General features: G+C 47.8%; 1 protein-coding gene across 2 annotated transcripts; it reads left to right on the top strand.

Annotated features, from left to right (window-relative positions):
* The first annotated feature begins 8,269 nt into the window (after positions 1-8,269).
* Positions 8,270-88,909, top strand: CYTH1 (cytohesin 1). 2 transcript variants are annotated; one of them, XM_081220307.1, is made up of 13 exons: positions 8,270-8,406; positions 66,483-66,565; positions 67,729-67,793; positions 70,043-70,109; positions 70,381-70,499; positions 70,807-70,887; positions 71,750-71,862; positions 72,809-72,957; positions 73,355-73,466; positions 78,697-78,773; positions 82,051-82,122; positions 83,029-83,183; positions 87,112-88,909. In XM_081220307.1, the coding sequence occupies exons 1-13, from the start codon at positions 8,385-8,387 to the stop codon at positions 87,188-87,190; spliced, it is 1,194 nt and encodes a 397-aa protein (XP_081076433.1). In that variant the 5' UTR covers positions 8,270-8,384; the 3' UTR covers positions 87,191-88,909. The 2 variants fall into 2 exon arrangements, with proteins under 2 accessions (XP_081076433.1, XP_081076432.1); XM_081220306.1 differs by lacking the exon at positions 8,270-8,406 and adding an exon at positions 43,642-43,931.
* Positions 88,910-117,640: the final 28,731 nt, after the last annotated feature.

The raw sequence follows: 117,640 nt of genomic DNA, 5'->3' as shown, positions 1-117,640 counted from the left end.
GGGGTCATACAAGCAAGACCATAGCTTTTCCGTGTTGTTACTGGTTCCCTTCAGTAGCAACATGGTTCTGGGTGCGTAGAAGATGAATGAGGCCAGGTTTCCCCCTGGCAGCCCATGGTCTCAAGCACAGAGCTGCTGGCTCCAGTGGGAACCAGGAGGAGGGAGTGCCAGCTCTGCCTGGGGTGGCCTAGGGGACGAGGGGAGGCTGTGAATGGGGGGTTGACAGGTGAGTAGGCTCCAGCTGGTGGGGCTCACTTGAACGACCCTGTCAGGTGACAAGGCAAAAGCACAGGATGCTTCTCCATTGATAATTTCGGTAGGAACCTTTCATGCCAGCCTTTCTTTGTGTGTCTTTCGGGTTACAGTGAGTGCCTGCGGTATCGTCAGCAAGGGTCTGCGAGGTCTGATTCACTCTTTACACACCCAAGGCTGATGGCAGTGTGCGTGCAGGCCAGGGGCGGGGGTGGAGAAGACAGGTGAAGGTGACCAGTCCAACAGGCTGGCCAAGAAGTGCTCATGTCTGCAACTGTGACATGGTAGTGACAGAAGAGGTGGGGCCACTTGGGTATTCGGAGGTGGAATCAAGAGCAAAGGTAACATAAGGTGGAAGGTTCAGGGCTGGGGGAAGACCTGTGGCTCAGGAAGTCCGTTGAGTGGTAGGGCACGTCGTACCAGAGAGGCAGGTGGGTGACAGATTCCAAGGCTGTGATGCAGCCAAGCCTGCGTTATCAGAACAGAATGGGGAGAACCACAGGTGTGAGAAGGAGGTGACCAGGGAGCATGGAGTCTCCCGATTAAGAAAAAGTGCAGGACACCTGGGGGACCAGGTGAACGCCCATTAGAAGCTCGGCCGACCTCGGGAGTCAGGAGCGAGCAGTGAAAGGCTGGCTGGTACGATGGAGTGAGGAAGGCCAGGGTACAAATCCTGCCCAGTCTTGGTAGCGTGGCCAGCCTCCATAAGATGGGACCTAGGTGAAGCTAGGTTCTGGTAATCCCAGGCAGCTTGAGGATGTGTCACGTGAGGCCTGGTGGGAGCTCAGCGGTGTGGTTCTCTCTCTGCCTTCGGGGCCTCATGGCCGGTCACCTGCACTGGCTCCTCCCTTTAGCCCACGCTCGTGCCTGGAGGAGCCCCTGCTGCACAGACTCTGCTTAGCCCAGCTGCTTCCTGCTCATTCCTTCCCCACTCCTGCATCAGGACCGGCTGGTACTGTCAGGGAGGACCATCCAGCTGCCCAGAGCTTCATTGCCATGCTTCATTAGGCTCTGTCTCAGGGGGCCCCTCCCTCCCATCCCATTAGTGGCTGTTTTACGTTTGTGCCCTCCCACCGCCTGTGTGCCCCTTACTCTTGGCAAATGATTTTCATCCCACTGCCAAGTGTTCCCTCCCACTCCAAAATAAACAGTGAAACACGAGGAAACCAAAACCATAAGCAACTTCTCTCCCTCTCCATGTGGTCTATTCTCCCTCTAACCTAGCGGTTGCAACACTCACGGAGCCCAGCATCACCTGGGAGAGTTATTTAATACTAATTTAATTTAATACAAATGTGAAGGAAATGAGACTCCCGAGAGTGAGAAATGCTGTACTAGTCCCCGGTTTGAGAGGAGGGTCAGAATCACCAGGGGGTCGTTAAAACACAGGTTGCTGGGCCCCATCCCCCGACGTTCTGATTCAGCAGGTCTGGGGTGAGGTCTGAGAATTTGCATTTCTAACACGTTCCTAGGGGATGCTGAACCCGCTGCTGGGTGGGGACCGCACTCACAGCTCTGATCTAATGCTTCTTACATGGGATGGTCTGTAGGACCCACCGTGGGGTCCTCAATGTGCTCTCCAGACCGACCTCTTCCACCCCTTGGGGACCCACCTCAGTGATTTTCCCTTCTGCCTCCTGTGTCTCACTCTTCCCCCTTCCTTCTCGTGAGCATGCTCAAGTGTCAGCCATCCTAAAAAAGGCCCATTTTTTCCGTGTCCCCTCCCAGCCACCCTCTCCCTCACCTAAGCTTCGATTTGCCCTCTGCTTCCTTCTCCACGGTCCTTAGTCTGCCTTCTGCCCGCATCACTCCACTCAGTGACCCAATTCCCAAATCTGATGAGCCTTTGCCACAACTTCTTGTCAGGATTGGACACTATTCACCCCCGTCTCCCTGAAGAGCTCTTCTTTTTCTGTCCCTTCGGTGTTAAATCTGTTGGATCTGGTGAGCCCTGGATACCTCAATGTAGCCAGAATCAATCCACTCCAATCAATATACCCCATTGTCTAATCAATATAGCCCGAGGAACATCTTTTCCTGGATACCCTACTGGCAAATCTGTGGCCCAGACAGAGTTCATTGTTTTGTCTGCCCTCCTCTTACCTGTGTCCCTCCCATGGCTGGGGGCCCACCACCCACCCTGATGCCAAAGCCAGAAACGTGCCCGCCACGCTCGGCACCTCCTTCACATTACTCCCACGCATCAGTGACAGAATTCTGATCTTTCCACCTGGCTGCCGGAAAGTCCTCTCTTTCCCGTCCCCACCGCCTGGCTCTCAGCTTGAGTCGCCACCACTTTTCTCTTGGACTCAAATTGTCTTCTAACCAGTTCGCCAACCTCCAGTGGACCTGCTTCCTGGTCTGCCTTCCTGGCCCCCAGGACAATCCTTCAAGACAAGAAGCCCTAATCAAATCATTCCCGTCCTCAGGTTTCCCAGCACCTGTCACAGCTGTGTTGTTGAAAGGATGTGTCAGCCTTCATCATCCCGCGCTAACCGTTGGGACTGTTAAAATGCACCTTGAGGTGGTTTTTTGCTCTTACGGTCATAGAAATGACCCGTGGTTCATGTACTTTATTCTCCCTTCTTACGTGTACTGCTCTGCTGTTTTCTGCCTTGCATGGCTTCAGTTAGACACTTCCCCTTGGCAGAGACCAGTGGGTGTTGCCTTCGGTCGGTCCCAAATTCCAGGCCCCCAGGAAGTCTTGGTTGAAGGGGTAAGTCCGACAGGAGTGTGGTTGGTGACCGTGCCCTTGGACTCCTCTCAGAACGCGGCCAGCCCACCTCCGTTGATGTCCTTGGCCCAGAGGCCTCCTCGTGCTGTCCTCCCGACGCTTCTGTCTCTGAGCCCCTGCCCCCCACCCCCCGTCCCCCCACCTTTGTTTTTTTCACAAGTGAAAATATTTTGGCAGGTCTGGCGGGAACTGGAGCATTAGCTCCTCTGTTTGAAGTGAAAGCCTGGACTGTGTGGCACGTGGCCAGCTGTCTGTCGGGCGGCAGGGGAACCGTTTGTGACAGCTGGACACAATCAAGATCCATTACAAACAGATTTCAAGTGCCATTCACACACAGAAGAAATCGCAAGCTTTAGCAGAATAAGATCTGGGGGTTTTCAAAGCAAGACAATGCCCCAGCCTCGGCCCGTGTGAGCGGCTCGGTTTGCGTCTCTGCAAGCGCCCTTCCTTCCCCAGCACCACCTCCCTCCCGAGTGCAGGCTGGAGAGGCTGGCGGGGCTGGCGGGGCTGGCGGGGGCTGCCCCCAGGCCCTGTCTTGTATTACTGAGGACACCTGTCTAAACCTGCATGGGGAGGGCTCAGAGGCTGGCTTCCGGAAGCACCGCTGCCCAGCCTCGTCAGCCTCTCACCTTGGTCTCAGGGAGAATGAAGGGTTCACATAGCAGTTGGAGGGGGAGGCTGGCAGGCCCAGCTGAGCCCATTCCTCTTCTGTGAAGCAGGTGTGGTCTGAGGTAACTGTCCCTCCCTCCCCGGCCCTGGCCTTGGCGGAGCTCTGAGTAGTGGCTCATCGGGTAGCCGTTTATGATTCTGTATGGAGGGGAGGCCTTAGGACGTGGGGCCTCCTGTGGTTCGGTTGGCCTCAGCAGACCGTGGTCCTTCAGCACGCGCGGGGTGGCGGTGCGAGTTGTTCCTTTTGCACGTGGAGGGGGTGTCAGTGCTCATGCAGGGAGGGGACACCGTCCTCCCCTTTCTCACGAGACCCTCCAGCTTGCGCGGCCCACTCGGCCCCCTGCTGTCTCACTCATCTTGACGGGAGAAGAGAAAGGGAAGGAAATAGAATCATTTGTTTTAGAAAAAGGAACCAGATGAAACATGGACACCAGGAAGAACGGAAAGGTAATGATAAAGTCCCTTACCATGGGATCTGATATCTAAGCCCCCTCTAAAATTCTTATTTAAAACATTAATTTAAAATACGTAATAACATCATATGATATCACTTATATGTAGAATCTAAAATATGACACAGATGAGCTTATTTACAAAACAGAAACAGACTCACAGACATAGAAAACAAACTTATGGTTAACAAAGGGGAAAGGGCTTGGGGGAGGGATAAATTGGGAGTTTGGGGATTAGCAGATACACACCACTATATATAAAATAGATAAACAACAAGGACTTACTGTATATCACAGGGAACTATATTCAATATCCTATAATAAACCATAATGGAAAATAATATGAAAAAGAATATATACATATATATATACACATAACTGAACTTCGCTGTACACCCAAAACTAACACAACACTGTAAATCAACTATACTTCAATTAAAAATAAATAAATAAATAAAACAGGTAATACATGCATATTGTGTTTAATTTAAAAGCTCTGAATTTCCCAGGGCTGCTATAACAAAGTCCCATGGGCTGGGGGGCTTAAAACAACAGAAATTTGTTCTCTCATGTCTGGAGGCCGGAGGTCTGAAATCAAGGTATTGGCGGGGCTGCACTCTCTCTGAAGAATCCTTCTTTGCCTCTTCCAGCTTCTGATGACCCAGGCCTCGCTTGGCCTCTCCAGTGTCTGCCTCCATCTTCACATGGCCTTCTCTATGTGTCTCTGTGTCCTAATCTCCTCTTCTTAGAAGGACACCAGTTATTGGATTTGGGCCACCCTAATGATCTCATCTTAACCTGATTACACCTGCAAAGACCTTATTTCCAAATAAGATCACAATTCACAGGTACTGGAGGTTAGGTTTTTGGGTTCACAGTTCAACCCCTTTGAGTATTGAAGGGTATTTAATGAAGAGTCTCCCACTCCTGTTTCCCTGGCAACTGGCTCTCCTCCCAGAGGCAGGGAGGCCCCCAGTCTCCTGTGTGCCCTGTTAGCCACAGTCCACGCTTGCCCACTAGTTTGGGAGTCCCGAGAGGGCATGGCTTTCCAGCTGCTCCCTTCGCTGCTGTGTCCTCAGCATCTTGAACAGCGCATGGCACAGCACTGCGCCCTGCCCCTGACAAATATTTATCAAATGGCTGAATGTACAATGTAAATGTACATCACATGTTGATGTATTTTTGTTAGAAATGGAAATATATTATATATCCCTGTTCTGTCCTTGCTTCTTCCACTTCATACAGCTTGGGAATCGTCTCACATCGGTAAATGCGGAAATAAGCCTCAATCTTTTAAAAGCCTGTGGGTGCTCCCTTGTAGGAAAGGGACAGGACCCAGTAACCTGTCCCTTTTTGAACACTGTTTCTGAAAAAGTTTTAAACATCACAGTATAAGCACAGGAAAAAAATATATTCTGGGTTACCTCTGCTCAAAAACCTTCCTTCGTCATTCTAATTTTTGAAATTATTATGTAAGGCAAGGATGACAGAAGGGAGGCACTAACTTAAAAAGAAAAAAGGTTGTCAGGCGGATCAACCACTAAAAACAACAGACCACAGTGAGAGGCGTTCAGGGAGCCCCGACCCATTTTCTTTTTCAATTTTTTTTTTGATGTGGACAATTTTTTAAGAGTCTTTATTGACTTTGTTACAATACTGCTTCCGTTTTCTGTTTTGGTGTTTTGGCCACAAGGCATGTGGGATCTTAGCTCTCTGACCAGGGATCGAACCTGCACCCCCTGCATTGGAAGGCGGAGTCTTAACCACTGGACCGCCAGGGAAGTCCCTGACCCATTTTCAAAGTTCTTGACGTGGGGGAAGAGGTCTGGGGGTAAGTAGCAGACCAGCAGATTCCAGACCCACGGCCAGTGCCCTCTCAGCCCCTCTGCTTCCTGCCTCTGGCTCTCCCTTTGAGGTCTCGCTATGCTCCAGGGGCTGAGGACACAAGTAGCAAGTGAAGCTGACCTGGTGGCTCCCATTCTACACTGTGACCTCTGTGGGCCTCAGTTTCCCAATCTGCGGTATGGAGATAACAGCTCAACAAAGGCCCCAAGCCAGGAATGTGAGCTAACAGAGGGTCTTAGACAGTGACTTGCAGTCAAGTACATTTTACATCCCTACCCAGTGCATTATTCATCTACAACCAAAACAAACATTATCCTTATGGTATGTGATGGACACTGATTCTATCTTGTTCTTATGGTATGTGATGGACACTGATTCTATCTTATTCTATCTTCTCTTCATCCAATGGTGATTGGTTTCTCATCCATTCAGAGTCAGGAGCTGCCATTGGAAAACACCGCTGTAACGAAACAATGTGATTAGCATTCACAGCTGTATTCCTTCCCATCCAAAGGTACTGGGTTTGGGAGTTCAGATCATAGTGAGAGTTAACCTGTGGCCTCAATTGCTTTTCTTCCCAAGTTTTGGTCAGTGAGCAAGAGTTAGGTGAAATCAGTGAAGGTTAAACTGCTAGGTCCACCAGAATCAACCTTTTAGGAGTAAGATAACAATCTATACAAGGGAAGTGTCTAACTTCTGGAACTATTTGAAAGAAACACCTGCCTAAGGAAATGGAGACCACCTTCTTAGACTTTCTGGAGACATCAAGCTTCTCCACCAAAGGCTGGGTCAGACAGCTCAGCGGAGTAAGAGGGATGTTTGTTTGTGAATGTACAATTTTCTTAGCCTCCAGAAGGGTGGGCCAGAGCTGCACCCTGATGGAATGTAAAGATTAGGATCCCTTAGGGTGATATGTTGAAATCCATCCATCCATCCATCCATGTGCAGAAGTCAAGAGGAAGACAACGACAGATCTGTCACTTCAGAGATCAATATTGGGTAGAAGCCTGGATTTTATAGGCAGAGGCTCCATTGTGTGGGTGGGAAACAGGTCCAGGGCATTGAGCTGTTTGCCCAGGTCACAAAGCTAACAGGAAGCAGATCTGGAAAGAAAGCCTAGAGTTTCATCATTCATTTATTCCTTTTCCATGAGGGGAAATTACTTTTCTTTGTTGTCTCTTGGGAGGCATATTTTAGGGCTCACCCAACAGGCTGCTGAGGAGGGTCACAACTCCCCCTGATGGAGACATTGCCAGGTGTCTTGGGCACCTGTCTTGGGCTGAGCTCTCCTCCAGCAGCCCCTGGGTACAGCACGTTGGCTAGGTGTCCAGGGTTATGACCCCCCAGGAGGGTCTTGGACCATCCCTGTGTGATGTGTGATCCTGAGATTCCTTCCAACTGAGGCACTTATAATTTTAATGGGTAGCACCAAACCAAGAAAGAGCGTATGCATCCAGAAGTTGCTAGAAAAAGGGGCATTTTCCTTGATTTTTCTAAATTAAAAATTGGGGAGGTGCCCACCTCCCGGTGAAGAGATACTGCTCATGCTCCCTGAAGGGCAGCTCAGTTTACCAGTGGGAGGGGATTGGTCCGCCCATGGCAGGCAAATAAAACATGTAAGGCACAGTCTAGAAACGTGTAAATTTAAGAGGCCCAGGAATCAAGGTCACCAAAATCCTGAAATGCTGGGAGATGAGGTGCCTCTCTTTGAAATTTGATCTGGGTAAATTCAGAGGACAAATAAAAGGAAGTATAAAGGCAGTGAGCTCATGACATTCACGGTGCTAAGGTTCAGACCTCAGAAATAATGAATTCAAATGCTCTGGTCTCTGACCAAGGACCGGGCGTCTCTGGCAGTCTGGGGAGGGCCGGACCTGCGAGGCTGACGTCAACGAGGACCACCCTGCCCTTCAGTGGCCAGACACGACCTTGGGCCTTTGTGGGCCGCCAGACTCCGTGCTGTGTACCCCAGGCCTGTGCCGCCCTTGAGAAATCCGAAACCCGCTGCGCCCCTGGAGGCGGCCGGGGCGGGGCCTCGGGCTGGGGCGTGGTATGAGGCGGGGCCTCGGGTCGAGGGACCAGTCGGAGGGGCGGGGCCTGGGCGGGAGCGCGTACGCAGGCGCGGGCAGGCTATAGGACGCAGCCCGGAGGGTGGGCGCGCGGGCGGTGAGGGCGGGGCCGCGGGCCTGGGGGCGGGGCCTGGCCGGGCGCGCGTGCGCAGGCGCGGGCCGGGAGGCGGCCGCGTGCTGCGGTGGTGTGCGCGCACGCAGGCGGCGGGCGGGGCGCCCCGCGGGAGGCAAGGGGCGGGTGGCGGGCGCGGAGCCGGGGGCGGGGCTCCGAGACGCGCTGGGCGAGAAGGGCCAGGAGCTACGGGTCCAGGGGCGAGCGGCGAGCCCGGCGCGGAACCCGGCGCGGAACCCGGCGCTGGCACCATGGACGAGGACGACAGCTACGGTCAGTACGGCCCGCGGCCCGGCCGGCGGACGCCCTCTCCCTCGCTTCCTCCCTTCTCCGGCCCGGCGCCCTGCCGCGCCTCTGGCGGCTCGCGTTTCCCGGGGACGGTGGTGCCGGACGCGAGCCTAGGGCGGCCGGGCCGGGCGGGGACCTCCGCAGGGCAGGGGTCACCCGGGGCCCGGAGGCTGAAGGCTGAGGGGCGCTGAGGGGCCGGCGTCGGACTGCCCAGGTCTCCGGGGTCAGCGCCGGGGGTCGCCGGGCTCGGGTCTCTGGGGCCGGGTTCGTAGGACTGGGGTCTCAGGGCCTGGGTCTCCGGGGCGGGGGTCTCCGGCGCGAGGGTCTCGCGACCGGGGTCTCGGGCGGGTTTCGCGAGGAGAGGGTCTCGGGGCCGCGAATTCGGGGCCAGGGTCTCGGGAGGGGGTCGCGGGCCTCTGTCCGGCGCAGGCCTGGTCGCCCCACAGCCCCGCCGCGGGCCCCCGCGAACGCTTAAGTTCCCCCCGGGCATTTTCCGTAGTTTCCGGCCCCTTAGGTGTTGGCAAGTTGTGTGCCCGGGTCCATGTCTTTGTTCAGAAACGAAAATGAGAAAACACAGGCAGCGAACCCGAAGTGGGCAGGCTGCGACCAGGGGGTGCCATCGGGACCAGGACCTCGGCCAACGGCCACTCCAAGGCCCGGGTTGACGATCGCTGCCCGCCGTTCTGTGTGAACGGGCTGCTGGTCCAAAACGCCTGCCTGTGAAGCCCGAGGGGCGCGGAGAAACGCAAGTTTGCTTTCTCATCTGTGCACAGAGACGCGGCATAGTCATCACATCACACAGACAGGGAAAACTTGACAAAACTACCAGTTTCTAAATCCTCCACCAGCTAACCTGATCCTGGGAACTGTTGGCCATCGGCAGGGCATTCCTCCCTCAAATAGCTTCAGATCGCCGGTGTTTTAGAAGGTTCTGTGAAGTGCTTTAGTTAATTTAACGTTTTATTCCTGAGAGATGAAAGAATGGCACATAGAACAAGTGGTGAACTTTTGTGGTTTGGTAGCAGAGTACAGAGAGCACAGTTAAAAATGCTTGTGTGGCTAAAGGGAACCGAATCCTGCTTTATTGACTAATTGACATAGGTGGTGTTTGTTTCTTAAGTTCTGAGGGAGCAAGCTTTGTCATGGAGTATGTTAAAAGGAGACGGGTGAAGCATGTTGTTAAGGTTTTCTGTTATTTATGAGTAAGTCATTGAGGAACCACTGACCGCAGGAAAGGTGGGTTAATGACCCACAACCCTGAGTGGCAGACAGGGGAATGGCCACCACTCGTGGCCTGAAGTCCAGAGCATGTGAGGGATGGGTACCCATCAGATGTCCCCTTGTTACCTTCCAAGGAAAAGTAGTGTGTGCTTTTCTTCTGTGGTTGAAAAAAAATCACCTACTGGCTGGTCCCGAAGGATTTTTTGGCTCCTCCAGGCTTCTGTCTTTCTGCCCACCCAGGAGAAGTCTTCTCCAGCTTTGCCTGCTGCTGTGCCTTCTCTTGCTGTTTAATCTCTTGCAGATCCCAGTGTTCTGCCAGGATTTCTTCGTGCCCTCTTCTGGCGTTCTTACCTACCGGGCGAGGCAGGAAGCTGTTGGTATGGTTGCTTTTAACACAGTGACTGCTTTGCCACCAGTGGCATGAATTTGTGCTTGGACGGGGTGAATGGAAGCAGGGGATATTTGTTTCCTGTGGTGGCTGTGACAGGTTAGCGCAAGCTTGGTGGCTCAAAAGAACATACATTTATTATCTTATAGTTCTGGAGGTCAGAAGTCCAGATTTGCTCTCACTGAGAGAAAATCAAGGTGTTTACTGGTCTGTGTTCCTTTCTGGAGGTCCTAAGGGAACGTCCGTTTCCTTACCTTTTCCAGCTTCTGAAGGCTGCCCACATTCCTTGGCTGGTGGCCACCTTCCATCTTCAAAGCCAGCAGGTAGCATCTTCTCATTTCTCTCTGACCTCTGCCTCTTCTAGTTAGGACCCTGTGATTCCATTGGACACACCTGGATATAGATGAGGATCAGCAACCTTAATTCTGCAATGGTAATCCCCCTTTTGCCATGTAGGGGTAACATGTTCGCAGGTTCTCGGATTGGGACAGGGACATCTCTTGGGTCCGTTATTCTGCTGACCACACATAAAGATGAGGAAGAAGTTCTTCCTTTCTTTCTCTTTATGCAATTTAAAAAAATCATGTTCTTTGTATTTTGGAGGAAACAGAAATGTTGACCTAAAGAAGATTCCCCACCCATAGGGTTTACCACACAAAAAGTACCTAATAGCTCAAGGTAATCATATGAAGAATAAGGCTCCCAGTTCTTTAAGGGTTTGCCTTAGTCTCCAGAACTGTCCATTTCTCTCCTAGGTTCTACAGAGAATTTACCTCAAAAGATAAGACAACTATTCAGATTCCACATTTCAAAAGGAAGTGCGTGCCACGGACTCATAAAGCACATAGAGTGCCAGGTCCAGGGGTTCCCTCAGAACCACTGGTGGTTCACGAGTCAGCCTGGGACACTAGTACTGTTTTTAACATTGTATCTTTGGGGAAATGGGTTATGATTTCCAAGCTACCACCTTGGTATAAAAAACCTTTGAAACATAGCTCATTTATAATAAGCTAAAGAAAGAGAATTAGTCTTAGAGTTTCTCTGTTCAATGAAAGAGAATTTCGAAAACTCACCAGAAGGCCTTTCTTGACTGCATACTCTTTGGTGTCCTGTACGGACCCAGAGACCACACCACTGAGTTCGTCAGCCCTCTCTCCCGTATACTCCGTGATCCTGAATTGTTTATTCGGAGGGTCTTAACTCACTAGACCAGTGCAGCGTGGTTCAGACTACACACGTGGTGTGATAAACTGTACTCTGGAGACCTATGTGGGGTGGGGGTGGGGGGTGGGAAGGACAAACAAAAGTCATTTCAAAGCTTATTTTTTTTTTGGAAAAATGTGGAATTAGGGATTTTCTAAATGCTTAATTGACACTTTAAGAAAGATGTTCATAATGCTTGTGTCTGGCTGGTCTTTATCCCCCGGCAGCTTCTTTCTAAACACTGTGGAGTAATTGGGAGGTGTTTTTTTCCCGTCATTTTACCTTCTTATTAGATGACTGTACTTCCTGGATGTCACAATTCTCATTTGCAAAAGGAAGAGGTATTTTTGCCTTCATAGGGTTCCCTGCCCAAGAAAAGACTCAGTGACTCTGTTCCTCTTTGTGACCTCTGAACTTGAGCAGACATTTTTAACCTGCAACCTTCCCCTTAATGGGCTTTCAGGCCCTTCTGAGATTGTATGCGAGAGTTTTTGTGAATGTGCATTTTTGGAGAGTCTTTAGCTTTAATCCGGTTCTCAGACGGCTCTGACTCTGGGAATTGCTGCTCCAGAGGTTGCCTGTGTGTTTGCCTGCCTCTCTCTTAGGACAGGTCTCGAGGTAGAGATGGGCGGGGTCCATCTAGTAGTAACATCAGAAATGTTAGTGGTGATGACTCTGACAAAATAATCCAATTTCTGAGCATGCAGCGTGCCTTTCAAGGCTTTTACTTCTCAAACACAGATCTTAACTCCTCTCGGCTTTTATTAGCTTCAGGCTGATCCCTATCCTGCAGCACGAGGGAGAAGAGGTCTTTAAGAAATAAGCTTCTCTTGAGAGAGTGGAGATGTTGATCTTAACCAGGCACACCTGCCGTCCTCAGAAGATTAAAGTGAGGTGTTGGCAGTGACACGCATGGGCAGGATGGTGCGTGGGAGCCCGTGGCGTCTAGAGAGATTTGCTGTTTCGTCTTTGTGCCTCCAGAACAAGCCTGGGGCCCAGTACCCAATAGAAGCAGCTCAGCAACTGTTGAGGGAATAACAGATTGAACCAGGTTCCATGTGGCAAAAGTTAACATTCATCGAGCTTGAATTTTTGTCTTCAACCCTCCATCCCAACAGAAACTAGAACACTTTTCTGATTGACCCTGTGCCAAACCAGTTTTCTTCATTTTTCTATGATATTGATGACTTTCATTGTTTCCAGGGTAGTTCCACTCTTAGTGATTTGCGTTAATTGAAAAGAATACAATTACATGAAGTCAGGGCTTTCTTAGAAAATCTGGAGCATAAGGTTACCATAATTACACATTTTGTGGTCTTTAGGGTAGATTTCCAGGGGTGACATTAACATGTCAGAGGATATAGACATTTTGAGAATTCTTTTTTTTTTTTTTTTTTAGTGATACGTGGGCCTCTCACTGTTGTGGCCTCTCCCGTTGCGGAGCACAGGCTCCGGACGCACAGGCTCAGCGGCCATGGCTCATGGGCCTAGCCGCTCCTTGGCATGTGGGATCCTCCCGGACTGGGGCACGAACCCGTGTCCCCTGCATCAGCAGGCGGACTCTCAACCACTGCGCCACCAGGGAAGCCCGATTTTGAGAATTCTTGATGTGTGGTGCCAATTTGCTTTCCAAAAGGGCTGTATCAGTCTACCCTGTTCTTAGCCACGTATGGGGGTATGTGTTCCAGTATCACTGCAAATGTGCCACCGGTGAGGATTAGCATATGAAAGCGTTTTTTTTAACTAATTTAATGGTTACAAATAGCACCTCATTATATCTGTTGATTACTAGCTAGGTTAAAAAAAATTTCTTTTGCATATTTGTGTATTATGACCTGGCTGTTCACATGAGATGATGGTTTCTTTATTTATTTACCTGAGATTAACTCCTTCTTTAAGGCCTCTGTTAAATCAGCTGATTTACGTTTTTCTCATTCTGATATTTTAAGCGTGGGGAAAATATATATTTGTTCTGATTGGGATTTGGGTCAGATTTTGACCATTTGTAGAGTCTCTTATTTACCTTTCCTTAGTTTTTGTCTTAAAGATTGAAGATCTCTCAACCCATATATTGTCTTCTGGCCAGATACAAAATGTTTCCTTTAGGGGAGAAATTGCGAGTTAAGTGGCTTTTATTGGTTTGGGTTACAATGATAAATAGTTCAGTCTGTGGAATCTTAGGGTTCATACCTGCCTGCCCCTTTCTGAATGTCCTGGGTGTTAGTCAAAAAACATCTTGCCAAATAGAGTTTTTTCTTATGTATTTCATGCCTTCAAGATTAGGTAGTTCTCCAGTAAGAACTAGAAGGAGAGCGCCTTCTTATTCCAACGTGAGAGCAAACATAGAGGTTACTTGGTGGGGGAGGAGGGTGGGAACGTGTGTGTGTGTGTGTGTGTGTGTGAATGAATGAGAGAAACATGAGGCAGAGGACGGAAAGCTTGAGGCTGAGAGCCGTGTGGCTGGTGGAGTCTCCACTCCTGTAGCCCTCTTCACCCCTTTCCTGCTCACTCTCCGAGGCAAAAGTTGTGGACAGGGGGCTCTGAAAGAAAAGCACTTTGCCCAAACCTGTCCATCTGCTCCATTGCCACACTGCCTCTCGACTGTCTCTCTAATTATTGTCGCTCAGTTTCAGTTGCAATAATAGAGGTCTGGAGGAGGTGGAAAATTATTTAGAAATTTTCAAGAAGTGAATCCCACATTCTTTGAAACTGCTGGTAATGTTGTTTTCCTTCTCTCTTCCCATGGACTAAAAAAATGTAATATAGGGTGAAGGCTGTGTAGGGGATTTTTGTTATTCTTCATTATGCAAGATGCTGCGATGCTCTGTCTTTCTGCTTTTGTGGTGGTGAGATGGCTGTGAGCTGCTTCCTGTGAGGCCTGGCTGCTTTAGCGAGGGTCAGGATGTCACCTTCCTTAGCCCAGTGCTTTCTGCGTCTTCCACTTTTTTTTTTTTTTTTGAGTCTTCAAGAAGATTTCTATGGGAATTCCCTGGCAGTCCAGTAGTTAGGACTCTGCACTCTCACTGCTGGGAGCCTGGGTTCCATCCCTGGTTGGGAAACTAAGATCCCACAAGCCGTGTGGTGTGGCCTGGCCCAAAATAAAAAGGACGTTTCTATTTCAAAAGCATGCCTTTATCTGGCATTGTTGCAGTCTATATTGTTTTTTTTTTTAAATAAATTTATTTATTTATTTATTTTTGGCTGCGCTGGGTCTTTGTTGCTGCACGCAGGCTTTCTTGTTGTGGTGAGCGGGGGCTACTCTTTGTTGCGGTGTGCAGGCTTCTCATTGCAGTGGCTTCTCTTGTTGCGGAGCACGGGCTCTAGGTGTGCGGGCTTCAGTAGTTTTGGCACGGGGGCTCAGTAGTTGTGGCTCGCGGGCTCTGAGCGCAGGCTCAGTACTTGTGGCACATGGGTTTAGTTGCTCTGCAGCATGTGGGATCTTCCCGGGCCAGGGCTCGAACCTGTGTCCCCTGCATTGGCAGGCAGATTCTTAACCACTACGCCACCAGGGAAGCCCCTGCAGCCTATATTGTAATTACTAAAGTTGGGTATGAATGATGGAATGGTTTAATGCTATTAAAAAACTTTCCCCTTCAGTAGTCCTGAAACAGGCTTGGTTTCTGTGAGCAATTTATAAAAGCTTATTCAGTCAACAAGCACTAGTGACCACACCACGCAGCCCCTACTGTCACAGATGCTTCGAGTCGAGAAGGAGGAGACAGACGTGGAAGAAGGCTGTGAAGGAGAGTATTAGAGTGGATGTGGCAGGTGTACAGGAAAACTCAGGCACACAGAGGAGAGCAGTTCTACCTGGGGTCAGGGTGGGGCCAGATGGGGCGGAGGACAGTTCACAGAAGAGCTGGCACTTGGGCTGGATTTTGAGTTGAGTTGGTGCTAACTAGGTGGATATGGCGAAGAAATACATTTCATGCAGAGAGATTGAGCAGAGGCCAGGCGAATGGAGTAACCGGCTCCTGTGGGGAGCTGCAGATGGTTCTGTGTGCCCGCGGGGAGGGCGGGGAGGGTCCCGAGGGCTCCTGCGTGGGACCCAGGACTTTCTTCTCTGTGCCACAAGGAGCCATGAGGGGTTGGGCTGGCCTGTTTCGAGGTGATGATTTTGCATTTTGGAAAGATTCCCCCGTCTGGTGTGGTGCAGCTGGGCAGCGTGGAGCCCCTCTGGGAGCTGTTGCAGGTATCCGGGCGGGGTAGAGGATGGGGCCTGAGTTAAGGCAGTAGGTGTGGGAGGAAGGGGGGAACGAGCACGAGACTGGGTAAGGACCTGAAATTGATAGGATTTGGTTGCCAGAATTTGGGAGGGACAGAGCTTCGAAGGACAATAAGGAAACAGGATGAGGCTCGGGGAGACCGACCACTTAGAGAGTGTCTAGACTGAGTGAGCAGAGTGGAACGCAGGAGCTCAGGTGAGGACACACTGAGTGGAGGCATGAGGTTCGTACGGGCCTTCCACGGGGGGGGGGTCCATTTAGGCAGCTGGATTCGGAACTGGAACTCAGGGAATTACCAACACACCAGTGGGAGTGGAGGCAGGGAAGGGGTGATGTGACATGCTGACTGAGAAGAGGTCCAGGGTCGTCATCTTGGGCGTGCCACCGTTGAAGGGCTGGGCAGAGGAAGCGGCCCGAAAAGGAGACTGTGCAGTTCTATATATGTGTATATAGAACTCTTTTAAGAAACTAGATGAAATGAACAGAGAGGGGGCAGCATCTAGAAGGCAATGCAGAATGGAGAGGCTTTTGTTTTAAATGTGGGGACACCTAAGACTGTGTTTAGACTCTTTCTTGGAAACTACTCTGAACCAGTCTTGGATTAAGGTTTTCATAGACCATGTGCTGTGAACCCCATGTAGGATGGGGCTCATATTTCATTTTGTCTGTTGAGGCTTTTACACACAGCAGCTGCCAGACTGCATGTGTTTGCAACCTTTTTAGCTTAAGTTATTTCCTCTTATGATCTCTGCTTCCCTGAAATACTTTTTCCAACAGCCCTAATGATTGGAATTAAGAGAGTGTTTTGATTTTTAGCTGTATTCTTGCATTTTCAGCTGCCTGCTTGACGTTTCCCCCGGGTATTCTATCATCTCAAATTCAGCATCGGAAGGCGATGTTCTTCCTCTCTCCCTTCTACTCTCCTCTCCAGACTCCCCCTCCCCCCCTTTTAAAAAAACTTTTATCCCCATTTACTTATCACCCCAATTACTCATGCTTGAAAAAATACTTGATTCCTTTGTCTTTCTTGCCTTCTAAATTATTTTCCAGCTCTCCATCATCTGTCCATCTATTCATCCCATTTTCATTATCTTCTTTGTGTCGGGGCATTTTCTTGATGCCGAGGCTATGAAGAATTTTAAAATACGGGCCCTGTTTTCAAGAAGCTCACAGTGTAGGGGGGTTGATGAATTGAAAAATTTCAGTGAAGAATATATGACAGATGCTCTGATGAAGATATAAACAAAATGCTGTGGGAGCCTGGAGGGTTCTAGTTTTCAGTGTGTTTTGGGTGAGATATACTTTTGAGTAAACCACCTAACTTGGGGATGAAACGAGGTGGAAGCATTGCAGAGCATGTGTTACCACTATAACTATTTTTGCAGCAGCGGTTAACTGCTTGCTCTGCGCTAAGTTCTCTGCTGAACAAACATCTTCTGTACATTCTTGTTGAGTCCTCACAGTAATCCTGGCTGGGGGGAACAGTGGCCGCGCCCTCTTAACAGGTGACAAGATAGAAAGGTTAAGAGATTTATTTATAAAAGGTGACCTGGCTGATGAGTGGCAGAGCTGGCACTGGAACCAGATTCTCAGACGGCAGAGCCTGTGTGCTCACCACTTCTGCTGCCGGCCTGCTTGTTCTTTTTTTTTGTTTTGAATTTTAGTATAGTTGATTTACAATGTTGTGTTAGTTTCAATATACAGCAAAGTGATTCACTTATACAAATATATATATTCTTTTTCAGCTTCTTTTCCATTGTAGGTTATTATAAGATATTGAATGTAGTTTCCTGTGCTGTGCTGTACTCTAGGTCCTTGTTGTTTATGTTTTATTTATAGTAGTGTGTATCTGTTAATCATAAACTCCTAATTTATCCCTGCCTCCACTTTCCCCTTTGGTAACCATATGTTTGTTTTCTGTGAGTCTATTTCTGTTTTGTAAATAAGCTCACTTGTATTTTTTTTTTAGGTTCTACATATAAGTGATATCATATGATATTTGTCTTTGTCTGTCTGTGACTTCACTTGGTATGATCATCTCTGGGTCCATCCACGTTGCTGCAAATAGCCTGCTCATTCCTATTTCCTATTATTTCACACCCCTCTCTTCACTTTTACATGCTTATACATGTAAAAGGTATACATACCTTGTATACTTTTTATAAACTTTCTAAACTTTCTGTTTTTCTCCTGGAATTAGGAGTTCCAATTCCATGAGTTCTGTGTCTTGATACACTTTGGTTACTTTTTTGGTTAAAACCTATGTTGCAGGTTATTAAACAGATGTATATTGAAAGAGCCCATTGTTAATTTTAGGGTTGAGATTTGAGGGGTTAGGTAGATCATACAGTAAAGCCTGTTTCTTTCTCCTAGTCTGTTGGGTTGTGTTGGCTTCTCCTGGGGCCTCTGGTAAATGGGGGCTGGTGTGGCGACAGGAGTCACGCTCCTGGCCTTTGAGGGTCCCCTGGAGCCAGACACGTCCTATGGTTGGGCAGTCAGAGTTTATATGTGAAGCCCAGGTAACCAGGTGAAGGTTAATACAGGAGTCCTGCCTCCTGCAAATCTGTCCCGAAGCTGGCCTCTCAGCCATTTCCAGGCGCCTTCTAGTGTGGTGCCTCACCTTTCACCCCTTAGGACAAAATAGAAGAGCCTGTTATATAGAGAACAAATGTATGGACGCCAAGGAGGGAAAGTGTCGGGGGGGGAGCGCGTGGGGGGTGGGAGCTGGTGGTGGTGGGATGAATTGAGAGATCGGGATTGACATATATACACTAATATGTGTAAAATAGGTAACTAATAAGAACCTGCTGTATAAAAAAATAAATAAAATTCAAAAAAATAAAAATAAAGAAGAGCCTGTTGAGAGAGGAAACCCAACAGTGAAACAGGAGACTGCTGTGGTGGCACAGTATTTCTTCAGGGGAATGATGGTACCTCCCAGCATCACCCCACCTCCGCCACTGCTGCTCTAACTTCGTAGTTTGTGCCTCCTGTCAGGGCCTTGTCCGTACGACAATCCCCTAGAGGGGTCACCGAGGATTCTGGAGCAGGACTTCAGCTTTGCAGGCTCAAAAAGACTTTGGGGCCTAGATTCCTAAGTGAGCATGCTGATTTATGACGGTGTTTGCAGGAGTTTTTGAAACCAGCCTTTGGTCATTTGACTGCTCGTAGCCCAGCTGCGGGAGCGCCTGCAAGAGGGCTGTGGTTCAGGACACCCAGGCAGTCCAGGACCCCAGCGTCCTCATTCTCACGCCTCTTGCTTTTCGCCTGCTAAGTCTCACCTCCCCTGGACCATCACCCTTGTGTCAGGATGACACCCAACAATAAGGTGGGGTTGGAGCAGCTCCTGAGCACCCTGGGCTGTCGTCTCAGAGTCCCAGACCTCGTGGTCACCTTAGTGGCCGCGTCAGTCACGCTTCCTCCCTGGAGTGGCTCTCCTCCTTCATGGTGACTTTTACCGGTGGTGGGCAAGGGTGACTTCTTCAGCTGATTCAGTAACTTTGACAAACACTTCCAGTGATTTCCCCCAGTGTCCAGACAAAGCATGGAGGAAATGAATTTCTGAAAAGATTGCAGGGTTGGAATTGAGAGATTATTTTGTGGGTTTTATTCTCAGAGAAACAGGGATTCTGCCCTAGCCTTTGTGGTCTAGCTCCGGAGGCACACCTTCTGGGCCATGGTCTCCAGGGAGGCCCTTGAAGACCTCTACACCTCTGCTCTCTCCACTCGGCCCACTGCCTGCCGGGATGCTTCCCACCCAGACGTCCTCGTGATCAGTCCCCTCACTTACCAGCCTTGGTTTAGGTTCCCTTCCTCCCAGGGAGGCTTACCCAGATGTGCGTGCAGTTAATTAAGCAGCCTGCACTGCATGCCTCTGCCCCCCAACTCTGCTTGACTCCCACCCCCTTCCCCAGGCACTCATCGCCTGCTACCGATTACGTTTATTACATGTGGCTGGTCTTCTCCAGCTGAAATGGAAGCTCCACGGAGACAGGAATCTTCATCTTAGGCACAACCCGGGTGCCTAAGACTGGGCCTGGTACACTGTAGACTCTTGAGTTCGTTGAGGGAATTGTTGAGTCCACACTCTCTCCCGCCCATCTGGTTTTGATGTGGAAACTAAGGTCATTGAAATTGCTCCTGTAAACTTGCAAGTTGTTGTTGAAATTAGAATTTACCCCTCTTATCTCACACGTGCTCTGTCCTTTTTCATTCTTCTGTGTTTTGTGGTTTATTTGGGGGCTTGGTTCTTGCTGCAGCTGGTTGTGGTAATAACCAGTTAGGAAGTTCCACACTACTGGCTTGCTGCAAGGGTTATGGGGACGCTTTCTATGCATTCAGAGATTTCGGTACAAATCTTAAAAAAGAGATATTTGGACAAAACATATGATTATTCTATTCTTGAAAGATGAGTGAGATGAAGAAATTCTTTAAGAGGGCTAACGTAACCTACAGTAAGGTGATTTCTGGTGTGAGTCCACTTTATTTTAGGAAGTATTAAGGTATTAGACAAATGTATGTATCTTGACAAGGATTAAAAATTTGGGGGATTAAAAAAATCAGGAAAGCAACTGGGCATGTTGGTAGGATGCTGCTTTGACTTGGATCTTTTCTGGACATGCCCTCAGAACCATAGAGAGACAAAAGAAGTGGCTTTACTGTATTCGTTTCTTATGGTTATCGTAACAAATTATCATGAATTTAGTGGCTTAAAACAACGCAAATTTATTTTATTGTTCTGGGGGTGGGTCACAAGTCTGGAATGGGTCTCAGGGCTAAAATCAAGGTGTCAGCTCTGTTCCTTCTGAAAGCTCTAGGGGAGCCTCCATGTCCTTGCATTTTCCACCCTTTAGAAGCCACCTGCATCCCTTGGCTCATGGCCCTATTACATCTGTTTTGTTTTGTTTTATTTCTCTCATTACATCCTCAAAACCACCAATGACTGATCAAGTCTTTCTCATATCTCATCACTCTGATGCTGACTTTGCCCCACTTCCACTTTTAAGCCCCCTTGTGATCATGTTGTGCCCACCCAGATAATCCAGGATAATCTCTACATCTCTAGGTCAGCTGATTAGCAACCTTAATTCCATCTGCAACCTTAATTCCCCTTTGCTGTGGAATTTACCAGATCCCCATGGTCCAGGGACTAGGGTCAGGACATCTCTGGGGGCCATGTTCTGCAGACCACATCACCCTAGCTCTTTTGTTCCTAGGCTGTTTCTCATGAGGAGAGACCTCTCTCTTCTTGAGGAGATGTTCCACGTGAGTAGGAAGGACTACAGTATTGTGTAGACTTTTTCTGGTTTTGTTAAGCATTTCTTGTCCTGGAAGAGCGTTCCTCATTCAGCACACATGCAGAGCAGCAACAAACTCTGACCTGTATGTCCTGTTCTGCTCCTCAGCAGCCCTATTTGTCATCAAATTGCCAGAACAGAGAATGTCTCCAGTCAGAAGGCTATGTTGTTGCTGCCCGTCCTTAGGAGTGCTTTTGTACTTACTGTGGTAGCAAAGAGAATTTTTTTTTTTGGTTTCAGGTAATGGAAACATCCCCGAACAATGGAGCTCGATAGGAAAAAGGAGTTAATTATTCTAGAGGAATATATTGACATGATATTGTTCGGTGATTATTTTCCCAGTCATCTGCCTTTTTTCCTCACGTCACTTGATGGGCATCCGTGTAGAGGAAGCAGGCTAGGTGTGATTACTCTTTCACAAATTCGTGTTAAAGGCTCATTTGGTTTGATTTCCACCCTGAATGGATTTCAAGGATACAAAACTGAGTTTTGGCTAAATACTACTGTTCTTTCCCTTTTTTCATCTTGCTGTTATCTCTCATTTTCTTAAACATATAAACATGTGTACATATAGCGTTTTCATAAGAGGAATTTAAACTTCTACTTTAAAAAAATTATGAAAGTAACATCCTTATGGTAAAAACACAATTGATAGAGAAAAGCATGTAGTTAGAAGTCACTTTTGACTTTTAAAGGGGTTTTACTAGGCTCTAGGAAGTTTGCACGGTTTTAGTTTTCTGTGTTAGCCCCAAGGTCAGTTGATTTCCACACAAAAATAGGTTACACATCCCCCGATTCTTGCCTGGAGCCACAGAACTGAAGAAAACAGTCTCTGTGAGACTGAATTGTGATTGGAGATTTGCCGCTTGGAGAAAATAAGTTCGGGACCGTTTGAAGGCAAAAGTCGGGGGATCTCGCACGTAGAGACCGCGTGAGCCAGGATGTGTGCTCCTGCATTGCTGTGGGACTCAGGCTGAAATTACAAAACTATCAATAGTCTGTTTAACCTGCCCATCTGCGTTGGTAATCTAGTAAATAGGGATTAGAATGGTGTGTCCACGCCTGGCTAATCTACAGAATCCGCCTGTGTCAGTTTAAAAGGCAGTTTACTCCGGGGCTGCACTCTAGCCATAGCTAATGAACCAGGACCCTCCAGGGTAGGATCCAGGAATGAATGAATACATACATACATACATACATTTGTACGCACATGGACACACATATTTTCAAAGAGCCTAAATTCGAGGATGTGGAAGACTCACTCTCAGGAAGCTTGCGCTGCTCTCTTGGGGGTCACGTTGCTTGGCCCTGGCTTGCATTAGAGATGGTTCCCTTTATTTCCTGTGTTTGTTTGAAATGATGGTGTGAGGATTTGTGTCAAGGATTGTAGGAACGGTTGGCTGAGTGTTAAATGCGTTTTTCCAACGGTAACCATCTAATTGATGGGGTTTTGCTTTAGGCCATTCAGAATTCCCCTTAGAGGATTTTGAGCTTTCAAGCAGAGGTTTGTAAGAAGAGGCTCAGCAGATCAAAGGAGCAAAAAATAACCAAGCTTGGGTTTTTTTTTTTTTTAACTCCTTTATTATAGCCACCAAGTTTATCTGCCTCCCCACTTCAGCTTCCCCAAGTGTCTGTGTGGTTTTAGTGTTGCTCCTTTTAGAAGACACTTTCCCTGTGTGTTGCTCAGTTGCTGGGCAGCCCCTGGGCAGGCGCCATCCTGGAGCCCTGATCTGCACAGCAGAGGAAGTGACCTGAAAAGAGCCTTCCCATGTCCCACTTGGGACGTGGATTGCTAGGCACACGAGGCCTGTGGAAGGGCCGAGGCCCGCAGTCACCTGCCAGAGCGTCTTCCGAGGAGCTCTCAGCCTCTCCTCAGGGGGTGTTGGTGGATAGTCTGGGTGTGCTAGGCTGGCTGTAATTGAATATGTCCTCTTTAGCACGTTGGGCGAGCTTTGAAAAGTTAACATTATGGAAAATTTCAAACACATGCAAAAGTGCAGGGAAGAGTGTAACGAACTCCCATGGACTCATCACTGTGAACATTTTGGTATAGTTTTCTTTCATGCATATCCCTACATGTCCACCGACCTTAAGTCCTTTTTGGAAAATGTAGGATTTAAAAAATAAGCTTAAACCTCAGCTTCCATCTTAAGAGACTAGCCAGAAGGAGAAAATGATATCAAAGCAAGCAGAAGGACAGAGAATATAAAAGAGCGGAAATCAATGAAATAGAAAACAGAGCAGCTGCTCAGAAAAGTTCCCACCTTGAAGGGAAGTGGATTAGCAGAGAGAAAGGGGAGGACATCCACTCCATTTATCACATTTTAGCAGTCTGGTTATATAGTGCTGAGCAGGCATGAATGGTATGGTAGAAAGAGCACTGCACATGTAGTCTGGCCTGGCTTCTGGGTCTGGTATTGTCTCTAATGGCCCTGTGATCTTGGGCAAGTCACTTGGTATCCCCACGTCCCCTGCAAAGTGTAGACAGTGGTATCTTTCCTACCTGCCTTGCAGGGTTGTTGCAAGGTCAAATAAGAGAGTGCATGTGAAAGTAATTTACATAAAACAGCTGCGGAAATGTGGAGTGTAAGATTTGATAAGGAGAAATTTGGAATTACTAGATAAACTGAAGTTTGGGGGTTATATGTCTGGATCTTATTAGCAACAACAACAACAAAAAGCTTAAAAACTAGTTCCAGTCACTCTGTGGAATGTTTTGTAGCTTTTTTTTAAAAAACATAAGTGTTTTTCTGTGCCATTAAAATTTATATATGGATGATTTTTTGGTGGCATCTGCCAGGGAAAGACCCCATCCTCATAGAGGACAGTGGGAAAAGCAAGAGTCCAAAGGAGGGGCTGGAGGAAGGTGGCAGGCCTCACTGGGTCAGAACCAAACAGTTTATCACGTGGAGCCCAGCAGACACCGGAACCCAGGCTGGGGCTGCGGCTTCCCCGACACCAAGTCCCACAGGGTGATGGGATGAGCCCAGACGATGGGCACTCTTGAATTGGGTTGGTCTGCAGCCGAGGGACCAGGGCCCCAGGGCTTAGCACCTTCCCCAGCAAGCAGCAGACAAACCAGCCCTCCCCTGGGAGCCAGCAGGTCACGCTGCTGTCTCCTTGACCAACCAGATGTGACAAAAGACGTGTGGGGATGCTGGGGCCCTATGGTGGCCTGCCAATGCCGAATGCATTGTAATATGGTGGCGCCCTGATTTGATTAATTGCCCTTTCTTGTTGGTCATTTAGAAGTTTCCTCTCTGTTCCTGTAACAGATAACCCTGTAACATCATTGTTGGTAAAACTTTGCCCACATTTCTGATTCTTTTCTTAGGCTAGATTCCTGTAAGTGGAATCACTGGGTCAGTGACTAAAAACTTTTTTTTAGTCTCTTGATATGTACTGTCAAGTGATTTTCCAGAAAGTTCTGTCACATTTACGTTTACATTTCACACTAGTATATGATGATATTTGTTAATTTATCCTTCCAAACATTGAATTGTTTTTTAATCATTAGTTTTTTGATGTAACTTTAAATATTTTTTTCTCTCTCTTCTCAGTGTTGGTGGGGTAGCTTTATTCTAAGACCTTGCCTAGTGCTCGTATAAATCGGAATGGGAATTATAGCAGCTTCTTTCCCAGGTCATTTCTTGTTAATTTAGTCAACAGATATTTATTGAGTACCAATTAGGAGCTGGGCACTCTGTGGGTCTTGGAATTTAGACGTGAACAGAGTTCTCAGGGACCTTGCATTCTAGATGGAAGGAGAACTTTGACCTTTAACCAAGAAAAGGAGCTGGTTTTTCTGGGTATGTTTCATCCAGCTGTATTCTCTGTTGAGCTCAGATGAGGGTTTCTTAAGAGTTAAGTTAGGGTGAGAACTCATCTGCTTCCCACCTTGTGTTCATTGGACACAGGCCAGCGGTTGAGCTTTGTGTTCCTGACTTCTCAGCACTCCTGTGTCCCCTTGTGACTGAAAAGGGCTTTTTATAGACATCTGCATCCACAAATTGTGTTAAAGACTTTTGAAAGTGAGTCTACACAAACCACGATTTAATTCTGAACAGATAGGTTTTAGAATCATTTTCTGTACGGATAGGGAGGACAGTGCCTGTTTAGGGACTCTGTGGTAGCAAGAAGCTTAAACTTGGCTTGATAACTTTGTCTTTTAATACTCTTTCCAAAGTGCATTGTTTGGGAGTTCCTGGCAGTCCAGTGGTTAGGACTCCGTGCTTTCACTGCCAAGGGCCCGGGTTCAATCCCTGGTCAGGGAACTAAGATCCCACAAGTCGTGCGGCATGGCCAAAAAAAAAAAAAAAAAAGAGCAAAGTGCACTGTCATGAATTTTTCATCAGTCACCCTTAATTTTTACCCTGGCCACCTTGTGCCTTGGGCAGATTATCTGTCTTCTCTAAGGGGCACAGACTTGGGGTAGCGACACAGTCGCACCTGCCTTGCAGGGCATTGTGAAGGGTCGAGTGAGGTGCTCTGTGTACATCAGTCAAGGGGGGGACATGCAGCAGGAGCCTGGGGAGGGTCTGCTGTGAAGCCCATCATCAGCGGCCATTCCGGAGGGCTTGGTGGGGCCTCCACAGCAAACTAGGATGCCAACGGTGACGTTGGAACATCTTACTTAGTGATAACAAGTACATTCATTTCCATTTATCTTTTTGCTACAAACTTTTCTGATTCCCCCTTATTGTGGTTTTTTAAAAAATAACTTTATCGAGGTATAATTTACATACAGTCAACTGTATCTATGTGAAGTGTACAGTCTGATGAGCTATATTTGACAGATTTGTACACCATTGAAACCACCATCACCGTCAAGATACAGAACATTTCCATTGCCATGAAAAGGTTCTTTACGTCCATCTGCAGCCCATCCCTCCCTTTACCCCAGGCACCCTGGATCTTTTTGTCACTACAGATTGGTTTGTGTTCCCCAGCATTTTATATAAATGGAATCATACAGTGTATCCTCTACTGTGTCTGGCCCTCACTCAGCATGAAGTAATTGAGATCATTTTGGGGATGTCAGTCTTTTCTGTTTATTTCTGAGTGGTGTTCCATTGTCTGGATGGACCACAGTGTATCTATGCACCTGTCATGAACGTGTGCATTGTTTCTGGTTTGGGGCCATTGTGAATAAAGCTGCTGTGAGCCTTCATGTAAAGTCATCATGTGGACATGTTTTCATTTCTCTTGGGTTAATATCCATGGATGGAATGGTTGGCTTGTATCATGGGGTTTTCCTTTTCTCCTAAAAAGTGTTTTATTATATGTAAAATGTAATAAGGAATGGTATGTACAAATGGTATGTAACTAGTTTTAAAATGTCTTAGAGAAGCTTTTATTTAATGTAAGAATAATACGCAAATCAGTGAAAGTATGTTTTAATATGTTATCATTTTGCATCAATCAAAAAAAATACTGGATTTTTCTAGAAAAAAAGTGACGTAAAACCTGGAACAATCACAAAGTAAATGCAAACATTGTTTTTTCTGTTCTTGTACAAAATCACAATTTTGTACTTCCTTAAAATTGGAGAGAAAGCTTCACACAAAAATACAGAAGTATAAATTCTGCGGGTGGGCAAATGCACCCAGGAGCACAGCAGAATCAGGCGTGAGGGCAGGGTAGCCCTCAGGAAGGTTCTCTTAGCATTGTGTGCCTGCGTCTCCTGTGCTTTCCCTTTGCAGAGTTGCTCTGTGTGTCTAGGTAAGCTGCTCCCTGGTAACTCGTGGCTTTTGTCCATGATGTTTGTGAGACAAACACAACGTAGACAAGCCTTCGATGGTCACTTTATTCCTCTCCCCCAGTGTAGCCAGAGGATAGGCACCCTCTCATGTCATCATCCAGGCCTTTGCCACCCACTAGATTGCTTGCACCACTGCCACTCAAAGTGTAAATCTTCTTTTAAAAAGGAGGGAGCGAGTGTTAATATTTTTTTAGAAGGGATTATTCTGTAAAATATTTTTAGAACAATTCTGTTGTTTAGGGGGTTTTGGTGTTTGAACTACCAGGCAGAAAGTCTTCTACTTTGGAATTAAGGTATTAATTAAAGGTTATTCTAAAGATTCAGTGATTTATGTCCCCAGACAAGTTAGATGGCAGGAGTTAAAAGTAATTTAACTGAAAGTTGGCAAATTGGTCTTTTCATAATTGCGGTGTGGCAAACCACCGATTTAGTCCACTTAGTACCTTGTTGTGTACTGTTTTCTGTCCTCATTGTTAGTAGTGCTTAGTTTAATGGTTGTCGTCTCCTGCAGGATTCCCTCAGGTCATTGTGTAAACCCCTCGTGATGAACTAGGGAGACCAGTCTGTCAGCCTTCGGGTGGGATGAGAGGCTTGGCCCCAGTGTCCTCATGCTCCTGGTGACTCTTGTCCCACAGCTCACTCAAGCATGTGCCTGAAGACTTCAGGAAAGGAGAAGTAAATCTTTGGGGAGACTGGGTAACCCCTGCGTGTACTCTTTTTCTTGATGTGTTCTTGGATGTCTTGTTTCCTGACCAGGATTATACATGACTTTTTGGCAGGACCGTCTTTTACTAAACAAGAAGTTTTGTATTCTGCAGAACTACCTTTAGCTTTGTATTTAAGTAGGCATTTTACATTTTCAATATAGGGTTTAATCTGCACCATCACTTTGTGATAAGCGGTTTGTGACATTATCTCCATTTACTAGGTCACAGTTACAAACTCATTGATGTGCTTTTGCAAAGTTCTCAGTTGTCCTCTTATTTGACAGCATTATTTGTCCTGATCATCCCAAACCAGTTAATTGATGATAGAGGTTTTCCTCCAGTTAGATACATTTGAAAGGTAATTTCTATGGAAATTGATATGAAATGCATATGATAAAGCTCTTTCCTTTCCAGTGGGAGAGAGCAATGAATAACAGTCCTTTCTTTCCCTTTCAAGTTCTGAACTGCTGGAAATAGAGAAAGCAGTCAGAAAGTGGAGATCAAATCACCAGCTTTATAACTGGTGAAGAGAGGGCGTCCCCCTAACTCCAGGCATCTGGGAATAGATGGCAAGTTTGTAAAGTAGGTCACATTTCTCCCTCTTTCTTCCCCCTAATTGGATCTTCTGAACATTTGGAATCACCATTTGGTATAACCAATAGCTTTAATTAAGTCCTGCCTATCCTCTGATGTCTCCCGAGTTTCTACAGCCGATCCTTGTTATTTGTGGATCCCATATTTGTGAGTTTGCCTCCTCACTAGAATCTGTTTGTAACCCCGGATCGACACGAGGGTGGTGCTCTCAGTTGTGTGTGGATGTGCTCAGGGCAGTGAAAGATGCGGGTGGTCCACCACGGCTCCCAGGGCCCTCTGCCTCCCCTTTCAGTGCTCAGGCCTTAAGCAAGGGCCCTGGATGCACTCTGCTTACTGCCACGTTTTTGCCCTTCCTGCTGGTGATTTCTCTGTTTAAAACGGCCCCATGCATAGTGCTGCCGTGCTGCCTGGTGTTCCCCAGTGCAAGAAGGCCGTGGTGTGCCCCACTGAGAACACACATGTGTTTGATGAGCCTCCTTCAGGCATGAGTTCAGTGTCAGTGAGGTGTCCTGAAACAAGCTTACGTGTTGATCCTTTGAGGAAGTGGGATCGGGCTCGCAGGAACCTAGCCCTGTATTTCCCCTGGGGACCTTGGTTCAGTGTTTGGCAATTCAGGGTTAGCAGCAACTTTCTAGGACGTAACTGCTTGAATTATGAGGACCGACTGTACCTCTAGCCTTCTCCCTCCCCCTAAGCTGCAGGCTCGGGTGGCTCACTGCCTCATTTGTCATCCCCCTGAGATGTCTGAATGGGGCCTCATGCTCAGTGTGGCACCGCAGAGCCCCCAGCTGTCCTCATGCTAGGAAACAGCATGTCTGCCTGTGTGGTGTGCAGATCACGTGTTGAGAAATCAACCCTGATTCCTCCCTTTCTCTCGTTTTCCACACCCGGTTCCTTAGTAGTGCTGTTGACTCGACTTCCAAACACGTTCTAAAGTCCTGTTTTACTCCGTCTCTCCTGCTGCCACGTGAGTGGGGGTCACTGGCATTGCTCCCTGGATGCGACTCCAGCTCCCTGTTGTGTGGACCTCACTGTGCCCCCATATCCCATGCTCTCCCCCTTCTGGGCACCTGATTAGCTGTCCCTTTTCAGGTGGACCCAGAGGGTTTGTGTGGGAGCACTTGGTGTTACTCTGGGTGATGGTAGCTTCTGCAAACAGAGACCTGCCTGCAAACCTGGTAGGAATATTTTTGAGACTGGAAGGGAGGGTTTTTTTTTTTAGGGAAAATAAACATCTGAAGGGTGGTTTAAGAGCTTGAAGAAGATCTTGAAGAAACGCCCCCTCAAGATTATTAGAGTTTCCTTGTTTGTTTTGTATTTTACTGAAACCACCTGCCTTGTAAAACAAGGAGATTAGATTTTAGACAAAACCACGGTTTCCGATTAGTTTGCTTTTAAAATCAGTGACAGGTACCAAGAAGAAGTTTGGACTGGCTGCTCCTGTGGTACTGCCTTCCGCCTCCTCTGCTCGGCCCCGTGACACAGGGCGGGCGTGGTCTGTCTCCTGCTCCTCTGTCATGTGATGGCTCCATCTGCAGGGCCCTGGCTTCTTTTCACTGGTTCACTTTGCTCTCTGTCAGCTGAGTAAAAGGATGGGTGGAGTGCACCGATTTTGTAACTTGGTCTTGTGGTTTTACAAAGAAAGGGGGTGATGTATAATTAGTAAGGCAGAAAGGGAACGAAGGAAACAGGAAGAGGATATACAGTGCTTGTGCATCAGAGTAGATGTCCAAAGCAACCGAGAGTGGGCAGGCAAGCTCCTGTGTTCCCCAGCCTTATCTGTCCTTACTGTTTGAGCTGTCAGAGAACTTTGCTTTCATACACACTTAAATTTCACACCATGCTGGCAGTTGTTTCCATATTTATTGAAGGCTGGCCATTTTTTTCCCAAAAGTTATTAATTGAATTTGGTTTAGAAGTGCACAGAACACCATTCCCCTAAGTAGTAAAAGTACCAGAAAGATCTTTTTTTTTAAAATTTATCTTATTGATTGATTGATTGATTTTGGCATGCAGGATCTTTGGTTGTGGCTTTCGGACCCTTAGTTGAGGCATGCATGCGGGATCTAGTTCCCTGATCAGGGATCGAATCTGAGCCCCCTGCATTGGGAGCGTGGAGTCTTACCCACTGGACGACCAGGGAAGTCCCCAGAAAGATCATTTCTGGAAATATCAATTGAATTTATCTTAAATAGATGGTGCTTGTCATGTATTACTTAACTCCAGTTAAAAAATGAACTTGCCTGATAGCTTAGTCACCATTGTCCCCTACAACACCATTAGGCTTGTTTGATCCGTAAACATTTTCCTTTCAACCCAGGACAGCATTAAAACCATCCGTTCATCACGCGGTGGGTGATGAGTATTACACTGAGCTGATGGAATACCTAACGTGATTGCTCCGTGATTACCTGAGAGCATAGGACGCCGTTTCAGCAGACACTTTTCATCTTTGAGAAGGGGAGTCTTAGTTCACAGAATCATAAAATGTTTAGAGGGGAAACTTACCATGAATCTGAGTCAGCATCTTTAGTTTGTTTCCTGTATATGGCGTGAAGGTGAGAGGGTTGTGGGAGGAGGTTCTGGAACTGGAATTTGAATAGGTAGAATTCAGGTAGAAAAATAGAAAATATTTTAAAGTTTATTTTATCACAGTGATACAATATATACACATAGTTTAAAAGATCATACACCACATAAAAATTTACATGCATGCTTTTTAAAAATTAATTAATTAATTTTTGGCTGCGTTGGGTCTTTGTTGCTGGGTACGGGCTTTCTCTAGTTGCGGCGAGCCGGGGCTACTCTTTGTTGCCGTGCGCGGGCTTCTCATTGTGGTGGCTTCTCTGGTTGTGGACCATGGGCTCTAGGTGCGCGGGCTTCAGTAGTTGTGGTGCGCGGGCTCAGTAGTTGTGGCGCATGGGCTTAGTTGCTCTGTGGCATGTGGGATCTTCCCGGACTAGGGCTGGAACCCGTGTCCCCTGCATTGGCAGATGGATTCTTAACCACTGTACCACCAGGGAAGTCCCTCTGCAGACTTTTTGTTGACCACGACGCTACTGAGCCACGTGGTGTTCTGTAGTCATTCTGTCTTCCTGGTACAACTCTTTGTTTTCCCTGGAGCTATTAATTGCCTCAACTTTCCCTTTGTCTGGTTTTCTTTGAAATTATCAATTGTTTTCTAAAATACTGCAGCTTTGCCCCAAGCTTATCTATGATGCTTTCTATCTGCTTAAGCACATCAGTCAGTTTTGTCCCCCTGGACAGTGCACATCATTTTTCCGCTCAAATCTAGGTCAGTTGCTCTTAAGTCTGCTGTGCGGCCTTCGTTTCCATTTCCCCCCCGCCCCCCAGAGTCATTGGGGATTACCTCTCTGTTGGATCACCTTTTCCTTGGTCTGTGTCTTTCCTGTTTTCAGTTTACCTTAAGTTTACAGAAGCATATTCTCTAGAAGTTTCCTAGGAAAGGGTATGAGGGAGGTCGGTGTTCTGAGTTTGCATGTTAGAAAATATTTTGATCTGTACTTCACACTTTTTGGATTTGGTATAAAATTCTTCCGGTAAAGTTTTCTTCTGATTTTAAAGGCTTTTTTTTTTTTTTTTTTTTTTACAAATGTATGATATTTTATCTTTTGAGTATGCCACAATTTAAAAAAAAATCTGTTCCACTTTTAATGGACATTTAGGTGGTTTCCATTTTGGGGTTATTGCTACAAATGCTGCTGTGACCATTCACATTCATATTTCCTGGTATTCATGTGAAGGGTATATCCTCTGCAGCATTTATAGGAAACTCAGTCTGTTAATAACTAACAGATGCTGTTAGCTATTAGTCCCTATTTATGCTTTATTTCATAAGCAGTTTACTTTGATAAAAAGATCAGAATTCAGCCTGTATGAAAAGTTTCTTACTGGTTCATATTTATATTTTATAAACTTATCTCAGTGGAGAGGGGATGTCTCCTAGGCAGTTACAGAGTTAAGGAAACTCACTCTTGATGACTTCCTCACTAGAGGTATCTGGCGCCTGTGCCTGGAGTGTGCATCCCGTCAGGCTCGGGGACCACATGGAGAGCAGATGGGGTGAGGGCACCACCCCGGGAGGGCCCCACTGGGCTTGGTGTTGGCAGCCGTGGTTGGCGTAGCTGCTCCACTCTCCCGTGTCCTCAGCTTCCTTCATCGTGGAAGGGGATGGTGATGGTGGCGGTAGGGGTGCCTCCTGATCTCCTCCAGGGTTGTCTTGATGCTCAAGAAATCCTGTATTTCTGTGAAAATATCTGTGTCTCTTTGGAAACTGATACAGCTTTTCAAAGTTACCTGATTGATTATGGTGCAGTAGCAGGTGTCCCTTCAGTTGGGGTGACAAGACCTCAGGCTGTCTAGCAGCTCCGTGAGCCTGGTTCTTGTTTGGAATTCCACATCCTTTTGTCTTTGAATCTGCATTTGCTAGGTCTCTTTTTCTTGCAAACTTCTCTCCAGGTAGGTTTCCTGGCTGCGAAGAGAATGTGCAGCCCAGCCAACACAAATGTCATTCTGTGACTGGGTATAAAATCATTTTCAAAAAGAGTAGGGTAACTGGACTGAGGGTTTTTGTTCAGTGGAGGGAAGTTAAGTTTGGGGCCACATTCCTGGAAGGATGAATCATCACTACGTGAATGACAGAAATGCAGGTAGGTCTCTGTGGATGGTGGGGTTCTCTCGGGGTGACAGTAGATGGGTGGGGAGCCAGGCAGGACCAGGTCTTGAAGGGCCTCTTGTGCTGGGCAGCTCTGTCTAAAATGCCCTTCCTCTCCCACGCAGTGCCTGCTCACCCCAAAGGTCATCTCTACTTCTTCCTTTAAGATTGTGGCCACAGGGCTTCCCTGGTGGCGCAGTGGTTGAGAGTCCGCCTGCCGATGCAGGGGACACGGGTTCGTGCCCCAGTCCGGGAAGATCCCACATGCCGCGGAGCGGCTGGGCCTGTGAGCCATGGCCGCTGAGCCTGCACGTCCGGAGCCTGTGCTCCGCAACGGGAGAGGCCACAGCAGTGAGAGGCCTGCGTACCGCAAAAAAAAAAAAAAAAAAAAAAAAAAGATTGTGGCCACAAAGCGGTATTTGAATCTCCCCAGATCTCCTCCTAAATACCAGATAATGCCACTGAGGTTGTGGATTTTCTCAGGTCTCTCTCCGTTATTGGACTGCTCACATCCCCATTGTCCCCACCTCTCCCAGGGACTGATTTTTGGTGCTCTTCCTCCAAGAACTTGGAGCACCCGGCCCTGTCATCCTAGTGCTGGGCAGCGTGAGCGGTGGTTTAGGTGACCGCTACTGCTGCCGCCACCTGGGGCCTCCAGGGGCCTGTGCTCTTCACCTCCGGACCCCAGCACCCAGCTAGTGTGGTGCTCAAACTGAACACACAGTAGAGACCCAAGTCTTTTTTGAGTGAATGCAGAGTACTAAGCCCTTAGAGTTTTCAAATAATGGATACTGTGTGTGTGAACAGCAGCTAGAACATGGGGGGCAGGTATCCTAAGGGTATTGGGCTCTTACAGGTTGAAAGTAAGAGACCCTCAGGTTACCAGGTGATGAGACTTTCTCCTAAATGGACACAGGAAGTGGGGGGTTCAGCTGCCACAGTCGCTCTGGGTCCCGGAGCTCAGGTCTGTTCATGGGGAAATGGCCTTGGGAATCCAATCTTGCAGAGGGTGCCTGTTTAATTTCATTAGTCCACAGGACTAATGGAACAGGAAGTAGGAGGTTCAGAGGAGAATATAAATGCATTTCACACACCACAGGATTTTGGACAAGAGAAGCCTGTGTATGGTGTTTTTGGTTTGGGTTGTGGGGAGTCACTGAGGTTCAGCTTTCACCTCTGTGATGCCTGTTCTGACCACCACGTTTAATACTTTAATAACCGCTCCCACGCATGCACTCCTGATTCCTTCTTTTCCACATAGCACTTGCCACTTTCTAGCGTGCTAGTTAATTTATTATTTATTGTGTATATTGTTTGTTGTCTGTGTCTGCCCATATAACATAAATTCCCATTGACTATCTAATTCCCATAAATTAGTCACAGTGTATAGACAAAGGGCAAACCAATTTTCATATAACAAAAAACCCTTCAGAAAATGAGAATTGCTGAATATCACCAGAGCATGGCCTGTATACTAGGTAGAACATGACTTTCTTCTTCTGTATACATTCAAAAGGTAATTTATTTGCAAAAATGGCTAATTGTAAACCTTTTAACAATCTTCTCATGTAGCCAGCAGAGGGCAGCACAGATTGAATTGACCACATCCAGGAATTTTGACTTTATTTTAAACGGCATTTAAAATTGCAGCAACTGCTTACAGGTGTAGTTCGATATTTATCAACATCAAGTTTAGTATACTTCTTTCTCATTTGTGAATCGTACTGTTGCTTCTCTGTCCTTGTGGAGGAAGATGTTTCTGTTATCGCGAATATGTCAAATTCATGTTTTCTAAAGCGTACACAACACGTTTCCGAGTGTGATCGTGACGGCAGGTGTGAGTCCTTTGGGGCATCGTTCCATCGTCACCAGGCAATGGGTAATCATTTATTTACCCGGGCTTCTCCTAGGGATGGTGATGCCCTTACCCACTCTTGGAGGGCTGGGTGCAGGTGCAGATTCCTCAACACGAGGGTCCTCTCTGAGCATCTGGTGATGTGTCGGCCCCCTTCTCAAGGAAAAAATGCACAGAAACTCAAAACCACATGTTTTTTCAGTTTTATGGCATTGATAATGGATTTTCTTCCCATAGAAAATAAGACCAGATTTTGTGAAGAACTGCACCTTTCTCATTTTTTCTTCACATAGAAAATAAGACCAGATTTTGTGAAGAACTGCACCTTTCTCATTTTTTTCTTGCAAAAGGTAATGACTCTTTTTGGAAAAAATTGAAATTCAGATTGTATACATAAAATAAAGGTTAAAAGGGCATGGTTTGGGCTTTTTAAAAAAAAGTATCTAATTGATTTTTACTTTTGATGATAAAACTGCCAAAAATTCTGCCTCACGAAGTATGTACTGGCAGATGTGATCAGGTGCAAGGTAAGTGCACGTCCAGGAATTTTTCATTTGAATTCTCTGCGACACACACGGTATTTCTTTTGTTCTCAAGTCTTTTTTGTGCAATACTGATTTGATGCTGTTTGTGTCTGTGAGGAAAAACAGCACAAATACATATTTTTCAGGTAATCCAGGAAGTAGAAGTAACCTTTAAAAGAGTTTTGCAGTATTTCCAGGCGACTGGATTTCTGTCTGCGGAAGGTTGAGGTCTTGGTCACTTTCCATCCCAGCTTACAGATGCACTTCTGGGGGTTTGAGGACACTCCCATGATTGCATGCTCTAAGCCCCTCTCCTATTGGCAGCTTATCAGGAAAGATCTAAGCTGCAGAGAAGGAGGCCATCAGGAAGCAAAACAATTTATCTCCAAATCTCAGAAAGACTTCAAGGCACCATGGACCTCTGAGAATAGAGATACGGAGTGAGGCTAGAAACTGGAGGGTGGGTTGGAAGTCATGGCAGGCAGTTAAGACTTCCAGTTCTCTTCCATCTCCTGTAGCAAGGCGATTTCTCTTCCCCCTTGGTGAAACATGAAGATGAGCCTGTAAGGAAACTGAGTGAAAGTCTGTGTACTTACTTATGAGCTCCTTACCCTTTCTCCTCTACCTAGCTTGCCAGATGCTGCTGGCCAGGTTTGTAGCCCACATAGCTCAGGTAGGAGGTTGGAGATCACTTCTTTAGGTCATTGCCCAAGAAAAAAGAACCTACAGAGTCCTACATGTGGGGTATCCACATGTTATTGCTTTATTATTTTACAAAGACACCCACCGCTCAATAGGTCACAGCTACTACACAGCTTTTAATCGGGTTGTCAGTGCCTCTCTCTTAAATGTAAAGAAACAGCCTCTGTTTACTAGACATTTAAGGAAAATCCCCGAACATTAACAACAGAACAAAGCAAACAGAAGAAAAGAAATTAGAGGAAACAGGTCATGGAAGATATGGAAGAAAACCTTATAAACTATATACTTGGGACTTCCCTGGTGGCGCAGTGGTTAAGAATCCACCTGCCAGTGCAGGGGACACGGTTTCGAGCCCTGCTCCGGGAAGATCCCACATGCTGCAGAGCAACTAAGCCCGTGCGCTGCAATTACTGAGCCTGCGCTCTAGAGCCCGAGAGCCACAACTACTGAGCCCACGTGCTGCAAATACTGAAGCCTGCGCGCCTAGTGCCCTTGCTCTGCAACGAGAGAAACCACCGCAACGAGAAGCCCGTGCACCGCAACGAAGAGTAGTCCCCGCTCGCCTCAACTAGAGAAAGACCGTGTGCAGCAACGAAGACACAACACAGCCAAAAATAAATAAATGAATAAATTGATTTAAAAAAAAAAGGAATTGTGTTTAGAAAAAAGAAAGCATAAATAGTAAATGATAATTCTGAGGTTTTTTAACACAAAAAAAGGATTATCTCACTAGAGGCAGAATATATCATACTTTCTTCCGTTTAAATTACAGAAGGAATACATGATTACTGTGTTCTGGGGTGGTGGGAAGTGCACAACATATAAAATACAAAAATAAAAGTCTTTTTTTTACTGCCTACATCACAAGGTTAAACAGTGTGTGTTTTTCTACAAGTTTTTTTTTTTTTCCAATTAATATGTCTTAGAGATTTTCCTATGTCAGAGCACATAGATCTACCTCAATTTTTTAAACTGGTACATTCCACAGCAAAATCTGTACTATACTTTCATTTTGTACTAATGAAACTTTGTTTCCAGTACTTTGCTCTCACAGGATGTGTGCAATCAACATTCTTCTACTTCTATCTTTCTGTACCTGCAGAAGAGATTCAGAAACACTGAAATACAGAGTCAACAGGTCTGGGCAGCTAACTTTTTATTTTGAAAATTTTTAGACCTGCAGAAAAATTGCAAAAACATGGAGTTGCCATATGCCCTCTACCCAACTTCCCCTAAGGTTACTATCTTACATACCACAGTACAGTTATTAAAACCAGCGAATTAACACCAATACAACACTAATAAGCAATCTGGCAATCCTACTGGAACCTCACCAGTTTTCTCACTAAGGTCCTTTTCTTCTGGTCCAGGATCTAATTCAGAAGACCCCACTGCAATTAGTTCTGACCACGACAGTTCCCAGTCCTGTGTGTCACGACCTTGACACTTCACAGAGGACTTCTTGATTATTTTGTAGAATGTTCCCCAATTTGGATTTGCCTGAAGTTTTCTCCTGATTCAATTGAGGTTGTGCATTTTTGGCAAGAATGAGGTTGTGTTCTTAGTGCATTGTGTCAGGGTCCATGATGGTGATGCATCCTTTTACTAGTGATGTTAACCTTGAACATCTAGTAAAGATGAGTCCACCAGGTTTCTGTAAGTTTCTGTGGCTGTCTGTCCTTTTGTGATTCCTAAGAATCTTGTTGGGAGATGCTCTGGGGTGATGCGGATATCTGTTCCTCGCCATCCTTTCTCACCCCCCAATTTTCGTGTCAATGGCTGGGTGCTTCCTCAAGTTGGCTCCTGTGTCTTTCAACCTGTCCCCATCATTCTCTGAGCACTTCCTCACTTCCTGCCGTCACAAGATTTTCCAGGCAGGCTCATTTTGTATTTTTCCCTACCCAGCCCTGGAATCAACCATTTCCCCAAGGATCACAGTTTCCTTTTAATGGGGAATGGTATTTAGAAACCAAGATCTGGGCATAGGGGCGTACTGTATAAACATTTTAAACTGGGACAGACATTACCAAACTGCCTTCTGAAACTTGGCACCAACTGCTCCCCACCACACACTATGAGAATGTCCCCTTCCCCACAACCCACCGATGCTCTTTAACACTCTGGCAGACTACTGGCTATTGTAATTTATACTGCCCTGTTTATTAGGGTTATTGGCTGTCTGTCTGTCTTCTCTGAATTGTTCATATCCTTTGTCCTATTTTGCTACTGTTGTTTGTCTTTTTATTGGTTTGTAGGTACTCTTCATATATTTTGGATAGTAATCCTTTGCTTGTAAGTGTTGCAAATATTTTCTCCAACTATACTGCCAGTCTTTTTCATGAGAGCTTTTGTCATACAAAACAGAATATAAATAATATATTTATGTATTAAGTTCATTCATATGAAGTCAAGTTGGTCAATCGTTTTTTCTTTTATGACTTCTAGGTTTTTGTGACCTGCTTAGGAAGTAATGTTCCTTTGCAATAAAATTAGAAAAAATTCACTTAAAAATGTACATATGTACATATATGTACATATATAGGTATATATAATGTATACTTTTTATATTTACATACTTATATTTGTCATTCTATACTTAAAGAAAACAAAAACCTTCAGATGGATTATAGGTCAAAGTGCATATACATCTATAAGATACACTTTGACCTATAATCCATCTGGAGGTTTTTTGTTTGTTTTTTTAAGTATAGAATGGCAAAGGGAATCTGAATTTTTTCTGAATAGATAGTCAGTTGTCATCACCATTTATTGAAGAGCACATCCTTTCCCTGCTGACCTAAAATACCACATGATCAGTACAAGGTAGTGACTAAAAGCGCAAGCCCAGGAGTCAGCTGCTTGGGTTATAGTCCTGGCTCCACGGCTCACTAGCTATTTGCTTACTCTCTCCATGTCTTTTAGTTTTTTCATCTAGGAAATGGAGAAAATTTTCCCACTTAGTAGGGTTATTGTAAAAGTGCTTAAAACAGTACAGACACCTAGTAGACACAATACATGTTAGCTATTATTATAGACTAAATTTGCATGCACACATTCATTGGTGTGTCTAGCCAATGCTGTCCAAAAAAACATAGTGTGGGCCAAATACGTAATTTAAAATTTTCTAGTAGCCACATTAAACAGCTAAAAGATAAATGGTAAAAATAACCTTAATAATATATTTTATTTAACCCAGTATATCTAAAACATTATCATTTCAACATATAATCAATATAATAATTAAGATACTTTGCATTTTTTTGGTGCTAAGGTTTCAGAATCCAGGGTGTGTGTTACACTTAGAACATACTTGAAGAACTCAGTAGTGGTTACCACACGTGACAGTGCAGGGCTTGACTAGTTCATGACTTGGTTGTATATTCTTGGAACAATATCACATGTGTACCTGCAAGAAAATCACTTAAAAGAACTGAACAGCCACCCGTAACTGAAAAAAATCTCTTGACAAACTAGAAAGAGGAGGAGTCTTTTTTTAACATGATAAAAGGTATTTACAACTTACAGTAAATGTTATATTCTGTGGAGGAATGTAGAAAGCTTTTCCTTTAAGATGGCGAAGAAATGAAGGGTGTCCACGCTCAGCAGCTTCACTGGTGCTGTGCTGCAGGGTTTTCTAGCCCAATCTTTCTCAGCCACGGAGCCCCAGGAGGATTGGGCCCGAACGCTCTAGCCAGGGAAACGGGGCAAGAAAAAGGTCACAAGGATTGTAAAGAGGAAATAAAGGAAACGATTATCTCACAGGTGGATTGACTGTGCATATAGAAAAGGTAAAAAAACCTAAAGATAAATTGTTAGAATCATTCACAGAGGTTGACAAGGCTGCTGTTTACAAAGTCAACATATAAAGCACAAATGTATTCCAATATATTAGCAACCGACAGTAATTAAATACCTGGTGATAAATCTATCAACAATGTGAAAAAAAATTGGAAAAAAATTTAATGGAAATGGAATGGAAAAAAAATTCTAAAATTTTATTGAAAGACTTGAAAGAGGACCTAAATTCATGGAGAGAGAAAGTGCACTCAGGACCCAGCATGCTCAGATGTCAGTTTTCCCAGAGGATCTACAGATTCAATGCAGATTTGCCACTGCAAATCACAATCCCAGCAGGTTTTACTTGTCTGTTTTGGGAGTTTCTTCACCGCAACGAAGAGTAGCCCCGCTCGCCACAGCTAGAGAAAGCCCACGTGCAGCAGCGAAGACCCAATGCAGCCAAAAATAAATAAGATAAATAAATTTATATATAGAAATAACTATATACTTAAGAGTCTCAGAAATTATATTACTGAAACAATAACAGGATGCTATCAAAAAGGAATATTCAGAGATTAAGAGTGAGTTCTTGCAAATTAAAAATAGCAAAAATAGAACATTCAGTAGAAAGGTTGGAAGATAAAGCAGAGAATCGTCTTAGTTCAGGCTGCTGTAACAAGGTACCACAGGCTGGGTGGCTTAAACGACAAATGTTTATTTCTCACAGTTGTGGAGGCTGAAAGTCTAAGATCTCAGTGCTGGCCTGGTTGGGTTCTTGGTGAGGGCCCTCTTCCTGGTTTATAGAGGGCTGTCTTCTTGCTGTGTCCTCGCGTGGCAGAAAGAGAGAGCTAGTTAACTCTCTGGCCTCTTCTTATAAGGGCACTTATCCCATCAAGGTGGCTTCACCCTCATGACCTAATCACGTCCCAGAGGCTCCACCTCCAAACACCATCACATTAGGGTTTCAACTTATGAGTTGGGGTGGGTGGGACACAAACATTCGGGCCATTGAAACAATATTTCCTAGAAAGCAGCTCAAAAAGGAGAGGAAAAGTAGGAGTGAAAAGATAAGAATAGTTAAAGGATTCACAATGGAGGTCCAGTGTCTAACTAATAGAAGAAATTCCAAAAAACAAGAACTGGAAAAAAAAAAAAAAGGACAGGAATTTATTAAAGAGTATAAGACTTCAGACATAGGTTCTATCTGGTGGCTAACATAACGTATGAAATTTCACAATACTGAGTGTAGAGATAAGGTCCTAAAAGCTTCCTGAGAGGGGAAAAAGGTTACATACAAAATACTGGGAATCAGAATGGTACCATCACTACCAGCAATACAGGAAGAGGAAACAGTGAATGGATGCCTCCACTATGCTGAGGAAACATGACTTCGCTTAGAATGCCACACCCAGCCAGACTGCCAGGTGTGAGAGAAGAGACATGCAAAATTCACAACAACGATGATGAAAACCCACCCCTCCACAGCCTCTCTCTGTTAGTTGTTAGAGAACGTGCTCCATCAAAATGAGCAAGTAATCCAAGAAAGAAAAAAACCGTGGAATCAGAGACTCAGGTCCAGCGGTGGGAAATGTCTGGGGGAGTGCTCAGGGTGGTGCCCCGAACGTGGGCCTCAAGAGCCACAAGACCAGGCTGAGTAGGAGTGTGGAGGTTTCGGGAGGCCATCTCAGAAAACAGACTGCTCGGGTTTGACCGTCTTGACAGTTGCAGAGCTTGGTAGAGAGTTTGGCACGAGCAAACAGAAACAAACAAAGGACACTTAGTCCATTCTGTGGTTATTTTAATCATAGTGCATTATATAGCTGAGTTGTGAGCAAGGTTTATGGGAATACTAAATACTGATTTAACCAGAAATGTTTGTGTAATTATACTGAGTGGGCATGTGTATGTGTGTGTGCACGTGGGAGGGGGGTGGGGGTAAAAGGCGAGTCTTCATCTTCATGGCAGGCAGTTGACGTCTAGAGGTGAAAACTCGAGAACAAGTAGTGTAACTAGTTATTTTAAAACAGGGAGGTGATGAGCAGAAGAAATAGTCGAGAGACCTACGTCTGTGAAGCATGATTCGGGGGTGGGGGGTGGGGAGTTGGGCAGGAAGCCGTGGTTTTCTGTTTTAAGCCTTAGGTACTATTTGCTTTTTATATGATGTGTGCATCTTTTGCTTAGAGAAACAAACCAGGCACGGTGGTGAGAGACGAGCCTGGAGAGGCACAGGGTCCCAGGAAGAGGGTCTTGAAACTGAGGTGATTACAGGGCTGAGACTTGGTGGGCAGATGTCAGACCATTGAATTCTTCAGGGCCGGCTCCTGGGGCCTAGTGGTTTGTGTTGTGCCCTCACAGCTCCACTCTCTATTCTCTCCCTGGTTCTCTGGCCCTGTTGGATTGTGTAGGAGACTGGCAGGCCAGGGGACAGTGAGGTCAAGGTGTCTTCTCCCCACCAGGGAGCTAAGGTCGGCTGAGCCCTCTACCTGCGGTCCTGCCAGCGGCCTCCCTACTCCGCTGCCCAGCAGGCCTGGCCTGGGTCAGGGCTGCCCCCTCTCACTGGCCCTGCTGCTGCGTCTCTCCCTGTGGTCTCCCTACACTCCACCCTAACTTTTATAGACAGTCCCTCTCTTCTCTCCAGACTCCCACTCTGAGTGTGTCTCTGTCTCCTTGGGATTATGAGTGACATGGGTATTGTGCTGAGAAAAAGACTTTTCCCAGAACGTTACGTGAATATTCATGGAAGCTTTCTTTCAGGTGACATCCTAATAAACACATCATAAGTTGAAAATGTTGCGTGTCAAAAATGCATTTAATACACCTAAACTGAACATCATAGCTTAGCGCAGCCTACCTTAAAGGTGCTCAGAACACACACAGTTTGTTTTGCCCCCCTGCAGTGGGGCAAAATCATCTAACACAGAGGCTATTTTGTAATAAAGTGTTGATTTTCTCATGTAATGGCTTGAATACTGTACTGACACCGAGAAACAGAACAGTTGTCTGGGTCCAGGATGGTTGTAAGTGTATCGGTTGTTCACCCTTGGGATCATGGGCTGACTGGGAGCTGTGCTCACTGCTGCTGCTGCCCAGCATCACAGGAGAGGATTGGACCGCATACTGCTAGCCCGGAAAAGAGCAACGTTCAAAGTATGGTTTCTACTGAATGCTTGTTGCTTTCACACCATCATAAAGTCGAAAAATCATAAGTCAACCATTGTGGGACTTCCCTGGTTGTCCAGTGGTTAGGGCTCTGTGCTTCCACTGCAGGGGGCATAGGTTTGATCCCTGGTCGGGGAACTAAGATCCTGTATGCTGCGAGGTGCGGCAAAAAAAAAAAAAAAAAAGTCAACCATTGTAAGTCGGGGACTGTCTGTATACTTATCTCTTGAGATAAGTATATCTTAAGGATAAATATATCTCATATATTGTATAATATATGTGGTTATACATGTTAACTATGACAGATATGAGAGCTATAGAGATATAAAGAGATATGCATATATAGTTAAATTTTACATGTAAAAGGCAGAGAGTGAGAATATAATACATAAAACAAAAATCTGGAAAACTGTAAAGAATATATACTGAAATGTCGTCAGTGGTTATCCCTGGTGACCCCCCCACCACTACTCTAATTAATTTCAATAATTAACATGTGTCATGAGTATAGTAAGAGAAAAGAACAGTTTGGTGCAATATATTAGAACATAGAATGGGGATGAAATTGAACTTGTATTGGGAATAATTCCCTTAGATTTTTTTTTTTTTTTTGGCCTCTAAAATCTGCCTTCTACGGGCTTCCCTGGTGGCGCAGTGGTTGAGAGTCTGCCTGCCGATGCAGGGGACACGGGTTCGTGCCCCGGTCTGGGAGGATCCCACATGTCGTGGAGCGGCTGGGCCCGTAAGCCATGGCCGCTGAGCCTGCGCGTCCGGAGCCTGTGTTCCGCAACGGGAGAGGCCACAACAGTGAGAGGCCTGTGTACCGCAAAAAAAAAAAAAAAAAAAAATCCGCCTTCTGCTTTTATCCTGTGACCTCACAACATACTGTAATGATTACGATCTCTTAGTCATGCTCTTGGGAAATGCGCTGTTATCTCATTGTGAGACAACCAGGGGTTTTTAAGTGATTCCATTCTAAGAAGGTACTTGGGAAGTGAAGAGAGAAACACCAGCTCTGTCTGCTGCTTTGGGTGAATCTGAGACCAGAAGTGCCACTGTTACTCCAACGGCTGGAGTCGTTGGACTCCAGCCTCAGACTGCTTCCAGGGAGTAGGTGGTTAACCTCTAGGAAGCTACTTGAGCTTGACTTCAGGAACTGGGTGGTGGCCTCGAACTGGGAGTGACGCTCCTGTGGCTGGAGGCTGATTGGTCCAGGAGTGCGGCCAGCGAGTTCCCTGTCGGTCCAGGAAGCAGCTCTGAGCTGTCCCGGTGGCTGGACAGCTCACAGGTATTCCTGCCCCACCCTGCTCTGCCTCCCAGGAAGTCTTTGCTCTGAGTTCTCCTTTGAAGAACAAAACCCAGCAACCTTCAGGGCCCTACTGTGACAGAAAAGATGGTCCTTAAAACCAAAGAAGAAGATGGTGAGTCCCAGTCCTGGCTTGGGTATATGGGGTGGGGTTTAAGTAGCTCTTTTGATTGACATGTGAAATTCTGTGACGACAGTTTTACTGCCTCTTGAGAAGGAGTACCAACCGAGAGGCTCTTGCCTGTGTGTGTGTGTGTGTGTGTGTGAGTGAGAGAGAGAGAAACGCAAGCCAGAGAGATTCTGTGTTTTTAAACTGAAGACGTCCCCCAGCCCCCACCCCCACTCTTTACTTTTCATTGAAGATCCCCCTGGGAGCGTCTTGGTGGCATGTGCCCTCCTACTTGGTGATGGTGTCTGATTTCCTGAATCTGAGCAGCAGTCTTAGAAGCTCTGCAAGTTGCGTGTACACCCAGAGTGAGTGTGACACTAAACAGGAAAGATGTTAGAGACCAGGTTGAAAGTATCGGTGAGGTTCAAGGTGAATAATAACCATTTTTATTAAATAAAAATGTAACAAAGAGAATATCCATAGTTATTTGATCTTCCTCTTTTGGTATTAAGTCAAGACTGTTTGAAGCCTCGTCAGGTCTGGGGAACTTCCTTCGTCTTCTCCACACCCACACTATAAACAGTGAAGCTATGAGTAAAAGGGTGGCAAATTTTGTGGATTATAAATCCCAAAAGCTTTTGCGGAAGAACTGGCTTAAAGCACCCTAGGTCAGGGCTTTCAAAAGTTCTGAGGTTAAGTTTTGTGTGTGGATGTGTGTATGTTTTCTTGTGATGCTTTCATCAGATGGCCATGTTTTAATGCCATAAGACAAAAAGCAAAATGTATACTGGTTTGTAGCTGGTACTGAATGATATGAATAAGTCAGAAATAAATATTAGGCTGTTTTCAAAATGGTTTTTGTGAAAGTGATAATTAACCTTGGGGGTCCTTTTTATGCTTTTCCTTATCTGGTTCACTATAAGGTATATTTTCAAGTTTTACCTCTATGTCAGACAGAGTATCTTGGACCATATTCACAGGATGGTTTGGAAAGCTGTACCGTGTGTGAAAGCCTTTGGGAGAGAGGGCGTTTGGTGTTGATAATGACACTTGGCATGTGAAGAGGGGACGATAATGAGGCAGCTCTAGGTCAGGGCGGAACCGCCCCCATGGGAGGTTTTGTATCTGAAAGGTGAGTCCATGGTAGCCAAGGTCTCTTGTTCAAAAGGGGAGCCTCGTGAAAGTGGAAGAGGACATTGGCGGATGACAGTGGGTTTGTAGGGGTGCGCCGGCCTGGCCTGGGCAGATGGTGACCACTGCTCACTGAGCCAGTTCTACCCTCTTACTTACTGCTGCTCCTTCTGGGTAGCCTGGCTTCAGACCCACCGAGGGGGTGCTAACAGTCACTTCAAGTCAAAATCAAGGGGTCCCATGTCGTCAGCCTCTAGCCATCCTAGAGGCTTTAACATTCAACATAAACTGCTCAGTGTGTGTGCCCTTGATTCAGGGGTGGGAGTAGGGCCAGGGCTTTTAGAGATCAGATTTTAGTGGTAGGATTAGTGTGCAACTTTGCTTTGAAAAAGTCGCCTTCAAGAATGGGTGGTTCTCCATTTCCCTCAACCCGCCTGGGAATGTTTCATCCTGTTGTCTATTTGGGACATTGGGGAGGGCAGTGTTGCTAAGATAGATACCCTTAGGTATTGAGGTGAGATGCAGAAATGGCGTCAGGCAGATATGAAAGTGAAGGGAGCAAATGGACTTTCCGGGGCAGGTCCGCAAGCATCCCGGGGAGGGATGGTTAAGTGCCAGCATGTGCTTCTCACGCAGTTGCATTGATTAGATTGTTACCCAAAGAGCTGCCCCATACAGGGGAATGAAGTTTTAAAAAATGTCTCTAAAGGGGCTTCCCGGGTGGCGCAGTGGTTAAGAATCTGCCTGCCAATGCAGGGGACACGGGTTCGAGCCCTGGTCCGGGAAGATCCCACATACCACAGAGCAGCTAAGCCTGTGCACCACGACTACTGAGCCTGCACTCTAGAGCCTGCGATCCACAACTACTGAAGCCCGCATGCCTAGAGCCCGTGCTCTGCAGCAAGGGAAGCCACCGCAGTAAGAAGCCCGTGCAACAAAACGAAGAGTAGCCCGCACGCAGCAACGAAGACCCCACGTAGCCATAACTAAATAAATAGATAAATTTATTTAAAAAAAAAAGAAAATGTCTAAAGAAGTCAGATCCTACCTGCTGCACGAGTGTCTAATCCACAGTCCTTCAGTTACAGATGTGGCTTTGCCTCTGTCCTTACTTGGTACTTATGCTCATCAATTTCTACTCCAGTTATGCAGGTGTGTGTGAGTGAGGACTAACCAGTGACAGTTATGCAGGTGCATGCGAGACTTAACCATTGTACTGAACTGAGCACTGTTTTCTTAACTGCCTGAGGCTATTTTTTAGCCATTTAATCTTACCTTTTGAGTGTTTGGTCCTCCTTGGTTTGCCTTTGAACCTTCTCTTTGGGATGGAATCCCAGCTCCTTGGTGTGTGTGACACGAGGCCTTCACCTGCATAGCCCAGGCTCTCTGCTGGGTGCCCTGGGCCCTGACCCAAGGTGTGCTCACTGTCCCCAGGAACCCAGCTACTCCCTGGCCTCCTCCCCTCACTTGGTATGTGCATCCGCGCTGTCTCTGCTTCGCCATTTGGGGAACTCATTTTTTTAGTGTTTTTTTTTTTTTTTTTTTTGTGGTACGCGGGCCTCTCACTGCTATGGCCTCTCCTGTTGCGGAGCACAGGCTCCGGACACGCAGGCTCAGCGGCCATGGCTCACGGGCCCAGCCGCTCCACGGCATGTGGGATCTTCCCAGACCGGGGCACGAACCCGTGTCCCCTGCATCGGCAGGCAGACTCTCGACCACTGCGCCACCCGGGAAGCCCTGGGGAACTCATTTGTTCTCAACTCCTGGCTCAGAGGCTTGACTGCTCTGAAGCCGCTTGGTCCCTGGTGTCGTCTGAGCCCTGGGGCAAGCGTGGCCGCCGTGGCAGCATGTGCTCCCACCACAGGCTCACACACCTACCCCTCTGGCCTCTCCCTTCTGTGCAGGGCATGGGCTGGAGCTCTTTAAATCCCAGCTCCGAGCACAGACTGGGCATATGCAGATGCACAGTAAACGCTGAGCTGACCTGGCTTTTATTATTCCCATGAGAGAAAATAAAGAGCTGAGGGCTCAGCCAGTGAGTTTTGAATTGGGCTTGGTCTGTTTGTGGATTATTTATACTCATTGAGTCTTACCTCTAAACGAAATGCACAGAGTTCATAGTCAGACTTTGCTGTCAAGTTCAAATAAAAATGGAAATGAAAAAAGATTTTAAGCCATGGATACTATGTGAATATAAGATAGTGTTATTTATAGGAAAATTCGCTGAATAGAATGGAATTAAATAGAGTGCCTCTCCCTTAGGACATTGGATTTTCAGGTTGCGTCTAGAATACTCTCTCTGATGGTAACTTACCCCTCATCCCGTCCTCTAAATGCGTTCCTTGTCATGGTGCCAGCCTCATGTTGGGCAGGTTGCTGAGGTCGAGGCGAGTATTAAACAGAAAAGCAGAGGTGCTGTAAGTGAACATCTGTAGATACTCGTCACTCCCTTCCTTAGGGGTTGAATTTGTATTTTGCGAAATCAAAAATGGTTACAGCTTTATTTTTAAGCTAGAGCGCTTGGCACTGTACAAAGCACACATCTCAGCAGACCCGCATCACCATCTGCTGGGACCAGTTTTGAAGGGGACTCGCTCTGGTCTGGATTTCATAGGCACTAGCCTGGATTTCATAGGCTGTCTGTGGACCGCACCAGCGTGAGTGCCCGCAGCGTTGAACAGAGGGTCAGTACTGCCCTTTTTTCTTGATGAAAGACATGAACAGAAACGGGGCTCGGGTTCTGCTCTGAAAAGAGCGGACCTTTATCCATCGTCTGAGGCTTTCTGCAGCCTCCCAAGTTCTCTTTGGTACAGGACATAAATGCATAGGGCTGGCTGCCAGTGGTCAGGACCCAGCGTCCAGGAGGCAGGTGGGGTGTGGAGGGCAGCAGGTGGAGTTGTCTCAGGAGCCAGCATTGTGGAAAGGAGAGGCAGGGAGTGTGGGTCTTGGAAGGACACAGGTCTGGGGCCTTAGGAGCCCCCAGCCTGCCGATGGGCAGTGGAGACGAGGACAAGGCAGGTGCGGTAGATCTGGACAGGAGGCATCAGGACCTTGTGCTGCAGCCCTTCCTGTGGCTCTGCAAGATTCGCTGAATATGTTTATGGTGGGGGGCTGGCAGCACAGGACCTACATAGAATTTGCTGCTGGTTACGTTGAACGTGGAGGGATAGACGTCCTGGAAGTTTTTTATAATATCCATTTCTCACTTTTCCCTTGCATTTTGACAGCCTTCCAAAGCGAATTTACATTGTTCTTGTCTCTGCTCCTCTTTCTGTTTGTTGCAGCCCAGCTGAGATTTCCTTTTTAGAAAAAGACTTGTAATCGCTGCTGTCTTCTCCTGTTACCTTGTGAAGAGCTCCCACTCATGGGGATTCAGATGGGTTCATTTTGCAGCTGGGACAGTCACTAGATGCAGAGGGGCCACAGGCTTGTGGGTCCGCGGCTCCTGGGGGGAGACACGGAGCTCCGCCGGGGCTGGCGCTGAGCAGCACTGCTGAGATGCGCTGCTCTTGGGACCCACGTGTCCTCCTCCTGAGCCCGTGCTGGGTGTGACACACCAGTGAAAACGGGGACAGAAGTCAGTCCTGCTGCCCTCAGCTCTGCTCATGGTCAGGACTTGCCCCGCCACTCCTTCCCTTCTTATGAAGATAATTTCTTGACTTTTGTATGTTCTTCCTTCCTTACCCTATGGAGAAATCATGAAAGCTTAACTTCTGACCTAGAAAAATGCAATACATTTCTTTTCTAAGTCAGTGGCTCTTTCTGCATCTCCTCTCTTTCTGGCATCTTAAGTCTCTTCTGTTAAGCATTCAGGATTCTGATTCATAGAAATATGTTGGAATCCCACGTAGACAGCGTGGCATGATGGTGTAGTTGCCTCAGGGATTTCACACGCATTATAACAGGACTCAAGTATGTTCCTTCCACTAAAGGAATAATTAGTCATTAATCTGAGCAAATGTTTTGGGGTAAGTGGCTGGTGACATTTCCATATTTTCTCTGAATAGAAATTTCAACATACAATTTTGCCTCACTTGTGGATCCAGATACACAGAAAGGTATAAAATGCGGCGTCGCCGCCTCTGCTTGCTCCCTGTCCACACTCCTCGTCTCTGAACAGGGTCCCTGTTGACAGTTTCAAGTGCGTCCTTCTCAGATCTTGCGTTTACCAGCATCGGTGCCACGCGCATGGTGTCCTGTTCCTTCCCGTGGCACAGTGTCTGGGAGATCTTTCTGTGCTGGCATCTACCAGTCAGCTCGTTCTTTTTCATGACCAAATTGTGTGTAAGTAGTTTTCATTTTTGCACTTTTGGGAGTGCGTCCATTGGATAAGTTCTTAAACGGAATTGCTGAATTGAAAAGTACTGCAGAAGGGCTGCACCGTTTACGCTCCCCCAGCAGAGCCTGGGCCGCCTGTGTACTCCCGCGCCCTTGGCGGACGCTCTCATTTCTGCCAGACTCACCGGAAGCGCTGTGCGTTCATGCTTTAACTTGAGAGTTTAAGCGTCCTTCACGTCTGGCCATTGTGTTTCTCTTTCTGGGTCTGCTTTTTAAGTCTTTCGCTGGTTGTGTCCACCTTTGTCTTACTGCTCTATATGCTGCTCTCCTTGTGAAAAGAAGTTAATCCTCTGTCACATATTTTGCACATTTGTTGTCCTGGTTGTTTACCTTTTAGCTCATAGAACTTCATTTTCCATTCTGAAGCTTTACATTTTATTGTAGCAAACTGAACAGACTCTCTGAGGTTATGACCATATTAATCCATGCTTTATTCTAGAATTTTTGTGGTTTCTTTTTTTACATTAAAATATTTGATTCAGCTAGAATTTATTCTGATATAAATGAGGTAGACATTCAGCTTAGTTTTCCCTCAAATGGGTAGCTGGCTAATTGCCCCCTCCCCCAGTGACTGAATAATCCTATTTTTCTTTATATTTTTGTATCTTTTAAAAATATTTTCTTTATGAGATTTTATGACTTGAAGTGCCACCTGTGTGTTTCAGTATCTCTTGAGTTTCTTTTCTGCTGTTTTCATTCTCTAATGCTGAAATTTCAAATTTTTGATGTCTCAGCACTTTAATCTCCGGCAGAGGCTCGCCTCACATTACCCTTCTTCCTCTTCATAGTTTTCTGCTATAGTTTTTTCTTCATAGTTTTCTTTCTCTTCCTAGTTTTCTAGGCTATTCATACATACATTTTCCATATGAACTTTAATATCGTTTTATCTGTTGCGCTCCTGTGAAACTCTTGTTGGTAAGGTAAACAGTAGTTTTAGAAACTGATGCACATACTGAGGACAGCTTTTCCCCACAGGGGTCTTTTTGCCCGTGCTCAGATCTTCCTTGTTTTCTTGGTGACTTGCTCCTGGCACAGTAAGCACGCTGGCTTGCGGGGCATTTGCTGGTGTTTGGGGTTAGAAGAGAGGAGGATCTGTTTGTACTGGAGGGAGGAGGCCCCTGCCCTCTCACGGGGCAGCTCTCCTCCTTGAGCTGGTGGCTGTGAGGCACAGTGCCGCCCTGGGCCTCTGCGGACAAAGCGTTGCCCACCGCCTGCCTCAACGTCCTCGTGGCCCGGCAGTCCTCCCCTCCTTTCTCCCTGCAGTCTCCTCCTGTCTCTGCTGCGCCCTCTGCAAAGGCCAGAAGGGAGAGGGTGGCCGAGAGCAGCCCCGGCAGGGATGAGTCCCCTGCACTGGTGCCGGGAGCAGGCCCCATCAGGTAGGCTGGCCCGTGCCTGCCCCAGCTCTGCTGCCTGTGAGTGGACCCAGGGCCACTGGGACCCGGAGAGCGGGCGCCTGGGTCGGTGCCTCCAGCTCCTCTCAGGCTTCTCTCGGACCTCAGGGGCACTTCTCTGGACTTCGGGCAGCTCAGAGAAGGGTTGGTGTCTGGCACCAGGAGCTGGCTTTTTCTCCTTTGAGGTCAGAGTTAGGAACTGCTACCCTCGCGGTTGCTTCAGGCCTTTCTCAGAGAGGGGACAGAAGCCAGTCTCGGCTTCTTTGAAGAAGTATTTGGGCTTCCCTGGTGGCGCAGTGGTTGAGAGTCCGCCTGCCGATGCAGGGGACGCGGGTTCGTGCCCCGGTCCGGGAGGATCCCACGTGCCGCGGAGCGGCTGGGCCCGTGAGCCATGGCCGCTGAGCCTGCGCGTCCGGAGCCTGTGCTCCGCAACGGGAGAGGCCACAACAGTGAGAGACCTACGTACCGTAAAAAAAAAAAAAAAAAAAAAGCATAAGGAATAGGGTAGAATGGTTGAAACTCCATGCCTGAGTTTTGTGTGATACAGAAGCAGGGGAGGTGGGGATGCTGAGATATGGAGCGCTCCACGCCTGGTATGGGCTGGTGCAGGGCCTTTGCCCAGGTGACGTGGGGCTCGGGGAGGCCGAGTGCGTAGGGTTAGCAAGTTTGTGATGTTGATCAATTGAAAGACACCGATTTACTGCCTCTCCGGAGCTGTCTGTGGAATAAGCGAGTGCTGCAGGCCACCCTGCGCGCGTGGCGGAGGGCCTGGTTCAAGGCAGCCCTGGGGAGACGGCGCGTGGTGTGGGAAGCGGGTGTCCCCCGGGGTGGCCGTGCAAGCTCTGAGCTACCAGGGGGGCAGAAGACACTTAGTCCTCTGTTCCCACTTTTGAGCCCAAGTTTCGCTGCCTTGGACGAACGCCCTGTGTTCCTGTCACTTCTCCCTGGCCACCACGGAAAAGCTGCCCATCCGTCTCTCCGGGTGCCCCCTTGCCCCTTCCCGCTCTGTCTCTACCTTGCCTCCCGCCTGACAACAGGACAGTCACATGTCCTCATGCCGGACTCAAAGGGCACGGACTGACTTGTGCAGCTTTTCTAGGCGTTTCCAGTTTGTTCTCCCCTGTCCCCGTTTGTCCTCTGTCCCCAGCCTCGAGGGCCCTCTCACCGATGGCCCAGCCTCAGCTCTCGTGGGGTCTCCTGGGACAACCTGGCCGCGGGCTTGGCTGTCTCTGACCCCGTGACGCCTATCTCCAGCATTCATTTGGCGCTTACTTGCTGCTTGATTCCTTTTTCTTTAAAAGGACCAGTAACATGTAAGCTCTTTGGGGGCCCGAACCATGTCTTACCATCTTTGTATCTTCTATGGTAACTAATAGGGTAGTTACTAATAGGGTACCTGGTTTATGGGTGGTGACCATTTTTTCCCCAAAGATTGTTAGATTACAAGTCTGAGAAAGTAATTTTTTTAAAGCTTTTATTTTCTCTGTTGGTGGGTTTCCTGAGATTACTAGCCGGTGAACAGTCTTTTTCTCTGATCATCGCTGTGATTTCATAAACTTGATTGTGGGGCTGTGTATTGAGATCTGTCTTCAGAGAAGAGGCGGGCCACACTGCAGACTTCCTGTCGGTAGCTTTTCACTGTCACTTCTTGTCTCCTGCTTCCTTGGATCATACTGTTTGTGCCAAGAATTGACCGTGGTGCAGGCTTTGCTGCCAGCCAGTCTGGCCTGGCTTTACGCTGAGGCCTTTGCTGGTTTACACGCTGTAAGTCAAGCCCAGTGGTGGATCCTCTGTTGCTGAATTGTAGCTGGTGAGTTACAGTGAGGCCTTTGCTGGTTTACACACTACAAGTCAAGCCCAGTGGTGGATCCTCTGTTGCTGAATTGTAGCTGGTGAGCCACAGTGAGCCTGTGCCTTATGACCGAGTCGTGCACAGAAAGTGATAGGTCAGGATCTGCCTGCTGGGACCTTTAAATCCCTGGAGTGTGTCTCTGTGTATTTTGATGTTAGCTCAGAAAGGGGGACATAGCCCTTAGGACTGTGCAGAGTGCTGTGAGAATATTTATGGTATTTTACTGGAAGGCAAGAGCTTAATTTCATGGACAGATAACCCCCTGGGAACAGGACAGTGTCCAACCAGGTGGTAAACTGCATGATACAAACATGGTTCAAAGGAAGCGGTATGAAGAAGGCCTTTACGTGAGGGTTAATTTGTGTGAACTGAGGGAGTTCTCCCCGTAAGAGGTGGCTCTTGATGGCTGGCCAGGATGAGCCTCTAAACAATGAGAAAGAAACGGAAACAGGTTGGGAATGAGGTGCTCTGGTGGACCAGGGAGGGTGGACTCTCCCTGGGGCCAGGTAAGGGATGGGCAGCTCACCAGACTGAGTGTCAGATAGGGACTCTCAGTCCACGTGTTCGTTGAAAACTTGCCTCCTTTTGCAGCTTAAAGCAAAGATTTCATAAATAATTTTAGGGTTTATTTCTCGTAGATTTGGTATGATTCTTTTAGATGAGAACTGCCATTTTGACACAAAAATAAAATTGTTCATATTGTGGCTGTTTCTTTAAAGACAGGCTAGGCTGCAAAGCCCAAGTGTTTGGTTAAGTCTGGTGACCCTCTTGGTGATGAGGAAACCTCAGAATATGGATCCCACGTTAGTGTAGTGGGGGAGGATGCCTCCTGTCAGCAGTTTCCTAAGGGCAGGGGACTGGAAGGCAGGGGAGGGTGTGGGATTTTTAAGTTTTTTTCCTCCTGTTGTTGTGTGCCTGGACCAGTGGTTCTTAAGCAGAACACTTTTGCCCTGCAGGGGATTTGGCAATGTCTGGAGACGTTTGGGGTTGTCCTATCTGGGGGATAGGGTGGGGTGTTACTGGCATCCAGTGGGTGGAGGCCAGGGTGCAGTTAAATGTGCTCTAAGGCACCAGGATGCCCTCGACACAGAATGATCCCCGAAATGTCAATAGTGCCGAGATCAGAGAACCTCATCTAGTGTAGTGGTTTATTTTCTCTTTTTTCTCCTTGTTTATTTGGCACTTGTTTTAAAATCCTCATGTCTCTTCCCTTATTAGTCAAAGGCAGTGCTTCCCAGAGGGGTCTGCAGACAAGGCTTCCAGTCACCCTGTGTTCTGGCTTAACACGAGGGCCTGAGCCTCTAGAACCCGAGTCTCAGCCTGGGGTCCCAGGTCTGTGTCTGATGGTGCCCTTGGTGATCCTGGCGCCTCTGGAGTTTGACAGCCACTCCTCTCACGCTGTAGCGACGTTTCTTGTCACCAGCCATCTTACAGTATCGTCCCTGGACCCACCTGCCTCACTCACCCTAACCAGAATATACTGGAACGCTATGTTGCAGCCTCTGGTGCCGAAACACCTATGGCCCGTGCGTGGAGAGAGCGGCTAGTACACGGCCTGAGTGGGAGGCAGGTCCGTTTTAGTAGAAAGGCTGGAGCGTGCCACGTGGAGACGGGGGGCCTAGGGCCTCAGAGGACAGGAGGGGGGGATTGTGTTGGGGCAGCGTGGTCAGCATTCCTGCCTGCTGACACAGTGCTGGGCAGAAGGAGGTTGCCTTGCGCTGAGGGTGACAGAACAGCCTGCCCTCTGGATCCTGCCCTCTTGTTTATCCACTCAGGAAGGGAGAGGGTACCTTAAGTAAGGGTTAACATCCTCCCTGGGAAGCCACCATCAGCTTTTTGCTTCCAAGGGGGAGAAAAAAGCCGCTGCAGCCTGTGAGCAAAGGCTCTTGGCGCGTCCCCCCTCCGAGGCCGCGAGTGGGGGCGTGGTGGGCGGGGCACTGTCATCGCATTCATGGAAATAAGCCTGGAGGACGGAGCACACACTCCAAGTGTCAGCCCGGCGACGTCTCCGTCCACGCCTGCCTTCCCCACCAGCATCAGTTCCCTCTCCACCCGGGTTTCCGCTCAGCTTTTGTGTCCGCGGCCGCCGCCTCTGCCCTGGCTGTGCGGACGCACGTTCTGTGCGGGCTCCATCGCTGCCTCCGCCCGGCGCTGTGGGGGCAGCCGGGGGCCTGGGACTGGGGGGTCGCGGTGCCGGGCCACCATGGCCTCTGAAGCTGAGAGCTGCCAGCTGCCCGGGCTTTGACGTCGCCGCCCTGGGGCTGCCGGGATCCTGGGGCTGCCGGAGAGGGGACTCGCCCTGGGTAAGAGGCCGGGTGGCTGGCGCGTGTGAGCCCATCGTGTGCAGCTTCCTGTAGAGCGTGGATCCCTCTGTTATTATTATGCGCCGCCGCCGCTGCCGGCCTCTCCCAGCCAGGAGCAGGCAGCAGCGTGATGTGTGCAGCGGCTGCTTCTCTGCATGTCTGTCTTGTGGTTTCGCATTCTGCTCTCTCCTCCTAGGGTTTTTCCAGTAGCTTCTTCAAATAGAGGTTTACGCCTTCAGTGTGATTTCTTCTAGGCCTGAGGTTGAGGAACAAGCTAATAACCGATTTCTGTGGTCCTGCTCTGGCGAGGTGAGAAATAGGCCGGCAGAAAGCAGAGGGGCAAATCCTGCGAGATCTCCCTCTCAACCCACCCTAGGAGTTTTTGTTTTACTCATTAAGAACTTTGGAACCTTCCCAGGGTATGGTAGCCCTCTTGCCAAAAATGCACATAGAAGAGGAGCTGGAGTCCCACGTTTATTTTGGTGCCAGGGGTCTGTTCCAGCTGTCAGCCAAGGTGTGGGGGTGCGGGGCAATGTTTCAGTCTGCAGAAGTATTCAGGGTTTTACAAAGGGCCAGCGTATACATAGGTTTTAGGAAGGCGGGCAAAGTGAGAGCGAACTGACTTCTTCAGTTCTTCACGCCCTCAGCGAGCCTCTCTTTTGGAGGGAAGGGATCTGGTGGCACAGCTGTGCAGTGCCAGAGATGGCAGCTGGTGTGGGGAGGGAGGAGAGGGGCGCCGATGCTCGGTTCGGCTGCTAGGATGGGAGCTCCCAGGCTCTCCCTGAGAGCACGAGGGCTCTGCGATGTCTCAAGGAGCCAGAGGTAGAACATGGCTCTCCTTGCCGAGCTGGCTCCACTCTGCTTGCAGTCTCTGTGACCCTTTCAAAAACAGCCTTGGAGACAGAGATTGCAAGTATGAGTGCTGGAGAGAAACTGCTGCAGAAGTCCAGCTGGATCACATAGTACCACTGCTAGGTTTTAGAAAAGCTTGAGGTTCTTAAAATGATTATTTTCTAGTGTTCAGCTTTTCTTTTTTTTTTTTCTTCAGCTTTTCTTGAAAGCAGATGTTAACTTTATTTTTCTAAACCAAACTTTTAGGATAAAAATTTATGACTTTGTTTCTTTTCCTACCTTGAAATTTGACTTCATTTTCCCTTTGGTTAGCTGGTTGAATCATAAGGTTATGCAAACGGGTCTTTGAGTTCTAGGATTTATTAGATAAAATGTGTTGATTCCCTTCTCTATGTAAGGTAAGATGATAAAATACCCTGCTTTCATGAGACAGTTTATGGAGCTGTTTATTACACACCCTCTCGTTGGGAAGGACAGGATGCTGACATGCCCATTCCTGCTTAAGGAAACCAGGGCAGGGAGAGGTGGTGGTTTTCTCCAGGTCACAGAGCAACTAGGCAGTGAAGCCCCACACAGGTGTCCCTCCCCCCCCGCCCCCCAATCCCTGGCCAGTGTCTCATCTCAGTTAAGGGGACCTGAGTTGTTAGGTTAGCGGTTAGATGAGACGTCTCAAAGACTGAGATAGGCGCAAAGTTTCCTTAAAGATGCAGACTATGGTAATAAAATCTTTAATATACTTACTTCTAAGTGGGAGACTGGGTGGTCTTTGTGTGGAAAGAATTTAAACTAGAAGAGTAAATATTCACCTGGCAATTTGCTAGAAGGCACCTCTCGCCTCCTGTGTTGAATGTCAGTTATGCTAGCCACGTGCCAATTTAATGCTTTCTTTTAGAATCACTTAGGCTGTAAATTGGTGGTGAGACACTTCTCTTCCAGTGCTTTACACAAAAGTCAAATCATAGCTTCTTGGGAAAGGGACTAGGGTAAGCAGAAATCGGGAAGTCAGGATATTGCTATTAAAATTTTGTTTCATTTGTTTTTAATTACGGTAAAATATATGTAACATAAAATTTACCATTTTAAGTGAACGGTTCAGTAGCATTAAGTTCATTTACCTTGTTGACAACCATCACCGCTATCCCTCTCCAGAATTTTTGCAAAACTGAAACTATGTCCCCGTTAAACACTGGCTCCCCATTCTCCCCTCCCCCAGCCCCAGACACCCACCATTCCACTTTCTGTCCCTGTAAATTTGGCTTCTCTAGGGACCTCATGTAAGTGGAATCGTACAGTATTGGTCCTTTTGTGGCTGGCTTATTTCACTTAGCATAATGTCTTCCGGGTTCCTTCATGCTCTAGCACGTGTCAGAATTTCCTTCCTTTTCGAGGCAGAATAATATGGTATTAAATTATACAGAGGGTTGCTGTAGTTTTGACTTAGCTGGAGGGAAAAGGAATTGTTTCCCAAAGTCGGGGGACTTTCTGTAAAGGTGTGAGGTGGTCAAGTCAGCAGACTGTTGGCCATATATGTGTCTACAAGTTTCAGATTTCGGTCACATCCCTTTGCTACATCCTCCTGTGCCCTCTGGTCTTGACAACTACCCTGAGGTCTGTCTCTAAATGTGAGGCTGTCAGCGAAGCCCCGTAGTCATTGTAGCTTTCTGTTGCACTCATCTCTATGTTGCCTTTACTTAAGGACCCTGTGAATTTTGGTTGTTTTCTTATCCCCATCGTGAAGATCTGACCTCATGTATTTCTAACGTCAGCGTAGAATTGAGAGTTTTGTGAAAGTCTGCTGACTGTTTGTATGTTACCAAAGCCTGAGTTCTTTCTAGTCTTTTGGGTTTTTTCACATTGGAAGGCAGTGGGATCTCTTGGGAGACCAAGGTGACTTACCCCAGGGTGGGGCAGAGTGAGTGATCTGACCGGAGGATCTGCATAGACTGATTCAGAAGGTGCCTGGTGGTATGACCAGCACTCACCACACCGTGAGTTCTGTATGCAGGCCCTTTGATCTTTGTCTTTGGAGGCACACCGCCTTCACTCCATGGGCAGCTTCCCAGATTTGCACTCTTGAACCCAAAAGCTGTTTGTAAATAGCTCACGTTCCCTCTGGAGCTGGTAACAGTTTCTGGAGAAGGCCCAGTGCTTTACACAGGAAGGCCCAGTGCTTTACTTTACCTTTCTTTCTTTTTAAAGAACATTTATTTTATTGAAATATAGTTGATTTACAATGTTGTGTTAATTTCTGCCGTACAGTAAAGTGATTCAGTTATACATATACGTGTGTGTGTATTCTTTTTCATATTCTTTTCCATTATGGTTTATCACAGGATATTGAATATAGTTCCCTGTGCTATACAGTAGGACCTTGTTGTTTCTCCATTCTGTGTATAATAGTTTGCATCTGCTAATCCTCATGCTTTACTTTACCAGGCTGCTGTGGCTCCAGGTGGGCAGGTGGTTTCTGAGGCTGTGTGTGTTTTCAGTTTCATGAAACTCCAGCCTGGAAGGGGTCTGGCCCTGCTTAGCAGGGCACCCTGGCCAGCGCAGGCTCCGGAGGCCTGGAAGCGCTTCTTGTGCACACCGACGCCCTCCTGGGCTGCGTGGAGACCAGACCTGTCTGTCTACTTTCTCCACACGTGGGGAAAAGGGAGGGCCTTATGGACTCTTGGCCTCACCTTTTTAAATGTTTCCCTGCTGTGCTGGTTTAAATTTAGACCCTTCTTATCCACGGAAAGGCAAGGGCTATATATAAGAAGGATGATGGTTGATGATTATGGTGGAAAAAATAAGGCAAATGATGTATTTTAAAGCTAGGCAGAGGGACCTGGTATAGCTGGAGGACCTCAGGGAGCTGTGTCTGGGCCCTAAAGTGCACCTCCAACACTTTGATATATGTCACCCCTGGGGACGAAGGACAGACAACGCGGTCGCTTTTGGCTGGCAGCCGCCTGTATTCCTATTGAGCAGAAACTGCTGTCAGAAGATCTGCCTTTTCAGTTGGACTTCGTGGCAGGTCTCTGGGCACCTGCCCGTGACTGTGACCACTGGAGAGGGGGAAGCTGGACCTAGTGATGCCGCATGTGCATATGTACCCGCCCCCAGCCCGGAAGGAGGGCGCTGTCCCTTTAAGAGAGCCTCCTTTGTACGCGCTGGATGGAGCACATTGCTGCTCTGGGTTTCTGCCGGTTAAATCCGCAGAGCAACATTTAAATAAAGAAATAAATAGAAGGTCCCCTTGTGTGGCTTTTCTATTCACAGCCGAGCACAATGGTCCCTTGTTGTTGTAGGCTCTTTAATCCCCTTCATTAAATTGGAGCCCTGCAAGGGAATGGTGAGGGGCTGCTACTGGACTGGTCCCCGTGCTGGAAGCAGGACACCTTGTATTGAAATTAACCTTTGCAGGCATGAATTCCCAAGGCCTCCAGGCCCTCTGCCCCGTGTCCTTTATGCGCAGGCCGCTGCCTCCCTAGTTGCCATTCTTTTCAGGAGAAGAGGGTTTAGCTGCCTGCCTGGCACAGAAGCGTGGCTGCAGCACGTGGCAGTCGGGGGGTGGGGTGGGGGAGGAGTTGTTTGTTGCTCTGCCATCTGGCCCATCAGATCTTTTACAGTTTAACCCTAATAGCTACACAGGAGAGCCAGGGCGTGGGTAGATAGATGCCTTTCCCAGGGGCCCACGCTGCTTTCTCAGAAACTCGGGGTGCCGAGTGGATGTGGTGGTTTCTGAGTACCAGCTGATCCTGTCGTGTCCTGGTGGCAGCCTTCCAGGGTCCTTGAGACGCCGGCTAGGCCCCTAGGGATCACTTACTCCTCTGGCTGTCCAGCCGTGGTTTTGATTCTTCATGCTGTTAAATGAAATTAAGCATTTTGTCTCTGGAATTTTTTTTTCCTCATGGGCAACATGAGAATGAGGGCTTGAGTTGAAAATTTGGTGTTGCATTGATACGTTTAAGCAGAGGAAAATACATTTGTTAAAATGCTGGATTTTTCTTCTCACCTCAGAGCAAAATTCCACTAGAAAAATGAGATCTAAATCTGCTTCTTTTTTTTTTTTTTGTGGTAAGTTCTTAGGTGATTTGTTGAACCAAAAGGGAAGCAGTGCTGTGATTTAAGGGTACTAAGTGTGGAATGGAGAAGCGATTTAGAAATCGCGTGGTTAATGTCAGGAGACAGCTTCAAAGTAAATGTGGATAAATGTCTTGCTGGTTCTAACTGCACATTGGCTAGAAGTATCTTCCATCTGACCACCAGGACATATTGATGTTACAGAAAAACCCGAACGAACTTTTTGGCCAGCCCAATAGAAGGCCTGTCTTTTTCTAGTGACCGTAGACTAACATTTTTATTTTTCATTTAAAAAATGCAGTAGTACTTAACTGTATTTTTTTAAAGCAAGTATTCAGGAGCTCTTGTGCCCCATCCCTCTCCATTCCCAGACCTCCTACCCAGAAGCAACCATTCATAATGAACCTTTTCTGGTTTTTGATCTTCTGGTAGATGCTGCCAGGTTTGTATTAATATTCTCTTCCTGCTGATTATTTTATCACAGTCAAAGATTATCTCCTGATTTCCTTCACTTGCAGCATTCTTTTCTTCACTCTCTCCCTCTCCATTTTTGAGAGTTTTTCACAAATGTCTGGTCGCTTAATTTTCATCTTTGAGACTTTCATACACACATTCACAACCTTGATTTCTGTCTGTGATCTTTCACGTGTGCCTCCTGCTCCTTTGGAAGAGGAGGCGCGGGGACCCCGCTTGCCCTTCGTGTGCTCCTTGCCCCTCTCGGACCCTCACACCTCCGTCAGCTCTTCCCCCATTTCAGCATGCTCGCAGCTGATTACATACAGCTTTTGTCCTGGAACCTGAAGTGGCCTCTGTGCCACGTGCTCCCCACCGGCACCCGCCCCGCGACAGGAATGTGCGCCCTCCTGGGAGCTCTTCCTAGCACCAAGGTCGATGCCTCCTTTCTTGCCTCCCACTGGCATGTGGCTTGAACCCTGATTCCCTCTAGCCTTTGTTTTTCCTGTTTCTAGCTACCTTGTTCTTCTGTTGAGAGGAGACCCAGTGATGCCTTCTTCCATCGTAAACACACCAGCTCTTTCCCATTCATTCTCTCGTCCACTCTTCCTGAGGACGGTCTTCTTGCAGCCCATTGGCCTCTTGTTCTGACTGGATCCTCTCCACGCCGTGAGCGTGTGTGCGTGTCGGGCCAGAATCGTTTTTGTTTAGAACTTTGAAAGCCCCTTCCACTGTCTTCCGGGATCTCTGTTGCTCCAGCCCGATTCTTGTTTTGTGGGTGGTCTGGTTCCCCTCTTTACTCCTCATCGAGGCTTTAGGATTGTCTTTAATCCTTCAACTTCTGAACTTTACTCTGAGGACTTCTCTGAGATTAAAAAAACCTTATTATACTGAATGGACTGACTTCTTGCTTATATTTTGTTTTGCTTCTTTTTTCAAGTCTTTTCTTTTGCACTTTGTTCTGTAGGAGTGCCTCAACTTCATCTTTTATCCTTTTATTGACTTTTTTTATTTTGGGAGAGGCTAGAAGGGCAAAATATGTTTAATTTCCAAGAGCTTATTATTTTTCTGTAGTTATCTCCTTTTCATAGTTTCCTGTTCTTTCAAAGTTTTCTTCTGTTCCCTTAATTATCTCTACTCCAGGGTAGATTATCTGCTCCCTGCCCTGCTGGTTCCCATTCGGGCCAGAGGCTCAGCCATCTCTGTGAGCGGAAGAATGATACGGTGGATGGGCTGAATGAGAGCTCCAAGTGTGGGGACGGGCCTGGGGCATAAGTCTGCTCTCCACAGGGCAGTACAACGCCTCCCAAATATAAGAATCGAGGCTCCGCCCTGGGCACCCTCTCCCATGCTTGCTCTCTGCGTGTCGGTCCAGCTGCTTTGTTTTTGCCTGGGGACAAATATATATTCAGAACCTTCGGGTGTCAGGCACTGTGCTGGGTGCTGTGAACACGGCAGTGTCAGTCATGCAAGGTCCCTGCCCTGGTGGAGTCTGCTTTCAGAGGGAGGTGTTGGCGCTCTGCCTTCTTTGCCCCGGAAATTCGTTGAAGCCTCTTTTGCCGATGGCGCCTCTCCCCATACTCTGTGGTATTGCAGGATTGTACCTTTTTTTGTTCCTTTACTCTCTCTAAAGCAGCATCTCAGAAGGTGGAAGACCGCAGGCACATTTTGAACTTCTACTGCAGAAACTAGATTGTGACCTTCCAGAAAAACTGTCTTGTGCGAAGGCTAACCCAGAATGGCTGGGTGCTTAGATTCTGAAAAGGAAGCCACCACTGAGAGTTTCCAGTTTGGAACAATAGAAATTGGCTTCTCAGGGTATCCAGCAGTCTTGAGATACAAATTTTTCACATCATGGTTCTGTTTTTCATCAGCCTTGTTATGAGGACCGTAGTCTTGCCTCTGATTGGGGCGAGACTCCTCAGTGATCTGATCAAGCCTTCTCTGTGGTTCAGAGTCAAAGCCTGGTTATTCATTCCCCCATGGAATAGCTATTAAAGAAATGAACTATTGCCTCAAATTTGCAAAACCATGTTATGTTAGAAGCTCAGGAAATTAGTTTCTTAAAGGGTACTTCTCATCTTCATGGACTAGAAATTTTTCTGGTTTGTGAAGTCCAGAAGAAGCAGAATGAACTCCTTTAGGTGTGCTTTTCTCTAGAATGGGGTATGAATCAGTAGAGTTTGTGTTGTTCCTTAGAGTGGTTTTTGCCCTAACTAGAACTGATCTGTTGTTAGTTAGCTTTCTCCTGAAGTCGCTGTTGGAATGCTCACCCCTGAGTTCACAGAGACACACAGTTGAGGCCGCACTTGGAAGGCCTGGGCTTGGGTGTAGGTGGTCTGTTGGAATCTGTATATGGCTCTGTCTTCCAGCCTCTAGTGAATTAGGAGTGTATTTCAAACGACAGGACTCAGTGCATTCATTAGGCTATGAAATCAGTTTCGTGGGCCACAACCACTGTTAGGAAAACTAAGAGTAAAACAGTAGAAAATGTCAATAGATTTCACGTGGTGAGGGGTTTGTTTTTGTTTTCTTTTTTTGGCTGCACTGTGCAGCATGTGGGATTTTAGTTTCCCAATCAGGGATCAAACGCATGCCCCCTGCAGTGGAAGCATGGAGTCTTAACCATTGGACCACCAGGGAAGTCCCGAGGGTATTATTTTTGATACTGTTGTGTATGGGGGAGATTGGGTTGTGAAATCGAATGCATTTCTTAATTGTGGGTCTTGGAGAAGTTTAAAAGACACTTTCCTAGGGACTTTCCTGGTGGCGCAGTGGTTGGGAATCCGCCTGCCAATGCAGGGGACACGGGTTCGAGCCCTGGTCCAGGAAGATCCCACATGCCGTGGAGCAACTAAGCCACAAGCCACAAATACTGAGCCTACGTGCCACAACTACTGAAGCCCGTGCACCTAGAGCCCGTGCTCCGCAACGAGAGAAGCCACCGCAATGAGAAGCCCACACACTGCAACCAAGAGTAGCCCCCGCTCGCCACAACTAGAGAAAGCCTGCGTGCAGCAATGAAGACCCAATGTAGCCAAAAATAAATATACAGTGGAGAAAAGACAGCCTCTTCAATAAGTGGTGCTGGGAAAACTGGACAGCTACATGTAAAAGAATGAAATTAGAACACTCCCTAACACCGTACACAAAAATAAACTCAAAATGGATTAAAGACCTAAATGTAAGGCCAGACACCATCAAACTCTTAGAGGAAAACATAGGCAGAACACTCTATGACATAAATCACAGCAAGATCCTTTTGGACCCACCTCCTAGAGAAATGGAAATAAAAACAAAAATAAACAAATGGGACCTAATGAAACTTAAAAGCTTTTGCACAGCAAAGGAAACCATAAACAAGATGAAAAGACAATCCTCAGAATGGGAGAAAATATTTGCAAATGAAGCAACTGACAAAGGATTAATTTCCAAAACATACAAGCAACTCATGCAGCTAAATATCAAAAAAACAAACAACCCAATCCAAAAATGGGCAGAAGACCTAAATAGACATTTCTCCAAAGAAGATCTACAGATTGCCAAAAAAACACATGAAAGAATGCTCAACATCATTAATCATTAGAGAAATGCAAATCAAAACTACAATGAGATATCATCTCACACCGGTCAGAATGGCCATCATCAAAAAAATCTACAAACAAGAAATGCTGGAGAGGGTGTGGAGAAAAGGGAACCCTCTTGCCCTGTTGGTGGGAATGTAAATTGATACAGCCACTATGGAGAACAGCATGGAGGGTCCTTAAAAAACTAAAAATAGAACTACCATACGACCCAGCAATCCCACTCCTGGGCATATACCCTGAGAAAACCATAATTCAGAAAGAGTCATGTACCAAAATGTTCATTGCGGCTCTATTTACAATAGCCAGGACATGGAAGCAACCTAAGTGTCCATCGACAGATGAATGGATAAAGAAGATGTGGCACATATATACAATGGAATATTACTCAGCCATAAAAAGGAACGAAACTGAGTTATTTGTAGTGAGGTGGATGGACCTAGAGACTGTCATACAGAGTGAAGTAAGTCAGAAACAGAAAAACAAATACCGTATGCTAACACATATATATGGAATCTAAAAAAAAAAAAAAAAGAAAAAAATGGTCAGAAGAACCTAGGGGCAAGACGGGAATAAAGACACAGACCTACTAGAGAATGGACTTGAGGATATGGGGAGGGGGAAGGGTAAGCCTGGACAAAGTGAGAGAGTGGCATGGACATATATACACTACGAAACGTAAAATAGGTAGCTAGTGGGAGGCAGCCGCATAGCAGCAGGAAATCAGCTTGGTGCTTTGTGACCACCTAGAGGAGTGGGATAGGGAGGGTGGAAGGGAGAGAGATGCAAGAGGGAAGAGATATGGGGACATATGTATACGTATAACTGATTCACTTTGTTACAAAACAGAAACTAACACACCATTGTAAAGCAATTATACTCTAATAAAGATGTTAAAAAAAAGAAAAAGAAATAAAAATATATAAATTTATTTTTTTTTTAAAGTCTTTATAGACAGGGGTGGGGAAAAGCTGGATAAAAAAGGAAGAATCAGCTTAGAACCTAATGTAACTAACCTGGGCTGAGACTTAATCACGGTCTATTGTTTCTACCCTCTTCTATTGTCTTACATGATTTTTATGAAATATTTGCGGAGAGTAACTGTGCTCTGAACGCAGTAGATTCAGTTTCAGTGCCATGGTTGGCAAGTCGTGCACCCTGACTGCGCCTTCAAGCAGAACTGTTCCACTGTGCTGCCCAGTAGAAACATAATATGAGCCACAAATGCAGTGTTACTCTCCAGCAGCCCCTGTGAGCACAGTTAAAATAATATATTTTATTTATCAACTTATCATTTCAATGTGTAATCAATACAAAAAAGTATTAAAGAGATATGTTACTTTTTTGGTACAAAACTGGTGTGTATTTTACACACACAGCCCATCTGAAACTGGGCTAATCACATTTCAAGTGCTTACTACCCACACTTGGCTTGTGGCCACCACATCATACGGAGCAGTTCTCACTTACTGAGGCGCCTGCGCGAAGGATGGAAGCATCCAGGTACTGCCCCTCCCATCTGGCAACATGGGGCCCTTTGCTGTGGCCCCCAAGGGAATGGGACCAACACTTGTGAGCCCCTCCTGAGCCCCAGGTGGGATGGGGCGCACTTCAGTGACTATGGGACTTCACCCTCACAGCAGCCAGTGCATGGGCAAGGGTGTCCCCATTTTATTGGTGGTGAACGCGGCCTGAATAGGTTCAGTAACTGTGCAAAGTGGCCTGAGTGCTGTGTGGTGGGTTGGATCTGGGATTGGATCCGGGCGTGCCTGATGCCAACGCCTGTTCTTCCATCGACCACTGGCTGCCCGCGCACTCAGAAGGGCTGTTGTAGGGCCTTCCTACCCTGAGCCCCTGCTTTTAGAGGAGATGGAGTCTTGAGGAATGAGGAAGCGTTTTGTGGTGAGAACTGTGATGGGGAATTAAGTAACTTTGTTCTGATGATAAGAGCTCATTTAAAAATATGATTCAAAAAATGTTAAAGGGTATAAAGCAGAGAGACAAGTCCCCATAACCCCATCCTCAGAGTTAAACATTGTTTCAGTTTGGGGGTGTGTCCTTCTAGATTTTTTTTCTCTGTACATACTAGTCTCTCGCCTTCCCCCTCCAGAATGGCACAAAACTGTCGTTCACGTTGCTTCTCTGTTGCCTCCCCCTCCCCACTAGGGTCATGGACATTGCCCTGTGTCAGGGCTGGACCCAGTGAGGGAGCTGAGGCCTAGAGAGATGGATTAACCAGGGGCCTGAGCCCCGCACCCCTCAGGACGGAAATGGCCAGGGCCTGGCCCACAGTCCTCCTCTTTCATTCGTAGCCAACCTCATCTCATCTCAGGCAGCCTTTTCTCTCTTGTTTTTTTGTGACAACTGTTCCTTTATCAGAGCTCTTCTCTGTGATCCACTATCCTTTCTGACCTTGGTAATCGTGACGGAGAATGGGAGCCAGATCCGTCCCCAGCAGTCAGTCGTTCATTTCCGACACTGGCTTCTCACCTCTTCCGTGGTACCTTTGTCCTTTTGCGTCTCGGATTGTATTTATTTTTGGCGAGGAAAAGCTTTCTTAGTAATCCTTCCCTCCTTCTTTGTAGTTCCCAGTGACCTGACTGCAGAGGAGCGCCAGGAGCTGGAGAACATTCGGCGGAGGAAGCAGGAGCTGCTGGCCGACATCCAGGTAGGAGCTGGGCAGCCACCTCGACCAGGTGTCTTCTCGTGACACCTTCTGCCTCGGTCTCACCACAGTTCTGATAAAGTGCAGGTATTGATAACCAGCTTTGCTTATTAACAAGTGAGAGTGGGATCTCAGAGAGGAGGAGCGCTCTGTAAGCTGCACCCAGCTGGCCGGCTGTCAGGCTAGAGTGACAGGTCTCCTGACTGCGACTAGAACCCAGGCTTCAGGTTATGTAGACCCACGTCCACGTCCTGGTGGCCACTTTCTGGCAGGGCGACTCTAGATAGAGAATTTTGCCTCTTTGGTCTTCAGTTTCTTTATCTGTAAAATAGGAATGAAAACACCTGTTGATAGGTTGCCATTAGTTGGATTATTTTAGCTCCTGGGGAAGCCAATTCTTTTAGAATTCTCTGCTCTGTAAAACATTTGAGAGCTCAGGGGCAGGGACGGGAGGGGGCACACCCTGTAACCGCAAGCTGCAAAGTGTATCGTCGGAAAGACCGGGCGTGCTCCAGTGTTGGTGTGAGTATACTTTGCTGTGGCCCTAGTTCTTTGATTCCTCCTTCACTAGTAAGTGCTGGGAAAGCTTAGCAGTTCTTCACTCAAAGCCCCCTCCAGCGTGACAGTCGTCCACTCTGAGGGCCTGCTTAGGTGGGGGAGGGGTGGAAGGCAGAGCTGGGATCAGCGTTCCCTTTGCCAGCCACTTGGCGGCACTGTTGGCCCAGCACCAGCACTGCTGGTCGGGCAGCCTGGGCGCTGGGGGGAGTGGTTTATCCTGGGAATCTTCTGTCACCCGCTCGCTGTTCAGGGAGCTGCAGATGTGCTCCAACAGACTGTGTTAAGGCCGCTGTTTTCAGTGGAAAAAGACATATTGTACATAGTGTGTATGATTATAAATTTCTGTCCTAGACTAAACTCCTTGTGGTCAGGAGGTATCTTTTTCACCTTTGTATTCCCTAGACTGTTTACTATCTGGTAGGAGCCCACGAAATATTTGTTGAATAGATGAATTTTCCAAAAATTTTTAGATTTTGGGGGGGCGTCATCTTATTTAATTTCATTTTGCTTTATTTTAGTTTTTGGTTGGAGGGAGTTGTGTGAGATTTTAGAGATTTTAATTTGATCTGTATCTTCCTCCTGGTAATTCTGGGCTGTGTATTTTGCAGAGGCTGAAGGATGAGATAGCAGAAGTAGCTAATGAAATTGAAAACCTGGGGTCCACAGAAGAGAGGTGAGTCTGTCCTCTTCCAGGTGGTTTTGTGGTTGTAGCATCGCCAAGTGCCGGCCTGCAATTGTACACACGTGGTGTATTTAAGAAGAAAGTGTGTTTTCTGCCCTCTTTGCCTAGCAAGCATGTACGTAACCATACTTTTTGCCTTCAGCGCAGGGACTTCTAAATGTGAGGGCTTTTGACATTGTTGGAAAGGCTGAACTGGAGAACTTGGCAGGTCCCCCAAAGCCTTAAATTGCCCTTAAACTGTCGTGTGAACTATTTCTTCCCTTCTCTTCTCCACTGTGTACCTATTCTAGAGTTTCTGTTTTTCCTTTTTGGGTAAAGGAAAAGCTTAATGGATGGTGCCAATGCAGTTCCAGAAGGCTGGAGGCCCAGTTGTGTCCGGGTGTCATCATAAGCTTGCTGGTGCCTCCCTAAGACTTAAGAGAACGTAGAAATGAGATTATAGCACAAAGTGACAAGGGGTGTCTGCAGGTTATTTTCTTCTTTTAACTACATGAAATCTTAGTTGCTTTGAGAATTTAATTTTGAATGGGGTTCCCAGACCATTTTTTAACTGCTTAATGTCGTAAATGGGCTATTTCTAATTCACTACATGTGTATATTTTTCTAAGCCTGAGTCTCCCTGTCTGGCTTCATGAGACTGTTTGATTTTGTTATTTTAAACTTGTGTGGGCAGGGCCATCAGGGATTAGTGAAGCTGCATGTCCTGCAGAAATCGGCCAGCTCATCACATCCAGTCACAGCATTGTCAGTTCTGAATTACAGCTTTCTTACTTGCCATCCAAAAAAAAAATTGTAGCTTAAAAGAAATGGACAACTAGGCGTTCATCAGAATTTACAATTTCTGCTCTTATAAAATATACTCTTAAAAGAAATGAATAGGCAAACCACAGATGAGGAGAAAATACTTGCAATACCCGAATTTGAAAAAGGACCTGTATCCAGAATATCTATAGAAAGAACACATAAAACTTACTAATAAAAAAACAGCTTAGAGGGCCTCCCTGGTGGCGCAGTGGTTGAGAGTCCGCCTGCCGATGCAGGGGATACGGGTTCGTGCCCCGGTCTGGGAGGATCCCATATGCCGCGGAGCGGCTGGGCCCGTGAGCCATGGCCGCTGGGCCTGCGCATCCGGAGCCTGTGCTCCGCAACGGGAGAGGCCACAACAGTGAGAGGCCCGCATACCGCAAAAAGAAAAAAAAAAAAAAAAAAAAAAACAGCTTAGGGACTTCCCTGGTCGTCCAGTGGTTAAGCCTCTGCGCTCCCAATGCAGGGGGCCCCGGTTCGATCCCTGGTCAGGGAACTAGATCCCGCATGCTGCAACTGAAAACCCCGCGTGCCGCAACTAAAAAAGATCCCGCACGCTGCAACAAAGACCCCGCACGCGGCAACGAAGATCCTGCGTGCCGCAACTAAGACCCGGCGCAGCCAAACAAACAAATAAATAAATAAATCAGCTTAACTAAAAAATGGGCAAAAAACTTGAACACTTTTATACGTATAATAGACACATGAAAAATGCTCAGTATCTTTAGTCATAAGGAGATGCTGCTTCACACCCGCTAGGACGGCTGGCATTAAACAGACAGGTGGCGTCTCGAGTTGCCGAGAACTGGTGAGAGTAAGCAGTGTAAACACTGGGCAAAATGGGATGGCAGTTTCTCCTAATGTTGACCATATATCCACGCTGTGCCCAGCAATTCAGCTCCCAGGTAGTTACTCAAGAGAAATGAGAGCGTGCCCCCATTGCACGAGGATATCTACAGCATTCTTATTTAAAATAACCAAGAACTGGAATTAGCTTTACATGTCTACCAGCAGATGAATGGACGAACAGATTGAGGCAATAACCTATTAACTTACGTAGCATACACTTCTGGGGTTTTGAAAATGCTTTAAAACTGGATTATAGTGATAGTTGCACAACTCAGTAAACTTACTAAACATCATTCAGATGTACACTCAAAATGGGTATGTTATATGATATATAAACTATACCTCAATAAAGTTTTTAAAAATCATGTTAAAAAAAGAAACCCACTACGGTAGAAGGAACAAATGAGCCTGGGGCCAGGGTCAGGATTTCAGTGTCCTTCCATAGTTGGACCTAAGTGTGCCTGTGCTTTTCTGGATAAATCTCAGAAATCCCTGCAAATCAGTGGATGCGTGTGGGGGTCATATCAGTCTTTCAGAAATTCTCGAATACCTGGAGTACTGAAATGGCTGTGGTGGTTGTTTTACAGGAAAAACATGCAGAGGAACAAACAGGTAGCCATGGGCAGGAAAAAATTCAACATGGATCCTAAAAAAGTAAGTGGAAAGGCAGCAGCCAGAGCCCATAGTCTGTAAGGTGGCGGTTTCCACGGTGTCAGCTGGAACCCAGGGGCACTAAGACAGCTTACCTGCCTGTTTGTAGAGTGCAGCTCATGTTGAGAGCCCTGCTTCCTGCAGAACTTGGAATTACTTAGTAGATACTTCCTCTGTGTCCACAGCACCCATACCCATTCTTCCTGCACCCTTGTCTCCTTTCTGAACCTTCCTGGGGTCTAAGGCACCATTGGCATCTTTGCTGTCTTTCCAGGGGATCCAATTCTTAATAGAGAATGATCTGCTGAAGAACACTTGTGAAGACATTGCCCAGTTCTTGTATAAAGGTGAAGGGCTCAACAAAACAGCCATCGGTGACTACCTGGGGGAGAGGTAAGGCCTCCGGAGACACCTGTGGTAGGTTGGTCAGCAGTTAGTTACCTAGAGAAACAAACTCCATGATGCTCCGAGCTTTGTCCCGAGGGGTGCTGGGGAACAGCAGCTGGCGTGCTTGGGGGCGGAAGGACTCCTCCTGTGTTCAGCTAGCAGACAGAGAGCTGCAGGTAGATGGCTGTCTCCCCGCCCCGGCCACAGGGAGGCGGCCTGGTCGGGGGTCGTGATGACCTTGGATTCTCAGCATCAGTGTCTGACTTCTGCTCTCCGCCCCCCACCGCCCCGTATCTTTTGTTTCTCTTGCTAGAGATGAGTTTAACATCCAGGTTCTTCATGCGTTTGTGGAGCTACATGAGTTCACCGATCTCAACCTCGTCCAGGCCTTACGGTGAGTGTGTTCACAGCTAGCAGCTTGTGGAGCGGGAGGCGGGTCTTTGGTTATGCGTCTGCCCTGTGTGGCATTTTAATGAAATTTACCTTTGGCAGTTATTTGAGTATCTAGAAGCATCTTAAAGGAAAGTAGTCTATTGGCCTATGATTGAAATGATTGGATGGTTAAAGGGAATTAAATTGAAAGCAAATTTTGCAAAACTGTTCCTCAGGTCTTTCATTTAACATTTTGGAAATTGATGAATATTTACACTTTGAATCTTTCCCAATTTCACTTTAGAAAACCCTTTAATTTCCTGCCCTAGAATAGGAAGTAGATAGTGTGCCCTTCATTTTAGAAGGAAAAAACTCAACATTAATTTTTTTGCTAAATCTATTACCTGTGTCTTTTGAGAAATTGTCATTTGGTATTTTCACTGCCATTAGTGTAAATAGTATCATCTTTTGTGTTGTCATTTAGATTGATGAAAATAATCCAGAATTAAATCTGTTGACCACAGGTCTCTCTTTGACTTAAAGGGATCAGTCATGAATGCTTTGATAGAAAATCGCTTTTCCTGCTATATCATCTTTTTTTCTGGAAATTGAAGTTCTTTTAAAATGAGCATTATCTATATTTCAGTCTTGTGTATCAGTATGAGGAGGAGAACCATTCTTTTGAATAGGAAAATCTTAATTGTTTTCTAAATACATTCTCTCCGATCGAGAGAATGGTGATGTGGAGTAGTTAGTCTGCATCTGTTCAGGGTTACTTGACAGAAGGCTGAAGTCCCCCACGTCTCCCTTTGCCGCAGGAGTCATTCACGGAGAAACAGATTATCTCCCCAAGTCCCATAACTCACCCTGTCTTCACCTCCTAGGCAGTTCCTGTGGAGCTTCCGGCTGCCGGGAGAGGCCCAGAAGATTGACCGGATGATGGAGGCGTTTGCCCAGCGCTACTGTCAGTGTAACCACGGGGTGTTCCAGTCCACAGGTGAGCGGGGTAGGGGGGCGTCCTCTCCTGTGGTTGGCAGTGCCTGCCAGGTTCTCTTCTAGGTACTAGGTCATTTCTAAAACAAAAGGGCTGAGGTTCTTGCCTAAGAACATTGCTTTAAATGGTATTTATAATAGTAAAAGGTTGGAAACTATCCAAATTCTAACAATAAGGTAGTAAGAATGTAAGTTAGGGTACCTCTGAATTATGAAGTATGCAACTACTAAAAATCACGTTTTTAAAAAGAGGCTTTCTTGACATGGAAAAATGCTAATAAGATTAGCCAAAAAGCAGACTTCAAAACTATGTATCTCTTTTCATTCTGATTGTGTTACAGTCTGTATCTGTGAGATACATTTGTGATACCTTACACATAGGCACATTTATGTAAGAAAGCAAAATAAGTTATTACTAGGTGGTGAGATTATAGGTAGTTTATAGCTTCTTTTTTATACGTCGTACCTTTCTGGTTTTCTATGGTGTATGTGTTCTTCTTTTACAATCTGAAGAAATAAACGTCTTTAAGTCTTGAATGCTTTATGTTCTTTCCCGTGCCTTGCTCTTTTCAGTGAGCAGTATATAACCTTTCAGTTAGAGCATACCCAGGCGCGTGGATTTTGCCCATTCTTTTGAGAGCACTGCTTTTTTTTTTTTTTTTTTTTGCGGTACACGGGCCTCTCACTGTTGTGGCCTCTCCCGTTGCGGAGCACAGGCTCCGGACGCGCAGGCTCAGCGGCCATGGCTCACGGACCCAGCCGCTCTGCAGCATGTGGGATCTTCCTGGACCGGGGCATGAACCCGTGTCCCCTGCATTGGCTGGCGGACTCTCAACCACTGCACCACCAGGGAAGCCCTGAGAGCACTGCTTTTTATTCTCTATCTCATCCGGAGTTTCATGTTCTTTCGGGTGGGATGTTTCCGATCAGATTTTGCTTTTCTCTTTTAGACACTTGTTATGTCCTCTCATTTGCCATCATCATGTTGAACACCAGCCTGCATAACCCCAATGTCAAAGACAAGCCCACCGTGGAGAGGTTCATCGCCATGAATCGAGGCATCAACGACGGGGGAGACCTGCCCGAGGAGCTGCTCCGGGTGAGTTTGGCGCTGATTCAAGACTGTGGTCCTGGGCGGCGCTGGTAGAGGGGATGGGAGGGACATGGGATCATCCAGTGTCTACTCGGACCATACACATAATTATGTGAATTTCATTAAGAAATTGGTAGTGAGGCCCAGTGAGGAGTCAGTGGGGGAAAGTGGTTTATAAATCTGAAACTAAAGGCTCGAATGGAAGTCGGGCTGATCTCTTTTCTTTCTTAATTGTCCATTAGGCGTCTTATTTCCCTTGTCTCTGTGAGCCCCTAAAGGGAGAGATGTTCTCCATGCCACCAGTGTGTGGCACACAGTGACACTTATTAAATGAATGGTGGGAAAGGGCGGGAGGAGAGGTATTTCTAGGATCAGAGACATGCAGTGTCATCTTTTATCCCAGAATCTGTATGAGAGCATAAAAAACGAACCCTTTAAAATCCCAGAAGATGATGGGAATGACCTTACTCACACTTTCTTCAACCCAGACCGAGAAGGCTGGCTCTTGAAGCTCGGTAAGTGATGCCCTCTGGGTTTGGGCTCCTAACGCAGAAACTCAGAAAGAAAGGACGTGTGTGCGCACGCTCGCCCACCCGCGCCTGCACTGTGGGGAAAAGGGGGTTGGTGCAGGAGGCTCTAAGGAGAGACTTTGGTATGAATTCGTACTGTTCTAACAAGATCGCCTCCAGAAAGGAAGTGAATGCACGGCTAGTGCCCCATGGGACGCACAGAGACTCCTGGGGATAGGCTTGCCCGCATAAATATTGCCTACATGTGTTTGCGCTCCACATTTTCTCTCTGGGGCAGTTCCTGGAGGACCTGGTCCTTTTCCCTTCCCGGACCCCTGGACCACTGGGAGGGCGGCCAGCTGTGCCCTTCTCTCTACTTCCCGTCACGAGTTTGTATCCGGTGCTCCCGCCTCCCCCACCCCGGTGCATCATCACCTCCTTCTGCATCTGGCTCCCCACAGGCAGCGTGCATGGCAAACCCAAGGCCCTGGCTGCAGCGCAATCCACGGCACTCTTACTCATTCTTGGGCGCTGGTTTTTTTCCCCCCCTCCTTTCCAATACAAATCAGCCACATTAATGATTTTGTTCATTCAGAAAAATTAAAAATTATTCCTCTTCCCTCTGCCAAAAGTGAGCTTGTATTGCTGAGATTTGTGGTCATGCCTTGCCATGAAGGTGACAAAGTAACCAAATGGAAGGTTTTTATGCACATTCATATGCACATGTGATTATTTCATTAACCGTTTCAGAATGCAGAGAGAGCCCCCGGACGTAACGATGTTAATTTTTTGGCCACTGAGAGAGTACTTTCCTCTGTTTTCTTCTGCCTTGGCCTTTTGATGTGTGGGTTCCTGCATTATCAGGAGGTGTCATTAGAATGATCCTCCTCTACCATTTCAGCTCCTGGTCCCAGTGAGGTTAGAAGTCCTTACACTCTATGCCATTATTGACACATCTGGGAAGCACTGAAATGAGATCTTCAATTTCTGACTAGTTCAGATGGCAGTAGGATTTGTATTCCCTTTTAAAAGCATATCCTAAGTCCTCGTGTTTATACATAACGACTTAGTTCATAAATTCTCCTTAAGCACCACCTCACTGGTCGGAGTTTTAAATGTCTCTTGAATTTGTCAACATTTCATGTATCTTTAAGCCAGTAGAATCTTCGAAGTTAAGGCTCTAAAATTACTCACCCCAGAGGTGGCCACTCTGCTCTGCATCTTTATTGCCAAGTGGCTAGAGTTAAAAGGAAACCTGCTGGAAAATTTAAAAGTGCATCCAGGTTTGGATTTGCTTCCCCCTCCAGTGAAATTTGTTTAAATGCTAATACTAAGTGTTAACTTTGACAGCCCAGCTAGTAAAATTAGAACAGTACGAAGATTATCTTGGTTCTTACACCAGGATGACATGTAAATTCATGAGGCATCCCATATTTTTTAAAAAGAAAAACATTTAACTAAATGTGAGACTCGTTTTTAGGTCATTGCATTACTTTTTCCAGACCTCCACCAAACCCTCCTAAACTCTTCACATTGTGTTTTCATTGTAGCACACTTCAAATCACCCCTTCGTATGTGTGTGCCACAGAAGGCAGGCCTTCCAGCCGTCTGCGATTGTGTGTATATGTCTGTGTATGCATATAACCATAAGATTGTGTATTCTTGTGTATACACGTATGTACATATGTATTCACAGGCTTGTGTGTGAGCATTTTTACACACACTTTAAAAAGAGGTAGCCGTCCGAAGAGAGACATTTAATTTTCCCAAAGTAATCTTCACCGTCTTTGCTCTGGATTCAGGATACACTAATAAACGTCAGCTTGGTGAGAGCTGATTTGTGGCATCTTGGAGGCCAGGATTTTGGTGGTGCCTCAGATCTTGTCTTTACCAGATGGGATGTGGCAGATGAGGCCAGCCCCTCATTCACACGCCGGACAGTGGCATTTGCCCTGTTACTGTCTTTACGTCCCGTCCCCACAGGGCAGACATGAATGACTAATACAGTGCACCTTAAGGTTAAGGAGTCGGGTTTAATTTCTTTGTTTTAATTTTCTTTTCTCCCTCATTTGTATGTTTCCATGATTTTGGCTCTCCTTTTCCTTGCCCCAAACTCCAGGAGGTATGTAATCCCCTCAACCTGCTCGCTCGCTCTGCGCAGGCCACTGTAATCGCTGCAGCGTTTTCTTATTTTGTTATTTTTGATTATTTTGTTTTAAATCGCTGGTGGTAGTGTTAATGCTGCTTCTAACTTACCGTACAGTCCCTAGGGAACTGGTCAGGATTGGGGGTGCGGAGTGATTTTCATGCTTCCCTTGGAGGGGTAGTGCATAGTGCATCCAACAGCTGGGCACCCAGATGTGGGACAATTTGGACTTTCCTGAGTGCAGTAGTGCAAGAAAACACACTAAGAGTGGATTTGTAAACGCAGACAAAGTATTCACTGAATTGTCTCTCGGAATTATTGGCCAGGCGTATGCTATATTACTGACTCAAATTGACACTCAGGAACTTCAGAGATTTCTGAAGTGGAGGAGAGGAGGAGGAGGAGGTTGTGATTCCCGCAGCCGTGTGCTCACGCACATGTGCCGTGACCAGAGAAGCAAAGTAGGAAAAGAAGTAAATTAAGACAACATAGGACATTTGCCTTTGCGTGAAAAAGGGAAATGGTGTTTCTGAAACTCAGAATGAGGCCAGGTAAAGTTAAAAAAGATAAAACCTCCAAATCCCTTCTAGAAGTCCTTCTGTTTAATCTCCTGTGTTTTAGGGGAGGGCATTACAACCTCGGCTCTGTTTTTTATGTTTTGTTTTGTTTTTCTCCCTCCTCTTTTTCAATGAGTCATCGTTCAAACCCCCAAATTGGCCTCGTAGTCATGTCGTTGGTATCTGCTCCCCACTTGCTGATTCAGGGAAGCATGTTTTCTAGATGAGGAAGTCCTCAGGTGTCTGCTTCAGCCTCACTTGAGCAGAGCCTCAAGGGAAAGAACGGCCCCAACAATGACATTTATGAAACGTTTCCGGGCCTTGTCAGGTGGTTCCCACCCAGCTCCGGGGGAGCCAGCGTCTGGCCTTTACATCTACGGGGTCGAGGCCCGCAGGCTGGGAGGTGGTCCTGTGAGTTCCTCAGGGACTGTCCTAGGTGCGCGCATCGGTCTGTCTGCTTGTTTCATGTCTGTTTCCCTTTCAACATGAAATGTGTCCCTGGGACCGCGTGATGCTTCATGGTAGGGGTCTCGCTAATGCAGCAGGTTGTCGGGAAATGAAATAGCCAAGCTTTCATCACCAGGGAGAGGATTTGTCCGGCTTTGCTTTTTGTCCTAGATTTCCTCCCATCTTCTTCCTTGTGACATCTGACCCCTCTTCCACGACCTCCTGAGCCCCAAGTGCCCCCGGGGTGGTCCTGTGAGGGGAGCGCATGGCAGTGGGCATGGGTTGAGGTGTCCTGTGTGCTGAGCCCCGTGTGGGGGTGAAGGCCCAAGAGGCAGGAGAGCTGCTTCCTCGGGTTCTGAAACGGGGAAGGGGGTTTCCTTTTTATAACAAGTCGGCTCCAGTTCTAAGTATATTCCTTGTGTTCTTTCTCCTCCTGATTTATTTCGGTTCTGCCCAGCCTTTCCCATTTCCTCACGCATGTCGTATTTCCATCCATGGTTTTCTTGATTCATGCCCTAGGGCCTTAGGGGCCAGAGGCACGTGCTCACAGAAGCCGACAGTTGCTGTGGGCAGAGAGTCGAGTCGGTCTTCGCTTGACAGCGGCAGGGGTGCGGGTGGGGGCATAGCGCATGCTGGCTCAGGACCAAACTCCTTCCGTGAGGTGGTGCCATTGAGAACCTCAGCAATTCATGATCAGTCGCTTAACCTCTCAGAGTTCGGGCATCCAAGCAGAGCCATGCAAGGGGCCCGGAAGTCCAGTTGTCCTTAAAACTGCTACCAGGACCAACGCTGGACACTTCATTTCCATGACAGGATTTGCGTTGCTCCAGCAGTCGGATCCTTTGAGGAAACCTGGCATGATCTCACAGCCACGTCCTGGCAGCTGGAGATACTCCCTCTAAACCCTGTGCTCAGCTGTTTGTGGTGAGGGGCAAGCAAGGAAGCGTGACTGGGGTCACTAAATCTACACCCCGTGGTCCTTGTTCTTTATGAGGATTGGAGAAGTGATGTTCTCTGTAGGTTAAGTCAGCAAAAGAGCGTATCCTGTCCAGGGCAGTAAGAAGTGTTTATGAAATGCTGTGTGTATCTCACCACGTGAAGGCCTTTCATATGGTTCATGTTCAGAAAGCTTTCCCTGGACCCGGTGTAAGTCGAGGAGAAGAAAGGCTTTGCTCACGGTCAGATTGAGAGCAGGATGTGCCTTCACTCACCGAGGCCATAGTGAAGTTTCCCTTCCTTTGTGTCATCTTGGGATAACTTCATGACCCTGGCGTTTCTTCTTATTGAGAAATATTGAGAAGGACTAAGGGAACCTTCAACAGCTCACAGCCACCCGTGAGAGCTCACTTCGCCTGTGGCCTCCTCCTCCAGTTATTTTGTTTCAAGATGCCGGTGAGAAGTCCAGAATTGAATAGGGACCTCTGCTTACCAGTGGATTCTTCCCTGATCCAGGGATACTGCTTTGTCCCACCCAGGACTCTGGGGGAATTTAGGACACTGGCCCAGAAACCTAAAAAGCCAGCGTAGAAACGCACTACAGTCAGGAAGGTGGAGTAGAAGGTGAAACCGAAGGAACTTGGGTTCCATGTTCCAGGAAAACTGGATTTGATTGTGAGGGGATTAAAATGTCTTACTTCCTGGTTCCTCCTCCTGTCCTGTTCTGATAAAGCCCTGGGCTGGTGGACCAGCAGTGTAGCATAGCCAGGGGGCTGACCCTCTCCCCTCCTCTTGTGTTCCCCCATTTCCACTGCATCCATAGGCTTCTGCTGACGCTTCTCTGGTCCATCACTGTCCCAGCTCCCTCCCCAGCCCGTGCTCTCATCTGCTGTCCTGATGTCATCTCCAGGGGGCCACCCAACTTGCTTGCTCTGCTTGTACCCACAGACTTTCACGCTGTGAAAGGTGCTTCTGTTTTGGCTCTGTGTCTCGTCACTGATGTAAATCTGCCATGGTCTCAGTGTCTTCCTGGCGCCCTGCCCCCGCATCCTCATCCTGCACCCTCTCTGGGGGCAGAGCTTCGAGCCCCCCCAGAGCCTGTGCTGGCTGGTTGATTCCTATCCAACACACATCTCTCTTTGCTCTGCAGGTGGCAGGGTAAAGACTTGGAAAAGACGCTGGTTCATTCTGACTGACAACTGCCTTTACTACTTTGAATACACGACGGTGAGCGCCTGCTGGTCAGCTGGGACGGGGGTGGACCAGGCCTTGTGTTTAAACAGCTCTAATGAGACAGGGTTGGAGGACTCAGGGGGTGACAGTCAGATTTGTCCTGCTGCATCTTTGGGGCAGGAGGAGAGTTTATGTGAAGTGGAAGGGCTAAGACGAATCTCAAGAGGGGGGCCCGGGTGTGGTGTGGGGTGTCTGGCCACAGGAACCGTAGCTCAGAGCTGACATCCACTTCTCCATTGGGACACCATGCGCCCAGCCAGGAGACAGTGGCAGACAACATCATACATGGCATTAGAAATGTGTTGTAGAGCCTGTTGTAGAGCTGAGCTAGAAAGAATGAACTTGGACCCATGGCCAAGAGAGAGTTTGTGGCCCCATAGAAAGGGAAACGAAGGTAATTGTGATTCTATGGTAGCAGAAAGACTGAAGCACTTGATTTAGGAGACACAGCCAAGGGGCAAAACATGTAATAGAGGAAAAGAAAGTGAAACGAAATGGGAGATTACCTGGAGTTTTAAGAAATTGACGTTTACTTAAACTGAAAGTTTTGTTGGTTTTTATTTAGTGGGAATGGAATTACAATACATACAGTACTAGGAGAATAAAGATCGTACAGTAAAACCTTTTCCGAAGCTCCCTCTAGGAGCCCCCAGGAGGCCCAGCAGGTTGGTAGCCTCAGGTTGGATCCCGCTCAGACGGGCTCCCCACAGCTGGAGGCCCTTGTTTCTGCCCTGTTCCCTGGTCATCGGAAGAGCAAACCATATACCACTGGCAGCACTGGAATGTGTCTTAAATAAACTAGGGCAGTTGAGATCCTCCTGAGGAAACGAAGGTTTAGAAGTATCCTTTATAATGAAGGCATAGAGCAAGATGGGATGAGAGTCCCGGCAGTGTTTGTGTGAAGCATGGTAGGAGCCAGGATGCAGGTCCACGCCTGGCCCTTCGCAGCTTGGGGGTGAAGCGGGTTTCCACTGTGTTCCACGCTGTGGTTCTTCAGCTTGCAGACGTCGTGCGGATGTGGCTTCTCACGTGGGGAGTGAGAGTAATGACAGTGTCAGCTCATAATTCAGTCACTCAGCAATTTCCAAGGGAATGCCGACCAGGATTTTGTGTGTTATGGGGGCTAAACTCACACCACGTAAGTTCTGCAACTGGCTTTGCTCTTCTGTTATTAAAATCCTTTCAATTATGAGAGTACTGTATTTCAAATACCCAAAACAGTACAAAGATAGATTTTTTTTTCACCCCCCAAAGTACCACTGTGAACAGCCTGGTAAATTTCTTTCTGTTTTGCCCCTGTCCCCCCGCCCCATGTGTTAACCTTTTTTTCTAGACTGGTGACATCTTTAAAATCTTGTTTAAATCTTTTTCACTGGTCTCTGGGTTAATATGCACCATGTGCGGGGCACCTGAACAGTGCACCCCTAAGTCCCGGGACAGTCTCAGTGGTAATGCAGTGAGATTCTAGAATCTTATGGTTCTTCGTGACGCCGACCATGGTGGCATTACCTGAATTCAGTCTAGCAGCACACCAGCATTTTATCAGGCAGTGGGAATCCAGAGAAAACGTTTCTGAAGATGCCGAGGGGGGAGCCTCAGGGTTAAGATGGTAGGTGGAGACAACCACACAGAAATGACCTGACAAAGAGGAAAAATCTAGTAGAAAGAAGTGGGGACATAGCAGCCGGATAAGGAAAGGGCAGAACTCATTCATTGCACTTCACAGCGGGCAGCAGGGGCCGCGGTGGCGGCGCAGCCTGGAGCCAGCAGAAGGCCCCTTGCTGCGTGGCCAGGCACAACCAGCCCCAGACCTCCCCGTGCCCAAGTCTGGGAGAAGTAAACCGAGTAGGAATTCTTCCCTCCTCCCCCTTCGGATGGAGGAGTGGTGAGGTCTGCTGCAGGGTAGAAACCGGGGAGACGAGAAAAGTGGAAAAACAGGACTCACTTTCTGCGATATCAGTGAAAGCTCCGGGTGTGTGTTCACGTAAGAAGACTGTCCGTGGGGGGCGTGCGGTGAGCATCAGCTCCAAGAGATGCCGGACACCAGCACCCCAGGGGAGAGTTGGGGCTCGGGGTGTCTGAGGGCGGCGCTCCCTCCACTCGCTTCTCTCCTGAGACTCTGGAAGTGGCCAGAACACCAATAGCTGGCTCTCCAGTAGTTTCAGACTTAAATGAGAACCAAAACTATATATTAAGAATATGACTATGTAATTGTAGAATTATAACTTATTTATTAACACGTAAGTTAAAACTTTAAGGAATGATTAGCTAGAAATGTAATCACTATCCTAGAGGAAAGGCTTGAGACAGTCTTAGAGATTGTGTCTGAAAGACAGGCATTAAAACAATTAAGGGCAAGCGAACAGATGCAGAGGACAGATGAGGATGATCCCAATACCAGAATGACTGGGACCTGCAAATGCAAAGACAAGTTATGAGATTATTTCCCTAAAAAGGAGAAACAAACCTGAATCTGCAAATCGAAAGAGTGCATATGGTATTTTAGGAACATCTGTCCTAGGAAGCTTGGTGCCAAGGCATAGCCCGGTTAAACTGTTGACCTTGGAACAAAGTCTTTGGCCATTGGTTGTCTGGACATCAGGGAGAAGAGGTGAAGGCTGATGGCCCGGCAGGTGTGGGAGTGTCCTTTGCTGAGATGGGAAGCCCTGGAGGAGGGCCAGTGGGGGTGCGGGGACGCAGGGCTCTGTTCTGGACGGGAGTTTAGGTGCTTTTTGGTCCAGGTGGAGTTGTCAGGCAGGCAATGTCTCTTTGAGGATCCTACAGTCTGGAGGCGGGAGGTGAGGCTGGAGATAGTGAGAAGGTAGTGACACACGACACGACTATAGTCCAGGCGTTGTGGGCACAGAACAGGGGCACCTCGGGCGAGACTTGAGCTTCCTGGGGTTGCTGATGCTGGAACTGAGGATTGAAAGATGAGTAGGTGGGCCAGACAAAGAAGCAGGATAATTTTTGTGTGAAAGGGCCTTACATGTTCCCCACTGGAGGGCCACCCACAGCTCTGGTCACACTCACTCTTTCAGAGCGTCTGTGGAAGCTCCTCCTCCGAAGGCTTTTCGGTCTTAGGGATTCATATGTGGTATGTTGACTACACCCACACATTTCTTGACCCTATTCTTGTTTTTAAAGCTGCTCTGTGGACTTCATGTCGTGGAGGAGTCACAGGAGCTGGGCTGAGTTGCCGTGAGGAAGGTAACAGGACATGTGTTCATAAACTGAGCAGTTAGGTCTTCTCTCTCCAATTCTTCTGCAGGATAAGGAGCCCCGTGGAATTATCCCATTAGAGAACCTGAGTATCCGGGAGGTGGAAGACTCCAAAAAACCAGTGAGTATTTTTTGGTGAGATGTTTTGCGGGGACAGAAGGGATGGGCATAGCAGCTGTTTGATCCAGGAAGAAGTTGCAGCGGTTTACAGTTGACCCTTGGACAACAAAGTTGGGGCTGTGTGGGTCCCCTGACACGTGGACTGTTCCCAGTGGTAACTCCTACGGTAGAGTGCCATCTGTGCTTGGCTAAGTCCGCGGGTGCTGAGGCACTGCTGTACGGACGGAGGCCGACTGTCGGTCATACGTTGATTCTTAATTGTGCGGAAGGTCAGCACCCACCCCCCGCCTTACTCGGGTCAGCTGTACTTGAGAAAAAACCCGAAAGTACTCATATGATTTAATTTAAGTTAGCCTAACTTTTAAAATTATCTTTACAGTTCAAGCCAAAGGTGAGACTAAGTCACCTCTTTCATTCTGTCCATCAGCTTTAGTGTCATTTACTGAATATCACACGAGGTATAGAATTGTGCTTCCTTAAAAGGCAGCATCAAGCTCTCATGATTGGACCACTTATTTTATGATCTTCAGATCACTTATAAATATCTTTCCTCTCTTTTGGAATATCGTATTGCTGGCTTGGCTTTAAAAGGCATTAAGTTACCTGCAGTTCACTCCATATTTTCTATATATTAGGAGTAGAACTAACGTGTATCATCTGCTCGATATCTTTGCTAATAAAACCTATTTATATACAATCTACATTCTCCAGAATTCCACTTCTAGGCTCCTCTTTTCCAAAGGAAAACATATGTTGGCTATATTTTATGAAGGTGAGAATAAAGAAATAAATTAACTTTTTTTTTTTTTTTGAAATAAAAATTTACTTTTTGGGAAACTAACTTTTTTCTTGGTCAGCAGCTTTCTTAGATCTTTGTCACTCTCTCCCTCTCTTTCTTAATTCTCAGAACTGCTTTGAGCTTTACATCCCCGACAATAAAGACCAAGTGATTAAGGCCTGTAAGACGGAGGCTGACGGGCGAGTGGTGGAGGGGAACCACACGGTGTACCGCATCTCAGCCCCAACACCTGAGGAGAAGGAGGACTGGATCAAGTGCATCAAGTAGGTGGCAGATGAAGCTGGCGACGCTCCAGCTGTCCCATGGGCTGCCCATCCGGCCTCTGTGCCCCGTGTGCTGAATCCTGAGCGAGTAGTTTGACTGTGATTCCCCGGTGACTTTTCCCTGGGTGTCTGGATTCTTGACCATTGAGCGTTTTTAAGAGCACGCCTCACATCTAGGTTTCCCAAGTGCAGCTCATGGCCCCAAAGAGGGGACAGGTGGGCAGGCTTATAGGCACAGGTGCCACTGGCCAGACTGGCCTTTTCATGTCTTAGGAAGTGGGTTTCGTCTTCCTGGTGGCAGCTCAGCGGGGATTGTAACCGTTCCCTTTTATAATTTCTTAATCCTGTGAGACACTGTTGTCCCATTTACAGATGGGCAGACTGAGGCCCATAGAGGGTAAGTAATGAATGCTTGTCAAAGTCACGTGGCCGTGATCCGGGGTTGCGAGGCAGAGCCTCATACTCCCTGCTGAGCTGTGAGGAAGCGGCGGTTCTGGGGGAAGGGAGGTGTACACGGATCCTTGGGTCCAGGGCTCCTCCCGGCCCTCGCTCCACCTGTTTCACGGCGCTTTATCACGGGGGAGGTGTTCTGCCCCGGCAGCTCCTCCTCCCCACTCCTCCCTGGGGCTTCTGTGAACCCTGTCCCTCCCGCCATCCTACCCGCTGCCCATCACCACACCCGTCTTGCCCCTGGGAGTGCATCCTCGCTCTCCCTGCCAGTGCTGCGCCCATCAGACATGGCCCAGCCGTTTCCTTAGGGTGTCCCCATTACTGAGCCTCGAGGCTTCCCCTGGAGACCAGCGAGGCCGCACTGACCGGCGACCAAGGCCCTGCAGGTCCTGCATCGCCCCGAGTGACGGGCCTTCTCCCACCGGGGCCGCAGCCTGCTCCCGAGGGGCTGGGCACGCTCTAGTTTTTGTGGTGTTTTTGGCACCTCTACTAAAACAAGTGTAGTGTTTGGGCCAGGGTTAAATAGTGAATAAACGGCTGAAGGGGGGCGAGGTGATGCGAGGGCAAGGAGCAGGTCGTTTATTCCCACAAAAAGAGCCTCTGAAAGTTGTGCGGTTCAGACGGGCGGGACAGGAGAGCACCGGTTCGGAGTCAGGCCAGCCTGGGCCGAGTTCCCGCTCTGACTCTCGGCATCGCCTGCCCTCCTCCCAGAATCCCAGCCTGCTCACCACACAGCAGTGAGAGGCGGGGCTCCCCGAGGACTCCCGGGGACGGTGCCGCTCCCTTCTGGATGATGGCGTTAAGGCACAAGGCTGTTCTGAGGGTGAGACAGATGGCGCAGCGCTGTGCTCAGCATGCCGCCTGGACTCTGGTAGCCCTGGGTGATGACGGCTGTTGGTAGTGTGGTGTCATCAGGGGCCGTCCCACGTGCCGTGGAGCCCATGAGGCACCTCAGCGTTTCTGGTGTCACCACCGATAATGAGGCTCAGGGGTCCTCTGTGCTGGACGCACCCTGAGGTCTGCGTGGAGGAGTAGCGGTGCCTTGGGGACGTGTGGCCATGGAGAGCTCCTTACCCATGTCCCCGTACCCTTTTTTTTTTTTTTTTTTTTTTTAGTATTTTTTTATTTTTTAGCGGTACGCGGGCCCCTCACTGCTGTGGCCTCTCCCATTGCGGAGCACAGGCTCCGGACGCGCAGGCCCAGCGGCCATGGCTCACGGGCCCAGGCGCTCCATGGCATGTGGGATCTTCCCGGACCGGGGCACGAACCCGTGTCCCCTGCATCGGCAGGCGGACTCTCAACCACTGCGCCACCAGGGAAGCCCCCCGTACCCTTTTTTTTTACCATATGTTTTTTAAAAAAAAATACTTGACTCTTTAATCCTCTCTGCATGTGGTTTGAAGTAAAGGATGTAACCTTACTTTCTCAAGTGAGTGGCTGATTGTCCTGATACCATTTATTAATCCATTTTGCCCAGTCTGAAGTGCCCTCTTTAGTGTGGACCAACTTCCTGTGTGTGCACGGTGACCGTGTCCCTTGTGTCTCTTGGTCTGTGTGCTGTCCTGCATGATCATTAGGGCATCAGAGCGTGTGTTGACTGGGGATTGTGTGTAGCTCCCCCAACTCATTGTTCTTTCAAAAAGGCTCTGTCTGCAGGTGTACCTTCTGCCTTTCATGTCATTGTACTTCGGTAGCCAGAGAACCCGAGCCCTCCTTACGGTCATGCTTGGAATGGTCCAGTCCCTCCATTGAGGTGGATGCAGAGCCTCCTCAGGGGTGGATCCCGGGGTCTGCCCGGAGCTGGCCTCATCTCCTTGTGGGAGTTGCAGACACTGTTCCAGCTCCACGGCTCAGTGCCCTTAACCCTCCCCAGAGCCCTGGGAAGGTGGGTGCAGCAGGATGGTTGTCCCCAGGTGACAGATGAGGACACAGGCACAGGGAGGTGAATTCAGTCGTCCCGAACCACAGACCCGAGCCTTCTGACTCAGGGAGCCGTCCTCCTCCACGTGCGGCACTCAGCTCCAGCCGCCCTTGGCTCTGACGCTCTCCCAGTGAAAACATTGGGGCAGAGGCGCCAGAGGAGGGACCTGATAGGATGGAAGCTCTTCACGATGTTGCTGGAAAGGTTTTGCAGAAGGTCAAGTTGCAGGCACATTTTCTCTCATCAGTGCTCTTCCCAGGAGTTTCCAGCTACCTCGGTCCTGGTGCTCTGGGCACGCGGTCATACAGAATCGTGTGTCTCTGCAGACAGACCTGCAGCGCAGCGACGGTGGCCGCTGAGGGAGAGCTTCTGCTGCCTGGTGTCGTCTCCGCTCTGCCTTCCCAGGGCTGGGGCGGAGTGTCTCCAGGGACCATGTGAGGATGGCCGTGAGAAGGAGCACACGTATGTGCAAGGCCGGGGCAGAGCTTCCAGCCCCAAGCACTTCACTGTGTCCTGGCCCCCCGTCACGTGGACTGGAGATGTCCCGCGGCATCCCTGGGGGCTTGGCCCACCCAGGAAGCGGAGGTGGACTCACCCTAATGCTCTGAAGGTGGAAGCAGGATTCCCTCCCGAGCACTCCGAGCGGTCAGATGCCTACGTGGCGGGGTCCCTTGGGATGCGTTCTAGGCCCTGTTCGGCTCCTGCCTCCCCCGGAGCTGAGTTGCTGTTTCGCACGGACACATCCTCTCTGTGAACGGGGCCCGGTCAGCCCTCAGGAGCCGTCGTGCACCTGGTTAAGTGCGGTCCACAGTCACGTGGGCTTGTGACTGGCCCAGAAGCTAGTTGGCACCTGGAATACTACTTCTCAGGAAAAGCAAATTAAACTTCAAAATGTGGATCACACCTTGCTTGAAAGTGGAGAATGACAAATACAGAGGGACGGCGGGTGGCCGAGGCCTGCCATCATCACCTGTGCTGGTGTCTCTGGGGCCAGTGCAAGGGCTGCTTGGCCTCCCTCCCCACCAGGCTGTGCACACAGAGCAGGCTGCTGGCCGCTTGCCTGGGCCCTGACTGCCCAGTGATGGGTCTTGGCTGTCGAGCTGGTGCTCTTGGGGACTCAGAAGTTGCTTGGTACAGACGGTGGCCGCCAATCAGATGCACCACGTGCCAGGGGACACACGGGGTTGTGTGGTGGTTACTGCTCCAGACAAATGCCACTGTCATGATGGAACTAAAGCACTGCGCTTGTTTTGCTGCGTTAGAGCACAGCTGTGAGGGCATAGAAGATTCCTAAACTTAAATTGATTACTTGGTTGAAACAGGCAGTAAGCACCCCACAGTGATCTTGTCGCCTGTGCCACGTGTCTCCCTCAAAACTTGTCTTTTACACCACATGTGGACACAGTGAAGGTTGATGCCGTGACGTGGCCTTTAAAGGGACGGTCGAGCAGGGAGGGGGTCGGGGCACGGCTGCTGCTAGGAAGCCCCTGCCTGGCGTAGTGTCTCCTGGTCCTGTTCCTCAGTCTCCTCTGCTTTCTCCCCTTTTCTGTGTTGCAGGGCAGCCATCAGCAGGGACCCTTTCTACGAGATGCTAGCCGCGCGCAAGAAGAAGGTCTCTTCCACGAAAAGACATTGAGTCTGCGCAGCCATCAGGGCTGGTGTGCCCGGCGAGTGAGGCCCGGTGCAGCCTCCCTGCCTCCCGTGCAGTGGGAGCGTCTTGCCAGGCATCGTCCTGAGTTCCTAGAGACTAGCTTCAGCTTTTGCTAATTTTTTTAAGTGGGAGAAGGGTAGGCAGTTACCCTTGGAGAAGGGGGCCTGATGCCTTCACGCTTGGGTTTGGAGCCTTTCTGTCTAAAAAGAACAGAGCTCCTGTCGGCCATGCTGCCTCCCCGCCAGTCTCCACTCAACAGGTCTGATAGCAGAGCTCGGAGCCGACCATTTACCTCTCGGTTATTCCCTGGGAAGAAGCCTTCAACCCTGCACCATAAATATGTGTACCCATATCTTATTTTATGTTAAGAAAAAAAGTGGAATGGAAGAGAAGCCACATGCTATAAAGATATATTTTTGTTTTTTAAAGAAAGAGAAAGAGAAGGTAGAGCTGTCCAGGCATTCTGCCTGTCTACTTTGGGAAGCTTGTCCCTAGAGAAGAAGCTCCCTGGGCCGCCGCTGTGCGTGTCAGCCCGGGCAGGGGCAGGGGCCGGGCGGGCCCCCTCCCCACGCTTCTGGGGCCTCATCTGGGCAGGGGAGGGGGCCGCGCGGCGAGGACAGACTCGGGGCCTGCAGGGCAGCACCAGCCACTCCAGCTGATGCTTTTCCTTCCAGGTGCCTGGGGAGCACTGCGGGGAGAAGGGAACCCGCCCCCCGCCTGCGCTGTTGTTTCTCTTTTCAGGATTCATTCTTGTCGGGCTTTAAAATAGTCAGCATTTTTCCTTGAGCTACATACCTAATAACCAAAACTGTGAGGAAGGTAGTCCCATCAGAGATTCCGGGATAACCTGTTTGTTATTTGGTTTTTCTTCCTCCTGCCCCTGAACTCCATTCCTCGTTTTAGAGGAGGGAGCAGGTCTGACCCGATCACCTTAGGGCTTCAGCCTTTTCTGCCTCCGAACTGGCCTTCACCTGGACTACACCGTGCGTGTTGTGCTGGCCCTTGGAGAGGAGCGGGCCTTCATCTGCACGGCAGGGGCGGGTGGGGGGAGCCGGAGGGGGAGTGGTCGGCCTCCCGCTGGAGTCGGCCTTGCCCTCCTAACGCGTGGCCTGAAGGAGCCATGGCCGCCGCTCTCCTGCTGTTCTCTCAGGGACTCTCGTCCGGGGCCCGGCGCCCAGTCCAGGCAGAGCAGGGCTGGCTGGGCCATTGCAGCACCAGTGTGACCCTGGCTCCTCTGACACCTTCCGGGCAGGCTCACATCTCTGGAAATAGCTTTTGTAAAGGGGAGTGGTGGGGTCACTTTCTGGGGGTCCCCCCTTCATGTAGGTCCTCCCCGGAGTGGCTTCAGGCGTTTTAATGCCAGAGCTCGTGAAGGTGGCAGAAGAGGGTCCAGGCTGGGAACCTGAAACTTCTGGGCGGGAGAACCAGGATGGTGCCAGCCGAGGTCCAGGGGGTCTGTGCCGGTGCTGGAGCCCCTCTGGCTATCCGAGTCCCTGGCCCTGGTTCTCACGAATATTACTTAGACAGAGAGGCACCTGGATCAGTATTAGTCTATTTATCAGAGGTGTAAATAATCCATGTATAGTTTTTCTCCTTTTAGATTATTTTGTATTTGTTTTAAAAAAAAAGTTTTGTCAAAATATAAAGAAATGACTGAAAGTTGTTGACAGGGTTTTTAAAAAAATTATAATTATTCCAATCGTTTTCTGTTTGTCTGGTTTTTTTTGCATTGTAAACTAGCGCCAAGGAACTGCAGCAAATAAACTCCACATCTGCCCAAACCACTTTGTTGCCTGTGGCGTTGCTTCATGCCCAGAGGGGCCCTGAGAAGGAAGGTCGTGCTTGTCAGGTGCACTTCCGCGGGAGCATGTGTCACTTGAACCTCTCGTCTTAAGTCTAGTGATGATAAAGATCGGAAGTGGCGAGCATGGTTCTGTCTTCCGTTAAGGAGAGCGGAGCAAAAATGATCATTAGCATAGTCATTCCCCACCCCACCCCCGCCCTTTTTGGAAGAAGAAACAAATGTCAGACATCAACTTTAAATTAAGATCAAGAAATGTGCCTTCAGCCTTTATAATACATTCTTAGTATTATTTCATTTTCCAGATGTGCCTACATAACGCCAGGGAAGAGTCACAGTGAGGTAGAGCTCAAAAGTTGAGAAGACATTCAGCATAGCATCTCAGGGTAAGGAGATGGACAAGCCTTAGCCTGTCCCCTCGGCTGGTGGTTCATCAGAACGTGCAATGTAGAGTTATCATGTGATCCAGCAATTCCATTCCAAGGTATATGCCCAAGAGAATTGAAAGCATGTCCACACAAAAACTTGCACACGACTGTTTATAGCAACATGATTCACAACAGCCAAAAGGTGGAAACAATCTAAATGTTCATCAACTGATGAATGGATGAACAAACTTTCGTTTGTTCATACGAGGGAGTATCACGCAGCCACAAAAAGGAATGAAGTACAGATTCGTGCTGTGACATGGCTGAACCCTGAAAACGTTATGCTGAGTGAAAGAAGCCTGACACGAAAACCCGCAGTTTATATGATTTTCATATGCAGTGTCTTGAAAAGGCAAATCTATGGAGAGAGAAAGTAGATGGGTGGTAGTCAGAGGCTTTAGATGTTGGGGAGAATGGGGCATGACTGCCCATGGCTACAGGGTTTCTTTTTTGGGGTGTTGAAAATATTCTGGAGTTAGTGGTGTTGGTTACACAATGTTGTGAATGCACTAAATCCCACTGAATTGTACACTTTAAAAGGGTGAATTTTATGATAAGTGAATTACATCTCAGTTTTAGAACAATAGCAGTGAACAAATGCCATCACTTCCCATGGTTTTACTGGTTCTCAAAGGGTGGTTCCCTGGTCAGCATCTTCAGCAACATCTGGGAATGGGTTAGAAATGCACATTCTCAGGCCCCTGCCACACTGACTGAATTAGAACCTCTTGTGCTGGGGCCTGACACAGTTCTCCAGGTGCTTTTGGTGCCCAGTAATGTTTGAGAACCACTGCCTTAAACAACCACCCTGATTCCTTCTGTTAGCAAACTGAGGTTTGGCTGCTCATCGTTTAAGAATCCAACGTTGAGAGACAAACGTTGGGTAAAAGGAAAGATATTAGCTTTATTGAGGAAGCTGGCAATCCTGCAGAGAAGGTGGACTCCTGTCCCAAAGAACCCATTCCCCCTTGACTGGGGGCAAGAGCTTTTAAAGGGGAGTTTCAGGGGTTCAGAGGCGGGGTTGGGGGGCCATATGCAGAACAGCACAGTCAGCTCTGACAGTAGTCTTGAAATTGCTCACGCGGAGGTCTGATCAGTGTCATCTTGATTCTTTTAAGTACAGTTAATCTTCGACTCCAGCGTCAGTTTGTTCCCATTTCCTTGAGGCCAGTTCTTGGAATTGTGCAAGATGGAGCAGCTTATGTCTCATGGCTACAGTCTGGTCATCATGTAGTTAACTTCTTCCTCCTGGTTGGGGTTTCAATATCTGCAAAGCAGCTCAAAGGATATGGATCAGAATATTATCCATAGCCCTTAAGGAGGAACTAAAGGTCCTTGATTTTGTTTAATGGTTGAACTATTATTATTTTGTCTTGTTTGACTATTTTCCTCTGTTTCTGCATTTTCTCATTTCTCTGATTAAATTTATTCTTTGACTAAAGTTCTTCCAGACAAGAGGCAGGTGGAGGACATGGGGAGGGTGGGTGTCTGTCCCAGGAAGGCCCCATAGGGTCCTGCGCCATTACACTTCCTTCTCTTCATTGCTAGGCATACATACATACATACATACATATATATATATATATATATATATACACATACATACACACACACACACACACACACATATACACACACACATCAGGCTTAGTGAGGTATAATTCTGTACCATATAATTCACCCATTTGAAGTGTACAATTCAGTGAGTTGGTATATTCACAGAGTTGTTCAGCAATGAACACAATTTTAGAATATAATCATCATTCCCAAAACAAACCCTGTTGTACCCATTAGCGTTCACTCATCTCCCCACAGCTCTAGGCAAACACTACTTTCAGCCTCTGTGGATTTGCCTATCCTGGACATTTCATAGAAGTGGAATCATACACTACGTAGTCCTTTGTGCCTGACTGCTCTTATTAGCACAGTGTTTTCAAGATTCATCTGTGTTGTAGTTTGTGTCAGCACTTCATTCCCTTTTATTACTGAATAATATTCCATTTTATGGATACACCACATTTTTATCCATTCATCCATTGATGGGCACTGGGTAAGCTCCACTTTTTGGCTACTCTGGACAATGCAACCATGAACATTCATATGCAAGTTTTGTGAGCCTTGCTGGAGTTTTTGACAGTTCGTCCTATTGCATCTGTGGCCTTGCTTGCCACTTACTTCTCAGCCGAGTGCCTACCTCGACTCCCTCCTCTCGGTTTGATGGACAAATCTGGGCTCACCTACCTCTCTGCCAGCTCAGTGTCAGGCTTTTTCATGGGCCTCTCTGCCCACCCACCACCTGCTACCTGCTCTAGCCTCTAGCACTCATAAGCTTCCTGGGTAGGTGACCAGTCACGTGGTTTCAACTGCTGCTAACCAGCTGGGGCCCCTAAATGTGCCTGTGTGATTCCTGTCTCTCCCCAGCACCCCCCAGGGGGCACTGGGCCTCCCACACTCAGCGTGTCTGCACCTGAGCTTATGCTCTGATCGCCCCAGGGGTGCTCCGTGTCAACATTTTCCCCTAGACTTAGCCTCGTGGGTGATTTTATATTTATTTATTTATTTTTGGCTACGTTGGGTCTTTGTTGCTGCGCGCGGGCTTTCTCTAGTTGCGGTGAGTGGGGGCTACTCTTGGTTGTGGTGCGCGGGCTTCTCACTGCAGTGGCTTCTCTTGTTGCGTAGCACAGGCTCTAGGCGCGTGGGCTCAGTAGTTGTGACTCACAGGCTTAGTTGCTCCGCGGCATGTGGGATCTTCCTGGACCAGGGCTCGAACCCGTGTCCCCTGCATTGGCAGGCGGATTCTTAACCACTGCGCCACCAGGGAAGCCCTCGTGGGTGATTCTTGTCCTAGCACCTCTTTACTCTGGTGGCTGCAGAATGATGAACCCCATCCCCAGTGCTCCCTCCAGTGACCAGTTGGCCCTCGGCATCCTGGCTGTAAGGAGGCTTTCCTTTTCCTATTTATATGCCTGTTAATGGCACAGCTGCGTGGATTCCTATTTCCAGAGGTCTGTAACATATTATTGTCCTTAATGAATTTGATGCTCAAAATGTCCCAGATTTGGCCAGTGGGAGCCCCATCCATCTGCTCCGTGTCCTGTGACATGTCATGCCCTGCATTTTCTTAGCACTGACTCCCTTCCCGGCATCACAAAATATTTCAGGATCACCTTGTACCCACCCTGCATCAGCTCCAGGGTCAACCATTTCTCTGAGGGGCACTGCTTCCTTTTAGAGACCAAGATCTGGGCTCTAGGTGTACTCACTGCTACTGGGGTGTCTTTGCTTCTTTGCCCTTTCAGTGAACAGGGCTGGGAAATGTGCGCATAGATAACACACGTATACATACACACACACTAGGGCATGTACACATATATGTAACAGCACATACCTCATTGGGCTGTAAGAGAATGAATGAGGTGATGCACATTTTAAAAAGCCAAAAAACAGAAACAACCCTTAGCCCAGTGCCTGGATATGGAACTCAGTTTAATTATCATCATCATCATCATCATCATTTTCATTATTATTGAAAACTATGGAATCCTTTGCTCATCCAACAGGGAAACTTTGATCCTCCACATGCTGTGCATGAAATCCCAGTTTGGGGTCCAGAGCAAGGGGCCAGCTGACTCACCCCCTCACTCCAAGCCGGTGGACAGCGGCGCCAAATGGACAGACTTCTTCTTAAGACGTGATGCGTGGATGTGCCCAGGAGCTGTCCCTTCGTACTGCAGAGCGTCAGAACCCTCCCCAAAGGTGCCAAAGAGATGCTTTGGCGGAAAGGGAAACGCTCTGAGCAGAGGATCACGTGCAAGTGATAAATGCTGCTCCTGCAGGAAGTGCTCTGCTGTATCTTTTCTTTCACAGGTTATTCGGGTGTTGGCACAGCAAGGAAAGTACGGCGCCAGCCGCCACTTCAGGCTACTTGACACCATGGACTCTGCCTTGCGGTTCCTGGGGAGGCCATTGTCTCACGTTAAAGGACCACGATCTCCTCGCTGGGTGGTCTTGGCCCCAACACAGACAAGCCACAGGCAACTCTGTGGTCAAGTCTGTGCTGTGAAGTGTCTCTTTCTCTCCTTTCCAGCCGAGGGTTCTGCTAGATTTTCATGGTTTAGATCAACTCCAGCTTCTACCTGGAGCGAGCTGTTTCCTAACCTGGTTAAAACAAGCAGGCTGCTGTGTGTGACCCGCTGCAGAGAAGATAGTAGAAAACCTCGGCCCTGTTAGCCACGGACGGTCATGTGACTTGGGTACCAGAACTCGTGTCCTGTACCAAGAGGGACAAGAGTGATTGCAGCCAGACCAGCCTTATCTTCCTTAATCTAGCCCTCCTCTTGGTTCGCTGCATTGCATCGCAGGAAATCTACTTTCTACTCTTGGATTAGATCTTTGTACAAATTCAGTTGAAACAGATCTGTTTATGTTTCCTACGGGTTCAGAATTCTGCTTAGCATCCTCCTGACAAGCGTCCTTAGTGATTATTATACACAGTCTCCTCCGATCTTTATGCTCTTAAGCAAGACGTAATTACAGTTTATTGAGCACCTGTGACCTGGGCCTTTTCATGCATTTCTCCACTATCCCCAACTACCACCTGAAAAACTAGCATCCTGCCAGATGTCAGTAGGTGCTCCTGAGTGTTACGCAAACAGGTTTAGGACATGCCGGTTTGGGCCACGTGGCCAGTGTCCTTTCCTGCAGCCTCTCCATATCTGCAGGTGTCCAAAGCACGCAGTGTCTCCTGGACCTTGTGCATGGCGCTCCCTTGGAGGTGGCATCTCAGGAGAAGCCAGCGTTCCTTGGGCCGGCGCTGCCCTTGTCTGGTCCATTCACCTTTCTCTGATGACCTGGGTAAGCCCGGCCCTTCCTGACTTCAGGGCTGTCACTGCCTCTCTGGCCAGCTCCACCTTCTTTGGGATTCTGGCCCCGCTCGCCTCCTAGTTTTGGCTCTTTCTTGTGCCTTTCCTGGTTATTTCTTCCTTCCAGCCTCTGGGTTCTTACAGTACTTCTCATGGACCGTCTGTCTCCTGCCTCCTGGCCCCGCAAGTCACTCTGCCTTCCACTTGGAAGTTCCTCCACCTCCATCTTCCTGGGATGCTTCTGCTCATCCCTAAGATCCCAGCTGGGCAGCCCCGACCACCAGGAGTCTCCCCGACCCTCATCCCCCATTCCCTGCCAGCCCCCTGGTCTCTCCGCGTCATGATTCACATCATGCTGACTCTTTTCTGTTTGGAAAGTAACGCTCTTAATTGTGCATCTTGCCGAGGTTCACATGATGACCCTGAATTTTAATTCCGCAACGGTTTGTCTCTCAGCCTAGGCAAAATCCACGGGAGCTTTCCTCACTTCGTGCTCACAGAACAACCCACAGGGCTCGGGGAGGGGAGTGCTGCTTGGTCTTACACCAGCTTGACGAACTCAGACTGGCTCAGTCCCAGGCCAGCACCAAAGGCCCTTCTGGAAGCTCTGCGGGGGCTTCTCCCATTGTTCGTGGCTTGATTTTACGTGGGGGGCCGTCCACCTCTTAGGCCTTGATCTCAAACGGCCCTTTTACTGGGGACTGAGGGCCAGAGAGGACGAGTATTGACCCAAACGCTCTCCCAGTTTAGTGAAAACGTCTGGATTCAGGGCCCAATTCTGATACCCGGTCCGGCCCCCTGTGACCATAGTCCTGCCTTGTTAGGGTGAGGCCCACGGGGCAGGAGTGTTCTGAGTGGCCTCTCCACAAAGCCGTTGGGGCCCCGTGAACACAGGTAGCTTCGCCGAGCCTGGTTCTGTCCTGTGGGGTTTAGGGACGAGCCCCACAGAACCGCTTGTTCGTGACTCTGAGCAAAGTGAAGCCGGCATCTCCGGGAACCGCTGTGTGATTTGCCCTTCACCTTGGCTGCCAGGAAGCCCAGAGTCAGGGGCACACTTCCTCATGTGACTTGTTAATCCTGCTTTGCACTTTTATTTTTGTTAATAGACTTATTTTCTTAGAACAGTTTTAGGTTTACAATAAATTGAGGGGTTGGCCCAAGGATTTCCCATACCCCCTGTGCTTACACCTGCATAGCCTCCCCCATTATCAGCATCCTCCACCAGAGCTCGGGGGGTAACCAATGAACCTACATCGACACATCATCACCCAGAGTCCGCAGTGTACATTAGGGTTCACTCTTGGTGTTTTACATTCTATGGGTTTGGATAAATGTGTAATGTCGTGTATCCGCCGTTACAGTATCATGCAGAGAGGTTTCACTTCTCTAAAAATCCTCTGTTCTCTGTTTATTCACCCCCACTTCCCCCCAACCCCTGGCCACCCCTGATCTTTCTGCCACTGCCTACTGTCTCCATAGCTCTGCCTGTTCCAAAATGTCACAGAGTTGGAATCATACAATGTATAGCCTGTACTTTCCACTTTTAATCGTGTTTTGTTTTTTTTAATATAAATTTATTTATCTTTGGCTGCGTTGAGTCTTTGTTGCTGTGCACGGGCTTTCTCTAGTTGCGGCAAGCAGGGGCTACTCTTCTTTGCGGTCCACGGGCTTCTCATTGTAGTGGCTTCTCTTTGTTTCAGTGCATGGGCTCTAAGCACGCGGGCTTCAGTAGTTGTGGCTCTTGGGCTCTAGAGTGCAAGCTCAGTAGTTGTGGCGCACAGGCTTAGTTGCTCTGCGGCATGTGGGATCTTCCCAGACCAGGGCTCGAACCCATGTCCCCTGCATTGGCAGGCAGATTCTTAAGCACTGTGCCACCGGGGTAGTCCCTTAATCATGTTTTTTGACCCTTTATCCTGTTTTATCATTACCATAGTATATATTAGAATTTATAAGCTCATTCACTTTTTTTTTTTAAGAGGAAGTTTGTGAATAAAGTAGAGACAAAACTTTAGAAATTGCCTGAATACTTGGTCCATTGTTGGGCCTATCAGACACTTGGTTTTGTGTCCTTTAGGAGTTGTGTAATGCTTTCTTCGTGACTATTTGAAAAGGGAAGTGGAATCATCTACTGCAGAGTACACAGCACTGAAGAGATGCAGGGTGGCTTCCCGGGGGGAGCTCTGAGATTTAGCAATCTGTGATAACTTCACTTCTGACCCCAGCCTCTTGTTAGGACAGGAGGGCCTGGGACGGCCGTGACACTTGGAATGTGGAAACGACCTTGCAGCTCCTTCTGCTGCGGGTTCAGCTTCCTGAGATGGGTTGACAGGACAGAGAAGTCCTTTCTCAAAGTGCCCCGGGAGCGATCGTCACAATTTCAAATTCTGTCCCCTCTCTGCCTTATTAGATTTTGCTGGAAGCCCTGTGGTTTGAGGGTGGAGGGGGGACACCCTCTGAAAACCTGTGGGCACTGGCCGGAGGATGGCATTTCTTGAAGGAATAGACGTTACAGATGATGTGGAAATAAGACCACAATTTTCGTCAGTCATTAAAATGGTGATATGATTCTGAGAACTCTCAGCAGAGAGCTTGTTTTAAGAACCATCCAGAGACAGGGAAGTGGCCCCTGCTTCCCTTGCCGCCCCGCCTTTGCAAGGGCCACGTGCTCCACAGGCTGACCTCAGCCTTTGGACGCTGGTGGGCTCTGCAGGGTGAGTGGTTTGTGCAGGCCAGCCTGTCTGCTTCAGCGCCGTCTCCCCAGACGTCAGCAGAACGTGGTCCCTCTAATAAGGTCACCCTGTATCGAAGGAGCATTGGGGTGGAGCCCTCCTTTCAGCAGCCAAACGGACCTGACCCCACCACAGGGCGTGTTTGGGTAGGTTGTGCTGCCAGCGAAGGTTCCAGCAGCATCTGTTGGAGCCAGATCGTACCTTTCCTGTTCCCTTCACGCTTTAAGCCAGTCTCTCCCAGAGGCATCGTGTGTCCCCCATCTGAAGGCTCACTGATCATCTTCTAGGAATCAAAGCTGTGTCTCAGTCTGTTTTCCGAATCAGGGGTGAAGATACGCCCCCTGCTGAGAATGCTGGACTTCATGAATCAGCCCTCCCCATGTGAAAAACTGTCATTTCTTTGCAGGGAAAGGTGCATGTCTGGCAAAAGCTTATGTATCTGTATCGCCCAGAACCTCGAGGGAAGTGGTTCTTATTACCTGTGGGCCTTGGCCCCTCTGTGAAGCTAATAGAAGCTGCAGACGTTCTTCCCAGAAAAGTACAGAGGGAGCCCCAAGTGCAAAGTCGGTGGAGTCCCTTCCACGGCCCCAGGTTAAACAGCCCCCATCTGAGCCTGTGTTCGCCAAACTCAGGGGCGCCCGAATGGATTGCGGAAGGAGGAAGCCTTGCATTTCAAAATTTGCTTTTTCACTCTGTGCCTGCTCCCTATGTGCCCAATACCTATTGAAAGAATAGGTATTCTTTACATAGATCTATTTGTCTTAGTCTGCTCAGGCTACTGTAACAAAAAATGCCACAGACTGGGCAGTTTAAATGACAGAAATTTATTCTTCACAGTTCTGAAGGCGGGAAGTCCAAAGTCAAGGTGGCCACCAGTTGAGTTCCTGATGAGGCTGTCTTGCCTACTCGCTGTGTCTTCGCATGATGGAGAGAGAGCGGGCTGGAGACAGAGAGAGAGAGGAAGCAAGCTCTGCGGTCTGTTGCTTCTGTTTCTCTGGAGAACCCTGACTTACACAGACGGCAAAGAGAAACATGGGAAGCAACCCCCTTGGGAAGGAATTCACTGAAGTGAGTCTGGGCAGATGTATGGGGGCAGAGCTGGACCTCACGCCCTTTCATCTGCTTTACTGACTTTATGAACTCCTCAGCCTGCCCAGATGGCGTCAGCTCTTCCCGGGCACGTATACGCAGTTGACTCAGGTTGGCACCAAATCCACCCACACCTGTAAAGTATCTGCCCGTTGACAGCCGCTAACATCTTAGCGTGGTACCCCTCCCTCAGGCGTTGGGTGCCACTTTCCCCACGCACTCGAGGGGGACAGTTGTGGGTCTGCTCGGCGGTGCCAGGGGACTCCCTCAGAGGCTGAGGGCCCCCATGGGGATGGCAGATGCCAGATGTCACAGCCGGGGAAACACCTTGCTAAAGTTCAGATGTGCAGTGGATGGACCCCGGGTCTGCGGAGCCTACCGAAACAAGTTCAGGGGGTGTGCCGTGGGGATGAGGTGACTTTGCTTGACTTGGACTCTGGATTGAAATATAAGGAAGCAGGGAGCTAGTCCAAGTCACCAAATATTTCTTGGAGGCAACCAGTCAGTTCCCAGAGAGCAGAGCCCAAACCTCAAGTAAATAGCCCTTGCCTGTTCCTTAGATAAGTACAGGTTCTGGGTGAAGAGGATGAGGCTGCATGCAGATACTGACACTGGTTGGTGGGTGTCTTATGTAATTGGCCCCGTTAAACTTTCCAAGCAATTATTGCTTCTAAATTTACCTGTAGCTTTACCTTTAGCTTTCAAAGGTTGGGTCTGGAAATGGCTACAGACGGAAAATGTGATGTGGGTGGAATGTTGGAAAAACTCCCATTTCCCACTTCTCCCTTACGGTCACACACAACTCTTTACTCTGACGCTTCTGCCACCAGATGTGTGGGAGTTGCCCCCAACCGAGCATTCTCCGTGACACCAGCTGGATGTCCTACGACTGAACTCAATTCTGACACTGCCTACCAGGAGATGGCGTCAGATCCCACAGGTGAAGGGCTCAGTCCCACAAGGCTGCCCCCCCAACTTCAGACGCCCAAAATCGAAGGAGGTGGGTCCCCGTATTACCCACCACTCTGTCCAATTTGCCTGTAAACTGGCATCATATGTACTTATTTAAAAATATTTCTTGTCTATATTTATTTACAAATATTATTTATATTTATTGTTAAAATTTTAAAGCTACAGAAAAGCACAAGGAACAATACAAAAGCTCGTATTCCTACTACCCAGTATTTCGACTGTTCACATTTTGTCACTTTCCCATCCCCTTCCAGTTTCTTAGGATAAATAAGTTAGATATTCTGGCTTCCCCTTAGGACACAGAAGGCTGGAAAGAGGCACACTCCCATCCTAACAAGAGAAATCTAGATAGTCTACAAAATGATTCCAAGCCCATCAAGGAACGGAGCTTATAGGGTGACAGCCTCGCCTGAAATCTAAGACAGGCCTCCAAGGAGAGCAGGAGACGGGGTCACAGGGCAGAGCTGGGGAGGAGATGGGCCGCGGTCCGGGTGGGTCAGGAGACTCAGCTGGAACTTTTAGCCAAGTGCTGCAGGCACAGCTGCAGGCAGGCTGGAGGGGAGGGAACCGCTGGTGCTGAGACTCGAGGGGTCCTCCCCAGGGACCTCCCCGTGCGCTCACAGGAAGGGTGGGGGCAGGCGGGGGGGCAGAGAAAGCTTCCTTGAAACCCACAGACCTCTCCTGACAGAACAAAAGCCTGCGGCCACTGTGGAAAGAACTACAAAGCCTGTCACCCCCCGGGGCACAGGTGGAGACTCATTGAGGCTGGAGGAACAGATACCCTCTGCCCCTCGTGGGGAGGTAAGGCTGTCAGAGATCTCCTACCGCTGGGAAGGGCAGGGCCACGAGAAAACCCCACCCTGAGATGCAGGGACATGGGGACTGAAGCCCAAACCTAGCAACAGAGAACCCTCTCCCCATAGCCTGGTGCCCCAGCCCAGCCCAGCCCAGGCTGGAAAGTGTCCAGTAACAGCGGTCCACTGCTGCGGCAGGGGGAGGGAGCCCCCCTCTGAGGGGCAGGCTCATCAAGAAATCCCAAGAACAAGAACGTTGAGAAAAGTTCTTTGGCCCCCAACGCTCACGATTGAATTACCCTCCCTGAGGTCCACCAGCTGGGTTTCCTTCTCGCTCATGGCCACACTGCTGCATGAACCATTCGATGCTGCGAAGTGTTTCGTTGTCGATCCATCCACAGGTTTTTGTCTGTTCTGAATAAGTTGCCATGAACTTGCACAGACAGATCTCAGTGTGGACACGTGTTTCCATTTCTCTTGTACATACCCAGGAGCAGGATCTTAGTTTCCCGACTAGGGATCGAACCCATTCCCCCTGCAGTGGAAGTACGGAATCTTAATGACTTGACCACCAGGGAAGTCCCTTAAACTTTTTAATAGTGTCTTTTGAAGGGCAAACGTTTTTAATTTTGATGAAATGATTTTATCAATTATTTTTCATTTATGATTTGTGCTTTTGTATTCTAAGAAATCTTTGCCTAACCCAAGATCACAAACATTTTCTCCTAGAAGTTTTACAGGTTTACCTCTTATGTTTAGGTCTGATCCATCTTGAGTTAGTTTTTGTATACGGTGTGAAATAATGGTCAAAATGAGCACCTAGGCCTTGTTCCTGATCTTAGGAGAAAGCATTCTGGTTTTTGTCATTAGGTGGGATGATAGTCTTAGGTTTTTCAGAGATGCTTTTTATCTTAAAAAGGTTAAAGATGTTCTCATATTTTCCTACTTTGTGGAGAGTTTTACTCATGAATGAGTGCTCAGTTTGTTAAAGGGTTTAACAAATCAATTTGTTAAATGGAGATTCTGCATAGGTGCAGAATCTCATATGATTTTTCTCTTTCAGTGTATTAATGTAGTGAGTTACACTGAATAATATTTTTAGTGGTAAATCAGCTTTGTGTCCCTGGGATAAAACACACTTGGCCATGGTTTTTAAAAACATATTACTGGATTCAATGTGTTAAATATTTTGTTAAGGAGTTCTTGTATCTGCATTCATGAGGGATAAGGTGATTATGGTCATTGAATCCATTAAACTAAATTGTCAGCTCCTTGAGAGCAGAGAGTCTGCCTCTTCGGGTCATCTCTGGGTTCCCAGCTCCTAGACAATGCTTAACACATAGAGGACCCTTGGGACCTTCTGTTGAATAAATGACAATTAATGAATGCATGACAGTAAGTCACAGGTTGCTTTATGCCGGACAGGATTGTGTGAATAGTTTATCAGAACTTGTTTTCTGTAACCCAAGGGAATGTGATTCAGATGCATTAGTAGCTTGTCTGGTTGTTCTGACTCTTAAAGTGGTCCAGATTTGTAAGGATGGAGGTGACCTGAAGATATAAGAGGAGAAGCAGTGTAGGAAGGAGAAAGAAGGAGCCCGTTGCTGGGGTTTCACCCCTGTCTTCTGATCCTTGACCCATTTCTCTCCACCTGATGGGTGCTACCTATTCGCTAAGCCCCCCTCCCTACCCCTGGATTAGGCAGCTGCAGCCCTTTTCCTTAAACACCTGGTGGGTTCTGGTGCCGTTGCATCACCTTTGTGCACAATCTAAACAGACTGAGGGCAGGACAGCTTATCCCCCAGTTGCAGTCAGCTCTCACGCTTTCATTTCCATCATCATCATCACTGAATATTTACTGGGTAAATACCATGTGGATATCACTCTGCTGTGCATAGTGCCCTTCATTTGTCTGGCATTTCATGTAAGAAATCATGATGATTATCTACTGACTTCCTACTATCATAATAAACATATTATTTCTTTGGTTAAGTAAACTCAGGACCCTGCTTGGAGGCAGACATTTGCACAGTCAGGACACTACAGTGAGGTAGTGCCCAAGGTCCCCCAGACAACACACGGTGCAGACAGGATCTGCGTGCCATTCTGATGATTGGGACACCCTCAAGCCAGTCTTGGACTCAGGTAAGCACCTCGGTCTAGTGCTCTCCAGGTTGTGTGACTAAGACACTCATGTGTTTGGAAAGTGGGATGTTTTGCAATAATATGCAAAAAGGTAATGTTATATTGATCTTGTCTCTTCCTACACAGATTTAGTTAAAAAGTCTAATCTAAGTGGGAGTTTAGGGGAAAACCCATTGATACAGTGGGTGTATATGGTCAGGCCATTTAAGATGGCTCTTTCTCTTGCTCTCTGTACATCCCCTTCTTGACTAGTCCCTGCGTCCCTCACGTGACTACCCAGTCCTCTTCATTCTAGGGCTTCAATAGTCCCTGGTAACTCATGAGCCCACCTGATGTGAATTCCCCCAATAAACGGTAACCTTCTTCTCCCCTGGGTAGCCAAGGCTACTGCCATGTCCTGCCTGCCATCTGCCATACACGGTGGGGTGTCAGTCCAGGACCCTTTGTGTAAGATCCCCTATCCAGTGAAGCACTGATGTCTCTGTGCTGTCTCCAGACTCCTTCTTCAGTCTTGAGGCTGGGCAGCTATTGGGTTAGCCAAAAAGTTCATTCGGGTTTTCCATAACGTCTTACAGAAAAACCCAAATGAACTTTTTGCCGACCCAATACAAAGCCTGCAGGCCTATGGGGTGCAGCCCACCGATGGGTGAAGGACTTTATTTGAATGAATGGATTGCTTATGGGAGATGCAGAGACTAGACCTGTCATTCAAATGATAGTCTGATACAGAATCCTAAATGCAGAGAAAATTCTAAAGACTTTGTTGAAAAATGGTGAGAGCTAGAACAAGAATGCAGGAGACCATCTTTAGTTAATTTAGTTGTGGAAGCTGAATCTCTGACACTGAGCATTTTGGCCACCAAGAGTTCATTGTTTTAGGTTCCTGCTCTCGGCTGCTTGGCTGGGATTGTTGACTAAATATATTCTGAATGCTCAGAGTTGGTTCAGGTTCACAAAGAAGGGGACACATGCAAATGTTAGGCTGAGGGACATTGCATAATTGTCCTGTCTACACAGTGCCAAAGTCTAAGAGATTATGTCTGTCAACTTTGCCAATCAACATATGACTCCAAGGTCAAATGAGGAAGTGTCTTCAGATGGGGGTGAAGAACAATCTTGTTTTTTTTTTTAAATCAACCATTTATGGTCATTTTCATATGATTGTTTACTGCACAAATAATATTACCCATAAAATCGAACAGAGTCCTGAAATCTATATGAAGACTATGGTCTGATTCGCCAGCAAATCCTTTCTTGATTCAGGGTGGAGAGGAATTGGTTTTGAAAGAGGTTGGAATAGTTCATGCAGGTGGAGCCCAGGTTAGCAAGGGGCATCCCAAATGTGTTGGGCCCTGCCTTGTTGAACATTCCCAAAATGCAGAATGACAGGCTGAGTGATAGGGTCATATTGTTCTTAAGAGGCGTATAACCTACAAGAGGCTTGGGTTGATGTGGTCCTAACCCAGCTTAACTGTGAGATAACTTCAGCTCAAAGCTGCATAAAAGCCTTAGGACTTTTGCTCCAGTCACAAGAGAATAACTGGGGCGAGCCTTGACTTTCCACTGTGTAAAGCTGGACAAATAGAAGAGGCAGATGTCTGCAGGCATTGGACAACAGGCAACACAGGACTGTAATTTTGAGAGCAGAGAACACATGAGCAGAAGCCACCATGACTGTCTTGGCTTTCTGACTTGGGGGCATTTTTGTGCATGGTTTGGGGAGTGCGTCCCAAGCAGAATGGTGTTCTTGCTGAGACTTCTGTGATGCCGGAGTGGCTGAAATATGCAAATCAGGGTCCCAGAGAAGAGGGATCTGCACAGAGGGGGTGGTTCCAGAGGTCTGCATGGACATTCACTGCAGATTCTTGTGTCTTAGTCCATTTGGGTGGCTAAAACGAAATACAATAGACAGTATATATTTACTTCTCACACTTTCAGAGGCTGGAAGTCCAAGATCAAGTTTCTGGCAGCTTTGGTGTCTGGTGAGGGCCTGCTTTCTGGTTCACAGATGGCTGTCTTCTCACTATATCCTCACATGGCAAGGGACAAGGGAGCTCTTGGGGATCTTGTTTGTAAGGGCACTAATCTCATTCAAGAGGGCTCTACCTTCATGACCTAATTACCTTTTATTTTATTTTTTTTATTTTTTTAATTGAAGTATAGTTGATTTACAGTGTTGTGTTAATTTCTGCTGTACAGCAAAATGATTCAGTTATACATATATATTCTTTTTTATATTCTTTTCCATTATGGATTATCATAGGGTATTGAATATAGTTCTTTGTGCTATACAGTAGTACCTTGTTGTTTATCCCTGGTTACCTTTTAAAGACCTACCTCCAAATACTATCACATTGGGGGAATAGGTTTCAACTTATGAATTTGGAGGGGGCACAGATATTCAGTCTATTGCACCTTGTCTGAGGGCTGGGCTGTACAGGTGCAGGGTAAGACTCTGTGAAGGCCTAGCAGAAATTGCCTGATGCAGGGCTGAGAACCAAACATGATACTGGAGGTATCATGCTGGGGAGCATTAGTTGGACTTTCAGCCCAGCCAGTGTGGAAAGACTTTGCATTCAGGTGTGACCCCAGAAAGGCCAGGCCTTAGGAGAACTGTATTCTAGGACTATGTTCAAAACAGCAATAGACCTGCCCCACAAATGATAAATCAAGCCTGATAGGGCCAAAAGAATCTGCCAGTAATTTAACTACCTGCCAGAAAAAAAAAAAAAAATCCTTAACACTCTTTAAAGGAAGATAACCGAATCCAGATGCCTACAATGTATTTTCATACTTTCCAGCATATAATCAAAAATAACTAGACTTGCAAAGAAGCAGGAAAGTGTGACTCATACTCAAAAAATTAAAAAAAATCAAGTAGAAACAGACCCCAAGATGAACTAATGTTGAAATGAGCAGACAAGGACTTTAAAGCAGCTGTTATAAATATACAATTAGTTGATGTTTAACAAAGCTAGGAAGGTAATTCAGTGGGGGAAAAGGAAAGACTTTCCAACAACTAGGGCTGGAACAACTGGATAAACAATGGAAATAAATCAACCTCAACCTCTACCTCATAACATACACAAAGATTATTTCGAGATGGATCATAGATCTAGTCCCAAACCTAAAACTATAAAGCTAAAACTATGTCATACAAGAATATTCTCATGACCTTTGGAGTAAGCAAAGATTTCTTAGAGAGGATGCAAAAAATACTAACCATAAGATTTTTTTAAAAAGAATAAATCAGACTTCATCAAACTACAGCCTGGGGGGAAATATTTACAATACATAGAGCTGTCAAAAGTGAGAAATAATGACTCGTGGTAGTTTTGATTTGTATTTCCCTGACTCTTGGTTATGATGCACGCTCTTTTGCTTTGCCCATTTGAATTTCCTCCTCTGTGCATTGCCTGTTCATGCCTTTTGACTATTTTCCTTTAGGGTTGTCTTTAAAAAGTCAATTTGTAGGTGTTTTTGTGATGTTAAGTGATATTAAACTTATGCTTACAGGTATACTACAAGTATTTGTCTAAGTCTAATATTGGCCTTTTGATTTTATTTGTGTTATGTTTTCCAAAATTTCAATTTTATAGGTCCAATATGTCCATTTTTTCTGTATAGTTTTGAGTTTCTTGTCTTATTTAAGGAGGTTGCCTTTGCTCCAAAATAAATAGTCCCCTAAATTTTCTTCTATTATTTAATTTTAATTTTCTTTTTGACCTCTGGATTTTTAATCCATCTAAGGTTCATTTCTGTTTATGTTATGAGGAAAGGATCTAAGTTTATTTTACTCCAGAAAGGTAATTGATAATGCCAACACAATCCACTAATTAAATCATCCTTTTCCCACTGCATTGAGATACCACTTTTATCATGTGTTAAATTCCCATATATTTTTGGAATGGCTTCTTTTCCTGTGCCAAGAATACTCTTTTCATTACAGTTGTTTCCAAAGGAGCTATTAATAGTTGGTGAGTAAACCTCCCCTATCGTTCCTCAGCTTTGAGATGTTCTTGGCTATCCTCAGACATTTATTCTTTCTTAGAAGCATTAAAAATACTTGTTTCTAGTTTGAAAATCACAGATGGGGTCATAAGGCCAGAGAAATACCAAGGCATGCGGCCCAGAGCATAAATGGGAACTGTTGTTTCTCTTCACAGCCAGTTTTGTCCATTTACCTGATCCAAGGGACATTTAGGGGAAAATCCTTTGCAAATCAATTAGAGCAGCTTGCCAGAGAATGGCTGTAGTTGACTGATCACAGCTGATCAGCGGCTCTTGGACAGAATTTTGAGTGATGGTGTCATTCTGAGAGTCTTGGAAGAGCTGCTGGAGGCAGCTGGTGTGGGCAGGGAGCGGGCCTCCGGGCCAGGGACCTTCCTGGTGGTTCTGACCCCCGCTCTCTGGCAGGATCATGTTCTTGTGTCTCCTGGAGATGCCCCTGGGTGTCCTTCTTCTAACTGGACTGACATCAGGCCTCTCCAGCCCCTGGTGATTCCATCCTCAGCCCTGTTCTCACTACCCTGCTGTCCGGGCATCTCCCCTCACCCTCTATGACCTCAACTCCATTTCACTGAGGCAGCTGGACGCTAAGATGCTCTTTAGAGCTGAAAGAGAAAAATAATTAACATCAGTCTGCACTGAGCACAACTTCCTTCTGACATCACGGCCAAACACTGATCCGCAACAGTTGGCCTGGCCTGTTCTGCCCGGATGGGTTTGGGCTGGATGGTCACTGATATTGCATTCTGACCCTTTCTGTAAGTGTTGCTCTCTGGGTGACTTATATATATATATGTTTATAGGGTTTCTTTTTAATACCCCAGGACAATTTAAATGATAAGAGACTGTGACACAGAGGCTTTTGCCGAGATTTAGAGCAAGTGGGCATTTTCCTTCCTTTGAAACCTGGCTGCCTCTGCAAGGGGACGGATGAGGCAGCTGAGGAGCAGCTGCTGCATCGCCGCAGAAGTGCGGATGGGGTGGGAGCCACAGGTCACAGAAGTGGTGCTAGGAGGCTGATGAAACAGCTGACAGCTCACCCCTCCATCACCTGTGAAAATGGCAGGAAAAAAGCAGAACGTTCCATGTCATTTAGCCAGTCCCACGTAGCTGATTTTCTGGGGCGCTTTAGCCAGGAGGACACGCTCCCGCATTTGCTCTGAGGCCATATTATCTCACGCCTGGGATTTCAGAAGAGCTGTCACCCTCTGGCTGTACCCATGGCAACAGGAGACCCAGCATCAGGAGCGCTCTCTCAGTGTCTGCATTCAGCACCAAGGGATGTGGAGGGGGGCCCTTTGGGAACAGAGTAGACCCTGGCAGTCACTGGGTCCAGACCCCTCCTTCGAGGGCGTAGCAGGGAGCCACCAACGGGAAGGGCAGGGCCGAGGGAGACCCGTCTTCTGACTCCTTGCCGGATCCCCGCTAGCCCTGCTGCTCCTCCCTCAGGAGAGGCTTCCGATACTTTCTCCCTTGATCGGCATTAACTGTCAAGAGGTGCCAACAGCTATGGGAAGGGAAGGAGAAGAGTCCATAAGACCATGAGAAAGGGGAACCAAAAGCGTTGGAGGAAAGCCAGAATGTTCCAGAATCTGAGGGAAGCAGGGGCTATCCAATGCAGCAAGCAAGTCAGGTTAGCAAATTCGGCATTTGTTTGGAATCCAGCTAAAGGATCATCCCTAATTTGAGCTTATTTCTAGGCAACATTCCCTGGACCTAGTAATGAGGAAGCAACCTTTCCCTCTGAGATTTTTGTCATTCTGGAGATGTTCTGTTATGCAGACAGTGAAGGGAGGCAGCACGATGGATAGAACGTTTGTTTTTTTCCCTAAGCCACGAACCATCCTTGGCTTCTGCAGTTTCTCCCTAGCATTGCAAAGTAGTAGCTCTTGTGCTTTAAGTCTTCCCCAGAAATGTTTAACAATAGCAAAAAATATATAAACAAACAAAACCCAGACTTATAGCTACAGACTTGATTTCTACATGGCAGAAGCTAGGTTTTCTTTGTCTTTTAGGGCACGTTTCCAGGTCTACATATTGTCTGGCTTGTGCACCGTTGGTTTTTATAAGTTTTGGGATTGGACCTGTTGTAAAAATTATTGTTGCCACGTACATATGTGTAATTACAGCTAATTACTACTTAATATTCTATTTGTTAATTCAACGACCATTTTTAAGTTTTTTCTGTATCCAAGGCTGTGTGCTGAACAGTTACAGTTCAATGGGGAAAACAGTGTCCCTGCTCCCAAAGGCACGTGGACAGTATTCCAGGACAGGGGAATCAGGACATGATGGGAGCATGTGTACATTGTGTTTAGACCAGAGGGGCCAGTGGTCACTTATTTGGAAGGAGTAGGAGGGAGGGGGTCAGAAAGTCTTCCTTGAAGCAAAGCCTCTCTCTGGCCATTCAACATTCTCAAATCCTTTATGCCGTGGTTCTTCTATATTTTATCAGAAAACCTTCAGCAGTAGGTCAGTGCCACAAGCTGTCCATCTGCATTTCTATACCTGGTTGCTGAGCCCCGTGAGAAGCCATCTCATCCGCTAAACATCCAATTTAATTGCTCCTAAGTTCCACCTTCCATAAAACACTGAACACATTCAGCCAAGTTCTTTGCCACTTTATAACATGGATCACCTTTCCTCCAGTTTCCAAAGTCAGCTCCATGCCTTTAACTAACTGTCTGTTAATCCCATTCCTGGTCATTCCCCCATGAAAGCAACTTCATGCTATTCCATCAGTGGCTGTCTTCCCCACTGGCCAGTCTTGGCCCCATGGGGGATTGGTTCATGCCCCTGAACCCCTAGATTTGCACCTGCATGAGTGCTGTGTGGTTTCCCACAGGCGTCCTTTGCTGTGTCTTCAGAGACGTCTCAGTGTGAGAGAAACACAGTGCAGAAGAGGCAAATCAGTGTCAGGCTACAAGGCCATGAAGCTTGTGGCTGGAAGGTGGACCACCAGGATGTGAAGAAGACACCAGAGGGTGTGATACAGTCCACCCGTCGCACTGCTCAGATCCACTCATTCCTCACGTCACGTCCAATCCATCTCAGAGCCCTCCAGGTGGTGGCAAGAATCAATAGCATTTCAGGTATCTTGGTGTCACCATCAGACTCGATATCCACCAGCCCTCAAAATTCGGGCCGTCCCCCTTTTCCCAGTGAATACTCTGATAAACAGCTGTAAGTCCATTTAAGGAAGAGTTAAGGGGCCTTTATCATAAACAGCTGTGGTGCCAGTGCAGGGGCTCTTTCTCAGGAGGACCAGGGTCCTCCCTTCATCAGTGGGCTCTTGGTCCATGAAACTGACCCAATGTGATTTTCCGCTGAATGGCTGATATCAACCTTCTGTTCACCAGCTCTAGATTTTTGTCTTAGTTCCACTAATTCCCTGCCCATCCCAATGGCCTTTTAGCTTTGCTGTCCATTATAGTTGTTATGTCTACCAGTGTCTACCAGTGTCCAGTGAGGACTGCCACCTGCCTTCTCCACTCTGTAATCACATCATCTTCACTGACGCTGGGGAGCCCAGTCCCATGGCTGGACCCCCACTGTAAACTGCAGGCCCACAGAGGACAGCCAGCCTGGAGCCTCTCAAACATGCCAATGCCCCTCTCACCAAAGCATTTCCTATTGCTTTTGTAAAGGGGGTGTCCTTCGAGCTTTGCTGGGGAACACGGTCAGGTGGTAGGTTCTTTCATCTCACACAACAAAGTCATCCTAACATCGCCCCTTCCCTGAGCCCTCTGTCCCTTACCTCAATGCTCTGCCAAGGCAGTTCCAGCCTCTCTGCCTAATTTACTGCAGGTCATCACGATGCACAAGCTTCATGGACCCATCCCGGCAGGGTAGTAAGGCAGGCTCCAAGCCTTCTCCAGCCTCTAAACTAAGCTGGTGACTAAACTAAGCTGCAGATGTTCAGTCCAAGTCTGAAGATCTGAGAACCGGGGGGCCGATGGTGTAAGTCCCAGACTGAGTTTGAAGGCCTGAGAATCAGATGTCTGAGGGGAGGAGGAGGTGGACGTCCGCACTCAAGCGGGGAGCAAATTCACCTTTCCGCTGCCTTTTTGTTCTACTCAGACCCTCCACAGAGTGGATGATGCCCACCCACATCGGGGCGGGCCATCTTCTTTCCTCTGTCCACCAGTTCAAATGCTCATCTCTTCCAGAAACGCCCTGACAAGACACACCCAGAGATAATGTTTGACCAGCTATTTGGGCATCCCTTAGCCCAACCAAATGGACACATAAAATTAACCATCACAACAGGTAAGCTCACAGTCTGAAGCCCAGAGTTTCCCCCTTCTGCCCTGGTTGGGAAAGAACATTGATAGGTGTTTTCTACTTTGGTTTTCCCCATTATCACTTTGCTCCACAAGGAAGTGGAGAGAGTTTGGGAGACTCAGAGGAACCACCCTCAAAGCACAAAATCCTTACGAAAAGACCAGACTGGGGAGAAATGAAATTTCCAGATCTCGACTCTAGGTTTTCCCCTGATTGCTCAACTTAAAGCATTAACCACATTCCAAGTAGCAGATAATCCATTTTTATTCTAAAGACCCAGCATGTGTTGTGTTTCTGCTATTCTCTCCCCTTCAGTTTTATAAACATCCTGAAAATGACTTACAGACGTAAACATCAATCAGGAACTCTCTCCAGCCTGTATGACAAAATCCAGGGCTGTCTGCAAAGGAAAGTTCTGCTCCCCCATTTTATCGTTGTTTTGATTTCCGAGGGGTCCCCAGGGCATCTGGTTTCCATAACTTCCTGCTTCCTCCAGATGGAATGACCCAGCCAGCCAGCTCCCTTCAAGGAGAGCGTGGGGTCGGGCTGGGGTTCCTTCCCTGCACCTCCTTCCTCACATTTGGAAAGTTGGAGATTTCCTCTCGGTTTCATGGTTTATGTCAAATATCTGCATATTCAAAGCAAACAGATGGCTTTGTATATTTCAGCATTCCTTAGCGTAACTTGACTTATCTGACTCTTGAGAGTTGTGGCTGTTCTTGCAAATCACTGAAGAAGGGCAGAAGCAGGTTCTCTAGCTAATGGAAAGGGTTGGGAGGAGGGGAGAGCCTCAGACCCCTCCCACCATGAGCAGGCAGACCGCAGACCACAGTGTGTCTTGGGTCCTGGGAGGGCCCCAGATTGGCTTTTCTGAAGCCGTTTTCCATGCCCACGGTGCGGTTGGTTCCCATGTGAAAGAAGCCCCACTGGCGATCGGCAGCTTTCCCCAAGCTTTCCCATGGGGCAGGCATTTCCCCATGTTTCCGGGGCAAAGACAGAGTAAAGTGCCAGGTGCTGAGGTCAGAGTCGACTGTTGGTGCGTTTGTGCATTAGAGAGACAAACCCAGGATAAGTGTGTAAAAGAGCTAAAACCCAGCACTGGGAAAATATACCCAATACTGGCCCTTGAAAGATTCAGTCACTCCCAGCACGTTTAAATGCGAAAAAACGCTCCATGGTTTTAAGGCCCATGCTAACAAGAGCTGTGCTCCCAGGTGAGTCTTGAAGCTTCATCAAGTCGATTTAAAATTCAGAGGTTCTCAAAGCCTGTTCAGCGATTCCAGGGTAGGACGCATCACAACAGTAATGAAGCTCACAGAATAAAAGCTCGCTGTCCAGACCAGACAGCTGCTATTTGATGCTGAGTTTGCTGTCTCGTGGACCGAACCCCAGGGTGCAGAGGTAGGAGGCTCTTAGGGATCATCCAGTCTATCGATAAATGAGGACTCGGCCCGCAGACCAGCCCCACCTCCCTGTTAGCTCAGTGCCCTAGGGAAGGGTACCCCATCACTCTGTGCCTCAGTTTCCTCCTCGGAATCTCATTTCACTAAGATGTTGAGAAATGGCCTTACATCCTATGCTGGGTCTATGGCCCACACTAGGTCCAGAGAGAGCTACCGGGATTAGCTTTGCTGGGCTGTGGTCTTTGATGCCGGCTGCTATGCACTTGCAGAAGATGTGTCCTCGGTACAAAATACGACCATGCTTTGCTGCCAAGGATTGAGAAAATGGAAAGTTCAGCTTCTTACTCCACGATGCAGGAGTTCTAGTGACAGTTATATTTGGATAAACGGAAGTTGGAGGTTTTAGTGCTTTTCTCGTATTCTGACCACACCAAAACTTCGCCCTAGTTGCTAATACACTCTGTGTCAATCAGGGTTCAACCCGAGAAACAGGACCAGCAGGGTGTGTGTGTGTGTGTGTGTGTGTAGACTTATTGCAAGGGATTGGCTTATGTGATTGTGACGACTGGCTAGGCAAGTCTGAATTCATAGGGCCGGGAAATAGGCAGACTGGAAATTCTGGGCACTGGCCGAAGCTGTTGGCCACACTTGGAATTCTTTCTTCTACAGGGAAACCGCAGCTCTGCTTTTAAGGTCTTTCAGCTGATTGGGCGAGGCCTACCCAGGTTATCCAGGCCATTTCCCTTATGTAAAGCCAATTGATTATGGGCTTTTATCACATCTACAAAATACCTTCCTAGAGGCATCTAGGTTAGTGTTTAACTGGGGACCGTCACCTTGCCACACAGACACACTCTGTCCCTGCAGAATGAGCCCTTTTATATTGGCCCGTCTTCGAAATTTGCATTTGCAAAACTCCCTGATGCCACAAAGACAAGAGACTTCACCATTTGCTACTGACTTGTTGACCAACAGGGATTTTAATCCCCGGCTGGCTTGCCCCGGGCCTTTGTGGCCGCTCTGCACAGAGCATCCCAGCTCTGGACTCTCTTGACTTAAACTTGTACCTTAGAAATGCACTTTTCCTGTGTCCCAGGCCCTCAGACCTCTTGTCTGCTAGTCTGCTGCTTCTCAAATTACCTGTGGCAAAGGACCAGTTGTTTTGCTTTGTTATTAACTTCCAATCCATTATGCGACTAATGCTTTCATAAAACATGATAAAGATGAATCACCAGAAAAAAATGACCATGTAATTAGATGCCATGGAGCTTTCAGAGTGTCTGGACATTTGCTTGCAATTTCTGTGCTCACCACGGGCCCAGGACAAGCAGTCTCAGGCTGTCACTGAGCATGGACCATGCACGCCATGAATGATTCATGGATTCCTTCTGTGAATATTTCTTGAGCACTTACTATGTGCCAGGCACTGCTTTAGCTCATGAAACTACACTTTTAATGGAGGGAGGCAATGAAGAAACATAATAAATAAGTAAATTAAACACTGTTTTAGAAGGTGATATGTTCTATGGGAAAAACTAAAGCAGGGCAGGGGATGAGATTGTTGAGTTGGTTGGGTTCCCCACCCCTTGGCTGGGTTGTTTTGGGGTTCTAAATGGTGATGTAAACCCATCTATGGAAAAGCGTGCATGGTTGTCCTTATCCATTAATACATTTGTATTTTAACAGGAAGCTTCTTATTATGCAGGATGAGAACTGAGACCCATGCTTCGACACCTGTGGGTCAGGTCAACACTGAGGGCCTGGGATCTTTGAACCGGAAGCAGAAGCGCGTGGACGGGCCCGGGGGAATTTCTGAACGGAGATGGGAGCAGAGAGAACCCGAGGAAGAACAAAAGGTAACAGAAAAGACTAAGGTTAAGAAACCAGGTACCCACCACCCCTCATGCTTAAACAGGAGGAGGAAGGAATGTTCTCGCTGGGCTCATTTTAACTCGGCGGGCAGCAGCTTCAAGGGAGGGCGCTGGGGTCCTGTAGACTTAGTACATTGCAGACAGTCCGGGAAACCATTAGTCTTGCTGCAATTAGCAATTTTTTTAGCAACAATTATGTGCTCATTGGCATCAGCCCAGTGGACCGGGTGTTCGACTGTGAAGGAAAAGAACGAAATCTAAGAATGTGCACAAAGGGCTGGAACTAGAGTGTCAGGGATGCCTAAAGGCTGCCGTGAAAGCAGGGACCTTGGACTTTTTAGCTTTCAAGGTGAGAAAAAAACTGCCTGAGAACATGTGAGTTTATTGTTCCACTTGACAACATGTAAAATGGAGACAAGTGGCAATAATAGGTGAGACTTAGCATCCATTGTTAATCCACGTGCTGCCCTATGAGGGGGCTCTTTCATTGTCCCCCATTTTCAAACGAGGCGTGAGAGGCTGGCTGGCCAAGGCTGCAGGCAGGCTGGTGCTGCAAACCCTGGCCACTTGGCTACATGTCTGGGCTCCTACCCATGACGCCATCCTGTCTCTCAGGAGTGCCCCGCATCCCTTCCAGTGAGTTGCGGGGGCTGTTCTGGGTGGAGGGAGCAGCCCAGGACCCTCAGAGCACTGTTACTTCACCAGCTCAGCCACTCAGAGACCAGCACCCAAGACAGCGCCTGGGCCCCAGGCCACGCTCCTGTAAGCTGAGCGGATCCCAACGAGAAGAGCACAGGCTGCTTCCTCAGAGCTGGCCAGGGCAGGGAGTCAGTCCGATCACCTGCGTTTGGAGAGAGATGGATGGAGAGATGGATGGAGGGAGGGAGAGAGATGGGTGGCAGCCAGAGCAGTAGAAAGCTTCTCGCAGAACAAAGGCAAGGCTTTGGGTGAGCCGCAATTGGAGGCTGTTGGCGTAGGGGAGCTGGCATGCTAATTAGAAGCAGGACATCCTTTGTGATTGGTTAGGGGGCATATTTGTTTTTGCCAGGTTGGTCCTGAGTTGAAAGCAGGGGCAAAAACGAGGGAAGCTGGCAGTCACTGGCCAAGTCCTGGCCATTTTGGCCTGATTGCTACAGGGGTTGTAGTCAGAGTTCTGTTGTCATACTTGGTCTGGCTGTTGCTATTTGTATGTTTGATCTCTTGGAGAATGTTCTCCAAACGCCGGGTCCCAGGCATGTTCTCCAAACACACGGCGCTCTCATGGGCATAGTGCCCCAGGGAGCTGATTCCACTGCACGCCTGGAAACAGACTCACAGGCCCAGGTGCGGGGTGGCTCTACGCCCTGGAGTGGGGACAGAGGGCTGCATCGTGGTCATTTCCCCAGTAGCCACAGATGAGACCTGCCCCAGGTCCTCTCTGTGGGGACTAAACTGAGCCCCAGGAACCCCTTTCCCCCTGTCAGACACCCACTGTTCTCTAGCCAATTAGCTCAGAAAAGCCTGGGAGCTTGGGGCTGGGAGTGGAGGGGAAGGAAACCCAGTTAGGTTGCCTCATTCCTGCAATCCTTTGCTCAAGTGTCTTCAAGTCAGTCTCTCCTGCGCTACACTGTAATGTACCACTGCTGCTTATCCTGTCTTTATTTGAAATTTGGGTATTTTGTTATCATGCGTTATTTGCAGTTACTTTGATATTCTTCAAGTATTGCATTGCATATCGTTTATCTTGATTCCTGAGTGTTGGGGACTCCCTTAAATTTTGCACCCGAAGCAGGTGCCTCGTGCTCCTCACCCCGCCCCCTCCCTGCTTTCAAGCCCCGAGTGGTTCCTCCTCAGTATCTAGTGTTCCAGGGCTGGCGAGTAAATGCTGTACATTTTTAATGGACTGTTAGGTTTCAGTCATGGTTTCTGCTTCACTTTTTATTAATCAACAATTAATTCATCTCAACTATTTCTTGAGCCAACTCTATTCCAGGAACCGTGCCAGGTGCCGGGGATTCAGGAATGAGCGAAACACTGGTGGGTGGGCTTTAGCCCTGGAGCTCACAGTTCCGGGGCTGGAGTCCCAGACCCTGTGGCCCTCACCCTCCCTACCTTTGTCCCAGTGGAGGGAGGGCTCCTGGAGAGGCCCCTTCGTAGCTCCTGGTGGGGGCAGCACGCGTGTTGGGGGAGTAAGCTGAGCCACATGCCTCCTGGCTCCTCTGGGATCAGTTTTGGCTCCACCAAGGTGGCAGGGAGCTCCCCTGTCCCAGTGGAAACGACTGTCAGAAGAAGCCTGCAAGATGCTTGCACCAAGGGGTTGAGGGGTCGGCTCTTCGGATCTGAGAGGCCCCGCCCTCTTTCTCGACCCTGGCTAGCCCATTCCTGCTCTTTCATAAACACACTTAGAGTTTTGGAAACCAGTTCCAACCACCCCCAGCCCAGGACCTCACAAGAGTGGCCACCCATGGGTGTTAAACAACGGTGAATGGAGCGGCAAGGAAAGAGCCCATCTTGTAAAACCTTCGGTGTCACCTGCTTTGCAAATTCAAAGATAAAAACAACATCAGATCAGCTTTGCTCCTTACTGGCAAGCCTTTCCATTTACCTTGTAGGGGGGATGGTCACTGTCTGCAGGTCTGAGCTCGGGAACCCTCAGATCTTCTAGGACCAGGAACAGGTGGGTGTCTTCCAGCCCGAGGTCTGTAATGACACTGCCTCTCCAGCTGACCTATACCTTTGCCCCTTTTCCACTGTAATGCTCCGTTGTACTAAAGCTCTACATTTCCCTGGCCGGGTTCCATAGCTCTGTGGGTTGCTTTTCAACGTCAGAAGTGTCTCATTTTCGGACATTAAAGCCCAAAGTTCTAAATCGTAACTTCTCTCTCTCATCCACTAAAAACCTTCTCCTTGGTCCTAGTTTCCTTCCTGGTCTCTCAGGCTCCCACCCCACCTTTTCACTCTCAGCTGAGGCCTGGCTCATGCTGGGAGGGGGATGGTTAATGTAATCATTGATAGGATGGATTGAAAGCCACCATCTTTCTATTTTTTTTCAACGTGTCCCATCTGTTCTCTTGTTCCCTATTCCTGCTTCTTTTAGATGATCTTTTATGATCCCATTTTATGTCCACGATTGTCTTACTGGCTGTTATGGACTGAATTGGGTCCCCTTAAAATTCATATGTCAAAGCCCTCACCCCCAACGTGATGGTGTTAGGAGGTGGAGCCTTTGGGAGGTGATGAGGGTTAGGTGAGGTCATGAGGGTGGGGCTCCCACAATGGGATTAGTGCCCTAATAAGAGGAGACACCTAAGAGCTTGCTCTTAGTCTCTTTACCATGTGAGGACTTAACAGGAAGTCAGCTGTCTGCAAACTAGGAAGTGGACCCTCACCAAGAACCAAAGCTGCTGGCACCTCCATCCCCAGAGCTGTGAGAAATAAATTTCTGTTGTTTTAAGCCACCCAGTTATGCAATTTAAAAAATTTTGGTGGGCTTTCCTGGTGGTGCAGTGGTTAAGAATCCTCCTGCCAATGCAGGGGACATGGGTTTGAGCCCTGGTCTGGGAAGATCCCACATGCTGCGGAGCAACTAAGCCCGTGTGCCACAACTGCTGAGCCTGTGCTCTAGAGTCCACGAGCCACAACTACTGAGCCCATGCGCGTAGAGCCCATGCTCTGCAACAAGAGAAGCCACCGCAGTGAGAAGCCCGTGCACCGCAACAAAGAGTAGCCCCCATGAGCCACAACTACTGAGCCCATGCACCTAGAGCCCATGCTCTGCAACAAGAGAAGCCACTGCAGTGAGAAGCCCGTGCACCGCAACAAAGAGTAGCCCCCACTCACCGCAACTAGAGAAAGCCCGCGCACAGCAATGAAGACCCAATACAGCCAAAAAAAAAGAAAAAAAAGGGCCTCCCTGGTGGCGCAGTGGTTGAGAGTCCGCCTGCCGATGCAGGGGATACGGGTTCGTGCCCCGGTCTGGGAGGATCCCATATGCCGCGGAGCGGCTGGGCCCGTGAGCCATGGCCGCTGGGCCTGCGCGTCCGGAGCCTGTGCTCCGCAGCGGGAGAGGC

This window comes from Mesoplodon bidens (genome assembly GCF_964165515.1).
Source record: "Mesoplodon bidens genome assembly, chromosome: 19".
Lineage (NCBI taxonomy): Eukaryota > Metazoa > Chordata > Mammalia > Artiodactyla > Ziphiidae > Mesoplodon > Mesoplodon bidens.
Note: the sequence above shows the minus strand (reverse complement) of the source record. Positions and strands in the feature narration are given on the sequence as shown.

Bases quoted from the DNA above. Each gene is read 5' to 3' on its own strand.
- CYTH1 (XM_081220306.1), top strand. From the start codon at position 43,904: ATGGTCCTTAAAACCAAAGAAGAAGATG. The intron at 70,500-70,806 runs GTAAGGCCTCCG...TTCTCTTGCTAG, and splicing joins GGTGACTACCTGGGGGAGAG to AGATGAGTTTAACATCCAGG. The intron at 83,184-87,111 runs GTAGGTGGCAGA...TCTGTGTTGCAG, and splicing joins GACTGGATCAAGTGCATCAA to GGCAGCCATCAGCAGGGACC.